This window comes from Neoarius graeffei, chromosome 25 (genome assembly GCF_027579695.1).
Source record: "Neoarius graeffei isolate fNeoGra1 chromosome 25, fNeoGra1.pri, whole genome shotgun sequence".
NCBI lineage: Eukaryota > Metazoa > Chordata > Actinopteri > Siluriformes > Ariidae > Neoarius > Neoarius graeffei.
Window position 1 is genome coordinate 34,576,353 of NC_083593.1, and position 123,366 is coordinate 34,699,718.

At 42.6% G+C, this 123,366-nt stretch overlaps 1 protein-coding gene and 1 long non-coding RNA gene across 2 annotated transcripts; one reads left to right on the top strand and one right to left on the bottom strand.

The window, feature by feature from the left end:
- The first annotated feature begins 8,921 nt into the window (after window positions 1-8,921).
- On the top strand, window positions 8,922-12,175 carry LOC132873010 (uncharacterized). The gene is made up of 3 exons (XR_009651516.1): window positions 8,922-9,356; window positions 11,662-11,924; window positions 12,020-12,175. It is a non-coding gene; the product is annotated as an uncharacterized LOC132873010 (long non-coding RNA).
- A 30,992-nt stretch (window positions 12,176-43,167) lies between these two features.
- pitpnab (phosphatidylinositol transfer protein, alpha b) lies at window positions 43,168-117,908 on the bottom strand. Its single transcript, XM_060908148.1, has 11 exons — window positions 117,757-117,908; window positions 111,301-111,331; window positions 77,778-77,923; window positions 76,844-76,935; window positions 74,686-74,693; window positions 74,467-74,541; window positions 74,283-74,366; window positions 67,348-67,425; window positions 66,648-66,758; window positions 60,582-60,704; window positions 43,168-46,282 (listed from the first exon to the last, which is right to left on the bottom strand). Exons 1-11 carry the CDS (start codon window positions 117,771-117,773, stop codon window positions 46,235-46,237), a joined length of 813 nt encoding a protein of 270 aa, XP_060764131.1. The 5' UTR covers window positions 117,774-117,908; the 3' UTR covers window positions 43,168-46,234.
- Window positions 117,909-123,366: the final 5,458 nt, after the last annotated feature.

Consider the following 123,366-nt stretch of genomic DNA (forward strand, 5'->3'; position numbering starts at 1 on the left):
TCCAGGTTGGGGAGTAGCTCCCTTCCTCCGCTCTCCCTCTCCTCTTATAGGGCGCGGTCACTGGGGAAGACACACAAACACAGGTTAATTCCCGTCAGGTGCAGTGATTCCGCCACTTACCTTCCCTGACTCCGCCCTCCATTCACAGATCGACGCTTGACCACGCCCCCACTGCCACATACCCCCACCGCCCAACTCAGGCCGGGCAGCCGTCCGGCCTGCAGCCGACACCCCCCCACCTTGACGGGAGAGGAAGTCCGCCACAACCATCTGCGCCCCCGGCCTGTGGACCACCTCAAACTTAAACGGCTGGAGTGTCAGATACCAACGGGTGATCCGCGCATTGGCATCCTTCATGCGGTGGAGCCACTGCAGGGGCACGTGGTCCGACCAGAGGGTGAAAGGGCGCCCCAGCAGATAGTAGTGGAGGGCGAGAACCGCCCACTTGATGGCAAGGCATTCCTTCTCTATGGTGCTGTACCTGCCCTTGCGCACCGACAGCTTGCGGCTGATGTACAGCACTGGACGGTCCTCCCCCTCCACCTCCTGGGACAAAACAGCCCCCAGTCCTCTGTCCAATGCGTCCGTCTGTAAAACAAAGGGGAGAGAAAAGTCAGGGGAGTGTAACAGTGGCCCTCCACACAGTGCAGCCTTTACCTTAGAAAAAGCCCGCTGGCATTGCTCCGTCCACTGGACCAGATCTGGTGCCCCCTTTATAGTGAGATCAGTCAGTGGGCTGGTGACGTCAGAATAATTAGGTATAAACCTATGATAGGAGCCAGCCAGCCCCAGGAACTGCCTCACCCCCTTTTTGGTCTTGGGCCTCGGGCAAGCCGCAATCTCTGCCGTCTTATTGATTTGGGGACGCACCTGCCCATTGCCCAAGTGGAAGCCCAGATACCGTACTTCCACCCGCCCAATCGCACACTTCTTTGGGCTGGCTGTGAGCCCCGCTCACCTCAGCAACCCCAGGATGGCCCTCAGGTGTTTTAGGTGCCGCGGCCAGTCATTACTATAAATAATAATCTAAGTATGCGGCCGCATAGGTGGCGTGGGGGCGAAGGACCCTATCCATAAGCCGCTGGAACATAGTGGGTGCCCTAAACAGCCCAAACGGAAGTGTGACGAACTGGTGTAAGCCAAACAGTGTGGAAAAGGCCGTTTTCTCTCGGGATAGTGGAGTCAAGGGGATCTGCCAATATTCCTTTGTCAAATCCAGTGTTGAATAAAAATGAGCCATGCCTAGTAGATCAAGCAACTCGTCAATACGAGGCATTGGGTACGCGTCAAATTTAGACACCGCATTGACTTTTCTATAGTCCACACAGAACCGGACCGACCCGTCGGCCTTGGGAACCAAGACCACAAGACTGCTCCAGTCACTGTGGGACTCCTCGACAATGCTCATTTCGAGCATGGCCTCGAGTTCTTCCCGAACCACCTTTTTCTTGTGTTCGGGCAGTCTGTAAGGGCGGCTGCACACTGCCACCCCCGGGGCGTCTCAATGTGGTGTTCTATGAGGTGGGTGCGGCCGGGCAGGGGCGAGAACACGTCAGAAAATTCTGTTTGCAACCGGGCGACCTCCGTGAGCTGGGTCGGGGAGAGGTGGGCTCCACAGGGGACCGGAGTGGTGGGTGATGCCGATTTTCCCTTTTGAACCTCCGGCCCCAGCTCCACCTTCTCTGCAACCACCGACACCAGCGCCACGGGGACCTCCTCGCTCCAACGTTTTAACAGATTGAGGTGGTATACCTGTAACGCCCCACCCCTGTCCGTTCGCTTCACCTCATAGTCGACATCCCCGACTCGCCGTGTGACCTCAAAGGGTCCTTTCCACCTGGCGATTAATTTAGAGCTCGACGTGGGCAATAACACGAGTACTTTGTCTCCTGGTGTGAATTCCCTAAGGCACGTGCCCCTGTTGTACAGGCGGACTTGACGTTCTTGAGCCTGCCGCAAATTCTCCTGGGTTAGGTGTGTGAGTGTGTGGAGTTTTGCATGCAGGTCAATAATGTATTGAATTTCATTTTTGCACGGGGAAGGTCCCTCCTCCCAATTTTCCCGCAGCACATCTAGGATGCCACGTGGCTTACACCCATAGAATAATTCGAATGGGGAGAACCCTGTGGAGGCTCGTGGGACCTCTCGCACTGCGAAAAGCAGGGGCTCGAGCCATTTATCCCAGTTATGTGCGTCCTCGCTTACAAATTTTTTAATTATGTTTTTGAGGGTGCGATTAAACTGTTCGACTAAGCCATCCATTTGTGGGTGATAAACGCTGGTGCAGATCAGCTTGATTCCCAATAACCCATACAGTTATTACCCATCCAGCCTGATCGAGGGCGGTTCCTGGTGCATCGGGGATCCGGACCACCGCACCCACCTCCATCGCTGAGCACTGATGCTGGAGGTGCCCCGGCTCCCCGCAGCTCCAGCACACTGGCCCAGGCTCTCTCTCTGCACTGGTGTTCCGGGTATCACTCACCTGAGGGGGGGAAGACACAGACACGGAAGTAGGAAACGGCAGGACACCGCGGGTGCGGCAGGCCAGCTGGGGTGGAGCTGGCCCCTGCCTCCGCGGTGGGGGAATGGGGTGAGGGAGAGGAACAGAAGGGGAGAGAGAGGGAGAGGGGAGGGGAGGAGGGGAGACATGCTGTCCTGCCATTGGAATGGCCGCCATATGGTCCTCCGCCAGCTCAATGGCTTGATCCAGCGACACTGGGTGATGGCACTGGACCCACTCTGCGGTTCCTTCTGGAAGTCGAGCAACGAACTGCTCCAGAGCCGCCGGATCGATGATCTCCTCGGCATCGCGGTTGTCAGCCCTCAGCCACCAGCAGCAGGCATCCCGGAGTTGCTGGCCAAACGTGAACGGCTGGCCGACCTCCTCCAGGCGCAGCACACGGAAGCGCTGCCGCTGCTGCTCCGGAGTGCAACCCACACGCTGGAGGACGGCCCTGCGGAGGTCCGCATAGACCAGCCGGCTGTCGGCGGGGAGCTGTAGCGCAGCCAGCTGCGCCTCGCCCGTGAGCAGGGAGAGAAGGCGCGCTGTGCGCTGTTCCACCGGCCAACCCCACACCTCTGCTGCCTGCTCAAAGAGAGCGAGGAAGGTCTCGGGGTCGTCGTACGGGCCCATCTTCATTAGGGTGAGGTGGGAAGGGCCTGCGGCAGTGGAGGTGGTGGACCCCGCCGACGCGAGGAGGTGCCGGAACACCTGGCGATCTTCCTGCTGCGCCAGCACCAGGGCCTCAAACCTTTGTTCCTGTTCTTCCCGGAGGGGGACCAGCGCCTGGTGCTGGCTCTGTTGGGCCATGGCGAGGGCATGGATCAGGTCCTTGAAGGGGGAGGACTCCATGGGGCTGTTCTCTCCTGCGCTCCGTCCCGGGTTTCAGCACCACTGTAGCAAGTGTTCTAGGTGGGTGGAGCACAGAAGCACGGCAGGCCAGAACTGAGTTCTCAAAAACTCGTTTATTTTAGCTTTTCAGCCTTAACTACACATACACACGCATGCACACAAGTCTCCAGGTTGGGGAGTAGCTCCCTTCCTCCGCTCTCCCTCTCCTCTTATAGGGCATGGTCACTGGGGAAGACACACAAACACAGGTTAATTCCCATCAGGTGCAGTGATTCCGCCACTTACCTTCCCTGACTCCGCCCTCCATTCACAGACCGACGCTTGACCACGCCCCCGCTGCCACAATTACACACACAGTCTCAGTCAACTCAATGTAACTGAGGAACTTTCCTTTTCTCGTCATATAAAGTCAAAGCAATATGCTTCATAAAAACCTTTAGGTTTTGACATGAGCCTTACATAAATCCTCCAGTATTGCTTTCTGAAATATTTATGCAATCCTTTTAAATTAATTATGAAGGCAGGTAGGTGACCCTTCTAATAAAGTGTTACCAACATGATAAGCACTGATATTGTTGAGCAGAGCTGCAGGAATCTTATTGCAGAATATTAGGTATAAATCTTTTATATTTCGCTAGTCAATTAAATCATGAGTGCCACATTTATATTTTAACTGTCCAGCTGATCACAGGGCACAACAGCAGTGGCCCAGTGTCTAATTCCCAGATTACAAACTACAGACAAAAGTGATTTCATTCAACTATAAAGACAAACTTAAAGTGCACTGGGTAAGTAAGGAATAAAACATAACTGAGCATGCCATTACAGGAAAATAATCAACGACAGGGTAATATGATGCATTATCTTATTGAAAACAGCTCTGTCCATAGTGTTTTATTTCTCTTATGTGACTTCAGGAATTAAGGAATGCCATGTCATACATCTTTAACCATTCCTAGTCACATGTAATGTGTCGTCATTCCCTCACCAACCTCTTTTTCTTCATCATGTGACAGAAAACCAAAAAGTGCTTTGCCTTGAAGACTGTCTCATAGAAGAAAACCTACTGCCCATTACAAATCTCAGACACTTGAGAATCTTTCCATGAATGTTAAATAAACATCTAACAAAAAGCCTCACCAAGTCAACTCCATGCATTTTGCTTTGTTCCATAAAAAGTTGTCTTTTTATCTGTTTATTATGAGCTTCAGATTATATGGAGCATGTGCCTTACAAGACCCTGAAAATTAGCCGTTACTATAGAAATGATAGTAACCCTAGTTATTTAATAGGTGAGAGGCAGAGGGCTATAGAAATGGAGATCGGTGCCACCCAACGCATCTTAAGAGCCTTGTTCATACTAGGACGGGGAGACCAGGTCCTGGCACGGGAGGGACTTTTGCCAGAAATAACATATTAGAATGAGCATGTTAATATTACATTAATGGCATTTAGCAGACACTCTTATCCAGAGCAACATACAACATACACAGAGCAGCCTGGGGCGCAGTTGGAGTTAGGTATCAAGGTCACTTCAGCCATTCCTGCTGGTCCAGAGAATCAAACCGGCAACTTTTTGCTCCCAAAGCTGCTTCTCTACCCAGCAGGCCTGATAAACAAATGTGTTTGTAGGACTCCCTAAGTGTGGGTGGAGCACAGAGGACGGCAGGACAGAGATCAGGTCTATAATTTGGCTTTATTGCCACACTTTTCAGTTTAACAATAATCACTCGTATTGACACACACACAACCGGTGTCTGGTTCAGGGATGAGAGACCCTTCCTCTCTCGCTCTCCCTCCTGATATAGGGCGCGGTCACTGGGAAGACACACAAACACAGGTTAATTGTTCTCAGGTGTCGTGATTCTGCCACTTATCTTCCCTGACTCCGCCCTCCTGTCACAGACCGGCGCTTGACCACGCCCCCGCTGCCACAGTGTTATTTAAATTATAGCCAATACTACTGTTAGAGTTGGGGGTGGCACAGTGGTGTAGTGGTTAGCACTATCACCTCACAGCAAGAAGACTCTGGATTCGAGCCCAGTGGCCAATGGGGGCCTTTCTGTGTAGAGTTTGCATGTTCTCCCTGTGTCTGCATAGGTTTTCTCCAGGGGCTCCGGTTTCCCCCACCCTCCCAAGACATACAGTTAGGCTAATGGGCTACTCTGAATTGCCCATAGGTGTGTGTGTGTGTGTGTGTGTGTGTGTGTGTGTGTGTGTGTGTGTGTGTGTGTGTGTGAATGGTTGTTTCCCAAGCCCAGAAATGGAAGGGTTGCAGCAGGAAGGGCATCCGGTGTAAAACTATGCTCCAATTAATTTGGCATGCGGCTCAATAGGGCCCACATGGACCCCAACCTGGCAGCAGTGCTGGACAAGGGAGAAGATGACGATGACTACTGTCAGAGTTGATGTTACAGAATATATAAGATTATTCAACATATTCTGACCAATCAAATTCAAGTTCTGTTGTGTAAGGTTTGTTAATTATTTTGTGGCATCTACTCATGCATACTAAAAGAAACATCATCTGTTTATATAAAACTGCATGCTGTTAAACTGTTTTGTTACTAAATTGGACAGTTGTGACAGTCGCATTCTCACCGGAGTCTGCCACGGACTCCATTCCCGAAGAACGCACAGCCTACAAGCATGACCGACAACCTCATTTCCCAGAACCCATCACAAACCCTCACTCGCTCCAGGTAACCTTCGTATAGATTTTGCTATCCTGGTTTTAACCCTGTTGCCGTGTTCTAGTTCTAGATTTTGAATAACGTTTATCAGTGTTTGCAGATCACCTGACCTTACCTGTCTCTGGATTTTGCCTTTTGATTGCCATTTTGGATCTGTCTGTCTTAAGTTTTGTAGTACTACCTGAACCACATTTGAACTGCATTTGCAACCTTGCCTGCCTCCTCTGTGTGTGACTGATAGAAGTTGCTCAATATTGAGCATGTCTTATATTGTCTCCTGAACATGATAGGCTTTATCATGGCTATGCAAACTGTTCCCTAAAAATGCTGTCGCAGTGAAATGCAGTGATACTCATGGAATTTCTAGATAATCATTGAGCTAGTTAAATATTGCAATCATTAAAAAAAAAATTTAATTAATTAAAAAAACCACACATACCACAGACACATGGACATGTTATTGACCCCACAGAGCCACTCTGGGCTTTCAGCATAATACCTACTACAGTGGAACTAACACACTTTATAGGTCCTAACATAGAAAGCACATACTATAGCATCCCTAATCCTACTTCAGTAATCCTCTTACTGCATTGCAATATTATACAATGTAAATATAAACTGCAGTTTCTGTTAGAGGTCATCCTGTAGAGGCAACAGTCATGATACAGATATCTAGAGTGAGTTTGTTGGAACTGTGTGTAAATGAGGTGGGGAAACGAGAGTTATGGAAGTGTTGTGTTCTTTATAAGATGAATGAGGAATTTAGGTTGGAAAAGTGGCATCTTACATAAAACCAAACCATGTCTTCTCCAGGCTGTTAGAGAAATGAAAGAGCATTTATTGACTCAGAGAAGTCACAAAAGCTCTCTCTGATGGGAGGTGTGATGTGTATTTAGTGAGCAATGAAGGGTTTTACCTCATGTCACTGGCCTCAGTGAAGCGGCTAAATTTATGTTGGTTTGAACTCTAGAGGTCCTTCTTCAAACTCCTGCAATAGTGGCTCCTTTTTGATCATTCTCAGCTAAGACACACACGGGAGCATCCACAGACATGATATGTAGATAGTGCAAACATTATTTATGCATCACATCACCCACAAGACATTTAGGTGGTGTTTACATTAGACCGTATCCGTCTCGTTTTCGTCATGGATGCACTGTCCGTGCACATTAAAATGCCGGGAAATGACTCCACAGGCGGAACAACTTGAATCCGCCAGGGCCCACGTATTCAATCCAGTTTGTATCTGATCCGGTGCTGTGTAAACATTGAGGAACGAGGAAACGCAGTGCTGAGCTCTAGCTGACGTCATCATTGGACAACGTCACTGTGACATCCACCTTCCTGATTCGCTGGCGTTGGGATCACACACACAGCGGCTCAGTCCCGAATCACTGCTCGTGCGCTTCACTCGCGCGCTCTGTGAGCTGCGCAGGGCCGGAGTGCGCACCCTCCAGAGGGCACTCGCTGTTCAGGGCGGAGTGATTTGGAGCGCAGGAGGAAGCGCTGAGCCGCACTGAGGTTTATTTACACATTTCAACTTATTTACCTCCTTCAGGCGCTTAAACTCAGTGAGAACATGAACATCACAGCCAGGTGTGTTTATCTGCTGGAGAAGGTGTTCGCTTGCCATCCTTCCACTTGCAAGTGGTGAGTGACTTGCGTATGCCCGATATGCAGTGGGATCATGTGATGTGCCGTCTAATTAGTCATGTGAAGAGCGTATCCGTGTATTGGCGTTGCTGTGTGCACGCGAATCGTTTTAAAAACGTTAATCTGATGATCCGCTGATACGGTCTAATGTAAACACCACCTTCCAATGTCTAGTGTGTGGATGTGTGACTTGTTCTTTATCCCACAGCAGGTTGAAGTAACCACTGTTGATGGAAGCACACAGGAAGTGCAGGCCATAATCTGCAATGTGGAATTTGAGATCACCAAACCAGAAGACCATCCTGCACACACACACATATGTACACAGTATATATAAGTGCCACAAGTATGAGCAAATGTGAATGAATATTATACATGTTGAAGTAATAGTATACATGCTGCATTTCTAAACCATTAACAATAATCTTTGTACAAGTTGTTTAAACCAGGACTTGCAGTTATAGGAAAATAATCAACAGTGGAAATGTGTTATGTGTCCATTACGGAATAATAGTTGATTATTTTCTAAATAACTGCTTCCATAAGTATTTAATTTTATTCTTATACCACAGTAATTTCACAACCATAATTTTTATTTATTAAAGAATGTCATACTAATTTTCAGAATCACATTTTAGAATGTTGAACATCCATAAAACATGTTAGTTTCCATTAGCACAACTGAACTCAAGCTCTGCTTCTTAAACTTTACAGGTATCATGTCATTCTCTCAAATTGGACACTCATCCATAACTCTGCTTTGAATCAGTTTTTAAAGGACTCATTCATTGAGAAACTTTTTTAAACAGAAAAATGTGACTTTGCTGTGCTGACAAATTTGACAATAGGAGTTAATGATTTTGAAATCCTGATTGAGTTAAGGCTATTTTAAATATTAATTATAATATAGATTTTTCTTTTTCTTTCACATCTATACTTGAGGATTCTCCATATGTCAAATATATGTACATAGGTCAGTATAAAAACTGTGCTTGTGGCTGTGCTGTAGTGCATTTGCATGATTCTGTATAAGAATGTGGTTGAATATTTGTGTGTGAATGATGAGACTTGTGGTCAAACACATGTGTATTGTGTAGGTATCATGCGCCATCTTGTGTCTAAGAACTACAACTCCCAGCCAACTTCCGCGTTGACTACGTCATGCCTGGGTGGGATCACGCACATCACATTCCTTAGGAATTCAACAAAAGGACTTGGAACCCAGCCATCTTGGCTCTTTCGCGTCAGACTCCAGGCGAGACTGACCAGATAAAGAGAACTCACCATCAGACGTCTAAACAGCGCGTTTCCTTTTTAATCTGCTCCTGATCAAAGTAGATATCGGAAACACGCGATCATCAACTCAAGCGAGTTATTAAACCGGTTTTTGCAAGTATTATTTTCTTTTAAAAGCGTACGCAACAGCAAGTGAAAGCAATTTTATTTTTGCTTAGAAAAGTGGCTGGCCCCCCTTTTCTCTTCTTAAATCCGCGCGCACGGCACTGCTGAAAAGACTTTCGTCATCATCCATGAAGATCTTCAAAGCAATCTCTCTCTCTCCCTCACCGAAGACTTCCGACCTCAGGAAGCGCGCGCAACTTCCTCGAGCTTCCAACTTCAGACAGAAGACGAACTTCCTTTGCAGTAAGAAGGTACTGGGCAAAAGTTTAAGTCTTAGGAATTAGTTATTCACTTAATGTGAAGTTACCTGAAGTTAAATGAAGTGTATACACTGAATTTTGGTTCTCTATCATTTGTTTGTTGATTTAAAATTGGTTAATCCATAAGTTTGTGCATGTCTCTCTCTCTCTCTCTCTTATTCTTTTACTAATATCCTCAATCTCCTTAACACACATTTTGACCTTATTAAGATTTCAGGGGGTTTGATAATGTTATGAGTGTGGAATTTCTTTGTTACTTAGAAAACACGTGCTCACTAAATCATGAGGATTCCCCCTCCTCCAAGATTGCAGATAACACGTCCTGGCAAGGACACATTCCAACCCTCTCAAGAGAGACCCAGGGTCTCTCTCTCTCTCTCCCTTTCTTACACACACACACACACACTACACACACACGCGCACACACACATACCAAGATTGCAGATAACAAAATTACTGTGTCTCACATAGATCACAAGCTAAACTGCTTATACACACACACACACACACACACACACACACACACACACACACACACTCTGTTTACAGAAGATTTCAATTCTGCTGCTATTAAATTGTTCAATTTTTCCTTTTCTTTTTATTAAAATTTTTATTATCTTTGTTTTAATAAACTCCACTATCATTGAAATTGTGTGTGGTTTCTATCTGCTGTTTCGATACTTTGAAGTGGCCCAATCGCAAAGAATTCAAGGAAAGGTGTAGATAATTATGCAATATGGTAAATGATCAATAATGATATACCATAATTTAGCTGTTTGGTAATTTATCCAGGATTAATGGTATGATTCACTAAATGATTCACTGATTCACTAAATAATTCACTGATTCGATTCACTGACTCGATTCATTGAATGATTCACTTCAAACGATTCAAATGAGACTGATTCTATGGTATGATTCAATTTAAATGAGTCAAATTAAACGATTCAATAGGATTGATTCATTTTAATTATTAACCTTCAAATTTTAATGAGACTGATTTCATGTAATTATTAAAGATTGATCACTTATCCAATCTTGAATACACAAAATCATTAATTACACCTGCAATTGTTAGAATACCCAGTCGAAATACTGTGAGCTGAGGATGTATTCAAACTCATGCACATACTGCATAGCATATAGTTCATGTATGCTGTTAGGTGGCAATTTAGGAAGGAGAACTGCACAGACACACCACCTTTATTCGCCTGTGAAGGTAAAGAGATCACTTACATACGTCATATAATCACCGCCCCAGTGATATAATGGTCTCTCACCACCCCAGAGAGAACAGGTAATTAGGTTGCAGGAAAAATTCTCCGATGTGTTCTCACCCTCCCTGGTCGCACTAACCTCATAGAACACCACACTAAGATTCCCCCAGGGGTGGTGGTGCGCAGCCACCCGTATTGGCTCCCCAAACACAAGAAAAATGTGGTTTGGGGCGAACTTCAGGCTATGCTTAAGATGGGCGTAATTGAGGAGTTGCACAGCAACTGGAGCAGCCCGGTGGTCTTGGTTCCCAAGACTGACGGGTCGGTCCAGTTCTGTGTGGACTATAGAAAAGTCAACGCGGTGTCTAAATTTGACGCATATCCAATGCCCCGTATTGATGAACTGCTCAATCGGTTAGATGCAGCTAGCTTTTACTTGACACTGGATTTAACAAAGGGATATTGGCAGATTCCTCTGACTCCATTATCCCAGGAAAAAAACAGCCTTTTCCACTCTGTTCAGTTTGCACCAATTTGTCACCCTTCCTTTCGGGTTGTTTGGGCCCCCTGGGATGTTTCAGTGTCTCATGGACTGAATTCTCCGTCCCCACAATACATATGCAGCCACCTACTTAGATGATATAATCATTTATAGTAATGATTGGGAGTGGCACCTACAACACCTGAGGGCGGTTCTGAGGGCACAGAGGCTCACTGGGCTCACAGCAAACCTGAAGAAGTGTGCAAATGGGTGGGTGGAAGTACAGTAGCTGAGCTTCCACTTGGGTCATGGGCAGGTGTGTCCCCAAATTGATAAGACTGCAGCAATTACGGCTTGCCCAAGACCTAAGACCAAAAAGGGGGTGAGGCAGTTCCTGGGGCTGGCTGGCTATTATAGGTGGTTCGTACCTAATTTTTCAGAGGTCAACAGCCCGCTGACTGACCTCACTAAAAAGAGAGTGCCAGATCCGGTCCAGTGGACAGAGGAGTGCCAACAGGCCTTTCACCAGGTAAAAGTTGCACTGTGTGGGGGGCCACTTTTATACTCCCCTGACTTCTCTCTCCCTTTTGTGTTGCAGATCGATGCATCAGACAGAGGGCTAGGGGCCATTTTGTCCCAAACGGTGGAGGGGGAGGAGCGTCCTGTGCTGTACATCAGCTGCAAGCTCTCCATGCCAGAAAGGAAGTAAAGCACCATTGAGAAGGAGTGCTTGGCCATCAAGTGGGTGGTCCTCACCCTCTGTTACTTCCTGCTGGGATGCCCTTTCACCCTCTGCTTGGATCACGCCCCGCTCCAGTGGCTTCACCGCATGAAGGATGCCAACACTCGGCTCACCCATTGGTATCTGGCCCTACAGCCATTTAAGTTTGAGGTAGTCCAAAGTGGAAGCACCTGTGGTAAATTAATGTGCTGTCTGTGTGTGTGTTTGTGTGCAGTAAGGAGATAAAAGGGGAGAGCAGCAGAGTGGGTTCTTCTTCCCCCCAATTGATGTCACATCCATGCAGCAGCACACAACACATCAATGTGAAACTTCCGAAAAGAGTGTTTTATGCAATCTTGTGGTTTGGAAATAAAACTGAGACTGAACATGATCCCGCCTGCCTGTGATTCAGCATTCACTGTAATCAGGGAAACATTACACTTGCATATTATATTTTTTTGTGTGTGGATGTGTCCGTATAATATAAAGAACATTACATGGTGGCACAAAGATATGAAATTTATCTTCTCATGTTGAAAAATATTTCACTCGTTCACTCACCCATGATATATACATTCATCACTTGAAGATAATCTTCATATATTCGTACGACCGTGTAATATCCTCTATATACTGTACTTTTAAAAAATAAGGTAGGTAATTTGAACTTAAGGTAGCTCATTTGAATGGACTACTATTCAACCTTGAAAAATTTACTCTAAAAGTTAAACAAAGGTACATTACTTGCATCTTCCCAGTTAAAAGATACATACTAAATGTACAAAAGATGTACCACTGATGGTACTACCACCACTGAGAAGGAAATACACATTTTGGTCCTATTTTTCTGACAGTATATGAATATCTCACCCTATCACATAAAGATCAATCTCCAAGTCAGACTTAAGCTGCAACACTGACCTCATGTCAACTGGAGGATCTGCTGTGCCAATGTTCCATGTTAATATATGAAGTCTGAGATAGAGAAATTAAAACACAGAGATGGAAATTATCACATGGAAAATTAAAGGACAGGAAAAAGTCATATAGACTTAACTGAAGTATTTCAGACATCTCAACCACATATAATAGTACCAGCATAAGCAAAGAAAAGCAGGTTAAAAAATGATACATAATGGAGCATAAATAGACTACTGGAATAATTAGCCTGAGTTGTGTGATCGCAAACATTTGCATTATTCTTCAGTGAGAAACTCCTGCTATTCATCATAATTTGCATAAATCAGCTAACCACATATTTGTCTTTTAAAGTAAAGAGTGTGTATTCTTCTAGGTGTTTCTCTGTAATCTTGAGACAAGGACTGATTCAATTTAAAGAAAATTGTTTTTGCAAGCAAATAGACCTTTTCTCTATTCTCCTGTTATTTGTTCACACGAGAAGCATAGTATAAAACAAACTGTTATAGCCTGAGCATGCTGTGTGTCTGTTTTTCCCCCACAAGCACCTATGAATGTTGTGGTTTGCTTGTATGGTCTCATGCATTTAATTAATAGTGGTAAAATGAGAATGAACATTCACCACAGTCTAGCAAGCGCCTTAAAAACTCCCCACTGTACTTATAACAGAACTGGAATGTTTGGTTCAGGGTGTGGGACATCTCCAGAGGTCTCTCATCACCAGAGATCCTCCACAGAGGTGAGGAGCTGTAAGAGGCTCTGGCATAAACACTTTTTGCTGGGCCTGATGCTGGTGTTGCTATCTGAATACTCCTGGGTACCTTCTATCACCATTTTATTAGCACTGCTGACTAATACTGAATAAAACCAGGCTCTAAAGAAGTGCTCTTTGCCTGCAATAAGAGATACTTAGAGATACTATCCAAAATTATTTCAGGAATCTGTCCTACTTTTGACAAAAAGAAAATGTCACAGAGGAAGTTGAATAGATAATAAAGGTTAATATTGAGGCTGAATGAGCAAAAATGGAGAGGTCACTCAGATCTCGGGAGACTGAAGTCTTATAATCTTTCTAATGCAGATTACTCATTCCTTGGTGCCTTTTTGCATTTTTCAAAAAAAGGCATGTGGTGTAAGCCTGTTTTCAGGTTGAGACTGACTCCATAGTACCCCAGCAGTTATGTGGCAATAAGAATAGAGGCTTTTGGTGACTGAGATTAGTTGGTGGAATCTGTAAGAGGCTCAAAGTACACACTGCTCTTGACATCATAGGGTGTTTTGTTACTGTATTTGGACAAAGCAACTGAAAGGCATTGAAAAGCTAATCAGATTTATCAGAACATTTCAACTAGTAATGTATTTATTTCCTTTCAGCTCAGTCAAAGAGAGAAAGAAAACTTATATTTGTGTAGAAATATGGACTAAATGTTCAATATCAGGCTAGGGACTTTAAAATAATACCTTTTTAGAAGGGTTCTTTTTTAAATAGTTTTTACATATTGTTCTGTAACCCCAAATCAGAAAAAAATTGGGATGGGATGGAAAAGGCAAATAAAAAAAGAAAAGAGTGATTTCTAAATTTATTTTGACTTGTATTTCATTACGGACAGTATGACCCCAAGATATTTCATGTTTTGTCTGGTCAACTTCATTTCATTTGTTATACTTCCATTCCTGCATACCTGCAAACTCATGAGGGTTGAAAAAGGTGACAAACTACCGGTAACCCCCCGGCCCCCTTAAACAGCGCGCGATCAAGGAAAATAAAGGGAAAAGACAACATTTAAAACAAAGACAAGATTTATTCATTTTTAGCTTTGCAATTTTCAGTTTTGCATCCGACACCTCATTACATTACCATTAAGGAAGGAAAAGTATAAAAAGTAAAATTTGAATTTAAAAAAGTAATTTTTGAAGTGTGACACTGGAAACTTTCTTCAGCAGACCAGTTTATCATTTTTTAGACCTTTTGGCCTGAACAAGCCGTTCAAGGGCACGTTTATGCTGCTCTGCCATGTGCCTCTTTCACGCCATGCTATCCTTCACCACCTCTGCCCTATTACCAGCAGCACACCAAATTCAGCTCTCCTTTCCTTCAGTGCTGCCAAATTCATGGTGTGAGAGAGTGTGTGCATGAGAGAGAGAGAATCTCTCTCACTCACACACACACACTCTCTCTCTCTGTCTCTCTCTCACACACACACACACACACACACACACACACACACACACACACACACACACACACACACAATTAACTGGTTCTCTGAATACAACCGAGATCAACACACATTACGTTATAATTTTGACAATCCCACCAATAGTTTCACATAAAAATGATTTCTCTTACCCAAAACACGCGTTTATAGATCCTTATGTTCAACAAAAAATTACTTTATTCAAACTGATTTGACATTTGGGGCGGCATGGTGGTGTAGTGGTTAGCGCTGTCGCCTCACAGCAAGAAGGTCCTGGGTTCGAGCCCTGGGGCCGGCGAGGGCCTTTCTGTGCGGAGTTTGCATGTTCTCCCCGTGTCCGCGTGGGTTTCCTCCGGGTGCTCCGGTTTCCCCCACAGTCCAAAGACATGCAGGTTAGGTTAACTGGTGACTCTAAATTGAGCATAGGTGTGAATGTGAGTGTGAATGGTTGTCTGTGTCTATGTGTCAGCCCTGTGATGACCTGGCGACTTGTCCAGGGTGTACCCCGCCTTTCGCCCGTAGTCAGCTGGGATAGGCTCCAGCTTGCCTGCGACCCTGTAGAAGGATAAAGCGGCTAGAGATAATGAGATGTGTGATGTGATTTGACATTTTTTTCTGTTTTGTTTCAGCCCACAGAAACATCTTCCGTGTCGTGCGTTCGGTTCAAACGTAACAGCCCCGCCCCTTGCGTCTTACGTCATAAAAACGCGACTCACAGACCACCAAATCACAGGTACCAAAAAAAACACCCTAAAGCCTCTTTAAATCGCACTTATCGTAACACCGCTTTCTCCGCATACTAAAAATGTTTTTCCGTCTCCAGATGTAATATAGAGTTCCGGAAAAAATCAGAAAATATGATTCCGTGAGCTGTTTTCAAGACTCAGTGTCCCGTTCTGCATTGCGTTTGGATGATCTCTGCCATCCTCCTATACACACCCATATTCAAGAAAACCCCGCCTCTATTCAGTTACAATTCGCGGATACTGTCCAGCGTTCTGCAAGACTATTGGCTTGTTGGAATGTCATCCAATCAGAGAGACGTTTGAAGTATGAAGAAGGCGGAAATGGTCTGAATGTGGGTGTGAGGAGAAAAGTAGTAGTAGTAGTACATTGAAACCAAATGTTCGGCAACATAGCCTCGCACCCCCCCCCCCCCCCCCCCCCAAAAAAAAAAAACTCTTCGGATCTACACGATTCACACAAGTGACCTATTTTGGGATCAAAACGGCGAATTTCGCCGAAAGGTGACTAGTTTGCAGGTATGTTCCTGTGTTTCAAGCCTGCAACACATTCTAAAAAAAAGTTGGGTCTCATTTAGGGCTAGTAATGAGGTAAAACAATTAAATAATAATGGGATTTGAAACAGGCAATGTCAAAATCATGATTGTAATCATGATTTGGTACAAAATCAGTATCCAGAAAAGGCCTAGTCTTTGAGGAGCAAAGATGGGCCGAGGATCTACAGTTCGTCAACAAATGCATGAGCAAATTATTGAAATGTTTAAAAACAATGTTCCTCAAACAAAGATATGAAGGGATTTGGATAGTTCATCCTCTACAGTGCATAATATCATTAAATGATTCAAGGAATCTGGAGGAATTTTGGTGTGTAAAGGGAAAGGACCTAAGCTGAACACCCGTGATCTCTGATTCCTCACACAGCACTGCATCAAGAACTGCCATTCATCTCTAGCTGATATTACCACATGGGCTCAGGATTATTTTATCAAGCCTTTGTCAAGCACTACAATATGGAGTTACATCCACAAATGCTAGTGAAAAATGAAGCCTTATGTTAACTGCGTCCAGAAGCAACGTCGACTTCTCTGGACTCGGAGGACTCTGGGATGGACCGTCATACAATGGAAATGTGTATTGTGGTCAGATGAACCAGTATTCCAGGTCTCTTTTGCAAGATATGGGCACCATGTGCTCTGGATTAAAGATGAAAAGGGCCATCCAGTTCAAGCTCAGGATTACTTCATTATTACATCCAGACTGTTACTAGCAACAAGTCCAGAAGCCAGGGTCTGTCATGATATGGGGTTGTGTCAGGAGGGAAAGGTAATTTACACTTCTGTGATGGCAGCATTAATGCAGAAAAGTACATTGAGATTTTGGAGCAATATATGCTGCCTTCAAGACGACATCTTTTCCAGGGATATTTCAACAAGACAATGCAAAACCACGTTCTGCACACATCACAAAGACATGGCTGTGGAAGAAGAGGGTATCTGTTCCCTCTGTCCCCAATAGAGAATGTGTGGCAAATTTTGAAACAAAAAATAGAACAGTGATGACCCTGTACTGTTGCACACCTTAAGACCTGTTTACAGTAAGAATGAGACAAAATAGCACCTGAAATGCTTCATCACTTGATGTTGTGAGAAGGAAAATGCTTTCCTGTCCTAACTTTTGTTGAAATGTGTTGCGAGAATCAAAATTGAAATAAGTGTTTATTTTGAAAAAAAAAAACCAATCAAATTCATGAGGTAAAACATCAAACAGTGTGCCGTTGTATTTTTTAAAGTGCAATACAAGTCAAAGGTTATTTACAAATCATTGTTTCAGTTTTAGTTATGATTTCAACATACCGTCCCAACTTTTTCTGATTTGGGATTGTAAATGAACAGCTCTGTTTAGTGTGGCTGTAAATGAATAGTGGAGAATTGGGAGAAGATTTTGGCTTCTGTACTGTCTGTATAGAATCCATGTCAGATGAAAGGCTATCTGTTAACACAAACATCTGCTAAAATTAATTAGACAGAAATTTAACACTGAAATTTCCAGCTGATTTCCCATATAACCCCTGCTTTTTCTTGAACACATGATCAGGCTTGAAACCTTCCTCCTTACTGTTACTCATACATTTACACAAACAAAAATAGATTAATCTGCCATGTCTCTCACTGCATTTATTTAATAATTTCTTCATTCCAGCTGTTAATAAATGTCACATGAGAGGTCAGACAGCAGTGAAAATTCAGCCTGCTAACTACTAGAAAACAAAAAATTACAGTCAAGAACATCCATCCATCCATCCATTATCTGTAGCCGCTTATCCTGTGCAGGGTCACAGGCAAGCTGGAGCCTATCCCAGTTGACTATGGGCGAGAGGCGGGGTACACCCTGGACAAGTCATCAGGTTATCGCAGGGCAGTCAAGAACAGTGTATGTCATTTTCACACATAGATAAGCCTGGTAAACAAATCCTTAACTATGAATGCAGCTGTACAATACCATGTGTGATTTTTCAGATTAATTAAGACTAAGGAATACCATAAAAGACACAAATTAAAGGACAGTAGCAGGTCTCAGAACTTCCCAAGCAATGTCAAAGTCAATACCAATAAAACTGAAAGGTGTGAGTAATATTTATGCAGCAAGAAATGCAACAAATAAATAAAAACTATGGTTTTATTTTTCTAAAAGCATGCAACAACAACAACAACAATAATAATAATAATAATAATAATAATAATAATAATGTATTATCTGTATAAATTATACACTAACATCTCTGAGATTTTGGCCTTAATTCAAAGATCTTTTTGTTGTTCTTGATGATGATGATGACAACGACTTTGGATCCAACAGCCATAATTGTCTCTATTTCCCCATTTCATATTTACTTTCCTGTTTATAACCATTTTTGTTGGTTTCCTGCACATAATTATGACAAACGTCTCGTCTCGTCTTCTTCCGCTTATCCGGGGCCGGGTCGCGGAGGCAGCAGTCTGAGCATGGAAGCCCAAACTTCCCTTTCCCCAGACACCTCGGCCAGCTCCTCGGGAAGAACACCAAGGCGTTCCCAGGCCAGCCGAGAGGCATAGTTCCTCCAGCGTGTCCTGGGTCTTCCCCGGGGCCTCCTCCCGGGGGGACATGCCTGGAACACCTCCCCAGGGAGGCATCCAGGAGGCATTCGAAAGAGATGCCCGAGCCACCTCAGCTGATTCCTCTCAATGTGGAGGAGCAGCGGCTCTACTCCAAGCTCCTCCCGAGTGACTGTGCTTCTCACCCTATCTCTAAGGGAGCGCCCAGCCACCCTGCGAAGGAAACTCATTTCGGCCGCTTGTATCCGCGATCTTGTTCTTTTGGTCATTACCCAAAGCTCATGACCATAGGTGAGAGTCGGAACGTAGATCGAGTGGTAAATCGAGAGCTTCGCCTTTTGGCTCAGCTCTTTCTTCACCACGACGGACCGGTAAAGCGACCGCATCACTGCGGAGGCCGCACCGATCCGCCTGTTGATCTCACGCTCTATCCTTCCCTCACTCGTGAACAAGATCCCGAGATACTTAAACTCCTCCACTTGAGGCAGGACTTCTCCACCAACCTGGAGAGGGCAAGCCACCCTTTTCCAGTCGAGAACCATGGCCTCTAACTTGTAGGTGCTGATTCTCATCCCTGCCGCTTCACACTCTACTGCAAACCACCCCAGTGCATGCTGAAGGTCCCGGCTTGAAGAAGCCAACAGGACAACATCATCTGCGAAAAGCAGAGATGAAATCCTGTGGTTCCCAAACAGGATTCCTTCTGGCCCCTGGCTGCACCTAGAAATTCTGTCCATAAAGATTATGAACAGAACCGGTGACAAAGGGCAGCCCTGCCGGAGTCCAACATGCACTGGGAACAGGTCTGACTTACTGCCGGCAATGCGAACCAGACTCCTGCTATGTTCGTACAGGGACCGGACAGCCCTTAGCAAAGAGCCCTGAACCCCATACTCCTGAAGCACCCCCCACAGAATACCATGAGGGACATGGTCGAATGCCTTCTCCAAATCCACAAAGCACATGTGGACTGGTTGGGCAAACTCCCATGAACCCTCAAGCACCCTATGAAGGGTATAGAGCTGGTCCAGTGTTCTGCGACCAGGATGAAAACCACATTGTTCCTCCTGGATCCGAGGTTCGACTATTGGCCAAATTCTCCTGTCCAGTACCCTGGAGTAAACCTTCCCTAGGAGGCTGAGAAGTGTGATTCCCCTATAATTGGTGCACACTCTCTGGTCCCCTTTCTTAAAAAGAGGGACCACTACCCCAGTCTGCCACTCCAGAGGCACTGTCCCCAACTGCCACGCGATGTTGCAGAGGCGTGTAGGCCAAGACAGCCCCACAACATCCAGAGACTTGAGATACTCGGCACGGATCTCATCCACCCCCGGTGCCTTGCCACCGAGGAGCTTGCTAACCACCTCAGTGACTTCGGCTTGGGTAATGGACGAGTCCACCTCTGAGTCATCACCCTCCGCTTCCTCAATGGAAGACGTGACAGTGGGATTCATCATCAAGTTTTTATTGCAGACTCCAACGTCCAACATTACATAAAAAAAACACATACAATACAAATACACAACATACAGTGTATCAGGTACAAAATCACCTCGTATTAAAAAGTACTGGCACAAGTTCATTACTACAAAAAATACATACATTAGGAAAAGTACAAAAAACAAAATTAAATATCATTTTACCCCTCCTACAATAGACACAGATACCAGTGTTTCCATATATAGGATTGATATCTTACAGAACTGCACCTAGGATTGGTCAACTCTATAAGGAGATTATTCTGGGACCCCTGCAACCTGCCTATGAATTTATACATCAGTCCTCTCAGGGTGGCCTGAAAAGTGGCTACCCTTACTTCACAGAACAGCTTGCTGGCACTACTACCCCTGGGCTTCTTAAGCAGGATTCTAAGACAATCGTTATATGCAACCTGAAGTTTGCGCAGACTCTCCTTCTTATACCTTATCCAGAGGTGAGCTGTGTACATAGGGGTGCAGTATGCTCTAAACAAGTTCACCTTCACCTCATCAGAGCAGTAGTAAAATTTTCTCACCAACACATTGGCTTGGACATACAAAGTCCTTCTCTGTCTAAGCATATCAGCATCATCCTCCATTTTATCATTAATGATATGGCCTAAATATTTAGCACTGGAACACACAGACAAGATTTGCCCAGATAATTGGAACGGTGGAAAGTTAAGGTGTTTATCCTCCTTGGTCCTACATATCATTACTATACTCTTCTTAGCATTATACTTTATGTCAAACTTGACCCCATAGTCTGAACATATATTGAGGAGCAGTTGGAATCCTGCACTACTGGGAGATATAATAGCTAAGTCATCAGCATACATGATATGATTGATTAAGGTGTTCCCTATTATACACCCTGTTCTGCATTATCTCAGCTGCCTTGACAGGTCATCCATGTACAGGCTAAATAGGCTTGGGGATAGAAGCCCACCCTGTCGCACCCCATTGCCTACTTTAAAGGGAGAGGATAATACATTACCCCATTTAACCTGCATAGCTTGCCTGTCATACCAATATGCCAAAATACGTATTATGCATCTTGGGACACCCCTTTGCTCCAACTTAGTGAAGAGTTTATGATGGTTCACTCGATCGAACGCCTTAGAAGCATCAATAAAGCCCACCAGCATTGTTGACCCCTGCCCTCTGTACTTTTCCACAGCTTCTTTTAGTGCATAAATGCACATATCCGTACTGTGCTTACTCTTAAAGCCAAATTGGTTATCAGTAGTGCAGATAAGGTCCTCAAGTTTGTAAATTAAGACCCTTTCTAGCACTTTAGACAGTATGCTGGCCAGAGCAATAGGCCGATAATTGTCCATACTCCCTACCTTGCCAGCCTTGTCTTTAATAACTGGAACAAGGACAACGGTCAGCATAGAATCTGGAAGGATGCTGTGTGTCATCAACCCTGTAAGACATATGGATAGTAACACTGCTACCCTAGGGCTAGCTAGCTTCAGGTGCTCTGCAGTGATATTATCCAAACCACATGCTTTGCCATCAGCTAGCTGCTTTATAGCTTGGAAAATCTCAGAGGGGCAGATGTGTACCACCTCCTCCTCTATGTTACCTGTACAGTAAGGTTCACTTTTAATGCAGTTGAATAGAGCAGCATAATGCTGCCTCCATAGTTCTGTGATGTTTTCCCCACCGGATACCCCTTCAATGTTACATGGCAGTGGTGTTTTCCCCCTATTTATGTTTTTGACTTCTTTCCAAAAACCAATGACATTATTGTCAAGCAGTTCCCCAGCCATGAGGTCTGCTCTCAGGGCTTGCTCATGTTTACCCACATAACGCACTGCATATTTGTATCTTAAATTAGTTGCCTTTTTATGTTCTAAAACAGGCCCCTGCCTAGGTCTACCAGCCATAACCCAGGCCTTATGGGCCGCCTTAGCTTCTGCATGGGGGCCAGCAACATACCTGTTCCAGCCAGGCTTAATGTTCTTAGCTTTATTAAAATAAGTGAGAAGCGGTTTACTAGCCTCTACTAAGGCATACACAATACAGTTGTAAAACTCACAGAGATCAACACAGTGATGAATGTTCTTACAATTAACATTGGTGCATAGAATAGCATGCATAGGCAGTTCTATTTTACTCAAGAGTGCATCTGATCTTCCATAATACAAAGATACATCCTCTGAGGAAAGTTTAATCCAGTCAACCTTTTCCCTATTTCCGATATTGTCCTCCCTCAGAGTCTCAGGGAGGCTACCAGTGTCTAGTATGATCTCTATAGGGAAATGATCAGTTGTGGTTGCATCATAAAGTACTTTCATATGTTCCAGCGTGGCATGAGCATCTGCAGTGCATATCACATGATCAAGCCAACTTGTTGTTTTGTGGGCCTCACTATAGTAAGTGAAGCTATCCTCAGGTAAAAGCAACTGACTAGATAACACCAGCTTATTTTCATCACACATCCTTAGCATATGTTTAGCAAAAGGGGAAGAAATATCAGAAATATCTGCATTCATGTCTCCCATTACAAAAACAGTTGTGCAGCAGTTATCGGCAATAAAACAATTGATAAATGCCAGTTTCCAAACATATTCATCATCATTATGGCTAGACTCATACGGTGTATAGACATTCAAAATAATAAACTCCCTGTTGTGCATCCTGACCTGGAGCCCAATACACCAGTCAGTTTCCAGTCTGACGACATTAATTACGGAGTCAAGCTTTTTATGCCACAGGATGGCCACACCCCCCGGGATTCTCCCCCTGATGATACTCTGGGAGAGATCCGTGGTCGACTCCCCCGCACCGTGAAAATCATCATGAATACAGTTCAGCCCTCCCAAATCCTGTTTGGCGAGGAATGTCTCCTGCAAACATAAAATATCACAATTGTCTAGGAGTTTATCCACCTCAGCTCGTCGGGCCCTGTCCCCTGCGCTGTTCCCTATGCGCAAACCGCGACAATTATAAGAGACAACCCGCATGGTAGCTTAGGAGGATGTAGCCACAGCTTCATTATTCCCTGATTGCAGCAGTTCATCCCCCCCCACATGGATTTTGTCAGAGGAGACTCTATGTCCGCGGGGTTCAAAGTACCTCCTAACATACACCCCAGCAGGCCAGATATGGGGACTGTACATGTCGGCCACCTCTTTACAGTCTGCTGTGACATGAAATGAACCGTATCTGCTCCCATGCGATTCTATCTTCCTACATGCCACAGACTCATTAGCCAATTTCTCAGACAGATAGCAGCGCAATGTCTCGGCATCTACATCCGGAGAGAATCTAGTGGCAAATATACTCACTCTCTTCGTCGTGATCACAGAGATGCGACCCTCTGCACCTGTGCCGATAATTCCAGGGGGCCTCTTTCTTTGCTCCCGTTTCCCCCGCACTAGTGCGGGTCGCTCCTTAGGTGTCAACTTTTTGATTCCATTCCTTACGACAACACTCCACGACTGTGACTCGGCCGGTGTAAGTGGCTGAGTACTCTCTGTAGCCGCTGGAGCCGCCGGAGCGGGAGGGGGTAGCGCCATCTCTGCCTTCTGAGCGGGATCTGCCTTCCTCCATACCTGAGAGGTGTCTGCCCCAGCCGGGTCCACAGAGCAGCTCCTCTCCACCGCGGTCATCCGTCGGCTTACAGCATCAGTAGCTGCTGTCAGATTTTCGTACACTTCAGCCTGTGCCTCCATAGTCCTCCGCAACCCAGCGACCTCACTGCTCAGTTGCTCTACTCTCCTGAGCAGGGCCGATGCGTCCATACTGCCAAAGCCAACAGGTGGTAGCTTGTCCAAACGGTGCGAGACAAACATAGGCATGTTTTCCCCAAACTCATTAAACAAGCTCAAGCATGCTTTCACGTTTTTAGCGTCCTTGTCTTTTCCCGTATGATTAATTTTGTGTTGCGTTGTTCTCGAGCACACTTCAAACAGGAAAGCCTTCGATTTTGCAATCCATTCCGATGGGAAATTGTTTGTAGCCAACAGCACAATCTCATTGTGGTCCAGAGTCCTCATTTTGTCTGAAATAAAGTTCAGGAACTCATCCACTACAATCATCTTCCCACATTGAGTTTTATAAACTTTAAAAACTTCAGGTTTATCACCTAGACCAGCAGTGATTTCTCCTGACACACTGCCATCCGCCATCTTGGCTAATCAATATATATATATATATATATATATATATATATATATATATATATATATATATATATATATATTGCCTGTAATATTTAACATCTGTGACACACATTAGTTCCTGTTTGGACCTACATTATAGTCGCTGTAAAGAGTTCTTTCCTAAGGAGTTTGAAAACAATCAATGGAAATGTAGCGAGATCCGTAGCAGCACCTGAAGTGTCACTTTAACTGGAAGCAGAGTTCAAAAGTCGGCTAAACTGTCCGTCTTCCCTGTTGTTTGTACTGTCATAACAATAGTAACCCATTTCCATTATGACACAGACTTCCTGTGAAAGAGGAAGATCCTCGAAGTATTCCTTCCACCACCTGACAATGTCCCCAGTTGAGGTCAACAGCTCCCCACCCGCACTTTAAACAGTGTTGGCAGAGTACTGCTTCCCCCTCCTGAGGCGCCGGATGGTTTGCCAGAATTTCTTCAAGGCCAACCGATAGTCCTCCTCCATGGCCTCACCGAACTCCTCCCAGTTCCGAGTTTTTGCTTCCGCAACTGCCCGAGCTGCAGCACACCTGGCCTGCCGATACCCATCAGCTGCCTCAGGAGTCCCGGAGGCCAACATGGCCCGATAGGACTCCTTCTTCAGCTTGATGGCATCCCTTACTTCCGGTGTCCACCACCGGGTTCGGGGATTGCCACCACGACAGGCACTGGAGACCTTGCGGCCACAGCTCCAAACAGCCGCGTCGACAGTGGAGGCAGAGAACATGGTCCACTCAGACTCAATGTCCCCCGCCTCCCTCGGAAGCTGGGAGAAGCTCTCCCGGAGGTGGGAGTTAAAGACCTCCCCGACAGAGTGCTCGGCCAGACGTTCCCAGCAGACCCTCACCATACGTTTTGGTCTGCCAGGTCTGTCCAGCTTCCTCCTCTGCCAACGAATCCAACTCACCACCAGGTGGTGATCAGTTGACAGCTCAGCCCCTCTCTTCACCCGAGTGTCCAAGACATAGGGCCGGAGATCCGATGAAATGACAACAAAGTCGATCATCGACCTCCGACCTAAGGTGTCCTGGTGCTTATGACAAACATATTATTATTATTATTATTATTATTATATTTTAGCACAAAAAACCTATGGTACTATGATTATACTAACATACTCAATGTATTCCAAAGTGAACACAGACATGCCTCAATTTCTGTCTGATGTCTATGGATAATACATTGCTCCAGTGTTGGATAGTTGGATAATGCATGAGGCGTGTTGCTCTAAATCTCTTAAAGAGCCCAAAAATACAGTCCTACCTTTATGCATGATGTCTTTGTCTGCTTCGGAGACTCCCAGCATTCATTGTCTAACAACAGCACACACAGCTTACCAAATGTTCTCAAGCTTTTACACACAATTAGAATTTAACACAAGCTGACCACAGTGAGGACCCTGACATATATCCTGCATGACAGTGCTGCTCAAATGCCTTCTCTCATTGGTTGTTGATGGTTGCCTTTGAAACAACAGGCTCTGTTGGATGACGTTTCAGAATGGTGAGAAACTGGTGTCTGTGAGTGACTGACATTCCAGGTTATAAAATATTAAAAGCTGGCTTGAAATAGCATAATTAAAAATCAGTTAAGAACTAGGCTATTCAATGATTGAGATTTAAATAAGAAAGACTTTTTGATTCATAAGTAAATGCACAAAGAAAAAAACAGTAAAGTAGGATTGGCTAAGTTGTTATTTTTATTACTAGCTAAAATATCTGCTAAATGTCCACTTGTTCTGAGTTTTGCATGCATTTAATTTACATGCTGTATCTAATTTAAAATTCATAGTAACATCTAATTTAAGTCACATGGGCCAAGATCGAAATAATGAACACAGGATTAGACTAACCTGACCTTGTGAACACAGGTTTAGACTAATCTTACTACTTCTACATTTCCATTTCTGGTTGAGAGTACGTCATGTGCATTTTGGCTGCCACTTCTCACTGGAGCTTTTTATCCCCCCCCCCCATTTTTCTTTTTGCGTTTGTATAGTTTGATGTTTCGTTTTTGTTTGAATGTTTTGTTTGACAGTTGTGGTGTAGCTCCGGACCCAGTTTTGGGCGTCAGTTCCCTTCAGGCCTTGGTCCACCATGGGTGATGCCTGTGCTCTTCGCTCTGGACTACAGTGAGCTCATTGATCTTTTGGCATCGGGGCTGTCAAGCAATCTGTGCAGTGGTGCTTTTGTGCTTGGTGCAGTGTTCCTAGCAATGTTGCCCAGTGGCATCACGGTGGCTGTGCAGGTGGTTTGGGACATACCAGCGCTCTGTGCAGTGGTGCTTCTGTACTCGCTTTGTGGATCCATGACACGGTGTTCTGAGCTATGTTGCCCAGTGGCGTCACAGTGGCTGTGCAGATGGTGTGGGTTTTATTTTTGTGTGCCTTTGGTGGGCGTGTGGTAGCTACGCCATTGGAATTACATCCTGACCCGTGTTTGGTGGACTCTTCCCCCCACCGATTGTAAAGTGACCTTGGGTGTGAGAAAGGCGCTATATAAATTGAACTTGTTATTAATTATTATTATCTCATCTCATCTCATTATCTCTAGCCGCTTTATCCTGTTCTACAGGGTTGCAGACAAGCTGGAGCCTATCCCAGCTGACTACGGGCGAAAGGCGGGGTACACCCTGGACAAGTCGCCAGGTCATCACAGGGCTGACACATAGACACAGACAACCATTCACACTCACACCTACGGTCAATTTAGAGTCACCAGTTAACCTAACCTGCATGTCTTTGGACTGTGGGGGAAACCGGAGCACCCGGTGGAAACCCACGCGGACACGGGGCTTGAACCCGGACCTTCTTGCTGTGAGGCGACAGCGCTAACCACTACACCACCGTGCCGCCCATTATTATTATCATTATTATTATTACTATCCATGGGAGGCATGGTGGTGTAGTGGTTAGCGCTGTCGCCTCACAGCAAGAAGGTCCAGGTTCGAGCCCCGTGGCCAGCGAGGGCCTTTCTGTGCAGAGTTTGCATGTTCTGTGTGGGTTTCCTCCAGGTGCTCCGGTTTTCCTCACAGCCAATCATGGATGTTTTTGAGCTCATGTATGCAGAAGAGGGCATATAATGCTTTTCATGGAGTGTGTGACACCACCCTGTGAGACAGAATAAACAGCAGTTTAAATATATGAAGTGGACGGCCTTGTGTGTCTTGGAGGAATCATTCCCTCCTTGGTTACCAAATTTAGGAAAAAATGGGGAAAAGATCACAAAAAAATTATCTACACCAGTGTTCAGTTCATAAGATGAAACAGTACTAGTCTGTGAACTTTCGATTATAAAAACTATCCATCCATCCATTATCTGTAGCCACTTATCCTGTTCTACAGGGTCACAGGCAAGCTGGAGCCTATCCCAGCTGACTATGGGCAAGAGGCAGGGTACACCCTGAACGAGTTGCCAGGTCATCACAGGGCTGACATATAGACAAACAACCATTCACGGTCAATTTAGAGCCACCAATTAGCCTAACCTGCATGTCTTTGGACTGTGGGGAAACCCACACAGGCACAGAGAGAACATGCAAACTCCACACAGAAAGGCCCTCACCAGCTGCTGGGCTTGAACCCAGGACCTTCTTGCTGTGAGGCAACAGTGCTAACCACTACACCACCATGCCGTCCATTATAAAAGCTAAAAATTAACTAAATAAAAATTCATCATTCAGAACCAGTGAGTTGGACAAATGCTAAGTGAGTTTAAAAAAATTAATACCAGGGAATTCATGAAAACACAATGGACCCTATATGATCAGCCAAGTATGTCAGGAGATGAGAGTATGCTGCTGTGGTCAGTAGTGTTATGAAGGGAAGCTTTTATCAGCAAAGAGTCAGCCAAATTAAAGCTGTTTTTATCACATAAAGACCTGGAAACAGTTATTCATGCTTTTATCATCTCTCAGCTAGATTACTACAACTCTTTACATTTGGGATTAACTCACACCAGCACTGGAATATTACAAATGGTACAGAACACAGCTGCTAGACTTTTAACAGGGGAAAAAAACCAGCACATTACTCCTGTTCTCGCTCACCTGCACTGTCTTCCAGTAAAATATAGAATTGATTTTAAAATTTTGTTGTTTGTTTTTAAAGGTCTTAACGGTTTAGCTCCTCAATACCTCACTGATCTTTTAAGTCCATATTCTGCCTCTAGGTCATTCAGGTCATCCTCACAAAAACTCCTCATTGTTCCCCTAACACGTCTCAAAATTAAAGGTGAAAAAGCCTTCTCTGTTGCTGCCCCCAGGTTTTGGAACAGTCTTCCTCCCCACATTAGGTCCTGCTCCACCACTGATGATTTTAAATCAAACTAAAAGACCCATCTTGTTTCTCTTGCTTTTAATTCAGTCTGATGTTGCTCCATGGTTTTTTGCTAGGTTCATTTTTAGTCGTAATTTTAGTTTTGTGTATAATTTATTTTGTATTTCTTATTTAGCTATGTATTGTTTCTTATCAGACTGCACATTAATTTTATGATTTTACTGGTTTTATATCCCCTTTTTATGATTGATCTTAAGATTTCATGATCACACATCACATCACATTATCTCTAGCCGCTTTATCCTTCTACAGGGTTGCAGGCAAGCTGGAGCCTATCCCAGCTGACTACGGGCGAAAGGCGGGGTACACCCTGGACAAGTCGCCAGGTCATCACAGGGCTGACACACAGACAACCATTCACGGTCAATTTAGAGTCACCAGTTAACCTAACCTGCATGTCTTTGGACTGTGGGGGGAAACCGGAGCACCCGGAGGAAACCCACACGGACAGAACATGCAAACTCCACACAGAAAGGCCCTCGCCGGCCCCGGGGCTTGAACCCAGGACCTTCTTGCTGTGAGGCGACAGCGCTAACCACTACACCACCGTGCCGCCCAGATTTCATGATTGATTTTACAATTTTTGTTTGATTTTATGATTTTATTGGGTTTTATATCTTGAGTCTTGCATCATTATTTCCCTCCTTCCATTTTTATTCATGCCTTTTATGTATTGAATTGTATTTGCCTCGAGTATGAAGTGCTTGGGGTCAACTCCTGTTGTTTTGAAATGCACTGTAGAAATAAAGTGACTTGACTTATGTGAGTGCTGAAGAGAATGTAATTGGAAATTGTACAGTGGTGCTTGAAAGTTTGTGAACCCTTTAGAATTTTCTATATTTCTGCATAAATATGACCTAAAACATCATCAGATTTTCATACAAGTCCTAAAAGTAGATAAAGAGAACCCAGTTAAACAAATGAGACAAAAATATGATACTTGCTCATTTATTTATTGAGGAAAATGATCCAATATTACATATCTGTGAGTGGCAAAAGTATGTGAACCTTTGCTTTCAGTATCTGGTGTGACCCCCTTGTGCAGCAATAACTGCAACTAAACATTTCCGGTAACTGTTGATCAGTCCTGCACACCGGCTTGGAGGAATTTTAGCCCGTTCCTCCATACAGAACAGCTTCAACTCTGGGATGTTGGAGGGTTTCCTTACATGAACTGCTCACTTCAGGTCCTTCCACAATATTTCGATTGGATTAAGGTCAGGACTTTGACTTGGCCATTCCAAAACTTTATTCTTCTTTAATCATTCTTTGGTAGAATGACTTGTGTGCTTAGGGTCATTCTTTAACCATTAGAACGACTTGTGTGCTTAGGGTCGTTGTCTTGCTGCATGACTCACCTTCTCTTGAGATTCAGTTCGTGGACAGATGTCCTGACATTTTCCTTTAGAATTCACTGGTATAATTCAGAATTCATTGTTCCATCAATGATGACAAGCATCCTGGCCCAGATGCAGCAAAACAGGCCCAAACCATGATACTACCACCCAGGGGCGCCGCTAGAAATCTTGGGCCCTATGAAAGATTACAATTTAGGGCCCCCCCGGTAAAATTTTCAAGCTTAAGCAACTGAATTTGAAGTCTGTTTTTGGCTGGCACTTCTACTTTACTATTCATGTGATCAGCTACCTAGCAAGTTTAGGTGATACAATTATTTGGTATATGAACATTTTAAATGCAGAACTGTCAGAATCAGACTGAATAGACTGTTGCCTTAAAATGAAAATTCCATGATATATATGGAAGATATATTTTTTTTCTTTTATGAGCAACTATTATTAGGCCACTCAGTAGCCTATGGAGTTCATTCAATCCAAATGTTTGTATTGAGAGAAATTGCATGCATCACTGTATCAGTATGGATTTATAACATTCTGTATGCACATTATGGATACTCCAGAGCCCTCCAGCAAACATCATCAATAATCAGGATTACAAAATGTATTCCTTTGTTTCCTCCATTTATTGACTTATTGTATGTGATCAAATGTATGCCTTGATGAATAACTACACTAGTTTTTTGATACAATTACATAGTGCACTGCAAGAAATCTAAGTGTTTTTGGTTTCTTTTAGGCATCACACATTTATTAGAAAACACAGCAAATGTTCAAATATTCAAGTTAAATACTTAGCAACAGTATCAATAAATCCACACATGAACAAAAGCAATGATATCTATGACCACAGCTAATGTGCAAAATATTAACGTTAAATACTTAACAATATCAACAAATCCACGCATGAACAATGGCAAAACATCTAGACTTAATTATACAATAAAGATACCTATGAAAAAAGGTGATTTTTTTTCACACACAGTGTGATATCCGGACTTCATAATTTATCACACCTGCTCCTGCTTAGCAACTTCTAGAATGTACAGCTCTGCTGCGCACATAGAAAAACTGACAGCTGCTCTAAGCTGCGCTAATAGCTCTGCGCATGCACGGAGCTACACATTTCATGTGTCCCGCTCCCAGAATCAGACTGTACCATTAGTAAAAAGGGTGGAGGGGTGAAATGACTATCATAAATAATTCAAGAAAAATGTTATAGCAAATAATAACCATGTATAATTTGCATATTTTAACAGATGAAATGAAATATTTTATTTCAAAAACTTACACAAGGCAATACTATTAAAATAATATTAATATCCCTCACAGGCCCCCCTGTCAGTGCCAGGCCCTTAGAATCATCCTAACTTTTCCCCCCCTAGCGGCGCCCCTGCTACCACCACCATGTTTCAAAGATGGGATAAGGTTTTTATGCTGGACTGCAGTGTTTTCCTTTCTCCAAACATAACGCTTCTCATTTAACCCTTGTACAACCCCGATTCCAAAAAAGTTGGGACAAAGTACAAATTGTAAATAAAAATGGAATGCAATGATGTGGAAGTTTCAAAATTCCATATTTTATTCAGAATAAAACATAGATGACATATCAAATGTTTAAACTGAGAAAATGTATCATTTAAAGAGAAAAATTAGATGATTTTAAATTTCATTACAACAACACATCTCAAAAAAATTGGCACAAGGCCATGTTTACCACTGTGAGACATCCCCTTTTCTCTTTACAACAGTCTGTAAATGTCTGGGGACTGAGGAGACAAGTTGCTCAAGTTTAGGGATAGGAATGTTAACCCATTCTTGTCTAATGTAAGATTCTAGTTGCTCAACTGTCTTCGGTCTTTTTTGTCGTATCTTCCGTTTTATGATGCGCCAAATGTTTTCGACGTATGGGTGAAAGATCTGGACTGCAGGCTGGCCAGTTCAGTACCCGGACCCTTCTTCTACACAGCCATGATGCTGTAATTGATGCAGTATGTGGTTTGGCATTGTCATGTTGGAAAATGCAAGGTCTTCCCTGAAAGAGACGTCATCTGGATGGGAGGATATGTTGCTCTAGAACCTGGATATACCTTTCAGCATTGATGGTGTCTTTCTAGATATGTAAGCTGCCCATGCCACACGCACTAATGCAACCCCATACCATCAGAGGTGCAGGCTTCTGAACTGAGTGCTGATAACAACTTGGGTCGTCCTTCTCCTCTTTAGTCCAAATGACACGGCATCCCTGATTTCCATAAAGAATTTCAAATTTTGATTCGTCTGACCACAGAACAGTTTTCCACTTTACCACAGTCCATTTTAAATGAGCCATGGCCCAGAGAAGACATCTGCGCTTCTGGATCATGTTTAGATACGGCTTCTTCTTTGAACTATAGAGTTTTAGCTGGCAATGGCGGATGGCACGGTGAATTGTGTTCACAGATAATGTTCTCTGGAAATATTCCTGAGCCCATTTTGTGATTTCCAATACAGAAGCATGCCTGTATGTGATGCAGTGCCGTCTAAGGGCCCGAAGATCATGGGCACCCAGTATGGTTTTCTGGCCTTGACCCTTACGCACAGAAATTCTTCCAGATTCTCTGAATCTTTTGATGATATTATGCACTGTAGATGATGATATGTTCAAACTCTTTGCAATTTCACACTGTCAAACTCCTTTCTGATATTGCTCCACTATTTGTCGGTGCAGAATTAGGGGGATTGGTGATCCTCTTCCCATCTTTACTTCTGAGAGCCGCTGCCACTCCAAGATGCTCTTTTTATACCCAGTCATGTTAATGACCTATTGCCAATTGACCTAATGAGTTTCAATTTGGTCCTCCAGCTGTTCCTTTTTTGTACCTTTAACTTTTCCAGCCTCTTATTGCCCCTGTCCCAACTTTTTTGAGATGTGTTGCTGTCATGAAATTTCAAATGAGCCAATATTTGGCATGAAATTTCAAAATGTCTCACTTTCGACATTTGATATGTTGTAGTAAAAATAATAATAATAATAATACATTTTATTTATATTGCCCTTTACATCCAAAGATCTCAAAGGGCTACAGGTTAAAAAGAGAAATTAGAGTCTAAAAAGAGAAACTACTAAAAAGAGAAACTACTAAAAAGAGAAGCTACTAAAAAGTGGGACTAAAAGTTTTATTAAAAAGAAATGTCTTTAAATGTCTTTTAAAACAGTCAGTGGACTGTGGTGCCCTCAGGGTGTCAGGGAGGGCATTCCACAGCCTAGGTGCAGCAGTGCAGAAGGCCCTGTCTCCCATTGTCCTCAGCCTGGTTCTAGGGATCTGAAGAGAGTTTGAGTGAGTACAGCGGAGGGAGCGTGGTGCGCTATGTGGGAGAAGAAGTTCTTTGAGGTGGGGGGGGCATGTCCATGGATACATTGGTGTGTGAGGAGGGAAACTTTGTATTGGATGCGGGCAGAGACAGGAAGCCAATGGAGTGAATGGAGGATAGGGGTGATGTGCTCGTATTTGTGCACTCTCATCAGGATCCTAGCTGCAGAGTTTTGGATGTATTGCAGCCTCTGCAGGCTCTTGCTAGGGATCCCAATGAGAAGTGCATTGCAGTAGTCCAGTCTGGAAGAGATAAAGGCATGGACTAGCTTTTCGGCATCTGAGAAGGAGAGAATGGGGCGGAGTTTGGAGATATTTCTGAGGTGGTAGAAGGAGGTCTTACAGAGGTGGTTTATGTGGGATTCAAAGGTAAGTTGGGGGTCCATTTTCACACCAAGATTGGTGACTACAGATGAGAGGGGAATGTTGGAGCCAGAGAAGTCAATGCTGAGTATAGGTGATGATTGAATCTGGTGAGGAGTGCCAACCAGGATGGCTTCAGTTTTGGCGCTATTGAGTTGGAGGAAATTTTGCCCCATCCATGCCTTAATCTCCTCCAGACAGATGGTGAGTTGGGACGGGGCTAGTTGTGATGAGGAGGGTGGAGTTGCATGTTTGACACTGACATAGAGCTGTATGTCATCAGCGTAGCAGTGGAATGAAAAACCATGATGACTGATGACCTGACCAAGGGGAATGAGGTAAAGGATGAAGAGAATAGGGCCCAGGACTGACCCTTGGGGAACACCACAGGTGACTGTGTGAGGGTTTGAGGTGGAGTGGCCCATGGAGATGTACTCTGTCCGGTTAGTGAGGTATGACTGAAACCAACTGAGCACAGTGCCAGAAATTCCGATGGTAAGGTTGAGTCTGTTTAGTAGGATGTTGTGATCAACTGTGTCAAATGCGGCGGATAGGTCCAGGAGGACGAGGAGAGATGGAGAACCAGCGTCAGATGACATCAGGAGATCATTTGTGACTCTTACAAGGGCAGTTTCTGTGCTGTGGGCGGAGTGAAAGCCGGATTGGAATTTTTCGTAGAGGTTGTTGAGTTTTAGATGGTTTTGAAGATAGGTGGCCACTGCTTTCTCAAGCACTTTAGATATGAAGGGGAGATTGGAAATAGGCCTATAATTTGAAAGGACCTCTGGGTCAAGAGTGGGCTTTTTAAGGAGTGGTTTGATAATGGCTCTTTTTAAAGCGGAGGGGACGAAACCAGCTTGGAGAGAGTGATTGATAACAGAAGTAATCAGTGGCTTGAGGGCAGTGCTATGGGTTTTTACCAGGGAGGATGGGACAGGGTCCAGAGCACAGGTGGAGGGTTTCATCTTCATGATGATGTGCTGCACTTCTTCTGACGTGACCAGGGGAAAGCAATGGAGGGGTTGGGTGATGGCACATATTAGGGGTGTAGTATCTGTAGAGGGACCAGGAAGGGAAGAACGGATGCGTGCAATTTTGGAGGTGAAAAAGTCCATGAGGAGATTGCACTGTTCTTCTGTTGCACCGGTAGATGGTGAAGATTTAGGCTTGAGAAGGTGGTTAACAGTGGAGAAGAGCTGTTTTGAGTTTCCAGGGCTATTTCTGATGACATCGGAGTAAAAAAATGACCTTGCCTCTTTGAGAGAAGTTGAATATTGCTGTTTGTGCTTCCGATATTCCTGCTTGTGTACAGTGAGGCCAGAGGCCTTGCAGCGCCGCTCAAGGACGCGCCCTGCTGCCTTCATTTTCCGAAGCTCGTCCGTAAACCAAGGAGCTGAGCGTGAGAAGGTAACTGTTCTGGTTTTGACGGGGGCATGCTGGTCCAGCAGGTTGCTCAGGTGGCTGTTATAGTAGTCAACTGCTTCGTCAGCGGATGAAAAATGTGAGGAGAGGTGCTGAAAGTCTGCTGCCAAGTGTTCGTGATTAATGTTTTTGAGATTTCTGAAGCGGATATTTCGTTTGGGATTTGAAAAACCAGATGAGGACTGCAAATCCAAAGAAATAACTTTGTGATCAGAGATGCCTAGGTCATACACCAGCAGATTGTCGAGAGGGGCAGAGTTTGTGATGACCAGGTCCAAGGTGTGCCCCCTGCTGTGCGTGGGGACATCAATGAGTTGCTTTAAATTAAAGCAGTCCAGTAATTGCAGAAATTCAGCAGCAAAACGACAGGAGGGAGTGTCAACATGAATGTTCATGTCACCAAGGATGACAACATCAGCAGCAGAGGTGCAAAAAGTAGTGAGGAGATTGGACATCTCGGGGATGAAGGAGGGGTTAGGTTTGGGTGGTCTGTAGACAAGGAGGAACAGCACAGGGGAAGGGGGCTTACATTTAAAAGCAAGACATTCAAATGAGGTAAGTGCAGGTAGTGGTTGTAGGGATAACTCCAGATCACTGCGATGGAAGACTGACAGGCCACCACAGGCCAGGCCAGGAGTCTATGTTCTATTGTGAATACAATATCAGTTTTTGAGATTTGTAAATTATGGCATTCCGTTTTTATTTACAATTTGTACTTTGTCCCAACTTTTTTGGAATCGGGGTTGTATGGTGTTCGGGTCTGTGGGACCCATTTTCATTTTTTTTAACCATATACAGTGGTGCTTGAAAGTTTGTGAACCCTTTAGAATTTTCTATATTTCTGCATAAATATGACCTAAAACATCATCAGATTTTCACACACATCCTAAAAGTAGATAAAGAGAACCCAGTTAAACAAATGAGACAAAAATATTATACTTGGTCATTTAGTTATTGAGGAAAATGATCCAATATTACATATCTGTGATTGGCAAAAGTATGTGAACCTCTAGGATTAGCAGTTAATTTGAAGGTGAAATTAGAGTCAGGTGTTTTCAATCAATGGGATGACAATCAGGTGTGAGTGGGCACCCTGTTTTATTTAAATAACAGGGATCTATCAAAGTCTGATCTTCACAACACATGTTTGTGGAAGTGTATCATGGCACGAACAAAGGAGATTTCTGAGGACCTCAGAAAAGCATTGCTAATGCTCATCAGGCTGGAAAAGGTTACAAAACCATCTCTAAAGAGTTTGGACTCCACCAATCCACAGTCAGACAGATTGTGTACAAATGGAGGAAATTCAAGACCATTGTTACCCTCCCCAGGAGTGGTCGACCAACAAAGATCACTCCAAGAGCAAGGTGTGTAATAGTCGGCGAGGTCACAAAGGACCCCAGGGTAAATTCTAAGCAACTGAAGGCCTCTCTCACATTGGCTAATGTTAATGTTCATGAGTCCACCATCAGGAGAACACTGAACAACAATGGTGTGCATGGCAGGGTTGCAAGGAGAAAGCCACTGCTTTCCAAAAAGAACATTGCTGCTCATCTGCAGTTTGCTAAAGATCATGTGAACAAGCCAAAAGGCTATTGGAAAAATGTTTTGTGGATGGATGAGACCAAATAAAACTTTTTGGTTTAAATGAGAAGTGTTATGTTTGGAGAAAGGAAAACACTGCATTCCAGCATAAGAACCTTATCCCATCTGTGAAACATGGTGGTGGTAGTATCATTGTTTGGGCCTGTTTTGCTGCATCTGGGCCAGGACGGCTTGCCATCATTGATGGAACAATGAATTCGGAATTATACCAGTGAATTCTAAAGGAAAATGTCAGGACATCTGTCCATGAACTGAATCTCAAGAGAAGGTGGGTCATGCAGCAAGACAACTACCCTAAGCACACAAGTCATTCTACCAAGCATGGTTAAAGAAGAATAAAGTTAATGTTTCAGAATGGCCAAGTCAAAGTCCTGACCTTAATCCAATCAAAATGTTGTGGAAGGACCTGAAGTGAGCAGTTCATGTGAGGAAACCCACCAACATCCCAGAGTTGAAGCTGTTCTGTACAGAGGAATGGGCTAAAATTCCTCCAAGCTGGTGTGCAGGACTGATCAACAGTTACCGGAAATGTTTAGTTGCAGTTATTGCTACACAAGGGGGTCACACCAGATACTGAAAGCAAAGGTTCACATACTTTTGTCACTCACAGATATGTAATATTGGATCATTTTCCTCAATAAATAAATGACCAAGTATCATATTTTTGTCTCATTTGTTTAACTGGGTTCTCTTTATCTACTTTTTGGACTTGTGTGAAAATCTGATGATGTTTTAGGTCATGTTTATGCAGAAATATAGAAAATTCTAAAGGGTTCACAAACTTTCAAGCACCGCTGTATACTGCGTGTAGGGTGGCACGGTGGTGTAGTGGTTAGGACTATCGCTTCACAGCAAGAAGGTTCTGAGTTTGAACACAGCGGCCAACAAGGGCCTTTCTGTGTGGAGTTTGCATGTTCTCCCTGTGTCTGCGTGGGTTTCCTCCCACAGTCCAAAGATATGCAGGTTAGGTTAATTGGGGGCACTAAAGTGAGTGTGAATGGTTGCTTGTGTCTCTGTGTGTGTCAGCCCTGCGATAAGCTGCAAACTTGTCCAGGATGTACCCTGTCTCTCGCCTGTGGTCAGCTGGGATAGGCTCCAGCTTGCCCCCCCACGACCCTGCACAGGAAAAGTGGTTACAGATATAACAAACAAACAATATACTGCTTGTATATTGCTTGTAATTGAGGTGAAGTAAACATCTGCTAAGTATTTAATGTAAAATTGTTTGATTGTGTTGAATTTAAAACACCAAAATGCAGCGGGTCTACCAGACCCACGAACACTGGCTGAGTAACAAAAATATGAATACCACACAAGGGTTAAACCAGAAAGTTCTATTTTGGTCTCATCCATCCACAAAACATTTTTCCAGTAGCCTTCTGGCTTGTCCACATGATCTTCAGCAAACTGCAGACGAGCAGCAATGTTCTTTTTGGAGAACAGTGGCTTTCTCCTTGCAACCCTGCCATGCACACCATTGTTGTTCAGTGTTCTCCTGATGGTGGACTCATGAACATTAACATTAGCCAATGTGAGAGAGGCCTTCAGTTGCTTAGAAGTTACCCTGGGGTCCTTTGTGACCTCACTGACTATTACACGCCTTGCGCTTGGAGTGATCTTTGTTGGTCGACCACTCCTGGGGAGGGTAACAATGGTCTTGAATTTCCTCCATTTGTACACAATCTATCTGACTGGATTGGTGGAGTCCAAACTCTTTAGAGATGGTTTTGTAACCTTTTCCAGCCTGATGAGCATTAGCAATGCTTTTCTGAGGTCCTCAGAAATCTCCTTTGTTCGTGCCATAATACACTTCCACAAACATGTGTTGTGAAGATCAGGCGTTATTCTTTAAATAAAACAGGGTGCCCACTCACACCTGATTGTCATCCCATTGGTTGAAAACACCTGACTCTAATTTCACTATCAAATTAACTGCTAATCCTAGAAGTTCACATACTTTTGCCACTCACAGATATGTAATATTGGATCATTTTCCTCAATAAATAAATGACCAAGTATAAAATTTTGTCTCATTTGTTTACCTGGGCTCTCTTTATCTACTTCTAGGACTTGTGTGAAAATCTGCTGTTGTTTTAGGTCATATTTATGCAGAAATGTAGAAAATTCTAAAGGGTTCACATACTTTCAAGCACCACTGTATGCATTGGTTGATTGGTAGCATTAGCACCGTTTTTGACTATAGTGACATTATCGTGATGCTTGAGGAAAAATGTATTTATCTCCTTAGGCTTGACAATATTCGCTGAAAAGAACTAGCATACCTGATGACACCTACCAAATTTAATTAATTTACATTTAAAAGGTGTATGAAGTGTAATAAAGGTTCTCTTTAAACTTGTAATGTTATTAAATGAGCCCAACTCATGTCACCATAGTGTCTTGCAGAACTGTGATTCCCATCAGCCCCTGCACATCACCTGACCACAACACTCACCATGTCACATGACAGTTTGCAACTGAATCACGTTGTACGCAACACTAGTATGCAAGTCATTTAAATCTTGCTTTGCAGTCATTGGGCACGGTGGTGTAGTGGTTAGCACTGTTACCTCATAACAAGAAGGTTGTGGGTTCAAGCCCAGTGGCTGACATGGGGAGTTTGCATGTTCTTCCTGTATCTGCATGGATTTCTTTCAAAGACATGCAGCTAGGTTAACTGGCTACTCTAAATTGGTCTGAATGAGTGTGTAGAAAGGAACTGGCCACCCTATTGCTGCAATTCTGGCCAAGTCAACCAAACATGGTTTGGCAGTGACAATGAGGAGAGTAGTTATTGTCTAGCTTTTATCATTTGTTGACTGTCATGTCAATGCCAGAATTGGCACCGGAGTATACTTCTAACCTATGCTTCCCAAGATGCACCATGGCATACAGGCGTGGCTGCTATGGACTGTGGCACCTATGCACCACATTCATTGCCATGTTCCCAGTCACCAAACTTCTGATTGAGTACACATGTTCCACATTACACCAAACTTATAAAAACAATCTCCAAACAGACTCTTTGCAAAGTATAACCAAGCCTTGTGTATTGTTATTGCTGCTCTGGATTTGATCTCATCTTGTTCCTGTTTTTTTTGTTTGTTTTTTTTTTTGGGGGGGGGTATATTGCACAAGTATTGTTGTTTGCCGAATGCCTAAATTTGTGCCTCTCTATTGACCATGACTTTGAATCAGGTTTTGGAGTTGTTTGATTGCTGCTGTGAATAAACTGCTAAATTTAATTTGCATCCACCTCCAGACTTCACCTGACACCTATTGATTGTCACCCAATTCATGTCTTGTTCATGACATGTTCATTCTCAAACTTTGCTTTGCTACTCCACATTTTGTTTCATGGTCTTGGTATTTCATGTATTTTCATATATAATAAATCTACTCCTGCACTTGCATCCACCTACTCATCCACTTCCTGACACAGAACCAAATGTTCCACTTCAGAACAGCACCATGTTCTGGTCTACTCAGATGAAACAGTCAGTGCGTTTACATGCACATAGAGAAAATCGAATTTCTGCCGTTGCTCGACTGAAATCAAAGTTCTAAATGGCATGGAAACACCTTAGCTAGGCTGAAATTGAACCGAACTTGATTCCTCGCAATCGAGCTACACGACCTAGATTATGCGATTTTTGCCGAGCTACTTAGTGCATGTATACCCTATCGAGATATGTAGTCGAGCTGCTTACTTCAGCACTGCCCCTTCCGGAAGTGACGAGTGACGAGACCACAAGCGGGAAACACAACAGCCTCGGTCAAAAAAAAAAAAAAAAACAGCCTCGGTCGGCATGACACATCACCTTAGCCGCCACTTTATTAGGAACACTTGTGTCTGGGCATGTACGCACCCATTTCCAATTAGTTGGTAAGTTATTAGCATGTTAGCAGGCTAACAGTTCATATGTTCACCATTACAGATCAACTTCAACTTAGTGGCCATTTTATTAGGAACACTTCTGTTCGTACATACAAACTACAAACACTCTTCTTGTGAACACGGAACTGATAACTTTGTTTATACTCTTGACAGTGTTGCCAGATTGGGCGGTTTTAAGTGCATTTTGGCGGGTTTTGAACATATTTTGGGCTGGAAAACGTCAGCAGTATCTGGCAACACTGCTCTTGAATAGCTCTTCTTCATGACGACAACCGGAAGTGTACCAACATGATGGGGCGTGTAGCGCCACCTGTGGCTCGGGTGCACAATGTACCTCACACAATAGCTCGATTTCCTTGTGTGCATATAGGATTGGATTTCTCTGGCACCCCTGCTGGGACCCTTAGCTCGATTACCGACAGCAGCTCGATTTGGACGTCCAAATCGAGCTGCTATCGGTAATCGAGCAAAGGGTCCCAGCAGGGGTGCCAGAGAAATCCAATCCTACATGCACACAAGGAAATCGAGCTATTGTGTGAGGTACATTGTGCACCCGAGCCACAGGTGGTGCTACACGCCCCATCGTGTTGGTACACTTCCGGTTGTCGTCATGAAGAAGAGCTATTCAAGAGTATAAACAAAGTTATCAGTTCTGTGTTCACAAGAAGAGTGTTTGTAGTTTGTATGTACGAACAGAAGTGTTCCTAATAAAGTGGGCGGCTAAGGTGAAGTGTCATGCCGACCGAGGCTGGTTTTTTTTTTTCCGACCGAGGCTGTTGTGTTTACCACTTGTGGTCTCGTCACTCGTCACTTCCAGAAGGGGCAGTGCTGAAGTAAGTAGCTGGACTACGTAGCTCGATAGGGTATACATGCATTAAGTAGCTCGGCAAAAATCGCATAATCTAGGTCGTGTAGCTCGATTATGAGAAATCAAGTTCGGTTCAATTTCAGCCTAGCTAAGGTGTTCCCATGCCATTTAGAACTTCAATTTCAGTCGAGCAACGGCAGAAATTCGATTTTCTCTATGTGCATGTAAATGCACTGACTGTAACATTCATACTGTAACATCAGGCAGAATGGAAAAACAAGAGTGAATGGTTCTCTTTGGTGATGGTGATGTTGATGAACGTTGAAGCCTTCTCTGTCCCCGGTCATTTTATGTGGTCATTGAGGTAGTACAATTGGATACTCATCAGCATTCCAGCAAGAGTTTGACATCAACTTTAGCATATTTACAATTTTACAGTTGTTTATCTTAAAATATATTATTCAGTAACTCAGTAATTGTTGTGAAACTAATAGGAAAGGTACCTAAAGCTTTAGATTAAAGCCTTTCATGACCTTATCTTTCCTATTTAATTGATTTTCATCAGTTTTGCACTCCTGAATAACAACCTTCGTTATGCGGATGACATTGTTCCGATTACTACATCACTAGAACAGCTGCAGCAACTGATAGGTAAGGTTGACACAGTCAAGAGAATATTCCCTCAAGATCAACGCCACCAAAACAAAAACCATGGCAGTGACCCAAGAGGTAGAAGCGATCAACATCTACTGCAATGGTGTGCTACTTGAGCAAGTCAGCTCGTTCAAGTATCTTGGGGCATATATCTACCAGGACACGAAGTGCAGCAAGGAAATCCATCGTCGGCTTGGCAAAGCTAGAACAACCATCAAAGCTTTAGCCAAACTCTGAAAGACAGCGCCCTCAGTAAATCCCTGAAGGTCAAACTTCTTGAAACACTCGTTTGGCCCATCGCAACCTATGTTGCCGAAAGTTGGACCTTCAGGAAAGATGATATGAAGTGCATCGAGGCATTCAAGTTGTTTGGATACCACAGGATTTTAAGGGTTGGCTAGGTAGAACATATAACTGATGAATCTATTCTGTAGGAACTGAACACCCAAAGGAAACTCCTGCCTGCTATCGGCAAATGTAGGCTAGCCTATTTTGGCCACATAACAAGAGCTGGAGGTCTAACATGTACTAACCTAGAGGGCCAAATGGAGGGGACTAGATCAAGAGGTCAGCCTAGGAGGAAATGCATGGATGACATTCAAGACTGGACGGACCTGACCAGTGCCGTGTGCTCTGCCTTGGCATAAGGCAGGTAGGATTGGAGGAGTACATGTGCGTCTCCCAGGATTGCCAACCCTCAAACATGAGGATGGCCAGAGAGAGAGAGAGACTCCTGAATAAAACACTCAAGTACTCTGACACTGAATTCCTTGTTGTCCCCAAGTTCAGATTGTCCATAATGGGGGGAAAAATCAGTGACATCATCAAGATCATGAAGTTAACAAGAGTATATAAAATGGAACAAACTGAATTGTGTTGAAATTCACAATCATTAAAATTCAGGACTACCACATTTTCTTTTTTTTCCATATTTATTTTATTCACATCTCCATGTAGTTCAGAAGATAAAATGACAAAAGGCACAAATTCACAGTAAAAGAAACTAAAACAGATGACAAGAAAGGGAGCAACATTGAACAAAAACATTTTAAAAATGAACTATTTCTAGTTCTGAAATAACTGATTTGTAAACCTGACGCCAAAACGAGAACTGTAATAACATCATAGCTATATGATAATCTGTTTGTACAGCGATCTGCTTCCTGTACAGGTGAGGAATCAGATCATTTGATATTCTGCTTTTAAGCCACTTCTTATTCAGACACTCCTTTTTATTACAAATGTCCTGGATAGAAGCTGCCCTGTACTGATCAAAGACCAGTTTCTCTCACTTGAATCTCATCTCATCTCATCTCATTATCTGTAGCCACTTTATCCTGTTCTACAGGGTCGCAGGCAAGCTGGAGCCTATCCCAGCTGACTACGGGCGAAAGGCGGGGTACACCCTGGACAAGTCGCCAGGTCATCACAGGGCTGACATATAGACACAGACAACCATTCACACTCACATTCACACCTACTGTCAATTTAGATTCACAAGTTAACCTAACCTGCATGTCTTTGGACTGTGGGGGAAACCAGAGCACCCGGAGGAAACCCAGCCGGACACAGGGAGAACATGCAAACTCCGCACAGAAAGGCCCTCGCCGGCCATGGGGCTCAAACCCAGACCTTCTTGCTGTGAGGTGACAGCACTAACCACTACACCACCGTGCCGCCCCGCTCACTTGAATCACTCTTTTTAAAGTATAACGAAGAAATGGCAAAACTGCTCTGAGATCAGTAAAAAGTGGTGGTGACATCTCTGAAAGACCTCACCTGTTAGAATAGGCAGCAGCAAAGCTCGAAGACTGATAACATACTGCACGTACGACAAAAATAGGGAACAAAAATATATATTTTTCAACACTATCCTGCCAAAGAGGTCGTGTCTGAGAACACTGAGAGGCCATTATATTAACAATTTATTCAATTCTATGATTTCAAGAGCAGAACAGAATGGTTCAGTACTGATTCTCATTCTAGCTGTTCATCCTGAAAAAAAAAAAAACAGTACTGAACAGCATTCAGCTGTGCAAAGAGCAAATCAGTGTGTTTACTGCAATTCAGATTGACTTTGATGGCGCTACAGCAGCATTAGGGTTTTTCCTTAAAATACACCATCCTGCAACCACAGTATGCAAGGTTAAGACGAGTGCTGATGGCTTGGCAGGACAGTCTGACATATATGTATGTGTGTGTCTATTCATCTACATGTATTTATATACTATGTACAATTCAATACATACATCCAAACAGCTCCACGATAGGGTTCTTCAGGCTGACGCAGTGATAGAGTATTGCTAATGGTATTTTACAGCGTTGAATGTGAAACTCAGCTACATGGATGAGAGTGTGACTCTCAGTCCATCCATATCTTAAACATCCCTCAAACACTGATAACATAAGTTCTCATACACACACACACACACACACTGTTATATATAGAAAATGCAGTCAGACAAACATACTCAAATTAATCCTTGTTTCCTGAATCCACTCGAGTGCTGACCCTTAGCAATATCCTGGGAACAGCATAACTTAATCACTTAAAGACACAGAGATGTGTTTTACAGATGTTAATGTGAGAATTATTGCTAAAACCTGGATAAAAGTTTCCTTTTATCAGTTAGAAGTGTGAGAATGAGCCAAATGCAGACAACAAACCTTTGCTATCTTTAACAGAGTCTTCCACCTTCTCAGAGTAATTTAGTATACAGCAATGAAAAGGCAGAAATGAAAAAAATACACAAACAGATGTTTTCCCTGTGTGCTGTTAAAGTCTGGCATGCTTTGCTGATCTGTGGAGTCGTCTCAACAAGAAATAGCTGGACACTAGATGCTTGAGTCATGTACAGTGGAGCATAAAATTTGCATGCACACACAGACACATACACGTATTTTACTCGTTTCTGTAACCCTCTTGTGCCCCCTCTTACATACTGACAAAGGGGGAAAAAAGGAAATAGAGGACTTAATGACGACAGAAATGGAGCACAGGAGCATGACCCAGCACAAATTATGTATACAGCAGACAAAACAAGGTTGTGAAACATCCTGAATGATCCATAGAGAAGGAGAAGCACAAGATACTGATCAAAAGTTGCTCTGTGAGAGAAAAGGATGTGCTAGTAAACTCGTATGGACTTCTGAAGCTCAAGAAGGCACAGATCAATCAGTGCAATGTTCTTATTTTACTGACTATCTTTGCCTTATGATGAATAATAAGTTATTTAATATAGTAGTCTGACACCCTGTCTCAACCTCTGAATACACAAATGAGCACCTGTCATTCTGGAGGCCCGCTTTTCAAATGAGCTCTCGCTTCAGTGGGGAAGATGAGATGAAGATAATAAGATTGAAAATGAACAATAAGGACAATCACAAGAGGGTCAAAACAGAACACTGAGGAGAGTCAGCTTGGTCCGCAAAACACATCTAAGATTCGCTACTAAGAGTAATTACCGGAAAAACTGCTTATACAGCTCTGAGAATAATTCACCTCTTAATACGTAGGGAATATATACAGAACCACCATCTGATCTGGACATATGAATTATCTTCTCGTAAATGTCTCTCTGTGGTGTGTCAGTTATGTCAATTTTCATGATGGTGCATGGGAAATGATTATTTTGTTATTTATAAGTGCTATTTATCTTGTGTGTGTCTATTATCAGCCTGGTCAGAGGAGCAGAATTTGTATTTTCATTTATGAATTATCATCCACCTTGTTTGAAAATTGATGCAGCTGGTGTCTAGTATTACATAAGTGAGTGATAAAGAGAAATAATGAGAGGGATTGTAACTTAGATTATATTATTTATCAAGAAGTAGGAGGTGAAAGAGAGGATAAGGAATTTAAAAACTCACAACTGTGTAACATGAGGCCAGTAATTAAGTAGAATTAAGTCATTTATGATGTATATTTCGAGGGAACTTTTCCTAACAAATGGCGATAGGGGAAGGTTATAATTTCACAATACGGCCATACAGCCGGCACCTCTGTTACACACTGATATAAACAGCAGCACTCTCCATCTATATACAGGAGATTCAGTCTTCGAGAGCCACCATCCCTTTTACAGGGTCCTTCACTCTCATCTGAGAAAGGGAACAACAGAAAGAAAGAGAAAGTTTGTTATTCTTCTTTTTAGTAACTTCATCTATAAGTAATTGGTAAAGCGAGCTGGGATTTTTTTTCTTACTCAAAATCCACATCGTTTCTACTCATAGTGTTCCCAATATGCTTGCAACATTAATGACAAGTATGAAGAGAGATGAAGAGAAAACAAGAGATATTGTGAAACAGCATATTCAAGTATACAACTTGAAGTTTACCCATTTACTGAAAAAAGCACCACTTAGTACACACTTAGTATAATATAAACTTAACAGTTATTCCACGAAATCAAGTCGTACATGAGCTGATAGCCGATAAGGCGCATAGCACTGAGTTGGCTATAAGCCATGTACTATGAGATTGAGTGGAATAACTGTTTTATTCTATCCACAGTCACTGGATTTTGAGAAAGAGAGCATTTTTATTTTTTGCAAATTTGATAAATAAAAACTTACTACAAAACGTCTGACCAAAATCATGTCCGCTTAAAATGCAAACAAACCAGCAAAATGATGGGAGTAATTTGTGAAAAATGCAATAATAATAATTCTTGAAAAATAAAAAAAAAAGATACGTTCTTACCATCAAATACTTTTACTCCATATTTTGTTGCTTTTTTCTTTTGTATTTTTGGGGGGTTTTGTTTTCAAGTAGAGTTTTTATATCATCCTTGGTTGGTTCAGCAACATGCGCCACCATTTTGTTTTTTTTCTACTTATGGTATATGAGCTGATAGCCTTGTAGTAGAATAGCTAATTAGAGCATGCAATTGCTCATATCCAGTGAATGTGGATAGAATAATTACATATATACAGGCAATGCATAAACTAATCAACCAAAACATCCACTCATGACAGTTGTGGGGAGATGACTAGTCAGGGATGGTGGAAAAAAGGTCAAAGCTAGACTGCTTTTCGAGTTCATAAAATTGGTGAAATTTAGTTCCCTCTGAAATTTGGTCATTGTAATATATGTTTATTTCTGTAATATCTTAAAAAAGGGGGCGGCACGGTGGTGTAGTGGTTAGCACTGTCGCCTTACAGCAAGAAGGTCTGGGTTCGAGCCCCGTGGCCGGTGAGGGCCTTTCTGTGTGGAGTTTGCATGTTCTCCCCGTGTCCGCGTGGGTTTCCTCCGGGTGCTCCGGTTTCCCCCACAGTCCAAAGACATGCAGGTTAGGTTAACTGGTGACTCTAAATTGACTGTAGGTGTGAATGTGAGTGTGAATGGTTGTCTGTGTCTATGTGTCAGCCCTGTGATGACCTGGCGACTTGTCCAGGGTGTACCCCGCCTTTCGCCCGTAGTCAGCTGGGATAGGCTCCAGCTTGCCTGCGACCCTGGAGAACAGGATAAAGCGGCTAGAGATAATGAGATGAGATGAGATCTTAAAAAAAGGCCATTCTGTGACTGGGAAGCTATTTCATTTGAGGGGATTCCCTAGCAAATAATGTGCATGAAATCACTCGCTTCGCACAGTCAAGCTGACAGAGGAAGTCCGTGTGCGCATGAGCAGATTACCATCTACAGGTTTACTTTTGACCGTGCACTGACAGTTACATCATTCTGTCACTAAACAAACAGCTGATCACACTGAGGTGCTCGCTGACCACCGATATTTATTAGTTTGGTCCTCTGTTTCCTTTCCTTTGCAACATAACATCTTTTCTTCTCCCTTTCCGTTACTGTAGTCGGTCTTTCGTTTGCACACTCACGTCCTCCATTTTTCTCTCCTGTTTCAAATTTGTATCCCACAATACCTTGCACGAATGGGGAAAGTCCACCACGTGATGCATAATGTAGTGTCTTGAATGGGATCATGGTGAAGCAGGAAAAAAATAGCGGAGAATTCAGGGTCACGTGGCCCTAAATTCATTAATTGTTCTATTTGAAGTATGTGATTCGAATTCAGTAGTTTTCGATTCACTAAACAAAAAAATACCTGGGTGTCAGGGAAAATTATTTTTATGACCTACACTTCAAAAATCTGAACAGCAGTTATTAGACTGAAAATATTTTATACTAGATAAAGCCTATTCAAAAGGCAAATGCATAAGATGCTTTGAAAAGTTTTTTTCTTTTTTTTCTTTTGCTTTCATGGACCATTAACAATTTGACATCACTTTGCGTGAAGTGCAGAGGTGTGCACAAGGCTGTTTTTTCATCCCACTCTTGTCCACTCCTGGACAAGTTCGTCCCCATTTATTTTTTGTTCTCCTTTTTAAAGCGAAATAAAATGTAAATAAAATCCTTGCACTCTGGCAGAGTGAATTTTATTGTGACCAGTGCTGTGTGAAAGAGCACTTTTGGAGCCGTGGGTTGCATATTACTGTCTAATCCCACTCAGCTAGTTTCGAGTCAGAGCAGCACCGCATGCCAGCTTATTTTCGTATGCAAAGTTGAATATGATGGACAAACATCACAGACGCTCCTTCTGGCAGACCTTTTATCCACCTATCATTAAGCTATAAGGAACATCTGCCTTTCATGCTCTCACAACATTTTTCACATTTATTACATCAGTTTATTTTGTTATTCACAGTGTGGCCTGAAAAAAAAAGCAGTGAAGCTGGAAATGTATAGTTCCAGTCAAAAGTTTGGTTTTCTTTATTTTTCTTAATTAAAAGACATTTCATGTCTTTAAGTAATAATGGAGGGGCGGCACGGTGGTGTAGTGGTTAGTGCTGTCGCCTCACAGCAAGAAGGTCCGGGTTCAAGCCCCGTGGGCGGTGAGGGCCTTTCTGTGCGGAGTTTGCATGTTCTCCCTGTGTTCGCGTGGGTTTCCTCCGGGTGCTCCGGTTTCCCCCACAGTCCAAAGACATGCAGGTTAGGTTAACTGGTGACTCTAAATTGACCGTAGGTGTGAATGTGAGTGTGAATGGTTGTCTGTGTCTATGTGTCAGCCCTGTGATGACCTGGCGACTTGTCCAGGGTGTACCCCGCCTTTCGCCCGTAGGCAGCTGGGATAGGCTCCAGCTTGCCTGCGACCCTGTAGAACAGGATAAAGCGGCTAGAGATGAGATGAGAAGTAATAATGGATGTCATTTCACTTTACTCAGTTGAGCAGCTCATGACATAATATGTATTACTACAGTTGTGGGATAGGGCTCCTCCCCCGCACTGCTACATTGCCATGGTGGGGAGGCTTGAGTGCCTCAAGCAGCCTGTGGGCTATACCGGCGGGGGTCAAATATAGGCCTCCGGCAGGTTCAACCATGCCGGGCAGGTTACAGGTGAGAGGTCAGACGAAAGGCAGTACCCCCCCATACCCCGCATTTCCCCCGTACCCCCTACCCCTTTCACCCCTTTACCCTTACCTCCTACCCTTACCCCCCCCCAGAGCAAGTGCTTGGGTGTCAGCGCAGCGGTCGACTATTACCGCAGACACTCTGCAACCCCCTGGCAAGCCAGTCGTCTCAGTTTTCCCTGCCACTGGAGCACTTGCCAGGGTGGCCAAGCCAGTGGATTGGGCCCGTATGCCCCCTCTACACTTAAAACTTCCCAAGCACATGCTTCACTCCTATTGTCAGTGTGTCACAGAAGTATCTCTACAAGTCCCACGGTGACAGGGACGGAGTGACAGGAGCAGGTGAGGATGCCACTGGAAGCTCCCAGTTCCTACCCTGCACATGCAGCGGCTTCGGTGATGATGGTCGTTGGCTGGCTGGGAGAGGAGCGACAGCCTCCAAAGGCAGCGCCCGAAGTGTCTGGGCAGCCCTTTTTCAGGGTCCACACTGCCCACCCCAAAGCTGGGGGAGGGCCTAGAAAAGGTGGCCTAAACATTGTTCGCTCCAACAAACCATAGGCAGGCAGCCGTACCTGCCATGGCGTCTCACTTTTGCGGCCGAAACAACCAAAAGAGAATAAACTTAACCCTTGCAAGTTGGAATGTCAGAACACTATTGGACACAGACCAATCTGAATGCCCTGAGAGACGCACTGCACTGATTGCAGCCGAGCTTGGCAGATACAACATTGATATAGCTGCACTCTCTGAGACACGCCTAGCAGAGGAGAACTCGCTGGTAGAAGAAGGTGAAGGTTACACCTTCTTTTGGAAAGGCCTCCCTGAAGGTGAAAGAAGGCTGTATGGAGTGGGCTTTGCAATATGGACAGAGCGCCTAAAAGCTGCAAAGGAAGACCCACAAGGAATTAGTGAGAGGATAATGACATGGCGCATCCCACTACAGAACAATCGGCACTTGTCAATCATCAGCACATACACACCCACACTCGTTGCCAGCGAAGCTGACAAAGATCAATTCTACGAGTCCTTAAACTCAGCTGTAAGAGCAGTTCCACATGCAGACAAACTGGCCATACTTTGGGACTTCAACGCCCACGTTGGCAACAGTCACCATCTGTGGCAGGGAGGACTGGGAGTCCACGGAGTAGGCAAGTGCAACGACAATGGGTTGCGTCTCCTCTCCTTCTGCGCTGAGCACGCCCTTGTGATTACAAACACGTTGTTTCAGCTGCGTACAATGCACAAGACCACTTGGATGCACCCCAGGTCAAAGAGATGGCACATGCTGGACTACGTCCTAGTCCGACAATGTGACCGGAAAGACATTAAAATCACACGAGTAATGAGAGGAGCACAAGGATGGACTGACCACAGAATGATACGCACAAAACTTGGACTAAACATCAAGAAACATATACGCAAGAAGGCACATGCTGGAAAACAACATAAAGGCCTTAGAAGACAGTGGCAAAAGAGAAGAACTGCAAATGGCATTGGCCAGCCGTCTTACCCAAGTGCTGGAAGACACATCCTTCGACACAGAGCTGCTGAAAACTGCCTGGGATGCAGTGGCCAGCACCCTCAACACCACCTCATGCCAAGTACTCGGCACCACTACTAGACGGAATAGAGACTGGTTTGATGGATAAAGGGAGGACATACATATCCTCCTAATGGAGCAATACACCACTCACACCACCGTCCTCAGGAACCCATCTCCAGCCAACAGAGCCAGGCTAGCTGAAGTACGGTCCCACGTACAGCGAGAAATAAGGAAAATGAAAAACAAATGGTGGACCCGCCTTGCCACAGAAATACAGGGCTACGCGGACAAAGGCAACCAGCAACAATTCTACTGTGCTCTCAAGGCTGCATATGGGCTGAGACGAGGCACACACTTCCCTGTCTGAAGCGCAGATGGAACAACTCTCATAACCGAGAAATCCGCCATCCTGGCCCGCTGGGCAGAACACTACAGACAACTCCTAAACAGACACACAGAAGTCGATGACAGTGTCCTGGAAGATGTCCCAAAGCTTCCAGTAATGGAAAGCCTAGATGATCTTCCTACACTTGAAGAGGTGCGATCATCAGTGAACTCCCTCAAAAACAACAAGGCAGCAGGTCCTGATGAGGTACCTGGTGAAATTCTTCAGTACGGTGACGAAGCAGTTGCTCACTGTCTACACTCCTTCGTTGTTGCTTGCTGGACCTCAGGTTGTGTCCCACAGCAATGGAAAGATGCAGACCTTGTCAGTATCTACAAGAAGAAGGGAGACAGAGCAACCTGTAGCAACAGTCATGGCATTTCACTCTTGTCGAGTGCGGGCAAAGTGCTCACAAGGATCATGCTTCTGAGACTCATCAAGGTCGTGGCAGAAGAGGTCCTCCCTGAAAGTCAGTGTGGCTTCAGAAAGGATCGCAGCACCGTCGACATGATCTTCGTACTCAGACAGGTACAGGAGAAGTGCAGGAAGCAGCACCAAGATCTCTACATAGTCTTTATCGACTTAACCAAGGCATTTGACACAGTGAACAGGCCACTACTGTGGGAAGTGCTCAAGAGATTTGGCTGCCCTGACAAGTTCCTGACAGTTCTCAAAGGTCTGCATGAAGGAGCCATGGTAAGGGTCATGGGCAGTGGGAGCAAGTCTGACCCCTTCCAAGTCTGCACAGGTGTTAGACAAGGGTGTGTTATCACTCCAGTGATCTTCAACCTGTTCCTCGCCGCTGTGATGCTGGCAGCTAAGCAGTGGATTAAGCCGGAGGACTGTATCTCTCTCACATGCCAGCTGGATGGCAACCTGTTCAACCTGCGCAGGCTGAAAGCTCACACGAGGGTCACACATGAGGACATACTGGAGTTACAATACGCAGATGCTGCTGCCGTTGCCGGCCCCACAGCCACAGGGCTTCAGAGAAACCTAAACACACTGGACAACACTTACACACGAGCTGGTCTTCTCATTAACTGCGACAAGACCGAAGCTATGGATCAGGGTCAGCCAGGCACAGAGCCTGCCACATTCTCCATCAAAGACACAGTGTTAAAGAACGTTCCAGTATTTACCTACTTAGGATCAGTGCTCAGCATCACAGGTGACATCACAGATGAGGTGCAGAGGCGCATCGGCCTTGCCTCCTCATCCTTTGGGAAACTTGCGGGCAGGGTATTCCTCAAGAAAGACCTTACAATCAAAACAAAAGTCACAGTGTACAGAGTCATCTGCCTGTCAATCCTGCTATATGCTAGCGAGACCTGGACATCATACAGGCAGCACATCCGCATGCTCGAGCAGTTCCACACGAGATGTCTCCAAAGAATATTTGAATTAAAGTGGTGGCACAAGGTTCCACATGCCGAGATTCGCCACAGGGCTGACATCAAGCCACTGGAAACACTGCTCCTCCAGAGGCAGCTCAGATGGGTTGGCCACATCATTCGCATGCCCAGCAACTGCCTGCCGAGACACATGCTGTATGGGGAACTCTCCAATGGCAAACGAACTGTTGGAGGGCAACACAAATGCTTCAAGGACAACCTGAAGGCAAACCTTAAAAAATGTGGCATGCAGCCTCAGCGCCTAGAGGAAATTACTGCGAACAGAAGCAGGTGGCATCAGGAATGCGCTGCAGGAACTGCCACATTTACATCCGGCTACAATCAGCAGCGCAAGGAGAGAAGAAGACGGCGACATCAGCCCCCGAATAGCATAGGTGAACACACATGCGGCATCTGCGGACGGACATGCAAATCAAGAATTGGTCTAATCAGCCACAGCAGGACACATGCGGACACACAGGAGTGACGTCATCGTTGGCAACGACAGACTGCCTTAAGCAAGCAAAGGAATAGGGCTATTTACTGTATTGTTGTTATTATTTACTATTTAGTGTTTGATCTCAAACACATTAAGAAGGCAAGAAATTGCACTAATTAACTTTTGATGAGGCACCTGTTAATTGAAACGCATTCTAGGTTACTACCTCATGAAGCTGCTTAAGATAATGCCAATAGTGCGCAAAGCATCATCAAGGTACCTGTAAATGGTGGCTACTGTGAAGAATCTAAAATATGAAACTTTTAACACTTTTTTGTCTCATCTCATCTCATTATCTCTAGCCGCTTTATCCTGTTCTACAGGGTCGCAGGCAAGCTGGAGCCTATCCCAGCTGACTACGGGTGAAAGGCGGGGTACACCCTGGACAAGTCGCCAGGTCATCACAGGGCTGACACATAGACAACCATTCACACTCACACCTACAGTCAATTTAGAGTCACCAGTTAACCTAACCTGCATGTCTTTGGACTGTGGGGGAAACCGGAGCACCCGGAGGAAACCCATGCGGACACAGGGAGAACATGCAAACTCCGCACAGAAAGGCCCTCGCCGGCCACGGGGCTCGAACCCAGACCTTCTTGCTGTGAGGCGACAGTGCTAACCACTATACCACCGTGTCACCCACACTTTTTTGTTTACCACATAATTCCATATATGTTCCAAATGTTATTTCATAGTTTTGATGTTTTCAGTATTGTTCTACAATGTAGAAAACAGTCAAAATACAGAAAAACCTATGAATGAGTAGGGGTGTCCAAACTTTTGTCTGGTACTGTAATTTGTAGCCTGTGTATGGCTCTTAACCCCTTTGGACACAAGGAAAAATGCTATGGAACTTCATGCTATAGAACTTCATGTGTACAACTGTACACATTATGTCCGAAGGCGTTAAGTACGGAAGAGCGATAGTTCCACTAAGAAATACATATATATTTTTTTATTTCTGAGAAAAAAAACTCAATTTTCGAGATTAAAGTCAGAAATTTCGAGAAAAAAATCAAAAATTGAGAAACAATCTCAACTTTTGAGAAAAAAAGTAAAAAATTGAGAAAAAAGTCTAAATTTTTGCGGAAAAAAGTCGAAAATTGAGAAAAAAGTTGAAATTTAAGAAAAAAGTCAAAATTTGTCAAAAGTTTTGAGAAAATTAACTCGAAATTTTCGAGAAAAAAGTCACAAATTTAGGCTACCAGGAAGTACCAGGTCATTCAGAGCTGACGGAGACATAGTCTGCTACTACTGTGTTTAGTGCTGCTGAAATGGACGACTTAATCAAATGTTATTTCGGGATTGGGTTTAATAACAAAGAGATCCTTGCAGTCTTGGCACAGAATCACAATATTGTGATTTCTATCTGGACTTTGAAGAGGTGGTGTCGTGAACTTGGTCTTTTCAGGAGGCGAAATCAGTCGGACATTGACAATGTGATAGCCTTCACATCACCAACCGACTTCCTGTACCCCGGTTGTCACAACTCTGAATTCCATGGCTCTGGTCTCAGCCATTCATGTCTACCGGCCGCGAGTGAGTGTCACTTCTGTATGGAAGCCCACCTTCTACAGATTTCTGGCTTTTTTTTTTCTCGAAAATTTCGACTTTTTTCTTGGAACTTTTGACTTTTTTCCTCGAAAATTTTGACTTTAATCTCAAAAATTCTGAGTTTTTTTCTCAGAAGTTTCCAAATAAAATATAAAACCCTGGCCCTATTGCTCTGCCGTAGTTAACTGCAGTGTGGTTTGACACATTTTTTGTTGTTGTCATTGTTGTTGGACAAAGAAAAACAGCCTAAAAATGGAGATGTCCTTAAACAGTTTTTGCTTTAAAGCTTTGCTGTCAGGAAAAGATGACTTGTTTTTAAATTGCTGGTTGACTAGAAAAAGTTAGTAGTACGGCAGAGCAATAGGGCCAGGGTTTTATATTTTATTTGGAAACTTCCGAGAAAAAAACTCAGAATTTTTGAGATTAAAGTCAAAATTTTCGAGGAAAAAAGTCAAAAGTTTCGAGAAAAAAGTCAAAATTTTCAAGAAAAAAAAAAGTCAGAAATCTGTAGAAGGCGGGCTTCCATACGGAAGTGACACTCACTCGCGGCTGGTAGACATGAATGGCTGAGACCAGAGCCATGGAATTCAGAGTTGTGACAACCGGGGTACAGGAAGTCGGTTGGTGATGTGAAGGCTATCACATTGTCAATGTCTGACTGATTTCGCCTCCTGAAAAGACCAAGTTCACGACACCGCCTCTTCAAAGTCCGGATAGAAATCACAATATTGTGATTCTGTGCCAAGACTGCAAGGATCTCTTTGTTATTAAACCCAATCCCGAAATAACATTTGATTAAGTCGTCCATTTCAGCAGCACTAAACACAGTAGTAGCAGACTAAGTCTCCGTCAGCTCTGAATGACCTGGTACTTCCTGGTAGCCTAAATTTGTGACTTTTTTCTCGAAAATTTCGAGTTTATTTTCTCAAAACTTTTGACAATTTTGACTTTTTTCTCAAAATTTTTGACTTTTTTCCACGAAAATTTCTACTTTTTTTCTCAAAAATTTCAACTTTTTTCTTGAAAACTGATTTTTTTTCTCAAAAGTTGAGATTGTTTCTCAATTTTTGACTTTTTTCTCGAAATTTCTGACTTTAATCTCGAAAATTCTGAGTTTTTTTCTCAGAGATTTAAAAAAAATTTATTTCTTAATGGAACTATCGCTCTTCCGTATAGTAGTCATGCAATTCCTAAAACAGTTTAAATTTGCTATACTATGCTACCCATTTGTAAGTATAATTAAAGAGAAGTAGATTGCATGCTAAGTAAACTATTCCTCTGTTTTTCTGTGATGTATACAATAATCTCACCATACATTTTTGCAAAGGTTTAAAACTGTTTTTATAGGAAAGCCTTCAAATCCATCCATCCATCCATTATCTGTAGCCGCTTATCCTGTACAGGGTCGCAGGAGCCTCTCCCAGCTGACTATGGGCAAGAGGCAGGGTACACCCTGGACAAGTGCGGCTAGGTCATCGCAGGGCTGACACATAGAGACAAACAACCATTCACACTCACACCTACAGTCAATTTAGAGCCACCAATTAACCTAACCTGCATGTCTTTGGACTGTGGGGGAAACCGGAGCATCCGGAGGAAACCCACACAGACACAGGGAGAACATGCAAACTCCACACAGAAAGGCCCTCATCAGCCACTGGGCTCGAACCCAGGATCTTCTTGCTGTGAGGCAGGAGTGCTAACCACTACACCACCATGCCGCACCTTTAAGTCCACTTTACTCAAATTAATTTGATTGTAATTGAATGTAACAAGTAAACAAAAATTACTCATAAAACTAACCAGTGTGCAAATGGCAGAATAAAAGTCTCAGTATATTTTCACAGAAATTCATTTTGTGAGGGTTGTGGAAGCTGAAACCAACTTCTCAAGATTAAAGTGACACAGGTCGATGTGCTTGTTCAGGAATAATTTAATCCACTCCCCTTTCTGAATTGTTTGAATTGATATCCATCCCCATACCTGGTATGCATTATCTTGTTTCAGTACAGTATTCAGTATTTCCTAATGTGGGGCATCAGGACAGCATGGTGGTGTAGTGGTTAGCACTGTCGCCTCGCAGCAAGAAGGTTCTGGGTTCGAGCCCAGTGGCCGATGGGGGCTTTTCTGTGTGAAGTTTGCATGTTCTCCCCATGTCTGCGTGGGTTTCCTCCCGGTGCTCCAGTTTCCCCCACAGTCCAAAGACATGCAGGTTAGGTTAATTGGTGGCTCTAAATTGACCATACTGTAGGTGTGAATGGCTGTTTGTCTCTGTGTGTCAGCCCTGTGATGACCTGGCGACTTGTCCAGGGTGTACCCCACCTCTCGCCCATAGTCAACTGGGATAGGCTCCAGCTTGCCCTTGATCCTGCACAGGATAAGTGGTTGCAGATAATGGATGGATGCAGGGCGTCCGAACCACGTGTTAGTCTTTTTACAAACCGCTTGGCAGCCAGTTTGGAAAAGTCACGTGAGGTCAGAGATCGTGACCACGGAGCCACAGCAAACGTGGCAGATCACCCAGATTGAACGAAGACTCCTAAATCGAGATAAATTGAAATATTTAGAAAAATATTTTTATAAAAATAAAAATCAAGGATTGAAATATTCCAAATCTAAATGCGACAGTGAGCTTGAAGGCTCTTGAGCGCTCGCTTCTGTGTCGCAGGTTGCCGGTTCTGCTATGTTTGTTGCAACCTCACTCTTTATTGCGACCTCACTCTTTATAATATTATAATGAGGATAAACTTCAGCCATTTCTGTACCCAAGTGTAAACATTAGTGTGCAATGTTTTTCCAGCTCATTCTCCTTCACAGGCATGAGGCAGCGGGAAATACAGCATGTGATTCAAGTATCTAGGGATTATTCTAGCTCCACAGGGTACTATTCATCTTTTTAATACATCAACCTGTGTCACTTTAAAAGCTTACATAATCTCTTGCAGTTTTGTTTTGGCTGTCACATATAAACACTCCAATCACATGCTTTGTCATATAATGTGTTCATTTGCAGATTTCACCCAGCTGCCATGTGCACGATACAGTGAGTAAAGCCTTCACACAACATCTGCTGTTCATCTTTTCTGCAATTACACCATATTATTCACCGAAACCACAAGATGATCATCTCTGCATTACGTATACCGAGGCTAGAAGGTTTCTGAGTAGATGAAGGGTAAACAACAGTGACAAACCTGGTCTTTTCCTTTGTCAACATTCAGATGTCCCATGAAGTTATATGAGCAGGGTATACGAATGGAAAAGCTTTTTTTTTTTGGTTTATTTTTTAAAATTTAAGTAACTATGTACAGTGATGGGGTGGCACACTGGTGTAGCAGGTGATTCAGTCTTGAGCTTGGGTTACTGTCAGTGTGTAGGGTAGGTGAATGGGTTTGCCTAAATTACCCATAAGTGTGAATAAATGTGTGAACATGTGTGTATTGCACCCTGCAATGTTCCTGAGATCCATGGTGACCCTGAGCAGGATAAAACAGTAACTGAAGATGAACAAATTAATGAATATTTACAGAGCCAGAGGAGATACAGAGAATTTTTATTGACAGTTGTGAAAATGTGAGGAGAAGGTCTGACTAGTTTATCTGTGTCCTGCTCTGCTTGGCTGCTGCTTTTGTCCTTCCACTCTGTGCCTCATTATCGGCTTCACTGAATAATTTAGCAGGCAAGCTTCAGGTTAACTGGGGTTCACATGTTAGAAGGTGGCACAGCCCAATAAACTTGAGTATTGCAATAAGTAGTCACATTATTCATGTTTCATCACAGAACTTGTTAGTTAGAGCCGTAATAACTAACTATACTAGTTAGCCATACTAACTCCCTTTTCCTATAAAAACAAATTTTATTAAATATATAAGAACATATTACAAAAAAGCTAACAACATGTTCATTACATGTTAAGAATACGCATACAGTGTCTTGCAAAAGTATTCATCCCCATTGCTGTTTGTCCTGTTTTGTTGCATTACAAGCTGTAATTAAAATGGATTTTTGGAGGGGTAGCACCATTTGATTTACACAACATGCCTACCACTTTAAAGGTGCAAATTGTTGTTTTATTGTGACGCAAACAATCATTAAAATAAAAAAAAAAAAACAGAAATCTGGAGTGTGCATAGGTATTCACCACCTTTCGTATGAAAGCGCTAAATAAGAGCTGGTCTAACCAATTCACTTCATAAGTCACATAATTTAGTTGATTAAAATCCACCTGTGTGCAATCAAAGTGTCACATGATCTGTCACATGATGTCTGTATAAAATCAACCTGTTCTGGAAGGACCCTGACTCTGCAACACAACCAAGCAAGCAACATGAAAACCAAGGAGCACTCCAAACAGGTCAGAGACAAAGTTGTGAAGAGGTATAGATCAGGGCTAAGTTATAAAAATATCCCAAAATTTGAATATCCCAGGGAGCACCATTAAATCCATTATAGCAAAATGGAAAAAATATGGCACCACTACAAACCTGACAAGAGAAGGCCACCTACCAAAACTCACAGACCGGGCAAGGAGGGCATTAATCAGAGATGCAACAAAGACACCAAAGATAACACTGAAGGAGCTGCAAAGATCCACAGCAGAGATAGGAGTATCTATCCTTAGGACCACTTTAAGCCGTACACGCCACAGAGTAGGGCTTTATGGAAGAGTGGCCAGAAAAAAAGCCATTGCTTAAGAAAACAAATTTGGAGTTTGCTCAACAGCATGTGGCAGACTCCCCAAACACATGGAAGAAGATTCTCTGGTCAAATGAGATTAAAACTGAACTTTTGGCATCATGGGAAATGCCATGTGTGGCACAAACCCAACACCCTGAGAACACCATTCCTACAGTGAAGCATGGTGGTGGCAGCATCATGCTGTGGGGATATTTTTCATCTGCATGGACAGGAAAGCTGGTCTAGACTGAAGGAAAGATGGATGGCACTAAATACAGGGCAATTCTGGAGGAAAATTTGTTTGAGTCAGCCAGAGGTTTGAGACTGGTATGAAGGTTCATGTTCCAGCAGGACAGTGACCCTAAACATACTGCTAAAGCTACACTGGAATGGTTTAAAGGGAAACATTTAAATGTCTTGGAATGACCTAATCAAAGCCCAGACCTCAATACAATTGAAAATCTGTGGCATAACTTGAAGATTGCTGTACACCAACGCAACCCATCTAACTTGAAGGAGCTGGAGCAGTTTTGCCTTGAGGAATGGGCAAAAATCCCAGTGGCTCGATGTGCTAAGCTAATAGAGACATACCCCAAGAGACTTGCAGCTGTAATTGCATCAAGGAGGGGGGTGTTTAAATACTTATGCACACTCCAGATTTCTGTTTTTTTTTCTTCATCTTAATTATTGTTTGTGTCACAATAAAACAACAATTTGAACCTTTAAAGTTGTAGACATGCTGTGAAAATCAAATGTTACTAACCCCCCCAAAAAATCCATTTTAATTCCAGCTTGGAATGCGACAAAACAAGACAAACACCAAGGGGGATGAATACTTTTGCAAGACACTGTAATGAAGACGAAAAATCAGTATCATAATCCAACAGATGTAAAAAGATGGCAGAGTAGTGATATGGTGTATGATGTATTTCTCTCCCTCACACACATTCATCCTCTCTCTCTCGCTCTTATTCTCTCTCTCACCTCATCCAGCTCCTTCCTGGTCTCCTCCTCCATCCGGCGAATGTCATCCATGTTCAGTTCAATCCAGTTATCAATCCAGCAGAAGAGTTGCCGGTGGAAATTAGTGAACAAACGTTTCTCTTGCTATAGAGACAACAAGAGAAGTAGAAGAAGAGATCAAGAGTTCATAAACGATGTTTCACTTGCATATTAACTGCATATATTGTTAATACATCCAGATAAATGTATGATATAACAGTCTTGCACATGATATACATGCACTACAAGGAACCATGTGCTAAAGACACAACAAAAAAGTGTTCACTAAAAAAAGTGTGTGATCACAAGTTTGAATCCCTGTGACTGGGTGTTTAAGGAAGCTGTGCTCTCTTGATAGCAGTAATCACACTACTCTCACTCTCCTGTCAATCACATTGACACTAGCCAATCCTGGGCATGTGTGAGCTTATGTCTGCGGAAGAAGGCAAGTAGCACTTTTTTCTCTTATGTTGTCCTGAGACACAGCATGAACAAGTTTGAAAAAAAATGTGGTTGCCTGATTTCACGTCTCAGAGGAAGCATGTGTTAGCTTCCCTGTGTATTTAACAGTTATTCCACGAAATCGAGTCGTACATGAGCTGATAGCCGACGAGGCACGTAGTGCCAACTCGGCTATAAGCCATGTATGATGAGATTGAGTGGAATAACTGTTTTATTCTATCCACATTCACTGGATTTTGAGAAATAGAGCATTATTTTTATTTTTTTGCAAATTTGATCAATAAAATCTTTATACAAAACATCCGACAAAATCATTTCCACTTAGAATGTAAACAAACCAGCAAAATGGCAGGAGCAATTTGTGAAAAATGCGATAATTCTTGAAAAATAAAAAAATAAAAAGATATGTTCTTCCCATCAAATATTTTTATTCCATATTTTGTCACTTCTTTGTATTTTGGGGGGTTTTCTTCTTTAGGGTATTTTGGCAATCAGCAAACCAACTTAAAGGTGCATTACTGCCACCGACTGGGCTGCAGTGTGGAATAGGGGATGTATGGCAGGGAGGACTATATTCTTTTAGCTATTTCTGTTTTGTTTAAATACTTGATAACAATGTTGGGTGTTTTGTTTCTGAATAGAGTTTTTATTTCATACTTGGTTGGTTCAGCAACACACTCCGCCATTTTGTTTTTCTCTGCTCACGGTATATGAGCTGATAGCCTAGTAGTAGAGTAGCCAGTCAGAGCACATGATTGCTCATATCCAGTGAGTGTGGATAGAATAATAGCTGTTGTATGATATTGGAGAGCTGCATGGTGGGTGGGAATTGGCAGGTGAGCAAACTGGGTAGGAAATGTGGAGGAAAAACTCTACACAAATCTCACAGTTTATGTAAAATGCCTTTTGAATTTTTAGGTGAAAGCTTTTTTATATTAAGCGGTAAATGTGTATAATTTATGCTTTCAGAAAGAGAAATGTGTGATTTATGCATTACTGACCGGTGTAAGTAAGTAAGTAATTTATTAACACAGTAAGAACAGTAATAAAAATATTTTACCTTTTACTGTATTTCTCCATGAGGAGAAATACAGTAAAGTGCATTCTGTTATACCTGCCTACATCCTAAAACCTTCTTTATAGAAGGAATTCAACAACTAACCGTCTGCTTTATTTACTACTGCATTTCGAGTAAACAGGTTTTCCATTCTTTTCTCATGTCCAAATTACTGCTGAGGGAAATTGCACATACAAATGTTGTAGACAGAGATCAGGATGACAAATACGAGAGGACGCCTTTAAGTTGTTTTGCTCAAAATAGCATGCAGTGTTTCTTCTGCTTGAGTGCACCCTTCACTAAACCTCTCCCTAATTGCTCTGGAATAGCAGACTTTAACTTCAGACACTTGTGACTTTCAAATATGCCACAGCACCGCATGAGGTAATTGTAAAGTGGATGTCTGACATCCCAAAAGTTTGAAGGGGTGAAGTTTTGCCAATTTTCAAAAACAAAAAGACACAGCAAGAGAAAGAATCTGTATTAAACAAAGTGAAGAACCACACTATTTAATTCTGTCAAAAGATAACATGGACCAGTGTCATTTACTTTCTAAGCCATATATATATACACACACACACACACACACACTGGGGCAAAAAAGTATTTAGTCAGCCAACAATTGTGCAAGTTCTCCCACTTAAAAAGATGAGAGAGGCCTGTAATTTTCATCATAGGTATACCTCAACTATGAGAGACAGAATGGGGGGAAAGAATCCAGGAAATCACATTGTAGGATTTTTAATGAATTAATTGGTAAATTCCTCGGTAAAATAAGTATTTGGTCACCTACAAACAAGCAAGATTTCTGGCTCTCACAGACCTGTAACAACTTCTTTAAGAGGCTCCTCTGTCCTCCACTCGTTACCTGTATTAATGGCACCTGTTTGAACTCGTTATCAGTATAAAAGACACCTGTCCACAACCTCAAACAGTCACACTCCAAATTCCACTATGGCCAAGACCAAGGAGCTGTCAAAGGACACCAGAAACAAAATTGTAGACCTGCACCAGGCTGGGAAGACTGAATCTGCAATAGGTAAGCAGCTTGGTGTGAAGAAATCAACTGTGGGAGCAATTATTAGAAAATGGAAGACATACAAGACCACTGATAATCTCCCTCAATCTGGGGCTCCACGCAAGATCTCACCCCGTGGGGTCAAAATTATCACAAGAACGGTGAGCAAAAATCCCCGAACCACATGGAGGGACCTAGTGAATCACCTGCAGAGAGCTGGGACCAAAGTAACAAAGGCTACCATCAGTAACACACTACGCCACCAGGGACTCAAATCCTGCAGTGCCAGACGTGTCCCCCTGCTTAAGCCAGTACATGTCCAGGACCGTCTGAAGTTTGCTAGAGAGCATTTGGATGATCCAGAAGAGGATTGGGAGAATGTCATATGGTCAGATGAAACCAAAATAGAACTTTTTGGTAAAAACTCAACTTGTCGTGTTTGGAGGAGAAAGAATGCTGAGTTGCATCCAAAGAACACCATACCTACTGTGAAGCATGGGGGTGGAAACATCATGCTTTGGGGCTGTTTTTCTGCAAAGGGACCAGGACGACTGATCCGTGTAAAGGAAAGAATGAGTGGGGCCATGTATTGTGAGATTTTGAGTGAAAACCTCCTTCCATCAGCAAGGGCATTGAAGATGAAACGTGGCTGGGTCTTTCAGCATGACAATGGTCCCAAACACACCGCCCGGGCAACGAAGGAGTGGCTTTGTAAGAAGCATTTCAAGGTCCTGGAGTGGCCTAGCCAGTCTCCAGATCTCAACCCCATAGAAAATCTTTGGAGGGAGTTGAAAGTCCATGTTGCCCAGCGACAGCCCCAAACCATCACTGCTCTAGAGGAGATCTGCATGGAGGAATGGGCCAAAATACCAGCAACAGTGTGTGACAACCTTGTGAAGACTTACAGAAAACGTTTGACCTCTGTCATTGCCAACAAAGGGTATATAACAAAGTATTGAGATGAACTTTTGTTATTGACCAAATGCTTATTTTCCACCATAATTTGCAAATAAATTCTTTAAAAATCAGACAGACAATGTGATTTTTTTGGATTTTTTTCTCTCATTTTGTCTCTCATAGTTGAGGTATACCTATGATGAAAACTACAGGCCTCTCTCATCTTTTTAAGTGGGAGAACTTGCACAATTGGTAACTGACTAAATACTTTTTTGCCCCACTGTATATACACACGTCATATTTTAAGTTATTCCACAAAATTGAGTCGTATATGAGCTGATAGTCGACGAGGCACATAGCTTTAAGCCATGTACAACAAGACTGAGTTCCTTTCTCACCATATGCCAGGTAGATGATTGGTTCATCTGTCAGCTAGACGTCACTCCTCACAATCTGTCGCCATCTTGTTCTGTCTTCATATATCCGTTCTTCATCCACTTGTTCCATCTCTAGGCCTCTCCTCTCCAGTCCATCCTTCACTCCCTCCATCCATCTCTTCCTCGGCCTGCCAACAGGTCTTCTTCCTTGCGGCGTCCACTCTAGGTATTTTCTTGGTTTTCTGTCTTCCTCCATTCTTTTAACGTGTCCATACCATCTCAGTTTTGATTTTTCCAATTCCTCTAACAGTGATATAATTCCTAGTTCCTCTCTTATTCTATCATTCCTCATTTTGTCTCTTCTTGTTACCCCTCTTATTAGTCTTAGAACTCATTTCGGCAGCTTGTACCTTGGACTTGGTCTTGGTGGTCAGTGTCCAACATTTCCGCAGCATATGTTAATATTGGTTTTAATATGGTTTTATATATTATCTTGCATTTTCTAGGTACGTATTTATCTTTTAGTATCGGATACAGCATGTTTACATTGGCATTATACTTTTCTATCCTTTTATTGAGTTCCACCTCTTGCTCATTTCTTTCATTAAAGTATACTCCTAGATATCTATAATTTTCTCCTTGCATAAGTTGATGTTCCCCTGCCCTGATGTTTAACTCCTCTCTTCTGCGTCCTACAAACATCACTTCAGTTTTATTTTTATTCATTTTCAAACCATTTCTTTCTAGCCCTGTACTCCATCTCTCTATCTCCTCCTGTAGCTGATCTGCCATGTCAGCTATCGCAGCCACGTCATCTGCATAAACAAAAAAGTTTCTACATCTGTTCTTTCTTCGCAAATGTGTGGGGGACAACAAGACTGAGTGAAATAATTATTTTATTATATCCACATTCACTGGATTTTGAGAAACAGAGCTTTATTTATTTATGCAAATTTGATAAATACTTTATACAAAGTGTCTGACAAAATCATTCCGCTCTGCCATTTTGTTTTTCTCTACTCACGGTACATGAGCTGATAGCCAAGTAGTAGAGTGGCCAATCAGAGCATGATTGCTCATATCCAGTGAATGTGTATATTATCTCTAGCCGCTTTATCCTGTTCTACAGGGTCGCAGGCAAGCTGGAGCCTATCCCAGCTGACTACGGGCGAAAGGCGGGGTACACCCTGGACAAGTCGCCAGGTCATCACAGGGCTGACATAGACACAGACAACCATTCACACTCACATTCATACCTACGGTCAATTTAGAGTCACCAGTTAACCTAACCTGCATGTCTTTGGACTGTGGGGGAAACCGGAGCACCCGGAGGAAACCCACACGGACACGGGGAGAACATGCAAACTCCGCACAGAAAGGCCCTCGCCGGCCACGGGGCTCGAACCCGGACCTTCTTGCTGTGAGGCGACAGCGCTAACCACTACACCACCGTGCCGCCTATATTATATTATACAGTACCTATCCTACAGTCAGGGCTGGATAATAGCTGGCTACAAGTAGCATGGCAGTAGCTGAGCTATTTTCAACTTAATGTAGTAACTAGCTACATTTTTCAACAAGTAGCAGTGTATTCTGAAAAAAAAAAAAAAAACTACATAGATATTTTCTGAAACTACCTAAACTAAAAGTGGTGAGCCCTCTCGGTTTTTGATGATTGTTATTTTACTGTTCAGTAATGTTCTGTTTCTTATAAAGAATAGTCTCCAAAAAGAAAAACAAAAACCTTGTTACAATGTATCCCAAAATAAAAAGCTTGTACTTAAGAAAAAGTAGTTTCAGTGTAGTTGGCTACTTTTCCTTTGCACCTTGTAATGTAACTACTTAGTTTAGCAAATGGGTAGTTCAGCTGTAGCTTAGCTAATTTGAATCATGACTAGCTTGTAGCTTGAAAAGTTACACTTGCAAAGGAACTTCCCACAACTGCACACTTTGTAGAAATAAAATTGCTCTTTTAATTCAATTTCTTCAATGTCAACTACACTTTGTTTTACACTGCATGTTCATTCAAGAAGCTACTGACATTTGACTGGGATCCGTAGGTTTTAGCCTCAACTTAGATTATTGTAGACTTATATTATTCTACACTTTCTGGAGGAATTGTTTAAAAAAAAATTACTGAGTATTTTATGTGTTAATTCATCTGCATTTATCATTCGCAAAAGATCATTTGAGCCATAAACATACACTGTCTCAGAGTTGAATGCACCACAACTCACCTTCTGAATGAAGTTCTCCACTTTGTTTTGCAGCCCCCACCACTTGAACTTCACTGTTACCAGTTTGTAGGCACACATGTGTGGACAGTCTGTCTTTTTGGGCAGTTCTTTCTGCAACCACGCACAGACACACAGTGTATGTAAAAAGAATAAGGTCACAATAAAACAGATATTAAAGTAGTTTAGTATAAATATGCAGGTGATTATGGAAAATCGCACGCGCTGATTGGTCTAGAAATTCTCGAGATATTTCTTGATAATCCCTTGAGCGACTCGGCAAAATGGTGGTCAATTGCTTAGTCACTGTAAATGAGGAAGAATTACAAATTATGAAAGAAAATGTTGCTCCTAAAAGCACTAAAGGTGCTACAAAGTGTGGTCTAAAACTATTCAAAGGTAAGGCGGAACTGTGATTTATTTTATCTATTTCAAAACAAAGTATTTTATGTGAGTCGGCATAGATAAGTGACAAAAGTCTGCGCCACACCTTTATTACATTCGCATGCTGCTTTTGAAGTTTGAAATAAATGATTTTAATATGATTTTTTTAATGATCACTACATTTAATAATCACTAAAATTTATACTCAAATAATTATCCACCTCAGGCTCAGTGAATATTCGTGGATAATAACCTCGACTTTGTGTCGGTTATTATTCACTTAGCCTTCAGTGAATAACTGTTAAATATGATTGTGCACCTTCCAGTCAGGCCCCAAGGGTCCTCGGCCAGTCTTGGCAGATTTAAACCTGGCTGGATCTTCATCTTGCTTGTAGTCCTGCAGAGGGCAGCATTACACCACACATATTACACATCAAACTCACATTTCCACTTGTCCAATTATACTCAAGTAATTTCTGCAAAATGACTGAGTGGGGAAAACTGAATGCACTGAACCCTTGAACCAGGCACTTCATCCTCTGTCTGGTGATTTATTTCTGTGGCTTTGAGTCCTGTCCTGTACAGGTTTCTGAATTCCTGAAACAACGCTTGCTTTGAAGACTTTCATGAGATGGATAGGTTGTGTTAGACCAAGAAAGGTGTGTAGGATCATCGGAACTAGGATCAAGACCTAATGCTAGTAAAGCTAGCTACTGTTGTCCATTATCCATTAACATAATTACATCAACCAGAACTGCTTTCTGAAACCATATTCAAGCAGCTCAGATCATCAGCTGTTTCAGTATACAAAAAGCACAGTATGAACATATACAGTATGTAGATGGTATACAATAGTGTTTTAAGGATTTTCTCCAAACTAAAATAGTGGTTACAAAAAATAGGTTAATAGGTTTTTAAAAGTAAAAACACACATTCAACTTAATCTGATAAAATTCCAGCACGTTCTTTAGCATGAGACGCTCTGACTCACACTAAATACCAGAATTTCCTTTGAAATTCTTGTTTTGGGAAAGAAAAATGAGGCTAATGGATTGAATGTATTTTCAACATTACCATTTATTTTCCACAAGGAATTTAATTCAGAAAGGCTCAGGAACAGCTAAATGGTTTAAAATATTTGGGCTATGTGTAGAAGAGTTTAAAAGAGATAGCAGGACAGAGTATTCTGCTGTGACAATAATATTCTACAACAGCAACTTTCTGAACATGAGGAAAGTTTGATATAAATTAATATGATGTACATTACAATATATTTTTAAAATTCCACATAATAGGAGTCATAAAACTTTCATCTTTCAATTCAGGCAAGAACATTCAGAAGTAGATTTTTTTTTTTTTTGCATTATCATTTACAGTACTGTACAAAAGTCTTAGGCACACGTAAAAAAAATGCTGTAGACCAAAAATGGCTTAAAAATAATGAAATGAAATGTTTCAACATTAAAAAAAAAAAAAATACTATAAACAGCAGTAAGCCATAAATAAAACAAAGTCAATATCTGGTGTGAGACGACCCTTTGCTTTGAAAAAATTTCTCCTGACCGCCAGAGGTGGTGCTTTAAGCACCCGGATGACTAATACCAACAGGGTCACGAGGAAGACCTATTTACCCTACGAATGGCTGAAAAGGGTGGCTGTGGCCAGTGGATTGTGCATGGCCACATTAGCCCTATAAAACCTTGCAAACGTGCAAGTTGAGACCCATGAGGCAGCGGCGCAGATATCAGAGAGTAGAACTCCACGTAGAGCCGCCCATGATGCAGCCACATTCCGAGTGGAGTGGCCTTGGATGTGGGGAGGGACCGGGAGGCTGCTGCTAATGGCCTCCATGGTCCAGTTCGACAGTCTGTTTGGACAGCGCGTGGCCGTGCCTATGTCCAGTGTGGCCCACAAACAGTGCATCCGACTGCCGAAATGCAGCAGTCGCTTCAATGTATGCCCTCCGTGCTCGAACTGGGCAAAGAAGGACATGACCTTGGCCCTGCTCATTCTCCTCAGGTGGTGGTCTGAAGGCTTCCAGGCTGAGGGGCTGATTGGTGTATGAAGAGGAGGAGAAGTTCTTGGGCATAAACGAAGGATTAGGCCACAGTGTTACACCCGTGCCATCGGGCTCCATTGTAAGCACTCCCGGCTGATAGACAGGGCATGTAGTTCACCCGCTCTCTTAGCATTCCTTTTAGCTATGACATCGGCTGTCTTTAAAGATAGCCACTTGAGCTCCGTCCCCTGTAGGGGCTCAAATGGAGGTTTACACAGTGCACTTAAAACCAGAGGCAAGTCCCAAGCTGGTCTTGGACTGCGTTGAGGGGGTCTTATGCACTGAGCACCTTTAAGAAAGTGGCGCACCCGTGTGTGGGATCCCACAGTCAGCCCGTCTACCCTGTTGTGCATTGCGGATATAGCCGCTACATACACCTTGATGGTGGAGGGTGCAAGGCCCTCGTCCAGATGAGACTGTAAAAAGCTGAGAATCCCCGGTATCGGGCAACATGCCGGTTCCTGAGGGCGTGCTTGGCACCAACTTACAAAGAGCTTCCACCTATTGGCATAGAGCGCATTGGTGGAAGGTGCGCGGGAACACTGGATGGTCCGCACAACGGTCGACTCACATTCTGCTAGCAGTGGGTCGGGCCCTTCAGAGGCCACACCCACAGCTGCAACTGTACTGGGTTTGGATGCCAAATTTGACCTTCCATCTGTGAGAGGAGGTCCATCCGTGCAGGGAGACACCAAGGCTCCTTGTGCAGCAACCCATACAGGGTAGGGAACCAGACTCTCCCCAGCCAATAGGGGGCTATCAACAGCACCCTTTGACCCTCCTTGAGGATCCTCTCGAGAGTGGGCAGAATTAGCGGGAGTGGTGGGAAAGCATATAGGAGCTGCTGTGGCCACTCGTGTGCCAGTGCGTCTTGGCCCAAGGGGCTTGACATTTCTTTCAGTGTAAACCACAGGGGACAATGTGTTGTGGCCTGGGAGGCGAAAAGGTCCACCTCTGTCCTGCCGTATTGCAGCCAAATACTCTGCACCACTTCCGGGTGCAGCTTCCACTCCCCCAGATCGGGGTTCTGTTGTGACAGAAGATCCGCAGCAGTGTTCCTCACTCCTGGTGAATGCATTGCCCTCAGGCTCACCAGACGAGGGTAAGCCCATGTCAGTAGGTGCCGAGTGAGCTTTCAGGGAAGGTAGTGACCTGGTGCCGCCCTGGTGGTTTATATAATAGACCACAGATGTATTGTCGGTCTTTATAAGGACATGCCGACCCGCTAAAACCGGACGGAAATGTTTCAGGGTGAGGAAAACGGCCCGCAGCTCTAACACATTGATGTGTTGTCCCTGCTGTTGTGGGGCCCATACGCCCTGGGCAGTCCTGCACTGCCACACTGTGCCCCAGCCGATCAGTGATGCATCGGTGGCGACTACTTCTCTGCGAGAGGGTATGGACATAGACATGAGGAGCAACTGGCCGTGATTCTGACTGGCCTGTGCCTGTGATGTTGTGGATGTAACCCAAGGCTGTTCATCCAGATTTGTAGAGGCCCGAGTGTGAGGAGGCCCAACGGAACTACCGACGAGGCCGCGGTGAGTATACCTAGTAGTGTCTGGAAAGACCTGAAGGTCAGGGTTCGTCCCTTCCTGAAGCGATGTAGCCGTCGGACAATATCGCTCACCCATCGCTAAGACAGGGTTGCCTTCAACAGCTGAGAATCCAGCTGAAGGCCAAGAAAAACAGTCTTCTGGCTGGGTGTAAGGGAGCTCTTGGTGTGGTTCACCCTGAGCCCAAGTTTGGTGATGTGAGAAACCAGCACGGCTGGGTCGCTGAGCGCGTCTACCCTTGACTGAGAACCAATCAACCAGTCATCCAGGTAGGGGGAGGATACGCATTCCCCTGCTCTGAAGTAGGGACAGTGCTGCCGCGGCGAATCTCATAAAGATTCTGGGAAGTATGCATCCTTCAGATCAACGGTTGTGAACCAATCGTCCCGTCTGATGCTGTTTAAGACATTGGATGTGCGCAGCATACGGAATTTGAAGACCTTGAGATGCTCGTTCAAATGTCTCAGATCCAGTATGGGGCGAAGCCCACCCCCTTTTTTTTGGGGGGGGGGATGATGAAATAGGTGGAATAAAACCCACTGTTTTGTGAAGGTGGATCTAATGGCTCGAGTACGCCCCCTTTTCCAGGAGGGTCAAGACCTCCTGGCGTACTGCCAGAGCTTTCATTTTGACCCCTTGAAATCTCGGCGGTCGTCATCTGAATTGTATGCTGTAACCCTGAGAGAGGGTGGATATAACCCAGGGGTCCGATGTTACCACTTCCCAGTAGGCAAGTTGTTGACTGGTGAAGTGTCCGACTGCCGGAGTGGAGTAGTCAACGTCTGCCTCCACGCCCCCTATGGGGGGGGGGGGGAGTGGGAATTGTACCCCGACGTGCCTGTGCGGTGGCACCAAAGAGCTGTCCTGGAATCACTGGGAGAGTGCGGAGGGCCCTCCTGCAGGGATCTGAGAGTGATGACTGAGCCAACCATACCTGACGCCTGGCGAGAGTTAAAGACGACATTAGTCTGCCCAGCTCCCTGGTCATGAAAGCAAATGCCTGCAGTGAGGCCTCGCTTAGGCTTTGCAGTGATGGGTCTGCTCCAGAAGACTGAAGAGCCTGAGACTGGGCCAGGATCAGGTGAGATAACGAATTGCCTATGCATGCAGCCCGTGCTGCAGCGTCATAGCTCTTCCTGATGAAGTCATCGGACAAATGACACTGTGGCCGTGGACAGCGAGCGTCGGGTCTCAACACCTCCATGCTGACCAGACCCTGACTGGACGCATCCTGTATCTCTACAGCTCCTCAATAAAGGGGGCTGAAGGTGGAACAGTGAAAACAGCAGAGGGGGAGTCTAAAAAAGGCACTCTGCATCCGTACTTCAGATGGTGCCGTGTCCAACCCCAGGCGCCATTTTTATCGCGGGCTTGACCATAGTGGAAAGCACGTCCTCCTCTTGAAGCTCCGCAGCCGGGGACAGCACCGGAGGCTGTGGCTCAGGAGGAGTAAATGAAGCAGCAGAGGCAAGAGCATCAGCAGGCTATGCTTCAGGCGGTTGTAGGTTATAGAGCAAAGCCTTAATCTCAGCAAGCTCTGAAGGACCACAATGGAAAAAAGTATTTTTACTTTTGTGTTATCCTCCATAATATTTATATTATGTTTACATGTTATGTTTTTATTGCAAAATAAATCAATACAATACAAAAAGAGCCAAGGTGCCCACTTGTTGCGCCAAGGGGTCCACCTTCTGGTACTTGGGCCTACAGGGAGCCTCCCGTGACGGCTGCTTAGGGCGCTTCCTAGACTTAGGAGGCAGAGCGTAGTCGCTCGGTGCTGGGGGCAGTCGAGAGCCCAAACTGCTTTCCAGCTGAGCAAGCCTAGCAGTGTGTCAAGCAAACAAAACGAAATATCCGCGGCGGAGTCAGGCGAACATACTCACCCAACCGCGTTCAGGTAATCAGCAATCAAAAGCTGAAATAAACAAGCTACAAGGCGAGAAAATACCCATGTGCTCGCGGTGAAACTGAAACTTATAATTAGAGGTTGCTGGCTGCCGAAGTCCGAGTGGACTCACTCATAACCGGTTTAGTTGAAAATACTTTACTTACCTTAAAGGTTTGAGACAATCAGCACATAAACATGACCGCTGTTTATTCTACTTACCTAAATATGGATTAGGTGACAGTAAACAAGCAGTGTCGAAGTACCAATACAGAGCCAAGCAACCAAATGAAATATCCGCGGCGGAGTCAGGAGCGAACACGCTCACCCAGCCGCGTTTAGGTAATCAGCAATCAGCTGAAGTAAACGCGCTACAGTGCGAATCAGAAGTGCACACAAGCACTAATTAAGTATCATACTTGTAACAAAATGATACTTATTAGATCGCTACAAGGCGAGAGAACACCCCTATGATCGCGGTGAAACTGAAACTTATAGTTAGAAGTTGCTATCTGCCGAAGTCAGAGAGTGAACTCACTCAGCTATCAGCTGAAGTAAACAAGATGCAGTGCAAATCAGAAGCGCACACAAGCACCAAATAAGTGTCATACTTGCAACAAAACGCTACTTATTAGATCGCTACAAGGCAAGAAAACACCCCTATGATCACAGTGAAACTGAAATTTATAATTAGAAGTTGCTAGTTGCCAAAGTCAGAGCGAACTTCACTCAGCAATTAGCTGAAGTAAACAAGCTACCGTGTGAATCAGAAGCGCACACAAGCACCAAATAAGTGTCATACTTGCAACAAAACGATACTTATTAGATCGCTACAAGGCGAGAAAATACCCCTATGATTGCGGTAAAACTGACATTTATAATTGGAAGTTGCTAGCTGCCAAAGTCAGCGAACTTACTCATAAATGGTTTCTTACCTTAAGCAAATGGCAAATCGCAGTCTTTAAGAGGGCGAAAAAAAACGCAGCTCCAACCCGTTAAGGGTTTGCAAGACTCCAGCGATTGCTCTTAGAAAATAGTACTACTCGAATAATCTGCTCTGCACGAGAAGATGCAAGAGAACGCTTCCGGGGTGAACGCACCTTAAGTGCCGGTGCAGTGACATACGTCACCCCCTGTCGCAAGCGACCTTGTTGGTATACACACACTCGAACTGCATGTGCATGTGATGGACATCCGGGTGCTTAAAGCACCGCCTCTGGCGGTCAGGAGAAATGAAATAGAACTGTAGGTTTTACTGAGCATCTTACAGAACCAGCCACAGTTCTTCTGGACACTTTGACTGCCAAACTTGCTTCTTAATTTTGCACCAAAACCCAGTAGCCTTCATTATGTTTTCTTTTTTAATCTGAAAAGTGGTCTCTTATGTAATATGCTGCTCAGATACAAACTTTTTTTTCTTGTAACATTTAATTTTGTGAATGAAGAATGAAGGGCCTAAGTAAAATTAGAAAGATAGGCGTAAAGTAAAAGGACCTCTGTGCTTTTCCTCAGTCTATAATGAAATTGTATAACTCCCTTGAGCCACGATGATTTGTGTTTTTTGACATATGTATTTTTAGACAAGCCAAAATAAATTCAGTTCCAGCTGTGCTGATCCCTCTTGACTGCATGTGAATTTGTTTATGTTCAAGACTCTTCAACTGTATTCTAAATATTCATGGGGTTTAAAACAACAAATAATAGCTTATTCTTTCTTCCTGTTTTATTCAAGCAGATAAGAAGCCTGTTCTTACCTTTGACTCCACCTGACTTCTGTCAGCGATGTCAATATACACCACATCGACCTTCTTCCAGGTGTCAGGGTCCAGACCGTGCACCTGCACAGGCCAAGCAAAAAACAGACTCAAAGTCACATTCGGTTCCTCCAAGACAGGATGACCCCAGCAGTGACCTTTCAGCCAAATAAAGAGTACTCACATTCTCCTGATGACCCATGTCAGGTTTATGCCATGTTTCTATCTTGATGAGAAAATTCTCTTTCATGTACTCATTCTGTAAGATACAAGCATCGTTATTAGCAGTGTACGGTATTTAAAAAAAAATCACAGTGAAGTGATATTTGGTACTTATTGGTGTGTGTGTGTGTGTAGTGGCCTGTGTATGTGTAGGGTGAAATATAGGTGGTCATCTACTCACTGTGATTACTGTCAAAAGGGAGAGAAATGACAAGGAAGGAGAAAGGACACATCAGATATAATATATTTTATCGTATCTCGAGTACATTTCTCTATAAATTATATATTCACATGCACAGAATGTACTACACAAATACAAAACAGTTTTAGACTTGTCCCCACGAGTACAGTGGATATAAAAAGTGTACACACCCCGTTAAAATAATAGGTTTTTCTGATGTAAAAAAAAATTAGACCACGATAAATAATTTCAAAACTTTTCCCACCTTTAATGGGACCAATAATCTGTACAATTCAATTGAAAAACAAACAACTGTTGGGGAAAAAAATAAAAAACATACAATAAGTTGATTGCGCAAGTGTGCACACCATTAAACTAATACTTTGTTAAAGCACCTTCTGATTTAATTACAGCATTCAGTGTTTTTGGGTTCACACCTGCCATCAATTAAAATGACTCTGATTAACCCCAAATAAAGTTCAGTTGTCCTAGTAGGATTTTCCTGACATTTACTCAGTTGCATCCTCCAGCAAAAGCCAGAGTTCACAGAGAGCTTACAAAGCATCAAAGGGATCTCATTGTTGAAAGGTATCAGTCAGGAGAAGGGTACAAAAAAATTTCCATGGCATTAGATATACCATGGAGCACAGTGAAGACAGTCATCAAGAAGTGGAGAAAATATGGGACAACAGTGACATTAGCGAGAACTAGATGTCCCTTCAAAATTGATGAAAAGACAAGACAAAAACTGGTCAGGGAGGCTGCCAAGAGGCCTACAGTAACACTGAAGGAGCTGCAGGAATTTCTGGCAAGTACTGGTTGTGTACTACATGTGACAATCTCCCATATTCTCCATATGTCTGGACTATGAGGTAGGGTCGCAAGACAGAAGCCTTTTCTTACAAAGAAAAAGATCCAGGCCCGGCTAAATTTTGCAAAAAAAAAAATACATCAACTCTGCCAAAAGCATGTGGGAAAATGTGTTATGGTCTGATGAAACCAAGGTTGAACTTTTTGGCCACAATTCCAAAAGGTATGTTTGGTGCAAAAACAATACTGCGCATCACCAAAAGAACACCATACCCATGGTGAAGCATGGTGGTGGCAGCATCATGTTTTGGGGTTGCTTTTCTTCAGCTGGAACACGGGCTTTAGTCAAGGTGGAGGGAATTATTAACAGTTCTAAATACCAGTCAATTTTGGTCCAAAACCTTCAGGTGTCAGCTAGAAAGCTGAAGATGAAGAGGAATTTTATCTTTCAGCATGACAATGACCCCAAGCATATCAACAAAAGAATGGCTTCACCAGAAAAAAATTAAAGTTTTGGAATGGCCCAGCCAGAGCCCAGACCTAAATCCAATTGAAAATCTGTAGGGTGACCTGAATAGGGCTGTGCACAAGCTATGCCCCTGCAATCTGACAGATTTGAAGTGCTTTTGCAAGGAATAGCAGGCAAATATTGCCAAGTCTAGATGTGGCAGGCTGATTGACTCCTACCCAAAAAGACTGAATGCTGTAATTAAATCAAAAGGTGCTTCAACAAAGTATTAGTTTAAGGGTGTGCACACTTATGCAACCAGCTTATTGTACATTTTTTATTTTTTTATGTTTTCCCCCAACAGATTTATTTGTTTTTCAATTGAATTGTACAGGTTATAGGTCACATTAAAGGTGGGAAAAGTTTTGAAATTATTTCTCATGGTCTCATTATTTTAATGGAGTGTGTACACTTTGTATATCCACTGTATAAGAATATCTAACCATTTTGGTCTTGTGGGGAGGTTTGGTTGGCCCCATGAGGAAAACATTGGTTGCTGTTGATGTTTGTTTTAACAATAATGCAACAATTATTTTATTTATACATTGAAAGAGTCAAAGGTTATTGAGGTTAAGGTTAGGGCTAGGTTTATGTATAGCATAGCATTAATTAAATTATGTCAATGGAAATTTCTCACAAAGATAGTAAGACAAAGGTAGGTAGGTGTGTGTATGTGTGTGCGCGCGCGTGTGTGTGCGCATGTGGCATCAGGGTAACCTCAGTTCCCTGTGCTGTAACTCCACTCCCACTCTGTCCAATCAGTTAATTATTTAACAGAGAGATAGAAGTGTGTGTGTGTGTGTGTGTGTGTGTGTGTGTGTGTGTGTGTGTGTGTGTTACCTGTGCGGCAGTATGGGTAAGCATTCCAGGCTTTCTCATGAATGTTGAGAGCTGATGCTGGCGCTAGCATTCTTACAAATGATGGAACTTTACTAAAATAGAAATACAGTAAGACAGGAAACTGGATTGAAAGGAGGCTTGTGTGACACAGAAAATCTCACATTGTATATATGATGGATTATATTTCACAGTTATGCCAGGGAATCGAGTCATACATGAGCTGATAGCCGATGAGTCGCGTAGCACCGAGTTGGCTATAAGACATGTACAACGAGACTGAGTGGAATAACTGTTTTAGTCTATCCACATTCACTGGATTTTGAGAAACAGAGCATTTTTATTTTTATTTTTTGCAAATTTGATAAATAAAAACTTTTTACAAAATATCCGACAAAATCATTTCACTTAGAATGTAAACAAACTGGAGAAATGACAGTAGCAATTTGTGAAAAATATTATAATAATAATTCTTGAAAAATAAAAAAAGATATGTTCTTATCATCAAATACTTTTATTCCATATTTTGTTGCTTTTGGAGGTTTTTCTTCTTCTTTAGGGTTTTTTTTAGCAGTTGGCAACCCAACTTAAAGGTGCATTACCACCACTGACTGGGCTTGAGTGTGGAACAGGAGATATTGGGGGGGAAACAACTATATTCTTTTAGATATTTCTGTTTCTTTTAAATGCTTGATAACAAATTTTGGGGTTTTGTTTTCAAATAGAGTTTTATTTCAGCCTTGGTTGGTTCAGCAACAGGCTCCACTATTTTGTTTTCCTCTACTCATGGTATATGAGCTGATATCCTAGTAGTCGAGTAGCCAATCAGAGTGTGCGATTGCTCATATCCAGTGAATGCAGATAGAATAAATATGATTGTAGTACTTGTACATGTATTTTATATATATATATATATATAATGTATGTGACATCTCACCTCTGCAGGTGGTAGATTTTGTGTGTGTATTGGCCTTTTTCTCCATCTTTCTCATATGGTTCATTCTTCAGGACCTCCACACCCTCTCCTCCCCCTGTCTCATTCTTACTTGCCTCAGCTACTGAGTACAGCTGACCTACCTGGTACTGTACAACAAACAAACAAACATACACACACACACACACACACACACACATAGATAAAAAGACAGACTAAGACAGCAGTCTCTGCTCAAAACAATGAAACAATCTCATGACATTTGGAGTTCAAATAATTCTAAGTACAGATACCAAAATATTAATTTTCAACGAAGAATCTACATAAATTCAATCTTGCTATTTTAATGCCATCATTTAAGTATGGCTGGTGTACCCCCCAGTTCTCTCTTTTCTCCCTTTGGCCATTATTTCATGAAGTGCACACATTGTGCATGCTGGACAAAGGCTTCTTTCACTCCTTAATCACCTTTAACATTGTGTAGAAGATCCTAAGATCACATACAGTACACTAAACAAGCAAGATTGTTAAAAAACAAATGTAGAAATGAGGATGAAGAACAGAAATGTAATTGTGTGAATGAGATCAAGCATATTAGTGAGGGGGGACTTAAGGCTTTGTTACAATAAGCTGATTTCACTCTGCTGCAGCACTTTGCAATTAGTCCTGAGAGAAATCTTACAGATGTTTTATACCAGAAAAAGATCATATGAGCTCTGAGATGGTACAAAATTTACATTTCAGTACTGTACTTAGCCAAAGAGATCAACAATGAAAAATTGCTTTCCCCCCACCAAATCAGAAAAAAGTTGGGATGGTATGTAGAAACTGAAATTAAAATTGAAAACAATGATTTGTAAATAATTATTGACCTGTAGTCTATTAAAAAGAAAACATCAGCACATTGTTTGATGCTTTACCTCATTATTTTTTTCCCAAACTATACACTTATTTCAGTTTTGATTCTTGCAACACATTTCAAAGAAAGTTGGGACAGTAAAGCATTTACCACTTTATAATGTTGCCATTTCTTCTCACACTTAAAAGATATTTAGGGACTGAAGACACCAAGTGATGAAGTGTTTCAGGTGTTATTTTGTCCTGTTCTTCCTGCAAACAGGTCTTTAGGTGTGTAACAGTACAGGGTCGCCATTGTCATATTTTTTTGTATCAAAATTCACCACACATTCTCTAATGGGGACAGAGGGGACAGACACCGTCTTCTTCCACAGCCATGCCTTTGTAATGTGTGCAGAATGTGGTTTTGCATTGTCTTGTTGAAATATCCCTGAAAAAGATGTCATCTTGAAGGCAGCATATGTTGCTCCAAAATCTCAATGTACTTTTTTGCATAAATGCTGCCATCACAGAAGTGTAAGTTACCTTTGCCAAGGGCACTGACACAATCCCATACCATGAGAGACCCTGGCTTTAGGACTTGTTGCTGGTAACAGTCCGGATGGTCCTTTTCATCTTTGGTCTGGTGTCCATTTCTTACAAAAAAGACCTGGAACACTGATTCATCTGACCACAATACATATTTCCACTGTGTGATGGTCCATCCCAGATGCCTCCGAGCCCAGAGAAGTTGACGACACTTCTGGATACAGATAATGTAAGGCTTCCCTTTTGTACAGAAAAGTTTTAACTGGTATTTGTGGCTGTAACTCCATACTGAAGTGCTTGACAAAGGTTTGCCAAAGTAATCCTGAAGCCATGTGGTTATATCAGCTATAGACCCTTTTCACGTGACGTCACGACAAACGCGGCCGCCATTTTGGACATGTACTACCAGTAGTTTACCACAGCCAGCATTGAGGAAAGGCAGCAAAGAAAGTGTTTATTTTCAGCAAGACTTCCATCATGCCACTATATTGTTGTGCACCTGGATGTAGTAACCATCAACAAACAAGGCAAGGTTTATCATTTTATCGGATCCCGACGGAGAAGATGGATAGCGGCCATTAACAGGAAAGATTGGCAGCCGTCAGCATACCAACGCTTGTGTAGTGACCACTTTGTTGGAGGTAAGATGAATAAAATTAGCCAGAAAAGGCATTACATTGCTGTTAACATTCTGTGGCGGCGAGTGTGTAACCAAATAGGCTAAAATAACCCATTGTAACCTCTGTTCTTCTGTAGTAGCTATTAGCTAATGACATTAGCTAGCGTTGTGTTCCTTTGCTGTTGGTAGACTGTAGGACAGATCAGAGGCAGTGTCCTACATACAGCGCTTAATTTGAGGGGGAGCAAGCCGGAGCGCGCTCCGGAACCTCGGGCGTTGGCTCCGGCAGCTATTTACACTGGATCCGGTGATCCGACACCTCTTTTGACTATGTAACAAAAAAAATAATAATAATTTAAATAAAAAAATGCAAGTTTATTTAGTGTTAATGTCTGATTTTGATATCTGTCTTGTTGGTGATTTCTCTCATGAAACGACATCCACAAAATATCTGCAGATGAACTTAATTTGCAGTGTTATTACAAAACATGCCCAGAAGCGCAGCCCCGCGCCCCCCTCCCCCCCTCTTTTTTCCCGCACCGGAGCCACTCATCCTCTGCGCTCCGGGACCTCCCACTTTACAAATTAAGCACTGCCTACAAATAAGTGTTCAAAACAAGAGGAACATGTATTTGTCTCTTAAATCCAGGCCGTTCCCTGTAATCTGTCACAACGGTTGGAGAAAGTAATGGCAAATAGTGAGTGCACAAACCGTAGAAGGTAAACTGTACACAGCGCCAGGGCAGTGTGATGGTATGTCTACTTTTAGATTGTGTTAGCTTATCAATGAACACACTCGTCACTCGACGAGTTTCACATCTTTACGACGGATACTTAAATGTGTGTTAGGTATTATTGTTACAGTCTAAGCAGTCATTGTAGCAGCTAGATGAGCGAGAACCGAAAGGGTCTGTGCCATAAACCGTTATTTCTGTACGGCGTTGCTAATGTGTCGTTACTGTTGTTATTTCTCCCTCTGCTCGCCCTGTAAATGCCCTACGTCGCTGGATAGCGAAGGTATTTTCTGCATCTCACTCCTTTTTCTTGTATGTTCTCCGTTTGTCGCCTTCCTCGCATTCAAACCAATTCGAGCCTAAGTCCGCTACATGTCCAAAATGGTGGTCACGTTTACGAAGGTCACGTGACTGAAAAGGGTCTATAGATGAATAACGGTTCTTGATGCAGTGCCATTTGAGGGATCGGAGATTACAGGTGTTCAGCTTAGGCTTGTGCCCTTGCCCTTTATGCACCGAAATTCCTTCACATTCCTTGAATCATTTAATGATATTATACATTATTATTCACAGTATTTTTTAAACATTTAAACAACTCTCACACATTTGTTGGCAAACTGGAGATCCTCAGCCAGTCTTTGCTCCTCAAAGATTAAGCCTTTCCTGGATATAGATTTTGTACCAAATCATGATTACAGTCACCTGTTCATATCACCTGTTTCAAATCACATCATTATTTAATTGTTTTACCTCATTAATAGCCATAAACTCCCCCTGTCCCAACCTTCTTTGGAATGTGTTGCAGGCCTGAAATGCAGGAATGGATGTATATTAACAAATGAACTGAAGTTGACCAGACAAAACATGAAATATATTTGGTTCATACTGTCTATATTGAAATACAAGTAAAAAAAAAAACAATTAAAAATCTGAGCTTTCTTTTTATTATTATTATTATTATTATTATTATTATTATTATGTGCATCTTCCATACCATCCCAACTGAGTTTTCTGATTTGGTGTTGTATTAGGCAAAGAGTGTGTTGAGTTTTTAGTGTGTTGAGTTTCCAGAAATCCAACAATGGCATCAAAACAAATTACATTTCCATCATGTTTAACCAATTAACAACTGAAATTGTGATATTAAACAAACGAATGTGGATTTTCATGGGTGATTGATCGTTTATGAATTATATTCACCTCTGCAGGGCTGTGATCTTTTAATTTCAAACAGCTTCTAAACCAATAGCACCTAGCAGTGATTCAGCATGTGGTTTGGCTCTATTTAGGCTGTTACACATTCCCCCAGCCTCACTGCTCAACACATTACTTTGCTCAGGTCCAATAACAATTCAGATTATACAGTGGTGCTTGAAAGTTTGTCCTCAGCAGCCCATGGCATAAGCCCACCGGGCCTTTGGTCCAGGTGAGCTAAAAATTAAAATTCCTCACATTTCTTAGTATCAAAAGGCACATATACATTACTTAATCAACACATATACCAACTTTCAAGACCGTACCACTCATAGTTTTCAAGTTCTGTTCTGGAAACAAAACCTACCCCTAAGACTAACCTGAGAGACTAAGTCTGAAATTGTTTTCATGGAAATATGAAAAATTTTAATTTCTCAAATTCCTTAGTATGAAAAGGCACATCGACTTCACCTTGTTAACATGTATACCAACTTTCAAATCCATATCATGAACAGTTTTGGATATATGCTCTGGAAACAAAGATTGCTCTTAGAAACTAAGTGAAAATCTATTTTTTTTAATGTAAAATTTTGAAAAATACTTTTTTTCAAAAATCCAAATTAGCAAAAGGCACCAGTTCACATGTTGCTTGATATGTATACAAAGTTTCATGAAGATATCTTAAGTAGTTTTAAAGATATGGCCCGGAAACAAAAATGTGACCAGATGGACAGACAGGACCTGTTTCTAAAAGGCACATCTGCAGTACATCACCTTGTTAACATGTATACCAAGGTTCAAATCCGTATCATGAATAGTTTTAGATATATGCTCCGGAAATGAACATTGCTCTTAGAAACTAAGTCAAAATTTATTTTTTTATGTAAATATTTGAAAAATACTTCTCATCTCATCTAGCCGCTTTATCCTGTTCTACAGGGTCGCAGGCAAGCTGGAGCCTATCCCAGCTGACTATGGGCGAAAGGCAGGGTACACCCTGGACAAGTCGCCAGGTCATCACAGGGCTGACACATAGACACAGACAACCATTCACACTCACACCTACAGTCAATTTAGAGTCACCAGTTAACCTAACCTACATGTCTTTGGACTGTGGGGGAAACCAGAGCACCCGGAGGAAACCCACGCGGACACGGGGAGAACATGCAAACTCCACACAGAAAGGCCCTCGCCGGCCACGGGGCTCGAACCCGGACCTTCTTGCTGTGAGGCAACAGCGCTAACCACTACACCACCGTGCCGCCCCTGAAAAATACTTTTTTTTGAAAATCCACATTAGCAAAACACACTAGTTCACATGTTGCTTGATATGTATACAAAGTTTCATGACAATATCTTCAGTAGTTTTAAAGATATAGCCCGGAAATGAAAACGTGACCGAACAGACAGCTGGACAGTTGGACGGACGGATGAACGGAACCCATTTCTATATCCCCCACCAAACTTTGTTTGGGCGGGGGGTAATAAGAAAAGCTCAAGATGTGATTTGTTTGAATGATTTCATACAGGAAATCCATCAACAGAATACAATCTAAATAAAAACAGTTAAAATTGAAAACATACACCATCAACTTATTTGCAGTTGTTTACACTGAAATAGCAAAAAAAATTATGTGATCATCAAATTTCATTTCTAATAACCTACTGAGTTTTTAATCCCCATGTGTCTTTATGTGGTTTCCGTCTTGCATGTTTTTTTTTTTTTTTTTGTGGTAAGAATGATAAATAAGGCTCAAATTTGTACCAGAGTAACCGTGAGTTGGCCTAGGCCCTAGGGTCTCTCGACTGGGAGAACGTGAGTTCTACTATGATGTAGTTTTAAAAAATACTTAATTTATGGTGACTTCAATCAAATCAGTTATTTTGCCTATTACAACATGGTTAACTGTTGTTTTACCAATGGCTGGGTTAATGCTAGTCAACATTTTGTAGCTCTTACTGATGGTCTCACTGAGATGCGTCCTTCAATGTTGTGTTGTTGTGCCAGGCTATTTCATTTTTTCCATAGACTACACTGAATGTTCCTTCCCCAAACATAGTAAGTTTCATGTATTCAGTTGGATGGAGTTTGGAACTACTATAGTGAAAAATGAAAACTTCTGTCTTGAGAAGAAAAGGATTTCACCAAACCACAGAAAGAACACACTGTGTGGCAATGAGGTAAGTCTATGAAATTTAGAGTTTCAGTTGTTAGATACATCTTGTGATGCAGAATCTTGGACACATCATCAGTGATAGTACCTGGGGTCACGGGGGGTTTCGGGACTTTCAACTTCAGACCCCCTCACCCAGGCGACCCGACCAGGAGTGATCAGTTCCCGGCCTGTGTCCAAGAAGCGCTCATCCACGCCTTGTCCCTCTGTATCCACAGCCATCGCGATGCTTTCTCAGCAGCCTCTGAAGCTGAGCAGATGGCTCTCCTCTTGTGTGCCCCTGTGATGCCTAGGAGACTGTAAGCCCTGCAGAGTGACTTCCCTGCAAAGCCCCTTCCCCCGACCTCAATGGGCAAGCATCTTGCATGCCACCCCCTATTGCGGCAGTCCTCCACCAGCTCGGCATACTTCTCCCTCTTTCTCCCGCTGGCTTCCTCCATTCTCTCCTCCCAGGGCACCGTCAGCTCCAACATGATGACCTGCTTGGAAGACTCTGAGTGTAGGATGATGTCTGGTCTCAGGCTGGTTTCCATGATGTTTTCAGAGAACTTTAGCTGTTTTCCTAGGTCCACCCATAGCTGCCAGTCCTTCGCTGTTCCCAGAAGTCCTGTTTGGGCCTTTGTTTGGGGAGGAGGTTGTTCCCCAGCTCTTACAAATGTTATTCCATGCCTCAGTGGTTGCAAGCGCTTGCTGTGGTCGATGGCAGAGTGGATGGACTCAGCAACTGCCTTCAGCACCTGGTCGTGGCACCAACGATAGCGACCATCTCCAAGTGCTTTAGGACAGCTGCTGAGGATGTGCTCCAGAGTTCCCCTTCCCTGGCACAAGGTACATGATGGAGTTTCACCCTTGCCCCAAAGGAAGAGGTTTGACGGGCTGGGCAGGACATCGTAGACAGACTGGATGAGAAATTTTATGCGGAGCGGTTCAGCCCTCCACAACTCCAGCCACGAGATCTTCCTGTCCATGTCTTCCTCCCATCTAGTCCATGCGCCTTGCTGCCTTAGCCCCACCCACTGGCTTGCATGCTGCTCTTCGACTCCAGCCCGCACCTCGAGTAGGACCCGGTCCCGCCTTTCCTTACCCTTAAGCCTGCTGAGGTGAGTTGTTGGTATGGTTCCCAGTCCTGCCCGACCGATCACCACAGATCCCACAAGCTCTTTGTGGAACAGCCGAGCTTCTGCCTGGTCCACCATCTCTTGTGCCTTCCACCTTCTGCCTGTCCTCACCTCAATGCCAGCTTGAGCAACCTTTGGATCCTTAGATTCTCTGTACTGGAGAACCTCCCTTGCTCTGGCAACCATAAACTCCTCAGTAAGGCTGTTGATTGGTAGGGTCAGCTTGTTGTTGTTGCCGTAGAGGGCGATGCTGCTGAGACTCCGAGGAAGCCCCAACCAGCGTCGGAGGTGACTGCTGACCCTCCGCTCAAACCCTTCTACGGTGGATATGGGAAATTCATAGACCAGCAATGGCCACAGTATCCTGGGCAGGATGCCATGTTGGTACACCCATGCCTTGAACTTCCCCAGGAGACCTGACTTGTCCACTGTAATTAGCCAGCTGTTCGTTGGTAGTCCTGATGGAGGCTGTATCCTTCAGGGAGCAGTCAAAGATCTTCCCAAGGCTTTTCACAGGTTTCTTTGTGACTGATGGGATCTGGGTGCCTCCTAGGAAGAAGCAGAAACGGTCGGTCACCTTCCCTCCCTTCAGGACTAGAGACCTGGATTTCTCCGGCTTGAAGTGCATGTGGGCCCAGGTGGTAAGCTTCTCCAAGCCCTGGAGGATCCATCTGCATCCTGGAACTGACGTTGTTGTTACTGTCAGATCGTCCATAAATGCTCTGATGGGGGGCTGATGAATCCCGGACTTGGTTGTGGGCCCTCTGCACTCCGGCTCGGCAGACTTGACCAGCATGTTCATGGCCAAGGCAAAGAGAATCACTGAAATGGTACATCCAGTGATGATCCCTTTCTCTAGCCGATGCCGCTCTGATGTAACTGTGCCAGAGGAGAATCTCAGGTAAAAGCTGTTATAATAGTCCATGATTAAGACCTTGATGTTACACGGGACATGGTGCCTCTCCAATGCCACCTCCACAAGCTTGTGGGGTATAGAGCCATATGCATTAGCTAGGTCCAGCCAAAGCACAGATAGGTTCCCTTGCCCCTCTCGAGCCTCTCTTATCAGTTGTGTCACCACACCACTGTGTTCCAGGCACCCTGGTACCCCTGGGATCCTGTCCTTTTGCACAGAGGGGTCGATGTACTGGTTCTGAAGAAGGTAGTCTGACAGCCGGTGGGAAAGGATACTGAAAAATATCTTCCCCTCGACATTGAGCAGCAAGATGGTCCTAAACTGCTCGATGGTGGTAGACTTCTCTTCCTTTGGAACCCACACCCCTTCTGCGGATCTCCATTGATGGGCGACCTTCCCCCTCCTCCAGATCACCCTTAGGATTTTCCACAGATGGTGTAGGAGCTTGGGGCACCTCTTGTACACCAGGTAGGGTACTCCATTGGGTCCAGGTGCTGAGTTGTTCCTTGCAGCCTTGACCACAGTCTGAATTTCTTTCCAGGTGGGAGCTTTGGTGTTGAACTCACAAGCTGGCTCAGGTGGCTTGATCAGGTCTCTGCATTCACCTAGGTCCTCCTCCCTCACTGCGTCACTGTATGTTTCATGGAGGTACGAGTCTACCTCCTCTTTTGCGCAGGTTAGATGGCTGCTGCGCTTCTGGCCTAGCAGCTGTTTGGTAAACCCAAAGGGGTTAGCTAGGAATGCAGCACATCTTTTAGCTCTTTCCTTAGCCCGCCTCCTATGCCACTCTGCTCTTCTGAGGGTAAGCAACTTCTTCCTCAGGACACAGCGAATTTCTGCCAGCCCCGACTTCAGGTCCTCGCTTGCACCCTTAAACTGGTTCTTCAGGTACAGGAGTTCCCGTCGCAGCTGTGAGATCTTCTCTGCCCTGCGGTTCTTGGAGTAGGGGTTTGCAGCAGCATGCTTCTCAACTGTTCCAAACCTTTCAGTGGCGATGCTGATGGCCATGGTGGCCATTATTTGGAGTTTCCTGTCTGCCCCTCCTTTCATTGTGGCTTCCAGGATACCATCCAAATCATCATCAAGCTTCTGCCATTCACTCGCTTTGCTGGCTGGAGGCCATTTGACCCATTTTTGGTGTTGTGGGATGTCTGGCACTTGGGCTTCCCGAGCATGGAAGTTCTGGGCGCTGCGGGGTGACTCCTGGCCCAGATCCTCCTGCGTCTCACCAAGGTCCTCTGGAGTATGTAGTTGCAGGGGGCTGTGGGGCTCATCCCGCACTGGCTCCTCCTGCGGCTCACTGAGGCTGTTCCTTGTGCGCTGCTCTGGCTGCACTTTCACCAAACATCCCATCTTGGTCTGGTGGATCTTCAGACCCCGCGGGTTTTTACAGCTCTTGCCGCATATGCATGTGGTATTCGTTGTCGGTTGTCCGTTTGCATGGGTCGTTGCCTGATTGTCCATCCGATTGGGGTGCGCATTCTCCCCCCCCCCCCCTTGGGCTCCCCTGGGGGTGTGTTCCTTTAGGACATTTTAATAATAACAGTGTTAATGTTTCAAATCATTATAGATGACACTTTTTTGATGGAACAAAAACATGTATTCTATTGCCTTCTGCTAAGTTCCATTCATTTGGTTTGACAGCATGCAATATTGTTAGCATATCGCTTATCCTACATGTATTACAACACTCTACCCAATGGAGAGGACAGCGAGCTGGCCTAGTGGTTAGCGTGTCGACTTCTCTACCGGGAGATCGTGAGTTCTACTCGTGGTCAGGTCAGACCAAAGACCATCATAAAAATGGTACCTACTACCATCTGGCAAGGCACACTGCAATACAGATGTGAGTGGGGAAGTCAAACTCTCGCAGTTACCAGAGGACGAGCCCCCCACTGTAACCCTAGCTGTATAGGCAAGATGTCGAGAGCTATTAAAATGGAGATTGGCGCCGGACCCATACACCTTAAAGAGTTGGTTAGTACTGGGACAGGAGACTGCCTGAAAAGACCAGATTGAGCGTTGAATATGGCTTACAATATTGCATGGTTGTCAAGACAACATGACATCACACTTCTGTACTAGCGAGTGACTGTAACAATTTACAAACAAACATGGCCACCAGGTTTGTTTCATTAAATATGGAAGATTTTGAGAGAATTTTTAAAGAGAAAGACACTCTGAACACCCAAAAGGAATATGTACTGTCTGTATAATAATAAAATTGGTTGGCTTTTTTTGTGATATATATATTCCATTCAGCTGGCATGATACTGAACTCGTCTTCAACTCGTTCAGTATCATGCTAGCTGAATGGAATAAATCTGATATACCACTCAATGCCAGCCAATATTATTTAAATGTTTTACCATTTTCTTATTATTTTAATAACTGCAATTTATTCAATTACTGAACTAAAATTTATTAATATTTGTTGCAGCCCTACCTTCTTGGGCATATGCACTTGCATGCCAAAATTTTCTAACAAAGTCACATAATGGCATATTACACAGTCTTTCCATTAAGTACAACCCCGATTCCAAAAAAATTGGGACAAAGTACAAATTGTAAATAAAAACGGAATGCAATAATTTACAAATATCAAAAACTGATATTGTATTCACAATAGAACATAGGCAACATATCAAATGTCGAAAGTGAGACATTTTGAAATTTCATGCCAAATATTGGCTCATTTGAAATTTCATGACAGCAACACATCTCAAAAAAGTTGGGACAGGGGCAATAAGAGGCTGGAAAAGTTAAAGGTACAAAAAAGGAACAGCTGGAGGACCACATTGCAACAAATTAGGTCAATTGGCAATAGGTCATTAACATGACTGGGTATAAAAAGAGCATCTTGGACTGGCAGCGGCTCTCAGAAGTAAAGATGGGAAGAGGATCACCAATCCCCCTAATTCTGCACCGACAAATAGTGGAGCAATATCAGAAAGGAGTTTGACAGTGTAAAATTACAAAGAGTTTGAACATATCATCATCTACAGTGCATAATATCATCAAAAGATTCAGAGAATCTGGAAGAATCTCTGTGCGTAAGGGTCAAGGCCGGAAAACCATACTGGGTGCCCGTGATCTTCGGGCCCTTAGACAGCACTGCATCACATACAGGCATGCTTCTGTATTGGAAATCACAAAATGGGCTCAGGAATATTTCTAGAGAACATTATCTGTGAACACAATTCACCGTGCCATCCACCGTTGCCAGCTAAAACTCTATAGTTCAAAGAAGAAGCCATATCTAAACATGATCCAGAAGCACAGATGTCTTCTCTGGGCCAAGGCTCATTTAAAATGGACTGTGGCAAAGTGGAAAACTGTTCTGTGGTCAGACGAATCAAAATTTGAAGTTCTTTATGGAAATCAGGGACGCCGTGTCATTCAGACTAAAGAGGAGAAGGACGACCCAAGTTGTTATCAGCGCTCAGTTCAGAAGCCTGCATCTCTGATGGTATGGGGTTGCATTAGTGCGTGTGGCATGGGCAGCTGACACATCTGGAAAGACACCATCAATGCTGAAAGGTATATCCAGGTTCTAGAGCAACATATGCTCCCATCCAGACGACGTCTCTTTCAGGGAAGACCTTGCATTTTCCAACATGACAATGCCAAACCACATACTGCATCATGGCTGCGTAGAAGAAGGGTCCGGGTACTGAACTGGCCAGCCTGCAGTCCAGATCTTTCACCCATAGAAAACATTTGGCGCATCATAAAACGGAAGATACGACAAAAAAGACCTAAGACAGTTGAGCAACTAGAATCCTACATTAGACAAGAATGGGTTAACATTCCTATCCCTAAACTTGAGCAACTTGTCTCCTCAGTCCCCAGACATTTACAGACTGTTGTAAAGAGAAAAGGGGATGTCTCACAGTGGTAAACATGGCCTTGTCCCAACTTTTTTGAGATGTGGTGTTGTCATGAAATTTAAAATCACCTAATTTTTCTCTTTAAATTATACATTTTCTCAGTTTAAACATTTGATATGTCATCTATGTTCTATTCTGAATAAAATATGGAATTTTGAAACTTCCACATCATTGCATTCCATTTTTATTTACAATTTGTACTTTGTCCCAACTTTTTTGGAATCAGGGTTGTACCTCTGTCATGCAGCCGTCTTTCCCTGTTACTATCTTGGCCAAGTTCTCACCAGGTGGGTGCTGGTTCCAAATGACAAAGTTATCCAGAGTTCATAGAAACATAATTACTTATGTAACTAGAGTTTTATTTTCTGCTTCCTAACCATCAAGTGGGATGACAATCATCTGGATAACCAACAATGTCATGAGAAATGAGGATAGTATAAATGAGTGAAAAGGGTACAGTAAGTAATATTCCAAGCACAACATGAAATGCTCCCTAGGTTCACCCTCACAGAACATTGCAAGGACAACTGACTGACTCACAAACCTGGTGATATAATCTTGGGCAGGAACCCCAGATTCAACCACAAGGTCAACCTAGAGTCATCTGACTTATTGCCACAGCAGGCGGTTCTTTCACTCTTTTTGCCAAAGTGATCACGAGCAAAATGCATTTTTAGAGGCAGTCTAGGAGACATCATGTGCCACACATGATGCAATATCATTAAGTTGTCACTAAAAAGTCAACAGTACATCTGCATGCAGCAGTGCACATCCTGATGTAGTGCCAGCAGGGAATGAGAAGTAAGTGTTGCTTACCAAGTGGAAAGGGAAAAACTCCACAGTGGAAATTCATAGAGTCCTGAACAGCATGGTCAGTGGTAGCTAATAAGGCTAGCAGTGCAAACAGTTACAATGGACTGTTCTACCAAAAAAGGTGCTAGTAATGTATATAAAATTTACTCACCAATGTAGAACAGATGAGATGAGAGGCTCCTATCCCCAGCTTGGAGGACAGGAAAACTATAGCTCCAATTCAATAGCTCACTGACTTCCAAGTGGATAGCTATGGTGTACATGTGGTCAGAGATATATGAGACAAGAAGAAGAAATGGAAAGATGCAAATGGGGCATCATATGCTCCTATGTGAAACTGTTGAAAGATCTCAGTATCTACGTGATTCTCACGGTCCTTGGTGGTTAGGATGGGTGAAAAATAGAACACATTTTTGCTGCTGAAGTCAAGCAAATATCTCAATAAACTCAATGAACTAAACTAAAGCAGAGAAAATACATTTTTACAGTGTGCTGACTCGGATCTGACCTTGCCTTAAAACCACTGAAATGCATGCTTTACATTAAAAAAGTAAAAATGTAGACAATATGGCTGTGTTAGAGTGCATTAAAAGTGAGATTCCTTCACATAGGTCTGTCTGCAAGTGAAGTAACCCCACAGTAATCACTGTGTAACATGAATACAGGAAACTGTTTATAATTGATTCCATCATGTATAGCAATGTCTGTCTTGCAACAAATATGGAGAAGGAAATGTCTCATCTCTGAGTCGTCAAGATTAAAACCAGAAAATGTGGATTTGCTAAATTTTGGACATGCAAAGAACATTTATTGTTAGACATACAGTATGTCAAGCTCACTTAGTATTTTAGTGTTACACTGTATTTTGTAATCGCAAAATTTTAGCTTACGTTTTTCTGCAGTTTCTTGTTAGCTTCTAGTTATATGTTTGAGCATGTTCAAAACACCCATGTTATGATATAGTATGCGTTTTTGTCCCAACAAATAGATCAGTCTCAGTCTGGTTTAATTGTTAGTTAGATTATTATGTTATACATTGACTGTCTCTGAACTCAGACTGGAACGTGTATATTTATCATCATGAAATATGAAAAAGTTACAAACTTATACATTTACAACCCATAGAAATCCCTGACAGAACATTTTTGTATTATTCTGGTTTTGGCAGATACCCTCTTCCCTGAAGGCACAGTTTATGTTCATTCAAGGGCATTTATTTTAAGTTTTTAAGCAGTACAAAGAGTACTAACACCCTTAAACTTATGAAAGGATCTTTTTGCATCTGTTATTAGTGGGACTTCCTGTGCTGAGAGATATGTGAGTGCAGGAGCCAGCAGTGAACTGGACAAGATAAGTGTGATGAAAAAAATTGTAATGATAAAAGTATGAATTCCAAAGTGATCAGTCTCATTATGGTCATGCATCAAATACATATCCAAGCTAAAAACATGTGAAAGTGCAATTTTTACAGAAAAGAAAACAACGGCAGACATAAAAAAAGACCTTTTGCACGTCTGTGTGTTTTCATATAATGTGTGCATCTATAACATAGAGAAATAGGAAGGATGCAGACGAGACTATTTTTAGCACAAACATCCACACTACGCTGGCCAAGGAGAAGCAAAAAAGCAGGAGGGAGTGCAGAGAAGCATCTTCAGTTGCCTTTATTTTTAGTGCTGTGTCAAGGATTATGTGACCGGAAGATGGCAAAATATGAGAGAGAGAGAAAGAGAGAGAGAGAGATGGTACAGGCTGAGAATGACAATTAAGTATATACACTTAGATGTTTAGATGGTCTATATGAGAGGACTGAAAATGTGTGTGTGTGTGTGTGTGTGTGTGTGTGTGTGTGTGTGTGTGTGTGTGTGTGTGTGACATCACTAATCCTGAGGTATTACACCAACATCATGCTCTGCATCATCCTGTACCATCCAATCAAGGGCTACATCTTCCAACCAATCCCAGCCCACTGGCACTGCAGGTCACTGTGCAGCACATACATGCGCCAACAAACACATGCGCGCGCACGCGCATGCACACACACACACACACACACACACACACAGTGGTGCTTGAAAGTTTGTGAACCCTTTAGAATTTTCTATATTTCTGCAAAAATATGACCTAAAACATCATCAGATTTTCACACAAGTCCTAAAAGTAAATAAAGAGAACCCAGTTAAACAAATGAGACAAAAATACTATAGTTGGTAATTTATTTATTGAGGAAAATGATCCAATATTACATATCTATGAGTGGCAAAAATATGTGAACCTCTAGGATTAGCAATTAATTTGAAGGTGAAATTAGAGTCTCATCTCATTATCTCTAGACGCTTTATCCTGTTCTACAGGGTTGTAGGCAAGCTGGAGCCTATCCCAGCTGACTACAGGCGAAAGGCGGGGTACACCCTGGACAAGTCGCCAAGTCATCACAGGGCTGACACATAGACACAGACAACCATTCACACTCACATTCACACCTACGGTCAATTTAGAGTCACCAGTTAACCTAACCTGCATGTCTTTGGACTGTGGGGGAAACCGGAGCACCCGGGAGGAAACCCACATGGACACGGGGAGAACATGCAAACTCCGCACAGAAAGGCCCTCGCCGGTCACGGGGCTCGAACCCGGACCTTCTTGCTGTGAGGCGACAGCATTAACCACTACACCACCGTGCTGCCCTGAAATTAGAGTCAGGTGTTTTCAATCAATGGGATGACAATCAGGTGTGAGTGGGCACCCTGTTTTATTTAAAGAACAGGGATCTATCAAAGTCTGATCTTCACAACACATGTTTGTGGAACTGTATCATGGCACAAATAAAGGAGATTTCTGAGGACCTCAGAAAAAGTGTTGCTGATGCTCATCAGGCTGGAAAAGGTTACAAAACCATCTCTAAAGAGTTTGAACTCCACCAATCCACAGTCAGACAGATTGTGTACAAATGGAGGAAATTCAAGACCATTGTTACCCTCCCCAGGAGTGGTCGACCAACAAAGATCACTCCAAGAGCAAGGCATGTAATAGTCGGCGAGGTCACAAAGGACCCCAGGGTAACTTCTAAGCAACTGAAGGCCTCTCTCACATTGGCTAATGTTAATGTTCATGAGTCCACCATCGGGAGAACACTGAACAACAATGGTGTGCATGGCAGGGTTGCAAGGAGAAAGCAACTGCTCTCCAAAAAGAACATTGCTGCTCATCTGAAGTTTGCTAAAGCTCATGTGGACAAGCCAGAAGGCTATTGGAAAAATGTTTTGTGGACGGATGAGACCAAAATAGAACTTTTTGGTTGAAATGAGAAGCATTATGTTTGGAGAAAGGAAAACAGTGCATTCCAGCATAAGAACCTTATCCCATCTGTGAAACATGGTGGTGGTAGTATCATGGTTTGGGCCTGTTTTGCTGCATCTGGGCCAGGACGGCTTGCCATCATTGATGGAACAATGAATTCTGAATTATACCAGCAAATTCTAAAGGAAAATGTCAGGACATCTGTCCATGAACTGAATCTCAAGAGAAGGTGGGTAATGCAGCAAGACAACGACCCTAAGCATACAAGTCGTTCGACCAAAGAATGGTTAAAGAAGAATAAAGTTAATATTTTGGAATGGCCAAGTCAAGGTCCTGACCTTATTCCAATCAAAATGTTGTGGAAGGACCTGAAGCGAGCAGTTCATGTGAGGAAACCCACCAACATCCCAGAGTTGAAGCTGTTCTGTACAGAGGAATGGGCTAAAATTCCTCCAAGTCGATGTGCAGGACTGATCAACAGTTACCGGAAATGTTTAGTTGCAGTTATTGCTGCACAAGGGGGTCACACCAGATACTGAAAGCAAAGGTTCACATACTTTTGCCACTCACAGATATGTAATATTGGATCATTTTCCTCAATAAATAAAGGACCAAGTATAATATTTTTGTCTCATTTGTTTAACTGGGTTCTCTTTATCTACTTGTAGGAATCATGGACGGTGGGTGGAGCAAAGAAGCACAGCAGGTCAGAACTGAGTTCTCACAAAACTTTTATTTGCACTTTTCAGCGTCTTATTTCACTCGCCCACACACGCGCACACACACACACAAGTGTCCAGGTTGGGGATAGCTCCCTTCCTCTGCTCTCCCTCTCCTCTTGTAGGGCGCGGTCACTGGGGAAGACACACAAACACAAGTTAATTCCCATCAGGTGCAGTGATTCTGCCACTTACCTTCCCTGACTCCGCCCTCCATTCACAGACCGATGCTTGACCACGCCCCCGCTGCCACATACCCCCACCGCCCGACTCAGGCCGGGGAGCCGTCCGGCCTGCAGCTGACTCCCCCCCACCCAACAGGATAGGAAATCCGCCACGACCATCTGCGCCCCCGGCCTGTGGACCACCTCGAACTTAAACGGCTGGAGTGCCAGATACCAACGGGTGATCCGCGCGTTGGCATCCTTCATGCGGTGGAGCCACTGCAGGGGCACATGGTCCGAACAGAGGGTGAAAGGGCACCCCAGCTGGTAGTAGAGGAGGGCAAGGACTGCCCACTTGATGGCAAGGCATTCCTTTTCTATTGTGCTGTACCTGCCCTCGCGCACCGAGAGCTTCCGGCTGATGTACAGCACTGGACAGTCCTCCCCCTCCACCTCCTGGGACAGAACAGCCCCCAGCCCTCTGTCTGACGTGTCTGTCTGCAAAACAAAGGGGAGAGAAAAGTCAGGGGAGTGTAACAGTGGCTCCCCACACAGTGCAGCCTTTACCTCAGAGAAAGCCCGCTGGCATTGCTCCGTCCACTGGACCGGCTCTGGTGCCCCCTTTTTAGTGAGATCAGTCAGCGGGCTGGTGATGTCTGAATAATTAGGTATAAACCTACGATAGTAGCCAGCCAGCCCCAGGAACTGTCTCACCCCCTTTTTGGTCTTGGGCCTCAGTCAGGCCGCAATCGCTGCTGTCTTATCGATTTGGGGATGCACGTGCCCATTGCCCAAGTGGAACCCCAGATACCGTACTTCCACCCACCCAATTGCACACTTCTTCGGGTTGGGTGTGAGACCCACTTGCCTCAGCGACCTAAGGATGGCCCTTAGGTGTTCTAAGTGCCGTGGCCAGTCATTACTGTAAATAATGATGTCATCCAAGTATGCAGCCGTGTAGGTGGCGTGGGGGCGGAGGATGCTATCCATAAGTCGCTGGAACGTAGCGGGAGCCCCAAACAGCCCAAAAGGAAGTGTGACGAACTGGTGTAAGCCAAACGGTGTGGAAAAGGCCATTTTCTCTCGGGATAGCGGAGTCAAGGGGATCTACCAATATCCCTTTGTCAAATCCAGTGTCGAATAAAAACAAGCCATGCCTAGTCGATCGAGCACCTCGTCAATACAAGGCATTGGGTACGCATCGAATTTAGACACCCCGTTGACTTTTCTATAGTCCACACAGAACCAGATCGACCCATCGGCCTTAGGAACCAAGACCACTGGGCTGCTCCAGTCACTGTGGGACTCCTCGACAATGCCCATTTCGAGCATGGCCTCGAGTTCTTCCTGAACCACCTTTTTTTTGTGTTTGGGCAGTCTGTAAGGGCGGCTGCGCACTACTACCCCCGGGGGCATCTCAATGTGGTGTTCTGTGAGGTGGGTGCGGCCGGGCAGGGGCAAGAACACATCAGAAAATGCTGTCTGCAACTGGGCGACCTCCATGAGTTGGGTCAGGGAGAGGTGGTCTCCACAGGGAACTGGAGCGGTGGGCGATGTCAATTTTCCTTTTTGAACCTCCGGCCCCAGCTCCGCCTTCTCTGGAACCACCGACAGCAATGCCACAGGGACCTCCTCGTTCCAAAGTTTTAACAGATTGAGGTGGTAAATCTGTAATGCCCCACCTTTGTCCGTTTGCCTCACCTCATAGTCGACGTCCCCGACTCGCCGTGTGACCCCAAAGGGTCCTCGCCACCTGGCAATCAATTTGGAGCTCGACGTGGGCAACAACACGAGTACTTTATCTCCCAGTGTGAATTCCCTAAGGCGCGTGCCCCGTCGTACAGACGGACTTGATGTTCTTGGGCCTGCCGCAAATTCTCCTGGGTTAGGTGCGTGAGTGTGTGGAGTTTGGCACGCAGGTCAATAACGTATTGAATTTAATTTTTACTTGTTAAAGGTCTCTCCTCCCAATTTTCACGCAGCACATCTAGAATGCCACACGGCTTACACCCGTATAATAATTCGAATGGGAGAACCCCGTGGAGGCTTGCGGGACCTCTCGCACTGCGAATAACAGGGGCTTGAGCCATTTATCCCAGATACGTGTGTCCTCGCTTACAAATTTCTGAATTATGTTCTTGAGGGTGCGATTGAACCATTCGACTAAGCCATCCATTTGTGGGTGATAAACACTGGTGCTGGTCGACCCAAAAATACAGATACACTGAAGGCCACTATCAAAGCAACCTGGGCTTCAATAACACCTCAGCAGTGCCACAGACTGATCACCTCCATGCCACACCGCACTGATACAGTAATTCATGGTAAAGGAGCCCCAACCAAGTATTGAGTGTATAAATGAATATACTTTTCAGAAGTTGGACATTTCTGTATTGTAAATCCTTTTTTTTGGTTGATCTTAGGGAATATTCTAATAATTCGAGATACTGGATTTCTGATTTTCATGAGCTATAAGCCATAATCATCAAAATTAAAACAAAAAAGGCTTTAAATATTTCACTTTACATGTAATGAATATAGAATATATGAAAATTTACCTTTTTTAATTAAATTATGAATAAAAGGAACTTTTTCATGGTATTCTAATTTTTTGAGATGCACTAGTGTGTGTGTGTGTGTGTGTGTGTGTATGTATGTATATATATATATATATATATATATATATATATATACACACACGTGTGTGTGTGTGTGTGTGTGTGTGTAAATGAATGAAATTTACAATGAACTGAAAATGAGAAATAAAGAGGAACAAGGAGAAATGCACTTGCAGTCTCTTCTTCAGTCTACAGGGCCATATATCTCTCACATGAATGATTTATTGGTTTAATATGCCCCTTCACTCCAAAGAAAAATGATCAGGCTTTGGGGTCTGGCTTTGTTCCTGTCAACTTTATTATCCACATAAAAAAAAAAAAAATCCTGTCATGATCAGCTGAGTGAAATGTTGTGTAACTTTGCTTTCTTGGACAAAATATGCATTTCTTACAATACAGGGTGTTTCATAAAATTTTATATAATTTCACGATCTTTGCCAATTCTCATTCAGTTGACCTCAAATTTTAACAGCATGTGTGGAAACAGGTCAAAATTTTATGTTTAATGTTTTTTGTTGGTTTTTTTTTTATCTTTTTAGGTATAGAAATACCATTCACTTGAAAAGAAAAGGCGTTTTGTGTGTTAGAGTATGCTCAAACACAGTCAAACAAGACTGTACAGCGTGCATTTATGAGAGAATTCTCTAAAAATGCACCAGCTGCAATGCAGATTTGGACATGACACAAAAAGTTCAAAGAGGAAGGCTGTGTGGGTGTGTGTGTGTGTGTGTGTGTGTGTGTGTCTGTCAGGCGGCACGCATATTGAAAAGTTGTGAACTCGTTCGTGGAATCCACAGACCTTTGGATTTCTCATTCAAATTTTGAGGAATAAATCTTATATTGCTCAACATTAAGCCTGTTCAGTTTAATTTGCCTATTCGATGTAGTCTCTGGGATATTTACATCTCAATTAATATCAAATTTTTTGAAACACCCTGTATGGTATATGTGCATTATTGCTACTGTGAATTAAATAAATACATAAATAAATAAAAGTTGAGTTGTTGCTTTGTATATTTTCACTTTGAGCTTTTGATTAATGTTTTTTGGAAGATGGCAACATAATTGAAAGTCTTTCACAATGCCATTATTTGCTGTCAGGCATGTTTTCTGTGCATATGAACAGGTAATAAATTAAAGTATCAAATATATAAAGTATCTAAAATCAGGTACTGGGCCACCAGAACAGTTTTAGCTTGCCTTGCATAGGTTCTACAAGTTTCTGTCACTGAAGCTGGATAATATTTGAGCAATACCACATGAGAGGGAGTACTGTAGTCCTGAATATCACTCAGGCTGTGATTCAGTTTTCAATAATTAAGCTGTGCTGATATTCAGTACAACAGCATAACCTTGACTGTGATACTGCTTTTATACAACAGTTTTATAAACAAGAAATTAATGGAGAGTGACATTTCAGACACAATATGGCTAAAAGTTCAATTTAATTTTGCTTTGCAATCAAAGATAGATCTCAAAGAACTCACACTTACTTCACTGTATAGCTGGTTTGCTAGCTCACACTGATTTACACTCCATTCCTGTGAAAGGTGCCTCCAGTTAAAATGGCATCCCTTATTTCTGTTTCTTCTTCATCTGATGAGCTTTCATATTTTAAAAAAAGTTATATTCCTGAAAAGGAGCAATTGCCATGACCACTAATGATGTTGCTAACACTACTGTAGTAACCGTTTCAAACTCGAAAGTGGAATTTTATGTTGTAAACACAGAAAAGCAGCGTGATCCACACAGTGAAACATCCCATAATAAAGATGATCAGCCAGAATAACTTTGCACTGATTTACAGTGGTCCATCCCGCTAATGGATCAAGTGGGAAAAAAAATATGCCACAAACCATGCTATATACCTCCATAATTACATGCCTTAATTAGTAGCTTCACTGAAGTTACTGAATAATTCACTAGCTTTGTCCAAAACTATGACCTAACCACTATCTCACTCACTTCTTCCAGCTTGTCCCACTTATGTGTGTGGGGTTGCTGCCATGTGGACCCTATTGATCCATGTCATATTAATTGGGGCATAGTTTTATACCACATGACCTTTCTGCCGCAACCTTTCCATTTCCAGGCTTGGGAAACAACCATTCACACCTACAGACAATTTAGAGTAGCCAGTTAACCTAACTGTATGTCTTTGGACTGTAGGAAAAACCAGAGCACCCAGAAGAAACCCATGTAGACATGGGGAGAACATAGAAACTCCACACAGAAAGGCCCCTGGGCACGAACCCAGAACCTTCTTGCTGTGAGGCAATAGTGCTAACCACTGCACCACCATGCCACCTATGACCTAATCACTATATAGTGCTTTATTTTGGGGGTCTGCAATTTTGTAGTGCTGTCTGAAACAGAGTGGGGGATATCCAGTGCACCTTTTTAATCTCATAATAAACCATGATTGGGAGTGTGAACCAATGGACCCTTGAAGCAACAAAATTGTTGAGTTTGATTCATATATACTTTCACAGAGGAGTACAGCAAGCTAATATGGCAACAGCCATACAGACCTCAGATATCTTACAAATGTAAGGGGTGATTTCATTGTCAGGGCAGCATAGTGGTACTGTACAGTGGTTAGCACTGTTGCCTCACAGCAAGAAGGTTCTGGGTTTGAGCCCAGTGGCTGACAGGGGCCTTTCTGTGCGGAGTTTGCATGTTCTCCCTGTGTCTGTGTGGGTTTCCTCCGGATGCTCCGGTTCCCCCACAGTCCAAAGACATGCAGGTTAGGCTAATTGGTGGCTCTAAATTGACTGTAGGTGTGAATGGTTGTTTGTCTCTGTGTGTCAGCCCTGTAATGATCTGGTGACTTGTCCAGGGTCTACCCTGCCTCTCACCCATAGTCAGCTGGGATAGACTCCAGCTTGCCTGTGACCCTGTATAGGATAAGCGGTTATGGATAATGGATTGATGGATTTCATTGTCATTTCCATAATTAGTCATAGTAGTCTCATCTCATCTCATCTCATCTCATCTCATTATCTCTAGCCGCTTTATCCTGTTCTACAGGGTCGCAGGCAAGCTGGAGCCTATCCCAGCTGACTACGGGCGAAAGGCGGGGTACACCCTGGACAAGTCGCCAGGTCATCACAGGGCTGACACATAGACACAGACAACCATTCACACTCACATTCACACCTACGGTCAATTTAGAGTCACCAGTTAACCTAACCTGCATGTCTTTGGACTGTGGGGGAAACCGGAGCACCCGGAGGAAACCCACGCGAACACAGGGAGAACATGCAAACTCCGCACAGAAAGGCCCTCACCGCCCACGGGGCTTGAACCCGGACCTTCTTGCTGTGAGGCGACAGCGCTAACCACTACACCACCATGCTGCCCGTCATAGTAGTCATTAATCAATATTCATTTCTATTTTCATTTATGGTTAACTTAAACATTCCATCCATCCATCCATTATCTGTAGCCGCTTATCCTGTTCTACAGGGCCGCAGGCAAGCTGGAGCCTATCCCAGCTGACTATGGGTGAGAGGCAGGGTACACTCTGGACAAGTCACCAGGTCATCACAGGGCTGACACATAGAGACAAACAACCATTCACACCTACGGTACAGTCAATTTAGCCCCATCAATTAACCTAACCACTACACCACCGTGCCGCCCTAATTTAAATATTGTCCAGTTCAAAACAGGTCAAATAACAGTGCGGACAGTGAGTGTTTATTCAACAAAATGTGACAGAGTGATAAACAAACTTGTGTTATGAAGTGTACAATTTTTTTTTATTCAATCACATTCTGTTCTCTATAATAACACATAGAGCTTGCACTTTTCCAATGGAGGGAATCCATCCATCCATTCTGGTATATCACTACAGTGACATGGCCGCTCTGACGGCTTCTGCCATCAAAGTGTCTAGGGAATATTACAGTAGTGGTTTCCCGTTGCCTTCTACTGGATTATTATATAGGTTTTCTCCTCTCAACTATTCACACCTACAGACAATTTAGAGCCACCAATTAGTCTAACCTGCATGTCTTTGGACTGTGGAGGAAACCGGAGCACCCAGAAGAAACCCACATAGACACGGGGAGAACATGCAAACTCCACACAGAAAGGCGCCCAACAACTGCTGGGCTTGAACCCAGAACCTTATTGCTGTGAGGCGACAGTGCTAACCACTATATCACTATGCTGCCAATGGAGGGAATCGTGAGGAGTATTTTGACCATGGCAACTGAATAGTAGGCTTTAAGATGAATAAATGAATAAACATCTGGGCTTGTATAAGTAAAATACAAGTCAGTTTAGCAGACAGGCTGTCTATCTTTGAACATATTTTATAATCTTGAAGAACATCTTCAAACAATATATTATACAAAACTATTGACTGATTTGTATTCAGTGGCATTCCATATGTCCCAGTAACTTTAATAAATTTATTATAAACTCTTTTTCAATAAAGCCCTCTGAGGCTTTGGATGGTTTCCTGATTACTTGTCCAAAACACTCACAGACAAATCAGTGACAGACAAATCAGCACACTGAACAAACTAGATATCATACTGTTAAAAAATGAAGTGGGATGGAAATGAAGTAACACAGAAGGTAAACCAGTCCCCTTTATTACCCATGCTGATGCTCTGAATCCATTTTAACATTAATTTGGCTCCAGCTTAAAACAGAACCACCAGACAAATCCCACTTCTGTGAAGCAAAATCTTCAATTAACACCTTTAAATAAACTGCTCTCCAAAGTGCACCATGTTCCAGTTCTCTCCAATCTACACCAGAGGTGTTAATTTAAAGCTGCTGATCTGACTGTGTGAGGTCACTGCACACTGGTAATTTCACCAGCTTTCCAAAATCCAAAAAGGTGTGTGCCATACATTCAGATTCACAGATTGGCACATCTGAAAATGAATGCAAATGTTTTATTCTGGCAATCCACACCTCTGAAAATAGTCCATTAAAACTACCCAGATCCAGTAAAGAATATAGTGTAAAAATTGCTGGACATTTACAGCACTTGTTTTCCAGCAACATAATCTTCTACTATTTTGCAGGATTATGCTCTGTACATTTGGGAAATTGGTTTATAGTAAAATACCAAAAAAGTCATGGATGTAATGTAAGTCATTTGTAGGATGGGAGTAAAAAATTTTTACACAACTCTTTATATTATATCCCTATTACATACAGTTTCATGGATAATGTTGGCAAAAAGGTCCAGAAATTAGCAATTCAAATCTTAATGCTCACCCTACACCAATATGCAGACATGAGTAATTGCACTTGAGGGAAATTCTAGATGAATCTGTCTATACTGTCTCTGTTACACATTTTATGAATTTACAATGTCAGAAAAAAAAATCATGTATTTCCATGAGCTGATGTTATGCACTTATTCAGAACAGGCGACAAGCAGACAACAGCCACCCATACAGAGTCATGGATCATGAACATTAATTTGAAAAATTTCTTATAACCTTATAGTCTATGACCCTTTATTAAATCACTTAATGGATAAGCTCCACGCTGCAGGCAAGAATAAAAGCTATTTAGCTGCAACCACAAATCACAAAGTTGGGACGCTATGAAAAAATGCATTTTGATAGCAGTGGATATGTGTAATTTCTATCTATCTATCTATCTATCTATCTATCTATCTATCTATAGTGGTGCTTGAATGTTTGTGAACCCTTTATAATTTTCTATATTTCTGCATAAATATGACCTAAAACATCATCAGATTTTCATACAAGTCCTAAAAGTAGATAAAGAGAACCCAGTTAAACAAATGAGACAAAAATATTATACTTGGTCATTTATTTATTGAGGAAAATGATCCAATATTACATATCTGTGAGTGGCAAAAGTATGTGAACCTTTGCTTTCAGTATCTGGTGTGACCCCCTTCTGCAGCAATAACTGCAACTAAACGTTTCTGGGAACTGTTGATCAGTCCTGCACATTGGCTTGGAGGAATTTTAGCCCATTCCTCTGTACAGAACAGCTTCAACTCTGGGATGTTGGTGGGTTTCCTCACATGAACTGCTCGCTTCAGGTTCTTCCACAACATTTCTATTGGATTAGGTCAGGACTTTGACTTGGCCATTCCAAAACATTAACTTATTCTTCTTTAACCATTCTTTGGTAGAACGACTTGTGTCCTTAGGGTCGATGTCTTGCTGCATGATCCACCTTCTCTTGAGATTCAGTTCATGGACAGATGTCCTGACATTTACCTTTAGAATTTGCTGGTATAATTCAGAATTCATTGCTCCATCAATGATGGCAAGCCGTCCTGGCCCAGATGCAGCAAAACAGGCCCAAACCATGATACTACCACCACCATGTTTCACAGATGGGATAAGGTTCTTATGCTGGAATGCATTGTTTTCCTTTCTCCAAACATAACACTTCTCATTTCAACCAAAAAGTTCTATTTTAGTCTCATCTGTCCACAAAACATTTCTCCAATAGCCTTCTGACTTGTCCATGTGAGCTTTAGCAAACTGCAGATGAGCAGCAATGTTCTTTTTGGAGAGCAGTTTCTCCTTGCAACCGTGCCATGCACACCATTGTTGTTCAGTGTTCTCCTGATGGTGGATTCATGAACATTAACATTAGCCAATGTGAGAGAGGCCTTCAGTTGCTTAGAAGCTACCCTGGGGTCCTTTGTGACCTCACTGATTATTACACGCCTTGCTCTTGGAGTGATCTTTGTTGGTCGACCACTCCTGCGGAGGGTAACAATGGTCTTGAATTTCCTCCATTTGTACACAGTCTGTCTGACTGTGGATTGGTGGAGTCCAAACTCTTTAGAGATGGTTTTGTAACCTTTTCCAGCTTGATGAGCATCAACAATGCTTTTTCTGAGGTCCTCAGAAATCTCCTTTGTTCGTGCCATGATACATTTCCACAAACATGTGTTGTGAAGATCAGACTTTGATAGATCCCTGTTCTTTAAATAAAACAGGGTGCCCACTCACACCTGATTGTCATCCCATTGATTGAAAACACTTGACTCTAATTTCACCTTCAAATTAACTGCTAATCCTAGAGGTTCACATACTTTTGCCACTCACAGATATGTATTTTGGATCATTTTCGTCAATAAATAAATGCCCAAGTATAATATTTTTGTCTCATTTGTTTAACTGGGTTCTCTTTATCTACTTTTAGGACTTGTGTGAAAATCTGATGATGTTTTAGGTCATATTTATACAGAAATATAGAAAATTCTAAAGGGTTCACAAACTTTCAAGCACCACTGTATCTATCTATCTAAAACAGAAAAAGTTGGGATGGATGGAAAATGCCATTAGAAAAAAAAAGCAGTGATTTCTAAATTTGTTTTGACTTGTATTTCATTACAGACAGTATGAACCCAAGATATTTCATGTTTTGTCTGGTCACTTTCATTTAATTTGTTAATATACATCCATTCCCATGTTTCAGGCCTCCAGCATATTCCAAAAAAAGCTGGGACGGGGCAGTTTAGGGCTAGTAATCAGGTAAAACAATTAAATAATGATGTGATTTGAAACAGGCCATGTCAACAGGTTATTGTAATCATGATTTGCTACAAAAGCAGTATCCAGGAAAGGACTAGTCTTTGAAGAGCAAAGATGGGTCAAGGATCTCTGGTTTGTCAACAAGCTGATGAGAAAATTATTGAAATGTTTAAAGTCAGTGTTTCTCAAAGAAAGATACAAAGGGATTTGGATATTTCACCTTCTATGGTGCATATCATTAAACGATTCAAGGAATCTGGAGGAATGTGCTCCAGAACAAAGATGAAAAGGACCATCCAGACTGTTACCAGCAACAAGTCCAAAAGTCAGGGTCTGTCATGGTATATGGTTGTGTCAGTGCCCTTGGCAAAGGTAACTTGCACTTCTGTGATGGCAGCATTAAAGCAGAAAGTACATTGAGATTTTGGACCAACATATGCTGCCTTCAAGACGACATCTTTTCCAGGGATATTTCAACAATACAATACAAAACCACATTCTGCACACAAAGACATGGTTGTGGAAGAAGAGGGTGTCTGTCCCCTCTGTTCCCAACAGAGAATGTGTGGCAAATTTTGAAACAAAAAAATTAACAATGATGACCCCATACTATTGCACACCTTAAGACCTGTTTGCAGGAAGAATGGGACAAAATCACTTGGTGTCTTCAGTCCCTAAACATCTTTTGTGTGAGAAGGAATGGCAACATTATAAAGCAGTAAGTGCTTTACTGTCTCAATGTTTTTTTAATGTGTTGCAAGAATCAGCATTGAAATAAGTGTTTATTTGGAAAAGCAATAAAATTCATGAGGTAAAACATCAAATAACGTGCTGTTGTATTGTTTTGAGAGCAATACAGGTCAAAGATTATTTACACATCATTGTTTTCAGTTTTAACTTCAATTTCAACATACCATCCCAAATTTTTCTGATTTGGGGTTATACATTCAGGCTTCCCCCCAAATATCTAGTATCTGTTATCTTCATTTAGGTTATCTGATGTGTAACTTTGTATAAAACTCCATGCATGAGATTTAGATGCTCCCATGCACATGTTCAGGCATTAGCCCTTGTATAAGCAGCTTAAAGGGGTAAGCATTCTGTCATAAAGCTAGTATTTGATGTTATTTGTCAAGTTACATAGCACAGTATTGGATCTCTCAGTCTCAGCAGTTCATAATATTGCAGAATTCACAATTTTCTAAGATTATTACAAGCTATATGCAAATACATTTTACAATCGTTGGGAATCCGCACTAAAATCCTTACTACCACTCCAGATACAGGACAGGGCTTGTATTATTCTGATATAATAGCAGCCTTCCCTGTCAAAGATAATTTATCAAAGATTCTGTTAAAACATGCCTGTGAAGTGCAGTATACGCAGGTGTGGGTAAATACAAAGAGGTGTTGCTTTGTACTGTTTCCCAGAATGTTAAATTAGTGGGGAGATCATGAGTACAAATCCCATTGATGCCAAAACCATCCATGGCCAGGAGCCAAAGAAGCAAAATTTACCATACTGTCTGGTTGGAAGGGAAGATATACTCTCTCTCCCCTGTCAATCACAGTAACACTCGCCAATCATAGCCATCTGTGAGCTTATATATGTGGTATCATATTTAACAGTTATTCCACGAAATCGAGTCGTACATGAGCTGATAGCCGATGAGGCGCGTAGCACCGAGTAGGCTATAAACCATGTACAATGAGATTGAGTGGAATAATTGTTTTATTATATTCACATTCACTGGATTTTGAGAAACACAGCATTTTTATTTTTTGCAACTTCGATAAATAAAAGCAATCATTTCCACTTAGAATGTAAACAAACCAGGAAAATGACAGTAGCAATTTGTAAAAAATGTGGTAATAATAATTCTTGAATTTTTTTTTCAAAAAAGATCCGCTCTTACCATGAAATACTTGTATTCCATATTTTGTTGCTTTTTTATTTGGGGGGGGTTTTTTTTTTTTTTTCCAAATTCAATAAATAAAAACTTTTTAAAATTTCAAAATTTTACACATTTTTTACAAATTTGATAAATAAAAACCTTATCCAAAACGTACGACAAAATAATTTCTGCTTAGGCAGACTTCTTAAAAACCTATCAATGGCTGCACAAATTCACTTTCGTAGTTTGTTTGTTTGTTTGTTTGTTTGTTTGTTTGTTTGTTTGTTTTTTGTAGAAAGTGCCGTCTTGCTGTCATGCCAAGCTTTGGAATAGCTTTAGACCTTTATTTAATTTTTCCTTGGACATTTTAGTTATGTAATTTCATACATGTCAACCTATACGGAATGTCCGTATTTTATACGGACTTGATTCAATAAACGTAGTATACGGGCATATAAATAAAGTTATACGGATTCTTTAAAAAAACTTCAATATTTATTTAGAGCTATAATCAATTCCCACGATGATAAAAGAGCGCATAATATTTACAAACGTACTGTACACCACAGACAGCACAAACAGCCAGTAAAGAGTCTTATGAAATCGCGTGTTATCTTGTGGTAGCAAGACTTCGTTCCACTTTTGATCATGCGCACACCGCATTGCGAGAATCCCGCCAACCGTGAAGTCATAGACATATAAACATAGATGCCACCTTCTGCGTAGAATCATACGTCATCCTCGCCGCCATATTGGATGTGGCAAAGTGGAGATTCTTCAACCGTCTCTGGTACAGCGTCTAGACAGTAGCCGAGAATAAAGATGCCTCATTCATGTGCTGCGTTTAACTGTACCAACAGGTTTACCATCCAAACGAGATCACATGGGATTACCTTTCACAGGTGAGACTGAAAAAATACTTTTCATTGTATTTGGTCATTATAACGTAATTTTATGAACAGATTTTCCTGACTTTGTGGCTAATATGAAGTCTCGCGCATAATAGCCGCTCGATGAAACTTGTCTCCAAACAACGAAGTATTTCCTTTGTAACTACGCTGATAACACTTTGTGTTTTTGTCAAACATTGGAGCTTTCTATTCATTCTGAAGGTTTATTGTTATTAATATTGAATAAAAAGTAACTGAGATATATCATTGTTAATTATCATTCAAATTTTAGGTAAATTATTTTAATTTGCATTTTATATGGATTTTATAAGGGAAATACGGATTTTGGAGGTTGGTTATACAGGTTTGATTGACCAAAGGTTGACATGTATGTAATTTTCAAACTTCTTTGAGCTTTTGAACCAGTCTAAAAAAAATCAGCTAATTTTAATGCTTAAAGATGAAGAATGTAAACAAACTGGCAAAATGACAGTAACAATTTGTGAAAAATATGATAATTCTTGAAAAATAAAAAAGATACGTTCTCACCATCAAATACTTTTTATTCCATATTTTGTTGCTTTTTTATATTTTTGGGGGTTTTGTTTTCGAGTAGAGTTTTTATTTAATCCTGAGCTGGTTCAGCAACACGCCCTGCCATTTTGTTTTTCTCTACTCACAGTATATGAGCTGATAGCATAGTAGTAGAGTAGCCAATCAGACCACACGATCGCTCATATCCAGTGAATGTGGATGGAATAAATGCAGATTTCCTCAGAGTGGGTTGCACCGCCCTGTGACTCAGCATGAGCAGCTGTTCAAAAACATGCAATTGGATGACTTCATCTAGCTTACAGGATTCACATGCTAGCCTTCACCTTCCCCAGTTGGCACTTCTTGTATGATCGGGGAGAGCTTACTGGTAGGTGGGAATTGGCAGACGACCAACTTGCCTCAAGAGGAGTCAAACTGAGGTGGATGGTAGCTAGCTAACAATGCTGTATATGGCTAGCTAATTTTACCTCTTCTCTTGTTACCCATGTAGCTGCATTTAATTGTTTAAATATATCCTGCAACATGTGACATTGCCTTTTTGTTGTTTAGTTTAGTTTTGTTTTATTAAGTACTTATTGCCATCATTTGGGACCTCTTGCTTTATTTACAGTCCTTCTTTTGTGTACTCTTTCAGCTGGATATCACTCGCCAATTGCTGGGTTTCACGTGACGTCACATCCACCTTATTAGCTATTCAAAACTTGAGCTGGTGGTCTACCAAAGGTCAGTTGACACAGCGTTTGTACAGAGAAGGTGCATTGCTTGTATGAAAAATGCCTTATGCTTCCGTTGTTTTAGGTTGTTCAAATCGATCAAACTGTGAAACTGATAAAAGTTTCTTCAGGGTTCCCTGTGAACTAATAAAAAAGGGTGAATGAACACAGGATTTCACAAAAAGATGTCGAGGAAGGTGGCTTTTGAACCTCTCACTGAAATCGAAGGGAGCACAGTCGAAGCATGCTCGAGTTTGCAGTGATCACTTCATGAAAGGTTTGTATCTCCCTCTCAGCTATATCATTAGTGTTTTCCAAGTACCTTTCTTGCGATGTCATTATTTTACGTTTTTTTTTTTTTAGTCACAAAGCGCAAAAGTCCCCAGCTGTTTCTTTGTTTCCTCCTCACTCCTCACAAAGTCCATATGCATGAAGGTCGCAACAAAATTCTTCCCCAGCCATACAGTTACAATGCACTGTGATCACTTCTCCGTCTTGTTTAACTAAGATCCAGGTCTTTAAAGGGGTTTCTAATTATCTTTGTGAATGATTTACCTGAGAGATAAGAGTGAACACAAATGAGAATCAAGTGAACTGTTGTTTGTTTACACTTCAACTTGCAGCACTTCATTGTAAAGACGCGAACTAGAAGCTTTAAAAAAAATTAAAAAATACTTACACGGGCAAAAACAATACAAGATTCATTCGGCAGTGACTTGATACCGAGGTCCTTTACCCAGCCACATACAAAATAGTTGTAAGCCTCCATACTCTTCCACCTGTTTTGCAGTGTAGAAGGATGCCTGCAACACCAGATAGTTCTAGATGTTGGGGAACTCGACTGAAGGGCAGTTTTCGAGATCGTATGACAAATTCTTCTTTCCCAGACTGTAGGGGTCGATTCCATTGCACATAGCAATCTTTTGAATATATCTAAAGCAAGCAGTGGCTTCTAGATTACGAGCATATTCTGATAAGTCATCGCTAGTTGTTTGCACTACGGCAGCCGTTTAGACCACCAGCTATTTCACTTCCGGTAAAACCACTAAGAAAAGTCACGTGACTGAAACCCAGCAATAGCAATATGTAATCTATCTATCTATATCTAGTGTGTGTATATATATCATATGAATCATTTCTTTTAAAGATATTTTTGTTGGGCTTTTTTCACCTTTTTTATTGGATAGGACAGTGTAGAGACAGGAAATGAGCAGGAGAGAGATGGGGAGGGATCGGGAAATGACCTTGGGCCGGAATCGAACCCAGGTCCCCCGGATTTATGGTATGGCGCCTTATCCACCTAAACCACAACGCCCCCGTCATATGAATCATTTCTCTTGATCAAGAAAATCACCTTGGGCAATTGAAAGGACATAAACAAATTTATGTTTTTATGTCCAATAAGACTTCCTGACCATACCTTTCTCTTCTTTTAATATCTGGATTCTCTCAGCATTACTTAGAGAAAAAAAAATCCAATAATTCACCCCTCAGTTATACTGACAGATTATCAAGAGCTGATCTCCCAGTATCCAAGCCAGTAAATATCACTCTGGTGTGTTTGTTTTTGTATGTACAGGATATTTGCTGTAGATTGCATTGGACAATTATACCATTGTAGTTAGTGTAATTATACTGTACATATTAACTGACAGTGCAAGACAAAAATGGAAATACAAAGACAGAAATTAATGCATGGAAAGGTAGGGAGCATGAGAGAGAGAGAGAGAGAGAGAGAGAGAGAGAGAGAGAGAAAGAGCAGGACACAGTGATATCAGATATCTCATTGACTATTCAACACCAGGCAACCACTGAATTGAATGACATGCTAAAAATCATAGGAGATAAAGAGGCAGTGACGGAAACATGGACAAAAGAGTAAGACAAGAATGCAATATTTAATGACAGGAGGAAAAGTATGTAATTCAAACACGTGTAGTGTACTGTGTGGCTAAATTTTGATTTATTAAATGATAGTCAGAGAGTAAGAGTTGCTGATGAGGCTAAAATTGCTGACACAGCGTTTAATATTGGCAGGCAGAAAGGTAAGCAGTAATTTAGTCATTTTTGCAGTGTGTACAAAGAATACACAGCAAGACCAAGTGAAAGGACTCAGTCCCTGTCGAGCTGAATAATACACAGCTCACTGACATGCATGAGAGTGATCTGATTCAAAATGACAAAGGCAAGCCTTTGTAGACAAGCAAAGAAATCATAACTCTATGTTTTTTTTGCAGTCAGTATGAATAATGAATCCACTGTGCAAAATCACACCACATACAAACACAGGCACACACACACAAATGAATGCACACTTAGCACTTACCTCCTCCACAGAAATGGGTAGGATCACTCGACTGAAATGAAAAGAGGAAAAAATACAGATCACAAACCAGCCAGTATAAAAGTATTGATCTAATGTTTATGCTCCCCACTATTGATATGGTTACCATTGTTATAACTGCCTCTACCATCAGCATTATTTCATTATTTTCCTTACCATCACCACTGCCTCGTCCTTTTCGACAACAGCCTCACTATCATCCATATCAGTACCACCATCATGTTAGGCAATACAGTTCTACAAAATAATGTGGAGTCTAACTGCATCCATGCTAAAGCCTGGTGTCAGGGGTTTCCTTACTCAAAGTTAAAGAAAATAAAAAGCTTCTAGTACATCAAATATCAAGGGCAGGCCTCAGTTGATAGTGCTAAGTGTGACTTGCTTGCTTAATTAATATCTAGTTGAAACTGGAAGAGATATAGGGTTTGTGTGATCTTTACCATAGTTTCTCACAATGAGGTTTCTCATTCTCATTATCTCTAGCCACTTTATCCTGTTCTACAGGGTCGCAGGCAAGCTGGAGCCTATCCCAGCTGACTACGGGCGAAAGGCGGGGTACACCCTGGACAAGTCACCAGGTCATTACAGGGCTGACACAGACAACCATTCACACTCACACCTACGGTCAATTTAGAGTCACCAGTTAACCTAACCTGCATGTCTTTGGACTGTGGGGGAAAACGGAGCACCCGGAGGAAACCTATGCGGACACAGGGAGAACATGCAAACTCCGCACAGAAAGGCCCTCGCCAGCCACGGGGCTCGAACCCGGACCTTCTTGCTGTGAGGCGACAGCACTAACCACTACACCACCGTGCCACCCCATACAATGAGGTTTCCTTTTCTTATACTGGTGGCATGAGAAATGCAGACAGGTCATGTCGGTGTGACCATGAAGTCTGGATACTTTGCATATGCAAACAATTTATTCATACGTGTTTGGCTGAGTAAATCTTGGTGGCCTAAGGCAAAACTATGCTCGAACAAACTTCATTTCATTCCATCTTTAAGACTTTTATGAAATGAAACCATTCTGTCCTGTTTTACTACTTTTTTCCTGACATGATCCTATACTCATTAGCTCCATTTATGTGGTATGTCAGACTCCATCAACTGGACTTTCAAATAATCTCCTACACAGAAACTTGTGAAAGAGCACTTTAAAGATGCTATTTGTGTTTCTTATTGGCACGGGCAGTGTAGCTCATTCTATACTGCCTGCATTTTTTATCAATACTCTTCAGGAGTAAGATGACACCAGTGGCTCACTGACTTTAGACTCTTCCCATCTATGTTCCGATCTTTCTTATGGCATCAGCTGTGTCTTCACTGCCATACATGGCCACACTTCTGACACAAAGTGTGCTGAATAGTTCAGGTCGAGTGCTCATAGCAAGAGAGGCTGCTTTGAAGTTATCGAAGGCTTCAGGTGTTGTGATATAAAATTTACTGTACACTAGCAGGAGTCACCTTCTCTGCCTGAGTGCCTCTATAGCCTGCACAGTCATTAGCAGTCACTATAGGTGATCCGGTGTCTCTGTTCTCCTCTGCCTCCATGACACCACAATCTCTTGCATTATGAACATCTATCTGAGTCACAGTACCCAGCTGGTCAAATGCTGGATTTACTAATTGTCCAACTGCTTCCTTTGATTCTATTTTGTGACTTTTGAGTCTTATATATTTGTAAATAACTCAGGTCATGGTCCAGTCCACCAAAGAACACCTCAGGGTTCTGAACATAAAGTGGGTCTAACACAACAGGACTAAGTAGACAGAAATGACCACTTCAACTTGATGCACAAAAATTTCACAAAACCACAAATATGATTACATGCCCAAATTCCAAAACTATAAACATGCCTAAACATTTTAGCAGCATAATATGACTGTGACCTTGAACATAATTGAGTCAGGAAGATATGAGTCAAAATATTATATTTAGCTTCAAGGTAAATTAAAATTTTTTTAACATGTGCGACCAACCAAGCAAAAATAGGTACCATGGACAGCGCATGCTAAAAGTCAGTTCTAAACTGCACTAAAATAAATAGCTAGTAATAAAGTAATTAAATACTTGATACCAAATACCAAACCAAAAAAGCAGAGATGTGTATTGACAAATAACCTACATACAGCCATGAACTACATATTCATTCATTAAATCACCTTCAGTAACCACGTTGTCCTGGTCAGGGTCGCTCTGGATCCAGGATCTATCCAGGGAACACTGGGCACAAGGTGGGAATGTACCCTCTACATGACAGGGCACCAAGCACATAATCATTTGCACCAATGGACAATTTAGTGTACCCAGTGCACCTACATGCATATTTTTGGGAAGTGGGAGTAAACTGGAGAACCTGAAGGAAACCCACACGGACATGAGGAGAACGCAAACAAAAAGTCTGCAAAGACAGTAACCCCGAGCTCTGGAACTAACCTAAGATCCTAAAGCTGTGAGAGGATGATGCTATCTACTGCATCACTGTACTGAGGTAGGTTTCCAGACAGCATTGCACTTTAGGGCTAAAGAGCGAGTTTAAAGACTCTCTTAAGCAATGAATGGTGTCTTTGTACATGGATTTCCTGAACACACTCATAAGAAGGAGTCTTAAGAGTAACTTCGTAAAGAGCTTCTTTGCAATGTGTATCCTCAAAATAGGCATGAGTCATTACTAAAGGCATTCATACTGTAGTTGCTAAAGGCATTAGTAGTTGCTAAATCCAGTCGATGAGGTCACGTGGCATTCGTTTTTAACCAAAAACTAATGAAATAAAAAGTGTTAAAATATGATAATATATTGTATTGTCATTACACATTACATATATAATGTGGAAATTAATAATTGAAACTCTTTTACATTTTTGGACAATAATGTTTTTTAATCCAAGTATGTTTTTTTTAAATTAAATGAACAAACTTTCACACAAAAGAATGAGCAAATAATCAGTTAAATAATTAAGTAAATGTTTTCTCTGTGCCCACTCATTTCTTTGTTACCCAATTTTGCAGTCAGGACTGTTATCCACAATGCCAAGTTGGCAATGTTCTCCATATATATATATATATATATATATATATATATATATATATATATGTATATATATATATATATATATATATATATATGTATATATATATATATATATATATATATAAATGTAACATTACAATGTCCATATGTAATTAAATAATGTATTGAAATATATTCATAATGTTTTGCGTATATTCATTTAATAATTAACTTGAAGTACTTGCAATGTACAAGAAAAATTATTTAACACTGGCAGCAGATTCAACACCAGTTTCCGCCCATTGATTGTAAGCATCCATGTGCATTCTGTGTCTTCGGCTGTGAGGAGACGCTCTTTGCTGTGAAAGAGTGATCCAGGTCCATCATAAGTTAAGAGCTAACTAAAGTACTACTTTGGCGACGATGTTGTTCGGGAAAACCACGTTAGCTTAACGATGGATCTTAAGAGGCAGTTAAAGACACTCTTAGCCTTAAGAGGCTTTCAGGAAACTTACCCTGCCCTGAACTACAAATGCAAATTTAAAAAAATAGCTTATGAGTAAATCTACACTCTCTGACATTAATGTTCCATGTTGCACCAAAAAGAGTTCCTTCCTTCAGGGGAAACAATTTTATGTAGAACCCTTCCAAAAAAAAATGTTTTTTAAAGTGTGTGTGTGTGTATGTGTGTGTGTGTGGGGGGGGGGGGGGGGGGGGGGTCACTTAAGAAAAGGTAAGAAGCAGTAAAAATCGATCGGTTGGGTTTATAATAGATTCGTTTGTCCAGTGTGCTAAATGCACCGTGCAAGTTGTTTTGTTTTACTTCATGTTTAACTGAAATGTATTATTTCCTTACTATTTCTTGAAGACGAAAACCAAGCTTTTCTTTGAAAACACAAAACACTTTTTCTTAAATAAATAAATAAATAAATAAAAAGTGACAATTGTATACATCCCTTCAAAAATTCAAACTCCTATAGTATGTGACCTTTAAATCTATGGGATGAAAGGCCAGGAGAAAACAAGCAGTTAGAAACTCACGTCACAACCCGTCTACTAGGCGGCCCACTACTATCCATCCATCCATTATCCCTAATCTGCAGGGTCGCAGGCAAGTTGGAGCCAATCCCAGCTGACTATGGGTGAGAGGCGGGGTACACCCTGGACAAGTCGCCAGGTCATCACAGGGCTGACACATAGGCCAAGTTTACATTAGACCGTATCTGTCTCGTTTTCTTCGCGGATGCACTGTCCGTTTACATTAAAACGCCTGGAAACGCCGGGAAACGGGAATCCGCCAGCGTCCACATATTCAATCCAGATCGTGTCTGGTCCAGTGCTGTGTAAACATTGAGAATACGCGGATACGCGGATACGCTGTGCTGAGCTCTAGCTGGCGTCGTCATTGGACAACGTCACTGTGACATCCACCTTCCTGATTCGCTGGCGTTGGTCATGTGACGCGACTGCTGAAAAACGGCGCGGACTTCCGCCTTGTATCACCTTCCATTAAAGAGTATAAAAGTATGAAAATACTGCAAATACTGATGCAAATACTGCCCATTGTGTAGTTATGATTGTCTTTAGGCTTGCCATCCTTCCACTTGCAAGTGGTAAGTGACGCGCATGCCCGATATGCACTCGGATCACACACACAGCGGCTCAGTCCCGAATCACTGCTCGTGCACTTCACTCGCGCGCTCTGTGAGCTGCGCAGGGCCGGAGTGCGCACCCTCCAGAGGGCACTCGCTGTTCAGGGCGGAGTGATTTGGAACGCAGGATGCCTGCGGAGCCGAGCGTATCTGTGTATTGGCGTTGCTGTGTGCACGCGAATCGTGTATTGGCGTTGCTGTGTGCACGCTAATCGTTTTAAAAACGTTAATCCGATGATCCGCTGATACGGTCTAATGTAAACCCCACCATAGAGACAAACAACAATTCACACCTACAGTCAATTTAGAGCCATCAATTAACCTAACCTGCATGTCTTTGGACTGTAGGGGAAACCAGAGCACCTGGGGAGAACACGCAAACTCCACACAGAAAGGCCCTCGTCGGCCACTGGGCTTGAACCCAGGAATGTGATTAAAATTTCTTGCTGTGAGGCGACAGCGCTAACCACTACACTGTCGTGCTGCCGGCCCACTACTAATACACAGACGTGCAGCTTGTGAACAGGCAAGGCAGACAACTGCTTGGGGCCCCTTGGCCCAGGGGCCCCCGAGAGTCGGGGCCTGAGGGCTTATTTATTTTGTTTTTTATTGTTTTTATTGTTCTTTACCATTGTATTTTCACATTTGGAATGTAAAAAACTTTGGTTTCATACATTTTTCGTTGGTGTCAGATTATTTATAACATATTGGTGATGAACACTGGTCAGAAGGGCCCCCTGGAAATTTTTGCTTGGGGCCACAACAGACTCTAGAATCGACTCTGCTAATACACTACTAACACGCCACAGTCCGTCACGGGAGAAGGTTCGAATCTCAGCAGCCACAGCTCAGGACTCCAGCGCGCGTGAGGTCCTTGAGCGCGTTTCATTGATAACGCACGAGCCCGAACGGACCAATCACAGGCTTGGACTGTGCTCTGTGCTCGAGCGCTCGGTCCTCGTCAGCTTTCCAAACGAATAATACACAACACTTACGAGCTCGTGTGTAACACGCATCCAGCATTTTCTTGTATCCTAATTTAGGTTTGACATTATACGCGAGTCCTCGTGATTCGACCTTTTGATTTTTTTTTCTTCTTGAGATAACTTCATCTCGGTAATGACCTTGATAAACCGTATGTCCCTGTTGGTAGCCTAAAGGAGGGATCACGTTCATTTCTCCACGTCAGGATGCCGGTCGGTCGGTAGCTGTGTTTGGTTATGTAGCGCATCATTCGATGCTAAACCAACAGCTTCTCAAATTACACAGGTTTGAAAAGGAGGACCAAAAGCCTTATTATAGGTTGGCTACAAAAAAATAATAATAATAATAATAACTAAATGCCAATGATGTAAAGTTTAAAACCCCGCGTTGTGAAATAGTACAGTGAATTTTGGGACACACAGTGTGCCATTTGTGGTTCTGTTGAGATGGTTCCCATCAGCACCTGAGATGCAGTAAGTAAGTGCTCTGGAAAAGAGGATGAACAGAGCATGAGATGTTAGAACAGCCGCTGAGGAAAAAACAAGCGACATGAAAATGAACGCAGACTGGACACCATGACGATGAGGATCAGATCAATAGTCTCAGGATGTCAATCAAAAGCAGGTATGGGCTACATTTGACGAGATCTGACGTCAAAGTCAAGTTTTACAATGTCGCCATGGCCTGGATGAGAGAAACACCAGTCCACCTGCACGACCGGAAGATACTGCGTTTTCCCAACACATCAACAAGAAATAAATACAAATGAAAAAACGCTTACTTACAATTCTTTGATGAGCATTTTTGTTGTTGCTGCGTGTTTTGATGAGATGACGCTGTGATGCCGTGCTGGAGCTGGTCCTCGGTTTAGCCGCAGTCTGTCCTACAGCTCAGCGCTGCTTCTGTGTCATTCTAGCCAGAGCTTTCTCTCAGCTCCGCTTCCTGATCGGGGCCGAGGGGGCGCGGCGCGCTCGCCTTCATCACACAAGCCAGAGCCGTGACGTGCCCGCGTGACGTCACACTACAGGGGGACTCGAAATGCCTGGACAGAGCGATAGACAGATAAACAGACAGCACTGTGCAAAAGGCTGTGTACAGCAGAAAAGAAAACATGCTGGACAGCAAAAACACATTCCAAAATAATGAAATTAAATGTTTCCACATTTAAAAAATCCTAGAAAAGAATAGTAGTCTAAACAGTAATACAACCCCAATTCCAAAAAAGTTGGGACAAAGTACAAATTGTAAATAAAAACGGAATGCAATGATGTGGAAGTTTCAAAATTCCATATTTTATTCAGAATAGAACATAGATGACATATCAAATGTTTAAACTGAGAAAATGTATCATTTAAAGAGAAAAATTAGGTGATTTTAAATTTCATGACAACAACACATCTCAAAAAAGTTGGGACAAGGCCATGTTTACCACTGTGAGGCATCCCCTTTTCTCTTTACAACAGTCTGTAAACGTCTGGGGACTGAGGAGACAAGTTGCTCAAGTTTAGGGATAGGAATGTTAACCCATTCTTGTCTAATGTAGGATTCTAGTTGCTCAACTGTCTTCGGTCTTTGTTGTCATATCTTCCGTTTTATGATGCGCCAAATGTTTTCTATAGGTGAAAGATCTGGACTGCAGGCTGGCCAGTTCAGTACCCGGACCCTTCTTCTACGCAGCCATGATGCTGTAATTGATGCAGTATGTGGTTTGGCATTGTCATGTTGGAAAATGCAAGGTCTTCCCTGAAAGAGACGTCGTCTGGATGGGAGCATATGTTGCTCTAGAACCTGGATATACCTTTCAGCATTGATGGTGTCTTTCCAGATGTGTAAGCTGCCCATGCTACACGCACTAATGCAACCCCATACCATCAGAGATGCAGGCTTCTGAACTGAGTGCTGATAACAACTTGGGTCGTCCTTCTCCTCTTTAGTCCAAATGACACAGAGTCCCTGATTTCCATAAAGAACTTCAAATTTTGATTCGCCTGACACACAGAACAGTTTTCCACTTTGCCACAGTCCATTTTAAATGAGCCTTGGTCCAGAGAAGACATCTGCGCTTCTGGATCATGTTTAGATACGGCTTCTTCTTTGAACTATAGAGTTTTAGCTGGCAACGGCGGATGGTACGGTGAATTGTGTTCACAGATAATGTTCTCTGGAAATATTCCTGAGCCCATTTTGTGATTTCCAATACAGAAGCATGCCTCTATGTGATGTAGTGCCATCTAAAGGCCCAAAGATCACGGGCACCCAGTATGGTTTTCTGGCCTTGACCCTTACGCACAGAGATTCTTCCAGATTCTCTGAATCTTTTGATGATATTATGCACTGTAGATGATGATATGTTCAAACTCTTTGCAATTTTACACTGTTGAACTCCTTTCTGATATTGCTCCACTATTTGTCGGCGCAGAATTAGGGGGATTGGTGATCCTCTTCCCATCTTTACTTCTGAGAGCCGCTGCCACTCCAAGATGCTCTTTTTATACCCAGTCATGTTAATGACCTATTGCCAATTGACCTAATGAGTTGCAATTTGGTCCTCCAGCTGTTCCTTTTTTGTACCTTTTAACTTTTCCAGCCTCTTATTGCCCCGTCCCAACTTTTTGAGATGTGTTGCTGTCATGAAATTTCAAATGAGCCAATATTTGGCATGAAATTTCAAAATGTCTCACTTTCGACATTTGATATGTTGTCTATGTTCTATTGTGAATACAATATCAGTTTTTGAGATTTGTAAATTATTGCATTCCGTTTTTATTTACAATTTGTACTTTGTCCCAACTTTTTTGGAATTGGGGTTGTAAATTAAACAAAGTTAATATTTGGTCTGATGACAGTTTTAAAAAAAACAAAACAAGTACCCTATCGGTACACGTGGCTACTGCTTATAAATAACTTTCTGATACCATGTCCATACAGTAAATATAGCATATACGGTATATTTACTCTACACAGCAAATTCCCCAGTGTTGAATTAGTGTCCAATTGGACACATATAAACACCAGTAGGGTGTTAAATCAACACTCTGGGTGTTAATTCAACACTGGGGAATTTGCTGTGTATGAAGCAGTAGCCACAAAAATGAAGTGTAACCCAAAAATCAACAATTTAAAAATCACAGAAGTAAAATATACCAAGTGTCTGTACTTTATATTATTCTACTTTCAGAGGCGATTTTAGAGTCTGTTGTGGCCCCAAGCAAAAATTTCCAGGGGGCCCTTCTGACCACTGTTCATCCTCAATATGTTATAAATAATCTGACACCAACGAAAAATGTATGAAACCAAAGTTTTTTACATTCCAAATGTGAAAATACAATGGTAAAGAACAATAAAAACAAAATAAATAAGCCCTCGGGCCCCGACTCTCAGGGGGCCCCTGGGCCAAGGGGCCCCAAGCAGTTGCCTGCCTTGCCTGTTCACAAACTGCGTGTCTGTCTACTCTTACCTCTTACAGTTTTCGAAACTGAAACCTCCAAACAGAGGCTGACATACACACGCTGTCGCCATGACCCAAACTCTTATTTCCTGGAAATGGCCTGGCACTAGAGCTCAGTGGTCTCAATACTCCTTTCAACAACTTCCTGTAACAACTCGGAAGTGCGTCACATCTACATCACACATGGAACTACTGGCCGAAGAAGGCGAGGAAAGGAGGACAACCTGACTATATTTTAAAATACGAACACACTCTCCCTTGGTAATAAGCATAAACATGTCTGAAAGTAATTTCTTTTGTCGAGTCCGTTTATTTCGAATGGTGAACCGAATTGTATACATTCACCAGTCATTTTAATAACAAAAATGAACAATTTAAAAATCACAGAAGTAAAATATACCAAGTGTCTGTCCTTTATATTATTCTACTCTTACCGCTTACAGTTTTCGAAATTGAAACCTCCGAACCGAGGCTGACATACACATACTGTCACCATGACCCAAACTCTTATTTCCTGGAAATGGGCTGGCACTAGAGCTCAGTGGTCTCAATACTCTTTTCAACAACTTCCTGTAACAACTCAGAAGTGCATCATATCTTTCACACATGGGACCACTGGCCGATGAAGGCAAGGAAAGGGGGACAACCTGAAGTATATTTTAAAATACGAATGCACTTTCCCTCGGTAATAAGCATAAACATGTCTGAAAGTGATTTCTTTAGTCTAGTCCATTTATTTCGAATGGTGAACTGTATACACTCATCGGTCATTTTAATAGGACCACCTGTATGCGCATGTGCAGTGTACAATTGTTACACTTGTTCTTAATTCTTACAACAGGATGACATAGTGGCTACAGCCTCTATGTGAGGCAGTAGCCACAAAAACATAGTAGTCTCAATCTCAAGAAATTATCTGGTAAGTTTTTCTGAGCATCTGTGTAGAACCAACCACAGTTCTTCTGGAGCGTTTGACTGTCACACTTGCATCTTATTTTTTGCAGCAAAACCCTTCATTATGTCCGAAAAGTGGTCTCTTACATAATACAGTATTCTGATTTCTTTACTGACATATAAACATGTTTCTGTAACATTAATTTTAGCCTGAAAAACTAATGTTTGGAATTCTAAAATGGTTTTTGTACTGACTCAATAATGTTGAAGTCATAAAATTAAAAAATAACAAATATATAAACAAAATTACAGGGCATGTGTGTTTGTTTGTATTTGGTTATAATACATCATGTTGAATGTCACGCTTCCATGGGTGGCACAGTGGTGTAGTGGTTAGCATTGTTGCCTCACAGCAAGAAGGTTCTTGGTTTGAGCCCAGTGGCTGACAGGGGCCTTTCTGTGTGGAGTTTGCATGTTATCCCCATGTCTGTGTGGGTTTCCTATGGGTGCTCTGATTTCCCCCACAGGCCAAAGATATGCGGTTAGGTTAACTGGAGCCTTGGGCTGAAGTGCCCTTGAGCAAGGCACCTAACCCCCAACTGCTCCCTGGGTGCTATAGCATGGCTGCCCACTGCTCTGGCTATGTGTGCGTGCTCATTGCTCACTTATGTGTGTGCATGCGCGTGTTCACTGCTTCAGATGGGTTAAATGCAGCGGGCGAATTTCACTGTGCTTGAGTACACATGTGACAAATAAAGGCTTCTTCTTCTTCTTCTTCTTCTTCTTCTTCTTCAGAGAGAGAACTATTCAAAGTTCTCTTCGGAAAGTGTATATTATAACTGCATTATATTATTTGCCTCATCCTGTTTCAACACCTATGGGGGATTCTGTGTTGAACCATCTGCAGGTTTAATGTATAAACCATGGCCAGTGAGGGATGGCATCTGGATGGTGGAATGTAAGGCATACTGATCTCCACTGAAAGGCTGCCAGCAATTATGTAACAGTAAACCTGCATCTGTTTATAGCATTGTATCATACCTGCAATACTCTCTCTCTCTGTCTCTCTCTCTCTCTCTCTCTCTCTCTTTCTCTGCCGCACTGCTATCCTCTCTCTTACAACCAAACAAAACTTTGGTGAAATTATTTATAGTAGCAATTAACCTACCACGATGTTTACGTAGGCGGAATCCAGAGAACCCAAAAGAAACCCATGTGGACACAGTGAGATACTTGCTGTGTCAGTGTGCCACATAATAATAATAATAATAATAATAATAATAATAATAATAATATCTGAAACTTCCAAGGTGGTTGGAAAGTAGTAAAGTTTTTTTTCCCCCTCAGAGGCAATGATGTGTTGCCACAGATTTTTCAACTATAATTATTCTTCAAGAAAAGATTTAACATTGTGTGTTGGTTGGTTGGTTGCTTTAAGAGGTTTTTATTCTATTTGAAAAAAAAAACATATTGTGTTGCATTGTAGCTCAGTACAATGTTCCATTAGATAAATCCTTTGTCTGAATTTGGTTTCTGACTTTAGTTAGAAGTAATGGCCTGTAAAAAGGCTGTAATAATAGATTAGTAAAATAAACAAAAAAGAAAATCAAAGCAATTACCTGAACAACAATAAAATGGAATACATTAGTTACAGTACATATTTTATTATTTACAGTACAGTGGTGCTTGAACATTTGTGAACCCTTTAGAATTTTCTATATTTCTGCATAAATATGACCTAAAACAACATCAGATTTTTACACAAGTCCTAAAAGTAGATAAAGAGAACCCAGTTAAACAAATGAGACAAAAATATTATACTTGGTCATTTATTTATTGAGGAAAATAATCCAATATTACATATCTGTGAGTGGTAAAAATATATGAACCTTTGCTTTCAGTATCTGGTGTGACCCCCTTCTGCAGCAATAACTGCAACTAAACGTTTCCGGTAACTGTTGATCAGTCCTGCACATTGGCTTGGAGGAATTTTAGTCCATTCCTCTGTATAGAACAGCTTCAACTCTGGGATGTTGGTGGGTTTCCTCACATG

What these genes read in the sequence shown, in the direction of transcription:
- pitpnab (XM_060908148.1), bottom strand. An exon ending in AAAATCTACCACCTGCAGAG is followed by an intron (nt 76,936 to 77,777) that starts GTGAGATGTCAC and finishes TTTCTATTTTAG; the next exon opens with TAAAGTTCCATCATTTGTAA. An exon ending in GAAGTCAGGTGGAGTCAAAG is followed by an intron (nt 67,426 to 74,282) that starts GTAAGAACAGGC and finishes TGCCCTCTGCAG; the next exon opens with GACTACAAGCAAGATGAAGA.